Source organism: Eubalaena glacialis, chromosome 15 (assembly GCF_028564815.1).
Source record: "Eubalaena glacialis isolate mEubGla1 chromosome 15, mEubGla1.1.hap2.+ XY, whole genome shotgun sequence".
In the NCBI taxonomy this organism is placed as follows: Eukaryota; Metazoa; Chordata; class Mammalia; order Artiodactyla; family Balaenidae; genus Eubalaena; species Eubalaena glacialis.
Genome location: NC_083730.1, coordinates 24,573,818 through 24,717,996, shown reverse-complemented (window position 1 = coordinate 24,717,996; position 144,179 = coordinate 24,573,818). Strand labels below are relative to the sequence as shown.

The 144,179-nt window shown below is 42.3% G+C and overlaps 3 protein-coding genes across 40 annotated transcripts; all 3 read right to left on the bottom strand.

The window, feature by feature from the left end:
- Positions 1 to 33,049: 33,049 nt before the first annotated feature.
- Positions 33,050 to 88,099, bottom strand: CFAP53 (cilia and flagella associated protein 53). Its single transcript, XM_061169304.1, has 8 exons — positions 87,109 to 88,099; positions 83,017 to 83,246; positions 82,335 to 82,508; positions 59,183 to 59,486; positions 54,217 to 54,435; positions 44,581 to 44,797; positions 42,891 to 42,993; positions 33,050 to 33,325 (listed from the first exon to the last, which is right to left on the bottom strand). Exons 1-8 carry the CDS (start codon positions 87,340 to 87,342, stop codon positions 33,097 to 33,099), a joined length of 1,710 nt encoding a protein of 569 aa, XP_061025287.1. The 5' UTR covers positions 87,343 to 88,099; the 3' UTR covers positions 33,050 to 33,096.
- An 85-nt stretch (positions 88,100 to 88,184) lies between these two features.
- On the bottom strand, positions 88,185 to 105,414 carry MBD1 (methyl-CpG binding domain protein 1). Of its 37 annotated transcripts, XM_061169281.1 has the most exons (18): positions 105,219 to 105,301; positions 103,860 to 103,994; positions 97,545 to 97,659; positions 97,283 to 97,449; positions 97,115 to 97,197; positions 96,903 to 96,943; positions 96,384 to 96,530; positions 96,162 to 96,290; positions 95,924 to 95,998; positions 95,674 to 95,793; positions 95,522 to 95,590; positions 94,755 to 94,922; positions 94,072 to 94,371; positions 93,841 to 93,978; positions 93,355 to 93,489; positions 93,210 to 93,271; positions 92,006 to 92,077; positions 90,268 to 90,285 (listed from the first exon to the last, which is right to left on the bottom strand). In XM_061169281.1, exons 2-17 carry the CDS (start codon positions 103,967 to 103,969, stop codon positions 92,038 to 92,040), a joined length of 1,899 nt encoding a protein of 632 aa, XP_061025264.1. In that variant the 5' UTR covers positions 103,970 to 103,994; positions 105,219 to 105,301; the 3' UTR covers positions 90,268 to 90,285; positions 92,006 to 92,037. The 37 variants fall into 37 exon arrangements, 36 of the variants coding, with proteins under 36 accessions (XP_061025259.1, XP_061025251.1, XP_061025254.1 ...); XM_061169276.1 differs by lacking the exons at positions 90,268 to 90,285; positions 92,006 to 92,077 and adding an exon at positions 88,185 to 88,505; XR_009697328.1 differs by lacking the exon at positions 92,006 to 92,077 and adding an exon at positions 88,429 to 88,505 and having other exon boundaries at positions 89,991 to 90,285; positions 96,162 to 96,530.
- An 18,972-nt stretch (positions 105,415 to 124,386) lies between these two features.
- CXXC1 (CXXC finger protein 1) lies at positions 124,387 to 130,024 on the bottom strand. 2 transcript variants are annotated; one of them, XM_061169991.1, is made up of 15 exons: positions 129,729 to 130,024; positions 128,829 to 128,947; positions 128,627 to 128,727; positions 128,066 to 128,301; positions 127,796 to 127,975; positions 127,357 to 127,383; positions 127,035 to 127,280; positions 126,759 to 126,866; positions 126,442 to 126,626; positions 125,946 to 126,153; positions 125,753 to 125,863; positions 125,576 to 125,625; positions 125,390 to 125,486; positions 124,930 to 125,082; positions 124,387 to 124,830 (listed from the first exon to the last, which is right to left on the bottom strand). In XM_061169991.1, exons 1-15 carry the CDS (start codon positions 129,729 to 129,731, stop codon positions 124,684 to 124,686), a joined length of 1,971 nt encoding a protein of 656 aa, XP_061025974.1. In that variant the 5' UTR covers positions 129,732 to 130,024; the 3' UTR covers positions 124,387 to 124,683. The 2 variants fall into 2 exon arrangements, with proteins under 2 accessions (XP_061025974.1, XP_061025975.1); XM_061169992.1 differs by lacking the exon at positions 127,357 to 127,383.
- Between the last annotated feature and the right edge of the window lie 14,155 nt (positions 130,025 to 144,179).

Here is a 144,179-nt window from a genome sequence, read left to right as displayed (position 1 = left end):
GCCATAAAAAAGAATGAAACAATGCCATTTGCAGCAGCATGGATGGACCTAGAGATATGATATCACTTATATGTGGAATCTAAAATATGACACAAATGAACATAACTACGAAACAGAAAAAGACTCACAGACCTAGAGAACAGACTTGTGGTTGCCAAGGGGGAGAAGGTGGGGGAGGGAAGGATTGGGAAGCTGGAATTAGCAGATGCAAACTAGTATATATAGGATGGATAAACAACAAGGTCCTACTGTATAGCACAGGGAACTATATTCAATATCCTGTGATAAACCATAATGGAAAAGAATATGAAAAAGAATATATATATGTATAACTGAATCACTGTGCTATACAGCAGAAATTAAACACAACATTGTAAATCAACTATACTTCAATAAAAAAAATTTTTAATATTTTTTTTTTAAACATCTTTATTGAAGTATAATTGCTTTACAATGGTGTGCTAGCTTCTGCTTTACAACAAAGTGAATCAGCTACACATATACATATGTTGCCATATCTCTTCCCTCTTGCATCTCCCTCCCTCCCACCCTCCCTATCCCACCCCTCTAGGTGGTCACAAAGCACCGAGCTGATCTCCCTGTGCTATGCGGCTGCTTCCCACTAGTTATCTATTTTACATTTGGTAGCGTATATATGTCCATGACACTCTCTCACCCTGTCACATCTCACCCCTCCCCCTCCCCATATCCTCAAGTCCATTCTCTAGTAGGTCTGTGTCTTTATTCCCATCTTGCCACTAGGTTCTTCATGACCTCTTTTTTTTTTTTTTTTTTTTTCCCTTAGATTCCATATATATGTGTTAGCATACTGTATTTGTTTTTCTCTTTCTGACTTACTTCACTCTGTATGACAGACTCTAACTCCATCCACCTCATTACAAACACCTCCATTTCATTTCTTTTTATGGCTGAGTAATATTCCATTGTATATATGTGCCACATCTTCTTTATCCATTCATCCGATGATGGACACCTAGGTTGCTTCCATGTCCTGGCTATTGTAAACAGAGCTGCAATGAATATTTTGGTACATGACTCTTTCTGAATTATGGTTTTCTCAGGGTATATGCCCAGTAGTGGGATTGCTGGGTCATATGGTAGTTCTATTTTTAGTTTTTTAAGGAACCTCCATACTGTTCTCCATAGTGGCTGTATCAATTTACATTCCCACCAACAGTGCAAGAGTGTTCCCTTTTCTCCGCACCCTCTCCAGCATTTATTGTTTCTAGATTTTTTGATGATGGCCATTCTGACCGGTGTGAGATGATACCTCATTGTAGTTTTGATTTGCATTTCTCTAATGATTAATGATGTTGAGCATTCTTTCATGTGTCTGTTGGCAATCTGTATCTCTTCTTTGGAGAAATGTCTATTTAGGTCTTCTGCCCATTTTTGGATTGGGTTGTTTGTTTTTTTGTTATTGAGCTGCATGAGCTGCTTGTAAATCTTGGAGATTAATCCTTTGTCCGTTGCTTCATTTGCAAATATTTTCTCCCATTCTGAGGGTTGTCTTTTGGTCTTGTTTATGGTTTCCTTTGCTGTGCAAAAGCTTTTAAGTTTCATTAGGTCCCATTTGTTTATTTGTGTTTTTATTTCCATTTCTCTAGGACCTGGGTCAAAAAGGATCTTGCTGTGACTTATGTCATACAGTGTTCTGCCTATGTTTTCCTCTAAGAGTTTGATAGTGTCTGGCCTTACACTTAGGTCTTTAATCCATTTTGAGTTTATTTTTGTGTATGGTGTTAGGGAGTGTTCTAATTTCATACTTTTACATGTACCTGTCCAATTTTCCCAGCACCACTTATTGAAGAGGCTGTCTTTTCTCCACTGTATATGCTTGCTTCCTTTATCAAAGATAAGGTGACCATATGTGCGTGGGCTTATCTCTGGGCTTTCTATCCTGTTCCATTGATCTATATTTCTGTTTTTGTGCCAGTACCAAACTGTCTTGATTACTGTAGCTTTGTAATATAGTCTGAAGTCAGGGAGCCTGATTCCTCCAGCTCCATTTTTCGTTCTCAAGATTGCTTTGGCTATTCGGGGTCTTTTGTGTTTCCATACAAATTGTGAAATTTTTTGTTCTAGTTCTGTGAAAAATGCCAGTGGTAGTTTGATAGGGATTGCATTGAATCTGTAGATTGCTTTGGGTAGCAGAGTCATTTTCACAATGTTGATTCTTCCAATCCAAGAACATGGTATATCTCTCCATCTATTTGTATCATCTTTAATTTCTTTCATCAGTGTCCTATAATTTTCTGCATACAGGTCTTTTGTCTCCTTAGGTAGGTTTATTCCTAGGTATTTTATTCTTTTTGTTGCAATGGTAAACGGGAGTGTTTTCTTAATTTCACTTTCAGATTTTTCATCATTAGTATACAGGAATGCAAGAGATTTCTGTGCATTAATTTTGTATCCTGCTACTTTACCAAATTCATTGATTAGCTCTAGTAGTTTTCTGGTAGCATCTTTTGGATTCTCTATGTATAGTATCATGTCATCTGCAAACAGTGACAGCTTTACTTCTTCTTTTCCGATTTGGATTCCTTTTATTTCTTTTTCGTCTCTGATTGCTGTGGCTAACACTTCCAAAACTATGTTGAATAATAGTGGTGAGAGTGGGCAACCTTGTCTTGTTCCTGATCTTAGTGGAAATGGTTTCAGTTTCTCACCATTGAGGACAATGTTGGCTGTGGGTTTGTCATATACGGCCTTTATTATGTTGAGGAAAGTTCCCTCTATGCCTACTTTCTGCAGGACTTTTATCATAAATGGGTGTTGAATTTTGTCGAAAGCTTTCTCTGCATCTATTGAGATGATCATATGGTTTTTCTCCTTCAATTTGTTAATATGATGTATCACGTTGATTGATTTGCGTATATTGAAGAATCCTTGCATTCCTGGAATAAACCCCACTTGATCATGGTGTATGATCCTTTTAATGTGCTGTTGGATTCTGTTTGCTAGTATTTTGTTGAGGATTTTTGCATCTATGTTCATCAGTGATATTGGCCTGTAGTTTTCTTTCTTTGTGACATCTTTGCCTGGTTTTGGTATCAGGGTGATGGTGGCCTCGTAGAATGAGTTGGGGAGTGTTCCTCCCTCTGCAATATTTTGGAAGAGTTTGAGAAGGATAGGTGTTAGCTCTTCTCTAAATGTTTGATAGAATTCGCCTGTGAAGCCATCTGGTCCTGGGCTTTTGTGTGTTGGAAGATTTTTAATCACAGTTTCAATTTCAGTGCTTGTGATTGGTCTGTTCATATTTTCTATTTCTTCCTGGTTCAGTCTCGGCAGGTTGTGCATTTCTAAGAATCTGTCCATTTCTTCCAGGTTGTCCATTTTATTAGCATAGAGTTGCTTGTAGTAATCTCTTATGATCGTTTGTATTTCTGCAGTGTCAGTGGTTACTTCTCCTTTTTCATTTCTAATTCTATTAATTTGAGTCTTCTCCTTTTTTCTCTTGATGAGTCTGGCTAATGGTTTATCAATTTTGTTTATCTTCTCAAAGAACCAGCTTTTAGTTTCATTGATTTTTGCTATTGTTTCCTTCATTTCTTTTTCATTTATTTCTGATCTGATCTTTATGATTTCTTTCCTTCTGCTAGCTTTGGGGTTTTTTTGTTCTTCTTTCTCTAATTGCTTTAGGTGCAAGGTTAGGTTGTTTATTCGAGATGTTTCCTGTTTCTTGATGTAGGCTTGTATTGCTATAAACTTCCCTCTTAGAACTGCTTTTGCTGCATCCCATAGGTTTTGGATCGTCGTGTCTCCATTGTCATTTGTTTCTAGGTATTTTTTGATTTCCCCTTTGATTTCTTCAGTGATCACTTCGTTATTAAGTAGTGTATTGTGTAGCCTCCATGTGTTTGTATTTTTTACAGATCTTTTCCTGTAATTGATATCTAGTCTCATAGCGTTGTGGTCGGAAAAGATACTTGATACGATTTCAATTTTTTTAAATTTACCAAGGCTTGATTTGTGACCCAAGATATGATCTATCCTGGAGAATGTTCCATGAGCACTTGAGAAAAATGTGTATTCTGTTGTTTTTGGGTGGAATGTCCTATAAATATCAGTTAAGTCCATCTTGTTTAATGTATCATTTAAAGCTTGTGTTTCCTTATTTATTTTCATTTTGGATGATCTGTCCATTGGTGAAAGTGGGGTGTTAAAGTCCCCTACTATGATTGTGTTACTGTCGATTTCCCCTTTTATGGCTGTTAGTATTTGCCTTATGTATTGAGGTGCTCCTATGTTGGGTGCATAAATATTTACAATTGTTATACCTTCCTCTTGGATCGATCCCTTGATCATTATATAGTGTCCGTCTTTGTCTCTTGTAATTGTCTTTATTTTAAAGTCTATTTTGTCTGATATGAGAATTGCTACTCCAGCTTTCTTTTGATTTCCATTTGCATGGAATATCTTTTTCCATCCCCTCACTTTCAGTCTGTATGTGTCTCTAGGTCTGAAGTGGGTCTCTTGTAGACAGCATATATATGGGTCTTGTTTTTGTATCCATTCAGCCAGTCTGTGTCTTTTGGTGGGAGCATTTAATCCATTTACATTTAAGGTAATTATCGACATGTATGTTCCTATTCCCATTTTCTTAAATGTTTTGGGTTTGTTATTGTAGGTGTTTTCCTTCTCTTGTGTTTCTTGCCTAGAGAAGTTCCTTTAGCATTTGTTGTAAAGCTGGTTTGGTGGTGCTGAACTCTCTCAGCTTTTGCTTGTCTGTAAAGGTTTTAATTTCTCCATCAAATCTGAATGAGATCCTTGCTGGGTAGAGTAATCTTGGTTGTAGGTTTTTCTCCTTCATCACTTTAAGTATATCCTGCCACTCCCTTCTGGCTTGCAGCGTTTCTGCTGAAAGATCAGCTGTTAACCTTATGGGGATGCCCTTGTGTGTTATCTGTTGTTTTTCCCTTGCTGCTTTTAATATGTTTTCTTTATATTTAATTTTTGATAGTTTGATTAATATGTGTCTTGGTGTGTTTCTCCTTGGATTTATCCTGTATGGGACTCTCTGTGCTTCCAGGACTTGATTAACTATTTCCTTTCCCATATTAGGGAAGTTTTCAACTATAATCTCTTCAAATATTTTCTCAGTCCCTTTCTTTTTCTCTTCTTCTTCTGGGACCCCTATAATTCGAATGTTGGTGCGTTTAATGTTGTCCCAGAGGTCTCTGAGACTGTCCTCAGTTCTTTTCATTCTTTTTTCTTTATTCTGGTCTGCAGTAGTTATTTCCACCATTTTATCTTCCAGGTCACTTATCCGTTCTTCTGCCTCAGTTATTCTGCTATTGATCCCATCTAGAGTATTTTTAATTTCATTTATTGTGCTTGTCATCGTTTCTTGGTTCCTCTTTAGTTCTTCTACGTCCTTGTTAAATGTTTCTTGCATTTTGTCTATTCTATTTCCAAGACTTTGGATCATCCTTACTATCATTATTCTGAATTCTTTTTCAGGTAGACTACCTATTTCCTCTTCATTTGTTAGGTCTGGTGTGTTTTGACCCTGCTCCTTCATCTGCTGTGTGTTTTTCTGTCTTCTCATTTTGCTTATCTTACTGTGTTTGGGGTCTCCTTTTCACAGGCTGCCGGTTCGTAGTTCCCGTTGTTTTTGGTATCTGTCCCCAGTGGCTAAGGTTGGTTCAGTGGGTTGTGTAGGTTTCCTGGTGGAGGGAACTAGTGCCTGTGTTCTGGTGGATGAGGCTGGATGTTGTCTTTCTGGTGGGTTCGTCCACGTCTGGTGGTGTGTTTTGGGGTGTCTGTGGCCTTATTATGATTTTAGGCAGCCTCTCTGTTAATGGATGGGGCTGTGTTCCTGTCTTGCTAGTTGTTTGGCATAGGGTGTCCAGCACTGTAGCTTGCTGGTCGTTGAGTGAAGCTGGGTCTTGATGTTGAGATGGAGATCTGTGAGAGATTTTCGCCGTTTGGTATTACGTGGAGCTGGGAGGTCTCTTGTGGACCAGTGTCCTGAAGTTGGCTCTCCCACCTCAGAGGCACAGCCCTGATGCCTGGCTGGAGCACCAAGAGCCTTTCATCCACACGGCTCAGAATAAAAGGGAGAAAAAATGGAAAGAAAGAAAAAAAGAGGATAAAATAAAATAAAATAAAGCAATTATAATAAAAAATAAGAAAAAAAATTATTAAGAGTAAATTTATTAAGAAAAAAAATTTTTTTTAATTTTTAAAAATAGATTTATTAATTTTTTATACTAAAAATAAGAAAAAAATTATTTAGAAAAAATTTATTAAGAAAAAAAATTTTTTAATTTTTTAAAATAAAAAATATGAAAAAACTTATTAAAAAATTTTTTTAAAAATAGAAAATAAGGAAAAAATTATTAAGAAAACATTTATTAGGGAAAAAAAAAATTTTTTAAGCCAAAAAAAAAAAAAAAAAAAAAAAAACGGACGGACCTAACCCTAGGACTAACGGTGAGAGCAAAGCTATACAGACAAAATCTCACCCAGAAGCATACACATCTACACTCACAAAAAAAAGGAAAAGGGGAAAAGTTAATATATCCTGCTCCCAAAGTCCATCTCCTAAATTTGGGATGATTCGTTGTCTATTCAGGTATTCAACAGATGCAGGCACATCAAGTTGTTTGTGGAGCTTTAATCCGCTGCTTCTGAGGCTGCTGGGAGAGATTTCCCTTTCTCTTCTTTGTTCGTACAGCTCCCGGGGTTCAGCTTTGGATTTGGACCCGCCTCTGCATGTAGGTCCCCTGAGGGCGTCTGTTCCCCGCCCAGACAGAACGGGGTTAAAGGAGCAGCTGCTTCGGGGGCTCTGGCTCAGTCAGGCCGGGGGGAGGGAGCGGTACGGAGGAGGCGGGGCGAGCCTGCGGCGGCAGAAGCCGGCGTGACGTTGCAGCAGCCTGAGGCGCGCCGTGCGCTCTCCCGGGGAAGTTGTCCCCGGATTACGGGAGCCTGGCCGTGGCGGGCTGCACAGGCTCCCGGGAGGGGCGGTGTGGAGAATGACCTGTGCTCGCCCACAGGCTGTTTGGTGGCGGCAGCAGCAGCCTTAGCGTCTCATGCCCGTCTCTGGGGTCCGCGCTGATAGCCGCGGCTCGCGCCCATCTCTGGAGCTCGTTTAGGCGGCGCTCTGAATCCCCTCTCCTTGCGCGCCGCGAAACAAAGAGGCAAGAAAAATTCTCTTGCCTCTTTGGCAGCTGCAGTCTTTTTCCCGGACTCCCTCCCGGCTAGCACCGAAGCCCGAGCCCCAGCTCCCAGGCCCCGCCCGCCCCGGCGGCTGAGCAGACAAGCCTCTCGGGCTGGTGAGTGCTGGTCGGCACCGCTCCTCTGTGCGGGAATCTCCGCTTTGCCCTCCGCACCAATGTGGCTGCGCTCTCCTCCGTGGCTCCGAAGCTTCCCCCCTCTGCTACCCGCAGTCTCTGCCCACGAAGGGGCTTCCTAGTGTGTGGAAACCTTTCCTCCTTCACAGCTCCCTCCCACTGGTGCAGGTCCCGTCCCTATTCTTTTGTCTCTGTTATTTCTTTTTTCTTTTGCCCTACCCAAGTACGTGGGGATTTTCTTGCCTTTTGGGAGGTCTGACGTCTTCTGCCAGCGTTCAGTGGGTGTTCTGTAGGAGCAGTTCCACGTGTAGATGTATTTCTCATGTATCTGTGGGGAGGAAGGTGATCTCCGCGTCTTACTCTTCCGCCATCTTGCCCCTCCCCTTAATATTTTTAAAGTTGAAGAAACATAACAGGGTCAGGTTCATCCTCCCCTTTTATAACATCCTCCCATCAATCAGCCCCTCCTCTTCTAAAGTTAATCAGTAGTGTGGATGGGAAAATTGCTGGCTGCTTGGCAATAATGATCAAACATAGTAATGCATGTCTCCTTTGACCTAGAAATTCCACTTTAGGGATACACTTTCCTGATATGCTCATATGTTCGTTCATGGCAGCATGATGTGAAATTACAAAAGACTAGAAGCCACCTGAATGTCCAGCTGCAGGAGTCTCCTGCTGGCATGAAGCTCTAAGGTTTGTCCATGGAGATATCGGTCCAAGCCTGGGTGGTAGCCATCTCAGAGGTTACTTTGCCAGAACGTTTTCTGGTGAGGAGAGAGCACTGCACACATAAGAACAGTTGAGTTTGGGGTCAGAAAAGAGAGACAGGAGAGCTGGTTGTGGATGAGGGGAGAGTAGGTAGCTATGTGTCCTAGTGGGAGAAAAAGTCATGAGAGACATGTCCAGGGGTGGCGGTTATGGAGGGGGACCCTGCCCACTGGGTGCTGGGCTGTGAGGAGAGATGATGTCATGGGGAGAGGGGGTCTGAAAGTGGACACAGGAACTGCCAGAGAGAAAACTTGATTTTTGAATTTTTTACTGTTGTAAGCCAAGGTGGCTTGGGTGACACCTCTTACAAGAAATGTAATTTCTCTGCTAATAAATGGAAAAGACCCTCTTCGTCCTTACAGTGCAGACCCCCGTATTTAGCACCCATTTTGGAGAAAGCACATTCAGTCTGAGTGGTTCCCTCCCTAACCTGTTTACTGAACAGAAAGTTCTCTGGTTCTTGGCCCTAGACTTAGGATTTGATTTGCAGCATTTACAAAGAAGTGATTTGTTATTTTGTCTAATTGCTCTAAATCCTTATCTGGCTCTATTTTCCCCATCCCAGTTTCCCACAAATCACTCTGAGCTGCGTCCAGCTTCTCTCCCCCTGTCAGGTGCCAGACACTGGCTTCCCAGGGCTACAGCAAGACTCTGCAGTTAGCCCTTTGAAAAAAAGAGCTAGAGTGGCCACAGCCAGGTCCTGGGAGCTCGGGGCCTGCAGGGGAAAAGCAATGTGTCTGGGTTTACAATGCAGGGATGCAGGGAGAGATGTGTGCCTATGTGCACAGCAGAGCTTAGGAATTTCACGATTAGCAGCATGCTAAATTCACACACACACACACACACACACACACACACACCCTGGGGCAGCCAACCATGCGCAGAGTATTCTGTAGGGAAACAGTGGTACTTCTCCTCCTGTCTCACTCAGACTGTAACTATAAACACAGAGAGTAGAAGGACTGAATCCATCACTCCAGGACTTCTTCCACGTGAATCGGGACCATGAAGCATTTATTCAAAGCCTGCCACGGGCATGGTGTTCATCCTGAGTACCTACCTACATTTTCACATGGGGATTCCCAACAAAATGGGGATTTTATTGTTTGCTTTTATTTTTTGATTGAACTCCTTAGTTCAGCAGTTTGAACTAAGTAGTTCAAAATTCTGAAACCTTAAAAAAAAGTTCTAGAAAACACTGCTGCTCCAAAGTGGAACGTTAGAAAGAGCCCCGGATTTGGAGACAGACAGCTCCAGTCCTAATCCTGACCTTCCCGGCTGCCTGACCTTAGGGTCTAAGGGACTAAGTCACTCTGGCCCTGAATTTCTTCATTTGTAAACTTTGTTTAATTATGTCTGCCCACGAGAAAATGGATAAATGAATTGTGGTACATTCAGACAATGTAATAGTGCCCAGCAAGGACAAAGAATGAACTATTGGTATGTGTGCAGAACATGGAGGAATCACATCCACATTATGTCGAGTGGAAGATGGCAGATTCCATTTATATGAAGTTCAAGAGCAGGCAAAACTAATGGGTGATGATAGAAATCAGAATAGTGGTTATTTCTGAGGGGGCCTTGACTGGGAAGGGGCATGAGAACCTTCAGGATTCTGGAAATGTTCCATATCTTGATCTGCTGGTTATACAGGAGCAAACGTGTAAACATTCACCACACCATGTGCTTCACAAATTTTACTGTATGAATGTTATATCTCAGTTACAAAAAAAAGAAAAAAATCCCTGTCAAATGCCTGTGGCTGTGGTGAGGACACGTAAACTGGACATGCTTGTAAAACAGCAAACACGTACGAACGGTTACTGTTAAGTAATAATAATGTGTTAGAAAGATGCTAGATTCTCGAGAAAGCCAGACTGTTCTTGCAGACCAGAACTACCTTGACTTGGAATAGAAACAGAGCGTTTCTGGGAAGTTACACCATTTCACTGGAAGGAAAGGATACGTGTTGGGTCTGCACTATTTCTGATGTTGAGTTACAGCACTTGCCATCTGTTGAGCACTAACCCTCTCCTGTAGCATCTCACTTAACTCCCCAGCAGTCAAGGCGAGGGCTAGGGCTGCCCCTGCTGCCCTCAGCTCTGACCTTACAAACGGTTTTGGAAGTCAGTCAAACACCCAGGCCCCAACTCTCAAAGCTGCCAAGGCTTGTCAGGCACCCACTGCCTGTCACGTACTGATGCACCTTCTTCTTGCTGAGGCCAACATTCCAAACGATTCCGTCACACGGTGTTATCCGTACCGCCAAGACTGCGCCCCGAGTGGGAAAGGAGGTGAGGTGTCCGCTCATGAAGCGTGCCTAAGCCGGTTGTGCAGTTACTGAAGTTCTACAGGCAATGCATTTCTATTGGAATCTGGTGACGTTTAGCAGATTTTCCTTTTTCTCATTTGGAAAATGGGACTTTTTGGTCTGCCTCAGAGCTCGCTGACCTCCTGCCCCCAAGACAGATTCCCAGTGGAGTCGAGTCCACTTCTCACTATGACCTGCCCCCGACATGCCTCTCCAAAGATCCCCTTCCTTCTCCAGGTCACCTATAGTCCACACGACCTATAAGTCCAGCTCAAGTGCTAACTTCTCCTGGAAGCCTCCTTGATTGTCCCAGCCATAGTTCACCTTTTGCTTTGCCAAAAACCCAGAGCAGCAGTGGTGTGGCTCTGAAGCATGACTTAGCTGGTACCACCCTCCTCCAACTCGCCAAAAGCTCCTCCAAGATCCTCCAATTAAACATAAATGGGGGGCTTCCCTGGTGGCGCAGTGGTTAAGAATCCACCTGCCAATGCAGGGGACACGGGTTCGAGCCCTGGTCCGGGAAGATCCCACATGCCGCAGAGCAACTAAGCCTATGCGCCACAACTACTGAGCCTGTGCTCTAGAGCCCGCGAGCCACAACTACTGAGCCCACGCGCCTAGAGCCCGTGCTCCGCAACAAGGGAAGCCACCGCAATGAGAAGCCCGCGCACTGCAATGAAAGAGTAGCCCCCGCTCACCACAACTAGAGAAAGCCCGTGCACAGCAACAAAGACCCAATGCAGCCATAAATAAATTTATTAAAAAAAATAAATAAATGCACGGTAAGTCCAAAAGGGAGGGGATATCTGTATGTGTATGGCTGATTCATTTTGTTGTGCAGTGGAGGCTGACACAACATTGTAAAGCAACCATACTCCAATAAAAATTAATTTTAAAAAAACCCCAGAGGGAGGGGCAAGATGGCGGAAGAGTAAGACGTGGAGATCACCTTCCTCCCCACAGATACATGAGAAATACATCTACACGTGGAACTGCTCCTACAGAACACCCACTGAACGCTGGCAGAAGACGTCAGACCTCCCAAAAGGCAAGAAAATCCCCACGTACTTGGGTAGGGCAAAAGAAAAAAGAAATAACAGAGACAAAAGAATAGGGACGGGACCTGCACCAGTGGGAGGGAGCTGTGAAGGAGGAAAGGTTTCCACACACTAGGAAGCCCCTTCGTGGGCAGAGACTGCGGGTAGCAGAGGGGGGAAGCTTCGGAGCCACGGAGGAGAGCGCAGCCACATTGGTGCGGAGGGCAAAGCGGAGATTCCCGCACAGAGGAGCGGTGCCGACCAGCACTCACCAGCCCGAGAGGCTTGTCTGCTCAGCCGCCGGGGCGGGCGGGGCCTGGGAGCTGGGGCTCGGGCTTCGGTGCTAGCCGGGAGGGAGTCCGGGAAAAAGACTGCAGCTGCCAAAGAGGCAGGAGAATTTTTCTTGCCTCTTTGTTTCGCGGCGCGCAAGGAGAGGGGATTCAGAGCGCCGCCTAAACGAGCTCCAGAGACGGGCGCGAGCCGCGGCTATCAGCGCGGATCCCACAGCAACAGGGACGCAGAGGGAAAAACGGAGAGATTCCCGCACAGAGGCTCGGCGCCGAGCAGCACTCACCAGCCCGAGAGGCTTGTCTGCTCACCCGCCGGGGCGGGCGGGGGCTGGGAGCTGAGGCGCGGGCTTCGGTCGGATCCCAGGGAGAGGACTGGGGTTGGCTGCGTGAACACAGCCTGAAGGGTCTAGCGCACCACAACTAGCCGGGAGGGTGCATGAGAAAAAGTCTGCAGCTGCCGAAGAGGCAGGAGACTTTTTCTTGCCTCTTTGTTTCGCGGCGTGCAAGGAGAGGGGATTCAGAGCGCCACTTAAACGAACTCCAGAGACGGGCGCGAGCCGCGGCTATCAGCGCGGACCCCAGAGACGGGCATGAGACGCTAAGGCTGCTGCTGCCGCCACCAAACAGCCTGTGGGCGAGCACAGGTCATTCTCCACACCGCCCCTCCCGGGAGCCTGTGCAGCCCGCCACGGCCAGGCTCCCGTAATCCGGGGACAACTTCCCCGGGAGAGCGCACGGCGCGCCTCAGGCTGCTGCAACGTCACGCCGGCTTCTGCCGCCGCAGGCTCGCCCCGCCTCCTCCGTACCGCTCCCTCCCCCCGGCCTGACTGAGCCAGAGCCCCCGAAGCAGCTGCTCCTTTAACCCCGTTCTGTCTGGGCGGGGAACAGACGCCCTCAGGGGACCTACATGCAGAGGCGGGTCCAAATCCAAAGCTGAACCCCGGGAGCTGTACGAACAAAGAAGAGAAAGGGAAATCTCTCCCAGCAGCCTCAGAAGCAGCGGATTAAAGCTCCACAAACAACTTGATGTGCCTGCATCTGTTGAATACCTGAATAGACAACGAATCATCCCAAATTTAGGAGATGGACTTTGGGAGCAGGATATATTAACTTTTCCCCTTTTCCTTTTTTTTGTGAGTGTAGATGTGTATGCTTCTGGGTGAGATTTTGTCTGTATAGCTTTGCTCTCACCGTTAGTCCTAGGGTTAGGTCCGTCCGTTTTTTTTTTTTTTTTGGCTTAAAAATTTTTTTTTCCCTAATAAATGTTTTCTTAATAATTTTTTCCTTATTTTCTATTTTTAAAAAAATTTTTAATAAGTTTTTTCATATTTTTTATTTTAAAAAATTAAAAAATTTTTTTCTTAATAAATTTTTTCTAAATAATTTTTTTCTTATTTTTAGTATAAAAAATTAATAAATCTATTTTTAAAAATTAAAAAAAATTTTTTTTCTTAATAAATTTACTCTTAATAATTTTTTTTCTTATTTTTTATTATAATTGCTTTATTTTATTTTATTTTATCCTCTTTTTTTCTTTCTTTCCATTTTTTCTCCCTTTTATTCTGAGCCGTGTGGATGAAAGGCTCTTGGTGCTCCAGCCAGGCATCAGGGCTGTGCCTCTGAGGTGGGAGAGCCAACTTCAGGACACTGGTCCACAAGAGACCTCCCAGCTCCACGTAATACCAAACGGCGAAAATCTCTCACAGATCTCCATCTCAACATCAAGACCCAGCTTCACTCAACGACCAGCAAGCTACAGTGCTGGACACCCTATGCCAAACAACTAGCAAGAGAGGAACACAGCCCCATCCATTAACAGAGAGGCTGCCTAAAATCATAATAAGGCCACAGACACCCCAAAACACACCACCAGACGTGGACGAACCCACCAGAAAGACAACATCCAGCCTCATCCACCAGAACACAGGCACTAGTTCCCTCCACCAGGAAACCTACACAACCCACTGAACCAACCTTAGCCACTGGTGACAGATACCAAAAACAACGGGAACTACGAACCGGCAGCCTGTGAAAAGGAGACCCCAAACACAGTAAGATAAGCAAAATGAGAAGACAGAAAAACACACAGCAGATGAAGGAGCAGGGTCAAAACACACCAGACCTAACAAATGAAGAGGAAATAGGTAGTCTACCTGAAAAAGAATTCAGAATAATGATAGTAAGGATGATCCAAAGTCTTGGAAATAGAATAGACAAAATGCAAGAAACATTTAACAAGGACGTAGAAGAACTAAAGAGGAACCAAGAAACGATGACAAGCACAATAAATGAAATTAAAAATACTCTAGATGGGATCAATAGCAGAATAACTGAGGCAGAAGAACGGATAAGTGACCTGGAAGATAAAATGGTGGAAATAACTACTGCAGACCAGAATAAAGAAAAAAGAATGAAAAGAACTGAGGACAGTCTCAGAGACCTCTGGGACAACATTAAATGCACCAACATTCGAATTATAGGGGTCCCAGAAGAAGAAGAGAAAAAGAAAGGGACTGAGAAAATATTTGAAGAGATTATAGTTGAAAACTTCCCTAATATGGGAAAGGAAATAGTTAATCAAGTCCTGGAAGCACAGAGAGTCCCATACAGGATAAATCCAAGGAGAAACACACCAAGACACATATTAATCAAACTATCAAAAATTAAATATAAAGAAAACATATTAAAAGCAGCAAGGGAAAAACAACAGATAACACACAAGGGCATCCCCATAAGGTTAACAGCTGATCTTTCAGCAGAAACGCTGCAAGCCAGAAGGGAGTGGCAGGATATACTTAAAGTGATGAAGGAGAAAAACCTACAACCAAGATTACTCTACCCAGCAAGGATCTCATTCAGATTTGATGGAGAAATTAAAACCTTTACAGACAAGCAAAAGCTGAGAGAGTTCAGCACCACCAAACCAGCTTTACAACAAATGCTAAAGGAACTTCTCTAGGCAAGAAACACAAGAGAAGGAAAACACCTACAATAACAAACCCAAAACATTTAAGAAAATGGGAATAGGAACATACATGTCGATAATTACCTTAAATGTAAATGGATTAAATGCTCCCACCAAAAGACACAGACTGGCTGAATGGATACAAAAACAAGACCCATATATATGCTGTCTACAAGAGACCCACTTCAGACCTAGAGACACATACAGACTGAAAGTGAGGGGATGGAAAAAGATATTCCATGCAAATGGAAATCAAAAGAAAGCTGGAGTAGCAATTCTCATATCAGACAAAATAGACTTTAAAATAAAGACAATTACAAGAGACAAAGACGGACACTATATAATGATCAAGGGATCGATCCAAGAGGAAGGTATAACAATTGTAAATATTTATGCACCCAACATAGGAGCACCTCAATACATAAGGCAAATACTAACAGCCATAAAAGGGGAAATCGACAGTAACACAATCATAGTAGGGGACTTTAACACCCCACTTTCACCAATGGACAGATCATCCAAAATGAAAATAAATAAGGAAACACAAGCTTTAAATGATACATTAAACAAGATGGACTTAATTGATATTTATAGGACATTCCACCCAAAAACAACAGAATACACATTTTTCTCAAGTGCTCATGGAACATTCTCCAGGATAGATCATATCTTGGGTCACAAATCAAGCCTTGGTAAATTTAAAAAAATTGAAATCGTATCAAGTATCTTTTCCGACCACAACGCTATGAGACTAGATATCAATTACAGGAAAAGATCTGTAAAAAATACAAACACATGGAGGCTACACAATACACTACTTAATAACGAAGTGATCACTGAAGAAATCAAAGGGGAAATCAAAAAATACCTAGAAACAAATGACAATGGAGACACGACGATCCAAAACCTATGGGATGCAGCAAAAGCAGTTCTAAGAGGGAAGTTTATAGCAATACAAGCCTACATCAAGAAACAGGAAACATCTCGAATAAACAACCTAACCTTGCACCTAAAGCAATTAGAGAAAGAAGAACAAAAAAACCCCAAAGCTAGCAGAAGGAAAGAAATCATAAAGATCAGATCAGATATAAATGAAAAAGAAATGAAGGAAACAATAGCAAAAAATCAATGAAACTAAAAGCTGGTTCTTTGAGAAGATAAACAAAATTGATAAACCATTAGCCAGACTCATCAAGAGAAAAAAGGAGAAGACTCAAATTAATAGAATTAGAAATGAAAAAGGAGAAGTAACCACTGACACTGCAGAAATACAAACGATCATAAGAGATTACTACAAGCAACTCTATGCTAATAAAATGGACAACCTGGAAGAAATGGACAGATTCTTAGAAATGCACAACCTGCCGAGACTGAACCAGGAAGAAATAGAAAATATGAACAGACCAATCACAAGCACTGAAATTGAAACTGTGATTAAAAATCTTCCAACACACAAAAGCCCAGGACCAGATGGCTTCACAGGCGAATTCTATCAAACATTTAGAGAAGAGCTAACACCTATCCTTCTCAAACTCTTCCAAAATATTGCAGAGGGAGGAACACTCCCCAACTCATTCTACGAGGCCACCATCACCCTGATACCAAAACCAGGCAAAGATGTCACAAAGAAAGAAAACTACAGGCCAATATCACTGATGAACATAGATGCAAAAATCCTCAACAAAATACTAGCAAACAGAATCCAACAGCACATTAAAAGGATCATACACCATGATCAAGTGGGGTTTATTCCAGGAATGCAAGGATTCTTCAATATACGCAAATCAATCAACGTGATACATCATATTAACAAATTGAAGGAGAAAAACCATATGATCATCTCAATAGATGCAGAGAAAGCTTTCGACAAAATTCAACACCCATTTATGATAAAAGTCCTGCAGAAAGTAGGCATAGAGGGAACTTTCCTCAACATAATAAAGGCCGTATATGACAAACCCACAGCCAACATTGTCCTCAATGGTGAAAAACTGAAACCATTTCCACTAAGATCAGGAACAAGACAAGGTTGCCCACTCTCACCACTATTATTCAACATAGTTTTGGAAGTGTTAGCCACAGCAATCAGAGACGAAAAAGAAATAAAAGGAATCCAAATCGGAAAAGAAAAAGTAAAGCTGTCACTGTTTGCAGATGACATGATACTATACATAGAGAATCCAAAAGATGCTACCAGAAAACTACTAGAGCTAATCAATGAATTTGGTAAAGTAGCAGGATACAAAATTAATGCACAGAAATCTCTTGCATTCCTGTATACTAATGATGAAAAATCTGAAAGTGAAATTAAGAAAACACTCCCGTTTACCATTGCAACAAAAAGAATAAAATACCTAGGAATAAACCTACCTAAGGAGACAAAAGACCTGTATGCAGAAAATTATAGGACACTGATGAAAGAAATTAAAGATGATACAAATAGATGGAGAGATATACCATGTTCTTGGATTGGAAGAATAAACATTGTGAAAATGACTCTGCTACCCAAAGCAATCTACAGATTCAATGCAATCCCTATCAAACTACCACTGGCATTTTTCACAGAACTAGAACAAAAAATTTCACAATTTGTATGGAAACACAAAAGACCCCGAATAGCCAAAGCAATCTTGAGAACGAAAAATGGAGCTGGAGGAATCAGGCTCCCTGACTTCAGACTATATTACAAAGCTACAGTAATTAAGACAGTTTGGTACTGGCACAAAAACAGAAATATAGATCAATGGAACAGGATAGAAAGCCCAGAGATAAGCCCACGCACATATGGTCACCTTATCTTTGATAAAGGAGGCAAGCATATACAGTGGAGAAAAGACAGCCTCTTCAATAAGTGGTGCTGGGAAAATTGGACAGGTACATGTAAAAGTATGAAATTAGAACACTCCCTAACACCATACACAAAAATAAACTCAAAATGGATTAAAGACCTAAGTGTAAGGCCAGACACTATCAAACTCTTAGAGGAAAACATAGGCAGAACACTGTATGACATAAGTCACAGCAAGATCCTTTTTGACCCAGGTCCTAGAGAAATGGAAATAAAAACACAAATAAACAAATGGGACCTAATGAAACTTAAAAGCTTTTGCACAGCAAAGGAAACCATAAACAAGACCAAAAGACAACCCTCAGAATGGGAGAAAATATTTGCAAATGAAGCAACGGACAAAGGATTAATCTCCAAGATTTACAAGCAGCTCATGCAGCTCAATAACAAAAAAACAAACAACCCAATCCAAAAATGGGCAGAAGACCTAAATAGACATTTCTCCAAAGAAGAGATACAGATTGCCAACAGACACATGAAAGAATGCTCAACATCATTAATCATTAGAGAAATGCAAATCAAAACTACAATGAGGTATCATCTCACACCGGTCAGAATGGCCATCATCAAAAAATCTAGAAACAATAAATGCTGGAGAGGGTGCGGAGAAAAGGGAACACTCTTGCACTGTTGGTGGGAATGTAAATTGATACAGCCACTATGGAGAACAGTATGGAGGTTCCTTAAAAAACTAAAAATAGAACTACCATATGACCCAGCAATCCCACTACTGGGCATATACCCTGAGAAAACCATAATTCAGAAAGAGTCATGTACCAAAATATTCATTGCAGCTCTGTTTACAATAGCCAGGACATGGAAGCAACCTAGGTGTCCATCATCGGATGAATGGATAAAGAAGATGTGGCACATATATACAATGGAATATTACTCAGCCATAAAAAGAAATGAAATGGAGGTGTTTGTAATGAGGTGGATGGAGTTAGAGTCTGTCATACAGAGTGAAGTAAGTCAGAAAGAGAAAAACAAATACAGTATGCTAACACATATATATGGAATCTAAGGGAAAAAAAAAAAAAAAAAAAAAAAGAGGTCATGAAGAACCTAGTGGCAAGATGGGAATAAAGACACAGACCTACTAGAGAATGGACTTGAGGATATGGGGAGGGGGAGGGGTGAGATGTGACAGGGTGAGAGAGTGTCATGGACATATATACACTACCAAATGTAAAATAGATAACTAGTGGGAAGCAGCCGCATAGCACAGGGAGATCAGCTCGGTGCTTTGTGACCACCTAGAGGGGTGGGATAGGGAGGGTGGGAGGGAGGGAGATGCAAGAGGGAAGAGATATGGCAACATATGTATAGGTGTAACTGATTCACTTTGTTGTAAAGCAGAAGCTAGCACACCATTGTAAAGCAATTATACTTCAATAAAGATGTTTAAAAAAAAAAAAAAAAACCCATAAAATCTAAGCAGAGGCAGTGCACTGCTATTCAAATGCAGTTTCAAGACACACTTTCTAAGCCTGTCTTCCAACCAGGGGCCTCCCATCAGCCCAAGCTGCACAGGCATTCTGGAGCCTTTAAGAAGGCTTAGCAGTAAATCTGTTCCACTTACTTGATTATATTTAACGCAGCACTGGATTATATGTTGCCTTGTAATGTTCACAATTATTTCTTGTGTCTGGGTCTTGACCTTCAACAAGACTATAAATTCCTCAAGGGAAGAAACAGTGTTTGTCTTATATTGTAGGCTTTGTAGAGTCTAGATACTAAACACTTTGAGATGCTCTGCTAAAAACATGCTTGACTTTGTAAATTCAGCAGATTAATTTTTTATTCATATTATTTGTAGTAGCAATGCTGATAGTCATAATGAATAGTTGTGAGTGTTCTTATAATTTCATTTTTATTGATTTCTCCAGTTGTTAAACACAATTTATAAAAAGCCAATTGGAATTTAAACTACACAGCTGCTATTTTCCTAGGTAATATTGTGCATCTTTAAAAACTGTACTCAGCACATTTTGTACGCTGATGGAATAAACTGCTCAAAAACAATGCTGGCATCTGTAGCATGCGTATCAACCAACGTTTTAGTTCCAATCATGCAACTCCCCAGTTTAGGTTAGTTATTTCTCATTCTGTTCAAATAGCCATTGCAGTTTACTTACACACTGGATAAGCAGTGCCTCCCATGGTCTTCCTCAAGTTGACACTTGTGGGTTTGGTATTAACCCCTTTATATAGCACAGGTCCACAATCCTTTATTCTAAACTCTGGGGCCAAATATGTTTTGGAATTCTGAAGGTTTTAGATTTTAGAAATGTAGTAGATGCCTAAGCCGTAAATCTTATAATGCATTTAGCCAGAGCTGGGGTGGTGCTCAGTAGTCAAAATCATTCATAGTTCTGTAGTAAAACCTAGTGGGATAATCTTAAGTAGTTTCATACTTGTTCAGCTCAGATTTTGCTGCTAAATGAGGCTTAGCATCAGACTTCCTGGTCTCAGAGTTTTGTGGATATTTCAGTTGCAGAGGAGACTGGCGGGCTGGTCTCTCTCATACAGTGTGCAAGGAGAAGGATTGGCCGCTGGGTTTGTCAGAGATTCCAGACCCAGGGCACCACCAGCACCATGCATGTCTCATTCATTTGGGGATTACAGTTCAATTCAGCAAACATTTGTTAAGGGGTTTCCATGTGCCACTGTTCTAAGTGCTGTGAGAGATTTTCAGGGGAAAAAGATAGGGCTCTGTGTTAGTCTTCTCAGGCTGCCATAACAAAATACCACAGGCTGGGTGGCTTAAACAACAGACATATATTTCCTCACAGTTCTGGAGGCTGGAAGTCTAAGATCAAGGTGCCAACATGTTGGTTTCTGATGAGGACTCCCTTCCTGGCTTGAAGACGGTCACTTTCTTGCTATGTCCTCACATGGCTGCTTCTTTGTGCACAACGAGAGGGCAATCCCTGTGTCTCTTCCTCTTCTTATAAATGCACCAGCCCTATTCGATTAGGGCTCCACCCTTATGACCTCATTAAACCTAATTACCTCCCTAAAGGCCCTATCTCCAAATACAGTCACACTGGGGGTTAAGGCTTCAACATATGAATTTTGGGGAGACACAGTTCAGTTCATACCTGGCTCTTTCCCTCAAACAGCTCATAGTCTAGTAGTGGACACAGGCCTATCACAGCTAAACTGCGCCCTGTGATAGAAAAGAGAAATAGAGAGCTGGGGGTGAGCAAGGAGTCAGAGCGCCGCCAGGGAGTCTGGGGGGACTACACAACAGATGCTGTTTGAGTTGAGCTCACGGTGAAGGAAAGGCTGGAATTCCAAGGGGCACGTGGACCCTCTGAGTCCAGGCAGAGCAGTGGGGAAAAGTGCCTACGTGTGAGGAGGAGGGAGGGTGTCTGTTTGGGGGAACAGTAACTCTCAGTTCTGCATAGCTGGGTTCCTGGTGCTCAGAGAATGTTATATAAAACAGCCAACCGTGGCCTCTGTGTATTAGCCCCTAGGTTATGTACTTCTTCACTGCAGGCGGAGACCTGTTAGTTCAAAAGCCTGCCAGTGCCAAACTTAAATTTTTACACATCCAATTATTTAAAAAATAGCCCAGACACACAAATGTTTAGCCATTTAGAGACTGCCTGCTTTGCAAACCCCATGAAACCTCACCCAACAGCTATTACCTGTCGATGAGATAGGACCTTGTAGTAATAAGGCCCCAAACGCTAGGGAGCCCTGGGAGTTCTTGCACCCAGAGAATCCCCACCGTGCTGTTGAGCAGCATCACCTAGACACGTAAGCCCCTGCCCGGTCCCTCTCCCCACTGGGAGGTCCCTTGTCCTCCTGCCCTTCCGGATGCTGGCCCTTCATCTCTGCAAGACTCTGGATGGTCTCGTGCTGTGAGGAGTGACCTCTCCAGCAGCCCTGTCCAAGCACCATCCAACAGAAGCTGTGTGTGCTATGGCCGCCTTGTGGTCCTTGATCAGCCCCAAACCCACTGAAGTCCTGCAGGGAGGCAGAGGGAAATCTGCCACCAAAGGAGCGCCCTTTACTCAGTGTCCAGAAGACACAAAGGGGCAAGATGCCTTTCCCTCAACCCCACTCTCTCCACATCACCCTGGCTAACCTGCTCCCAGCTCTGAGGAGTCTCTCCCCTGAAAGCATCTAGTGGCACAGCAAAAGCAGACAAGAGGGGACTTCCTTGGTGGTGCAATGGTTAAGAATCCGCCTGCCAATGCAGGGGACATGGGTGCGAGCCCTGGTCCGGGAAGATCCCACATGCCGCGGAGCAGCTAAGCCCATGCGCCACGACTACTGAGCCTGAGCTCTAGAGCCCACGAGCCACAACTACTGAGCCCGCGTGCCACAACTACTGAAGCCCGTGTGCCTAGAGCCCGTGTTCTGCAACAAAAGAAGTCACCGCAGTGAGAAGCCCACGCACCGTAAGAAAGAGTAGCCCCCGCTCACTGCAACTAGAGAAAGCCTGCGCGCAGCAATGAAGACCCAACGCAGCCAAAAATAAATAAATAAATAAATTTAATAAAAAAAAAAAAAAGCAGATGAGAGCCATGGTCACCAGCCTTGGGTGCGTGGTCAGGATGGGAGTCTGTGAATTCTAGCTCCCCCAGAGGGGAGAGAGAGCACAAACACCTTACACGCCTTTGCCGGCTCCATGTCAATGTCTGTGCTTCTGGAAGCTAAAGCCATTTCCTGTCCGGAGCTGGGAGCTGTAGAAATGTCCGAGTCTTGCTACCTCCGATGGCTCATCTCCTGGCCCAGCACCCGCCGCTTCAGGTCTGGCTTGGCCTCTTCACGGTCACGGTTCTCTGCCTCCTGTCTGTCAGCTCCGCTGGCTGCTGGCCATTTCAGGGCTATCCCTCTGGTCTTATCCCATTTTAGCCTTGCTTGGCCCTCTTAGGTCTGGGTGCTAAAGAATCAGAAGGAAGGCTCTATGGTCACCCTTTCACTCTGGCCACTTAGCCTTCCTCTTTTCCCCCGGAACAAATGAGGAAATATTTTCTGAGGGGTTGCTCTGGGCAGAACTTTTGCTGAAAGCTTGGATTCATCAGAGTTGTCTAACACTTGGTACCTGCTTTAAGCAACAGTGCCTAATTGGAGAGAAAACATACACACACCTGGAAAATATGCAAAAAAAAAAAACCCCAAAAAACATAGTTTTAGCTGTATGCTGCAGGTCAAATCATAAGTCATAACTTCTCTGGCCTTGTTTCCCTCTGCCTCTCAGATTCCAGCCATGGTTCTGTCCAGGGCACCAGGGTCTGCCTCAGGTGCAGGCCCTGCATCATTCTGCTTTATCGTCCCAGGGCTTTCTCACAGCCTCTTTAGCCTCCCATCTATGGTGGGGAAGTCAATGCCGGTAGGGGCACCCCTCAAACAAAGGGGGTGGGAGTGATAAATGCCCCAGCCTCCACCTTGAGCAGTATATACCTGGGAGGCCTACACATTTCTTCAGAAGGCTCCCGAGTGGATTAAGACCCAGTTGCCTACTGTGATAACCACCCTGTAACACGTTCTTCTACTGGTTCCTCCCCTGCTACTCTGCCCACCCCATTCTTCTGCTTCCTGGGTCACCTACCAAAGAACCTAATTGTATCCAAGTCCTCCTAATGGGTTCTGCTTGCGAGGCCACCAAACCCCAGACACTTTCTCGTCTATAAGGTGAAGGATTTGGACTAGACACCCTCTCAGGTCCCTTCTGGCTCAAGAAGCCCCTCAGTTTTTAGACAAGAGAATTGTAGCCCAGAAAGTCCTGCCAAGATCACACAGCTGATTAATGGCACATTCGGGCAAAACTTAGCATGAAATTGTCTTGTTTTATCAGTTTTCCCAGAATCATATCTACAAAGTCATTTCAGATAAAAGTCTCACATCACAATGCTTGGAAGCACTAAGCTAATAACCCTCAGCCTCTATCCAAAACACACATCTTAGAACTTTAGAGAAAAGAATTGACATCTGGAGGAATTTTGGCTCTCAGAGCCCAAGATCCAGCCAACAGCTTCACAGGAGACATAAACAGAATCACATCTTTTACTGTGACCAGTACTAGGTGTGATAAAATACCCTTTCCCGTTACCTTGGGGGCTTCTCTATATAAGAAACTATTCTTTTTATTAGATGCAACTCTCATCTATATTCTGAGAAGCTGTTTGCCCAGTTTATATAAGGTAATCAAAATATCAGAAGGATGGTTTATAGAAGGAAAAATATTCATGCCCTTGTGTAATTTATGGAATGTGTATGCATAAATGTACTTGATGGATTTGCACCAAAATGCTATGTTAGCAAACATAAAGGTTTGGATAGAGACCACAAAGTGATGGAAATAGAGTGAAAATAGTCTCATGCTCTATATTGCCTGAACTGCAAGCCTGAAAAAAGGGCATACTGGTGACTAAGGGTGCTTTGATAACAAACTGGATTTTGGTAAGAAATCATGATGTTATATAATGGAAAAAGTGCTGAACCAAGAGATAGATAGGAGATTTCTTTGGACTTCTGGCTCTTCATTTGCAAAGTAAACTAACTATTTGTGGTGGGTTTTTAAGCTTTAAAAGTCTGTAATTCATTGATTTTTGCCTGTTGTGGGGAGGCAGTAAAGCAGAGAGCCTGAAAGCCACGGGCTCTGCGATGAGACGGGCTTCAAATGCCAGCACCATCACTCACTGACTGGGGTTTTTCCAACACCAGCCACCAATTCTGTGATTCTCCAGACACCAACATTCAACCATTCAATTCAGTTCTGACACTAACGACCTGGAGTTACCACAGACCCCACAGATTAAAAGCTCTGTCCCACAAGACTGCTCCCCCAGTTCAGAGGCCAGCCACAAGTCTTGGGCCACCTGTACTTCTGACCAACTGGCTATAAATCAGGAGATCCTACGACCCCTTCCTCAGGTTCAGTAATTTGCTAGAACTGGTCACAGAACTCAGGAACACTCTTTACTTACATTTACTGGTTTATTAGAAAGGAAACAACTCAGGAACGGCCAAATAGAAGAGATACACAGGGCAAGGTATGGGGGAGGGGGAACTTCCACGCCGTCTCTGAGTGCGCCCCCCTCCCAGCTCCTCTGTCTGTTCACCAGCCAGAGCTCTCCGAACATCAAACATCTGTTTTGCAGCTCAGTCTCTAGCCTCCCCTTTCTCTGGAGCCTTTCCCCTTTCTGGGTGGGGCTAAAAGTTCCAATTCTCGAATCACTTGGTCTTTCAGGTGACCAGCCCTAACCTGAGGCTTCTAGGGGCCGCATCCTAAGTCACCTTACTAGCATAAACTCAGGTGTGATCAAAAGGGGCTCTTTGTGGAGAACAAAAGGCATTCCTATCACTCAGGAAATCCCAAGGACTTTAGGGGCTCTGTGCCAGGAACTGGGAACAAAGACCAAATATTTATTCTAACCATGTAGCCTTGGCAAGTTTTCTTAACCTGCCATGTCTCAGTTTCCTCAGCTGTAAAATGGGCCTGAAAATAATAGTACTTCCCTCAAAAAGATGTCATGAGGATTAAATGAGTAAACACACGTAAAGAGCAGTAGGGTAGTAGCTAGTATTCAGTAAGCCCTATGTAAAGTTTAGTTGTCATTATTTAATCTTTTTAATTAGAACTGAAAGATAGAGGGGAAGGTCAACCTGAAAAAGGAAAAAGTCAGAATGACTCAGGAAATGAAGTGCTGTTTATAAATGTATAAAGTAATTCAAATTAACTGTTAACAAAGTGTTGCCAGATAGCAGCTTTGCCAGGTCTTCATTAAGAGCTAAGTTGAGTCACCGGTAGTTAGCACTCTGGTAACTTATATGTAAATAGAAGGTGATAAAGTTAGTGAAAATACTTTGTCCTCTGAAGTATTAAACATGGCTTCTCACTATCTTGTTTATAACAGGCAGGTAGGGCCTGCCAGGGACAAGACAATTACGCCTACATTTTTTCAACTGTGGTTAGAGGGTGGACATTCACCTGTGGGTTACATTAAATGAAGTATAATTCACAGATTGAAGGAAGTGATGGTCCCATTGTATTCTGCTCTGCAGACCTCTTCTGGACTGTTTTTATCTAATTCTGAGCATCCTGTTTCAATACAAACCTAGAAAAACGAGGTGAGACCACTAGAGGGCAAGCTGATGATGAAGGGTCTGGAGTAGATGGACAAATTAGAGGTGTTTACCTGGAGAATAAATGGTAAGACACATGACAGTAGTCTCCAAACATTAGATTTAGTCTGGAAACCTCCAGAAACCAGCACAATGACCAATGGCAGCTATTTTGTGAAGGTTGTTTTTTTTTTTAACTCTTAATGAAAGTACAACACACATACAGAAAAGTACATAAATCTTAAATGTATAGCTTGAAGAATTTTCTCAAGATGAACACACTGAATAACCACCACACAAATCAAGAAACAGAACACTAATACCAAGTCCCCCTTCCACTCATTCTCTCCAAAAGGGTAATTACCTAATTTCTAACACCAAAAATTAGTTTTGCCTGCTTTTGAGCTTTTCATAAGTGGAACTACATAGCACATGTTATTCTATGTCTGACTTATTTTGCTCATCATTGTGGCTATGAGGCTCATCCATACTGTTGCATGTAGCCAAGTTCGTTCATATACATTGGGTATAGTATTGATATTTTCCATTCTTCTCTGGATGGGCATTTGGACTAGTTCTAATTTAGGTCTTTTACAAATAGTGCCGCTGTGAACAATCTTATATGTGTCATTTTCTACATATATGTATGCATTTGTGTTGGGTAAATACCTAGGAGTGGAATTTCTGGATCACAGTGTATGTATATTTTCAGCTTTAGCAGCCCAGAGTGATTGCTTACATTTATATTCTTACCATCAGTGTATGAGAGTTCCAGTTGCTCCACAGTCTCACTGATGCTTGCCTGTCGTTTTCATTTTACCCACTTTGGTGAGTGTGTAGAGTTATTGCATGTGTTAAGGCCCAAGGCAGGCCATCCCAACATATGACTTAATGGTATATTGATTGTTTTGAGTTAAAGTTAGTTAAGAAATGACTGATGCAAGAGGGACATTTTGACCTGAGGCAGGAGATAGCTGGGCCCCAGGCTGAGAAGCTGGAACTTGTCTCCTGTTGACACTTCAAGATGAAGACGACAGCAGGAGCAGAACTCTGATTGAGTAAAAGATAAGGAGACCACATTGTTCTTGGGTCAAGGAGACCTCCCAGACCACATATACGCAGAAAAGATCCTCAGGAGTCAGGGAAGGGATGGGATGCCAGCCCATAATATGTCCTGCCAACCTCCTAGAAACCCTTGCACTGGAATCCATCTTGGCTAAAAGATATGCACGGACATCAGAGAGGGCCCTGAGTCAGACCATATATGGGCATGGAGCAAGACGATTGGCCAGAGGGAACCCAGAAAACTGCCCCAACATAAGCAATTTAAGCCACCCCAAAAGCGCATGACTCACTCCAAGCCCGCCTGTGTGTTCTTCCACACGTACTTTGCTTCTAATAAACACTTAACCCGCTTCACTGCCTCTGTCTCTTTACTGAATTCTTTCTTCAAAGAAGTCAAGGAGAGAGGTCCTGCTTCAAGCCTGCTGGCCCTCGTGGTCTAGTGGTTAGGATTCCACACTCTTATCACTGTGGCCTGGGTTCAATTCCCAGTCAGGGAACTAAGATTCTGCTTCAAGCCACTGCCCCCCATGGCCCTGGAGATCGAACCCACCTCTCTGTCCCCCTGAAAGTAGGAAATAAATCTCTCATGTGAAAGGTGTGTAAGTGAGCAGGACCCTATGGGGCTTTCCTGGGACAGACCCCTGCCCCCATATCCTCTGCCTGCCTCTTCTTTGTAGAAAAGCCGTAGTCTCCCAGGCCTCCCCTGAGTCACAAAGGCCTGGCTCAAGAATTAATGATTGAAAGAATGTGAACACATAGTGACAAAAACAGCAGTTGGGCCAGGAGAACTGTCATTTTATAGATGCCAAAACCCCCACCAAATGGAAGAAGTTAACTACTTGATGACCATAAGCATGTTGTCCCCAGAGCTACTGGAGTCTGAGGATTGACAATGTTAACCCTTGTGACATGGTCCTGTTACCTCATCATCAGAGAATTGTGCATGAGCAAGTCACACACCCCGCAACTCCCTTCCCTCACCTTGCCTTTAAAAATGCTTCCCTGAAGCCCATCGGGGAGTGTGGGTCTTTTGAGCATGAGCCACCCCATTCTCCTTGCATGGCCCGGCGATAAACCTTTCTCTGCTCCAAACTCCAACATTTCGGTTGGTTTGGCCTCACTGTGCATCAGGCACATGAACTTGGGTTCGACAACAGGTGTACTCCTGGCATCTGGAGGTAAAAGGACACCCTATCACCAGAGATAGAGCATTCAGGCCAAGACGCCTGTACAAACAAAACTTGTTACTTCTTGAATTTACTACCCCAATCCCAAACTCTGTTTAGTTAGATTCTTCACAAATTAAGCACCCAAAGCCTAAGTTTCCTTGTCCTGTCAATTTCTCACAAATTTATTGTTTTTATCTAAAAGATATGAAAGCTGCCTGCTTTGGCCACTTCTTAGGTTCCATTTCTATGAGACTTCTGTGTGCACAAATTAAAATTTGTTTGTTTTTCTTCTGTTAATCTGTCTTGTGTCAATTTTATTATTAGTCCAGCCACAAGAACTCAAGATGTATAAAGGGGGACATATCCCCCTTCCTGACACACAGTAGTTTTAATTTCATTTCCATGACGAGTAATAATTTTGAGCATCTCTTCCTCTGTTCATTGGCCATCTTCCTATCCTCCTTTGCAAAGTGTCTGCACAAGTCTTTCGTACATTTTTCTACTGGGTTATCTTTTTCTTATCGATTTCCCTGCACTAGGTGAATGGACTCGATAATAATGCCCATGTATGTATAACATTTTATAGTAAATCAAGTCATTTACACATACTTGACTTCATTTGACCCTTTATACCACCTGGAAAAATAACACTGATGTCTCTGCTCATTTTCTTAAGTTCCTCTTTTTAGTTTTAAGCATGGCTTCCCAGGGGTTGCCCTGGGTCACCGCAGTGGTCAGTGAGTGATTGAGCTAGTAAGGCTTCCACCTTCTGCTGATGGATCTGTGTGAGAGGTGGGGAACACATTCAAAGTTTAGGCCATTAGCAAATCCGCCCCAGCTTTTACTTTTCGTATGTGCAAGGCCTCACGTGTGGCCAAGGATCAGTTGACTATGAGGGCCTGCTAGGTTTCTCATAAGCATGCATGTAGTTTTTTGTCTAAGCAGCTTCCATATTACCAAGAATATGTGGGAGCTTATCAAAGCCCATAATAGCTGTCATGTTCCCCAAATCTTCCTGTGAAATTTCTGGCTGGTCTATCTGTTGCTTGCTCCAACCAGTATCACAGTCTCAGGCGAGCTGTGATGTTGGCATTCCCTGATTTATTGCCACCAAGATTGCTCTTGTTTTGACAATGTCCCAAGCATGGATTTTTCCAAATTTGCTGTCAATCAAGTCAACCCCCTCTGGCAGTGAGGCTGCAGGTAGGTCCTTACAACCTACTCTGCCCTGATAGAACCACTGCTCCATGCAGCTGAGGGGGATCTCGAAGCAGCTCCAGGCCAAAATGCCATAGACTCCCACCATTCTCACCAAGGTTTAGTGGATTTTCTTGAATAAATGCAACACTGTAAAGTTGACAGCATCCCTGAACTAATTTATAAACCCAATGCAATCTGAATGAAAATATTACTGGGATAATCAAATGATACTAGTATTGATCTGGGGGAAAAAAAAAACAAAACGATACGATAGCTCTGAAAAAAAAACTGTAAAAGGAGACCAAAATGGTGAAATCAGCCCTACCAGATAACAAAATGTCAGGAATCCAGACCCTTGCTCTGCCATCAGAAGGGCAGAAAAACTAGAAAAAAAATGTTTGCATCCATATGATGAAAGGCTAGTTTCCTTTACATAAAAATAAGAAAAAGATAAACAGCATAATTTAACAATAAGTGATTTTTACTTTTGTTTTTAAACATTGCTTCAATCATCAAAGTACAATGCTCTCTGGTAGAGAGTTATTCTGAGTTGGGGGTAGGGAAAGACACTGGATGGAGAGGCCATACTTTCCAGTTATTTTCTGGTCACAGAGTAGCAAAATAACTCCAAATTCCAAGTAGAATGAAAGGGGCACATTACTACAGACACTTTAGAAGTTAAAATAATTATAAGGAAATTTTATGAACTACTTTATGTGTTTAAATTAGACAACTTAGATGAAGTGGACAAATTTGTAGAAAAACACAAATTACCAAAACTGACTCAAGAAGAAACAGAACATCTGATTAGACCTAAGTCAGTAAAAATATTAAATTAGCAATAAAAAATAATCTTTCCACAGAGAAAGCCCAGGTGGCATCCCTGGTGAATTCTATCAAACATTTGAGGAAGAAATAATAGCAATCCTTCGCAAATCTTTCAGAAAATAAAGGAAGAGGGAATACTCTCCAACTCACTTTATATGGCCGATAATATCTTGATACCAGACCTAGACAACATCACAAGAGACCTAGATGGAAGATACATAACAGACCAAGATCAACACAGTGACAAAAAAAAAAAAAAAAAAAAAAAAAAAAAATTAGCAAATGAAATGCAGCAACTTAATAAAAAAAAAAACCATAAACCATGGCCAAGTGGCATTTATCCCAGACATGCAAGGTTAGTTAATATCTGAAAATAAATTAATGTAATACACCATATTAATAGAACAAAAGAACAAAAATCACATGTTCAACTCAACAGGCACAGAAAAAGCATTTGATAAGCTCCAACACCTCTTTATATACAGACCCTCAATAAAACAGGAAGAGAAGGGAACATCCTCACCGTGGTAAAGGGCATCTATGAAAATCCTACAGATAACATCATACTTAATGGTTAAAGAATGAGCGTTTTCCCTTAAAACTGGGAACAAGTCAAGAATGTCTATGCTTTCTACTTCTATTCAATATCATACTTGATATTGCACTAACCAGTGCAGTTAAGGCAAGAAAAAGAAACAACAGGCATCCAAATTGGAAAGAGATAAACTGTCTTTATTTGCAAATGACATGATCCTGAATGTAGGAAATCCTACACAATCTCAAAAAAAAAAAAAACCCTACAAGAACTAATAAATGAGTTTAGCAAGGTCACAGGATACGAGTTCAATATACAAAAATCAGTCACATTGCTATACATTAACAATGAAAAATCCAAAAATGAATTTGAGAAAACAATTCTGTTCGTAATAGTATTGAAAAGAAATACTTAGGAATAAGTTGAACAAAAGAAGCACAAGTCCTGCACACTGAAAACCATAAAACATTGCTTACAAATTTAAACATGACCTCAGTGGATGGGGAGATAGATCTTCTTCATGGGTTGGAAAACTCATTATTGTTAAGATGGCAGTTCTCCCCAAATTGATCTACAGATTCAATGCAATCTCTATCAAAATCTCAGTAGGCATCTTTGTAGAAATTGACAAGACGATCCTAACAATTATATGGAAATTTAAAGAAACTAGAATAGACAAAACAATTTTGGGCGGAAAAAAAGAGAACAACATTGGATGCCTTACACTACCAATTTCAAGCCTTATTAAAGGCTACAGTGATCATCACTACAGTTTTGTGTTGGTGTAAGGACAGACCAATTAATGGAACAGAGTAGCATGTCTGGAAATGAACCCTTATATTAACAGTCAGTTGATTTTCAACAAAACTTCAATGATAGTCTTCTTTTTTTCTTTTTTTTGTGGCCAAGACTCCCACTCCCACTTTTGGATTAGAAATTAATGTTGGCCACAAGGAGGCTCGAAAGGATCCAAAGGAGGAGCTAGATTCCCAGAGCTGAGGTTAAGAGTGGATGAATGGGTAGAAAGGTTAAAGAAAAAACCTCTCAGAGATTCTAGCAAACAATTTGCTTAAATACATTTTAAACCTTCAGGGAGAATACCAACTGGCCCTGAAAACATTTCCCTAAAGAGTCTGCAACTCTAAAAACTTCTTTTGCAAATGTGGTGCTTGAAAGCAAAAGTATATAAGTGTTTATCCCCTTTGACCCAAAAATCCCACTCCAGGGAATTGCATGACTCTAAGGAAATAATTCAAATGAATGTTGTATAGAAAAATTTGTAACAGTGACAAGTTTGAAATAAACTCAAAGTCCAATGTTTAATAAATTATAGGACAAACAGTAGACTATTATGTAGCCATTTGTAAATGTGATAGGTGAAGAAACATGGCAGTGTATTTACAATGTAAAAATGAGTATCCATATAGAAAAAGCCTTGGAGGGAACTTTTCAAAGAAGTGAAAATAATTATAATGCTGAACTTTAGGAATATGAACATGTCGATTTCTTTCTACCCTTTTTTTTTTTTAGCCAGTAAATGCACACATTTTACATAGTGCCCAAGATTCAGGGTGGAAGGGGGCTATACAAGGGCATAAACACATACTTCTGTGTGTACATTCTCTACATCGAGAATTATTAGGGGTCATCCTGGAGGCTGGCTACCACACTACCATCACCCCTAACCTGGGATATTGTGATCACTTCTTAACTGAATCCTTGTTTCTTGTCTCCTTGAAGTCTATTCTCTACATGGTAGCCAGCAACCCTCTTACATCGTATCACGTTGCTCCTCTGCTCAAAACCCTATAACAGCTTCCTACAGAAGTAAAAGCCAGTCTTTACCCTGGTTCCAAGGCCTTACATCATCTGGCCCCCACTACCTTTCCAATTAGTCTTCTACCACTCTCTCCTCACTCTACTCCAGCACAAATGCAATGCCTCATATGCACTAAGCAGACTTCTGCCCCAAGGCCCTTGCACTGGCTCTTTCTTCTGCCTGGGATGTTTTCCCCCCAGATAGACACATGGCTGGTTCATTCAAATATCAGCTGCTCAAAGAGATCTATTCTGACTATCACATATAAAATAAAATAGCACTCCTGCCACTTCTTGCCTATAGCACTTAACACTTACCTGGTTTCCTCCACGAGGATGTAATCTCCATGAGAGCAAGGGGTTTGCTTTGTTCTTGCTGAAGTCTCAGGATCCAGACTGGTGCTGGCACATGAAAGGTACTCAGTAAACATTTGTTTAATGACTGAATAAGCGGGTTAATGAAAGTGGCTGATAGTCCCAGCTCTGCCTGCAAAAATGCCCTGCTAATGTTGTGAATTATGTCTGTGAGAGAGAAGAGAAAGGAGGCAAGAGGAAATGCGCATATTGGCAGATGGATGGAAGAAAGTGAAGCTATTAAGAAATGAACAAGAAAGGGAGGCATGGAGATAAATAAGGAAAATAACTATGTGATAGGAAGTAGATCAATCGGATTTGTCAGTCTATGAAATCTCAAAAAGGAACAGTTTAATTTGTAAGAAGAAAATTTCGTGGCATATAATTACGCAAACTCAGAGTATAAAAGAACAGTTTATCCATGAGTTAAAAGGGATATACAAGCATGCTATAGTTTAAAATAGTAAAAGACTGAGAAAAACTAGGTTGATGTTTATGAAACTATGGTGGAAGCTTATTAGGGCATGCTCTCCGCATGGGATGAATATTTTGGGGCAGCACTTGATGGGTGGACAGGATCTCCTGGATCTTGTCCTGGAAATTCTTCTCTGCTGTCATCCCTGCTTCAAACTCTCGGCGTTCCTCCTCCTTCTCTGCTTCACGGGCCTGCTGTTGGGAGCACATTTGCATCTGAAGTTGCTTCCTGTACTCCTGGGCTAAACTGGAGCGTCTATAGTATTAGAAATGTCAAAGTATAAAACTGTCAAAGTAGGTATTTGGATTTATGTAGGCCATTACACTTAAAATGTAATTTTCAAAGTCAAATTAAAATTCCCATTAAAATCAGGGTGAGTGGGGAAGAAATAGATGAAAAATTCAGTGATGTGTTTATTACCCAATAATAATTAAGACAACCTTAGAACAAAAATTGATTTTAGTGAGGGAATGTCTCTTCTTCATTCAAAATATTGACTGCTATGTGGAGAGAGCCCTTGGCCTCTCTCCATCCCCTCTCACTCCCGTCCAAGGAAGAAGGTAAAATGGAACAAGTTGTTCTGCCTATTTCTTGTCTGCTTTCTCTATCAAAGGGGGCATATTCTCCCTGCAGGGGAGGCCTGCAGTGGTCTGGCACTGCTGGTGACTGGGTGGGTTGCTGGTGACCGGGTGGGTAAGTTTGACTCATTCTGTTCAGTATTAACTAGATGATTTCCTCCATATATAAGCCACAGTTAAAAATTTATAGTGATTTTTTTTACTGTGGTAAAAAACACATAATGTAAAATTTACCATCTTAACCATTTTTAAGTGTACAGTTCAGTAGTGTTAAGTATATTCACATTGTTGTGAAGCAGACCTCCAGAACTTTTTCGTCTTGCAAATCTGAACTCTATACCCATTAAACAACAACTCTTTTTTGTCCCCTCCCACCAGCCCCTGGTAACCACCATTCTACTTGCTGTCTTTATGAATTTGACTATTCTAGGTACCTCAAGTAAGTGAAATCATACAGCATCTGTCTTTTTGTGACTGGTTTATTTTACTTAGCATGTCCTCAAGGTTCATCCATGCTGTAGTATCTGACAGGATTTCCTTCCTTTTTAAGGCTGAATAATATTCCACTGTATGTACATACCACACTTTGTTTATCCATTCATCTGTTAATGGACATTTGGGTTATTTCCACCTTGGCTATTGTGAATAGTGATGCTATGAACATAAGTATACAAACATCTCTTTAAGGTCCTGCTTTCATTTATTTTGGATTTATACCCAGAAGTGGGATTACTGGATCATATGGTATTTCTATTTTTAATTTTTTGAGGAAACTTCATATTATTTTCCATAGCAGTTTTACCATTTTACACTCTATAAGCCACATTATTAATATAAGACTTTATCAGAAATAGAGATTACAGCATGCATATGCCTCTGTGTGGCAGATTCCATTTTCCAAAGACTGCCACAGTGATATCGCCCCCTCCCATATGCTCTTCTGCAATGTGAACCTCTACTCCCCTATCAAGAGGTGGAGCTTATTTCTCCATCCCACTGAATCTATATGGGCCCTGTGGCTGCTTTTTATGACCAATAGAATATGACAGAAGTGATGCTATAGCAGTCCTAGATGTAGTCCTTAACTGGCCAGGCAGCTTCCTCTTCCTGTCTCTTGGAATGCTTGCTGTTGGAACTATCCCTCTCAAAACCAGCCACTACACTGTAAGAACCCCAAGCCACATGGAGAGGCCATGTGTAGGTGTTCTGGCTGATAATACCAGATGAGATCCCCAGGCACAGTCAGCACACACTACAAGCTATATGAATAGGTATCTTAGGTGTGCATTCCAGCTGAGCCTTCACATGAATGTAGCCCCAGCCAGCATCTGACTTGAACCACATGAGAGACTCCAAGTAAGAACCACCCAGCTGAGCCTTGTCAACCACAGAATCATGAGACATAATCATAACTCACTTTATTTTTTTATTTATTTATTTTAAAAATTTATTTATTTATTTATTTATTTATTTTTGGCTGTGTTGGGTCTTCGTTTCTGTGCGAGGGCTTTCTCTAGTTGTGGCAAGTGGGGGCCACTCTTCATCGCGGTGTGCGGGCCTCTCACTATCGCGGTCTCTCTTGTTGCGGAGCACAGGCTCCAGACGCGCAGGCTCAGTAGTTGTGGCTCACGGGCCCAGTTGCTCCGTGGCATGTGGGATCTTCCCAGACCAGGGCTCGAACCCGCGTCCCCTGCATTAGCAGGCAGATTCTCAACCACTGCACCACCAGGGAAGCCCCATAACTCACTTTAAACCACAAATTTGGGGGTGTGTTGTTATACACCAATAGGTAACTGTAATACCTTCTGCTCACACTATTTTTCTTATTTCTCAGTTGATTCAAAAGTTGGGCAGGGGCTTAGGACCTGCACGGAAGGGGAGAGGCAGCACGTTGAAAGGAGGGCCTCTGGAGTGTGGAGTTCCAGAGTTTGGAGATGGAGAAACTGAGGCCTGGAGAATAAAATAGGCTGCCCAAGGTTGCACAGCTGCCGTGTGGCTAACAGGGTCCTGGTGCTCCTGCCGGGTGTCAGGCCTGAACCTCTGAGGTGGGAGAGCCAAGTTCAGGACATTGGTCCAACAGAGACCTCCCGGCCCCACGTAATATCAATTGGCGAGGGCTCTCCCAGAGATCTCCGTCTCAATGCTAAGACCCAGCTCCACTCGATGACCAGCAACCTCAAGTGCTGGACACCCCATGCCAAACAACTAGTGAGACAGGAACACAAACCCCACCCATTAGTAGAGAGGCTGCCTAAAATCATAATAAGGTCACCAACACCCCAAAACACACCACCAGATGCAGTCCTGCCCACCAGAAAGACAAGATCCAGGCTCATCCACCAGAACACAGGTACCAGTCCCCTCCACCAGGAAGCCTACACAATCCACTGAACCAACCTTAGCCACTGAGGACAGACACCAAAAACAACGGTAACTATGAACCTGCAGCCTGTGAAAAGGAGACCCCAAACACAGTAAGTTAAGCAAAATGAGAAGACAGAGAAATACACAGCAGATGAAGGAGCAAGGAAAAAACCCACCCGACCAAAAAAATGAAGAGGAAATAGGCAGTCTACCTGAAAAAGAATTCAGAGTAATAATAGTAAAGATGATCCAAAATCTTGGAAATAGAATGGAGAAAATACAAGAAACGTTTAACAAGGACCTAGAAGAACTAAAGAGCAAACAAACAGTGATGAACAACACAATAAATGAAATTAAAAATTCTCTAGAAGTAATCAATAGCAGAATAACTGATGCAGAAGAACGGATAAGTGACCTGGAAGATAAAATAGTAGAAATAACTACCACAGAGCAGAATAAAGAAAAAAAAATGAAAAGAATTGAGGACAGTCTCAGAGACCTCTGGGACAACATTAAATGCACCAACGTTTGAATTATAGGGGTCCCAGAAGAAGAAGAGATAAAGAAAGGGACTGAGAAAATATTTGAAGAGATTATAGTTGAAAACTTCCCTAACATGGGAAAGGAAATAGCCAATCAAGTCCAGGAAGCACAAAGAGTCCTATAGAGAATAATTCCAAGGAGAAACATGCCAAGACACATATTAATCAAACTATCAAAAATTAAGTACAAAGAAAAAATATTAAAAGCAGCAAGGGAAAAGCAACAAACAACATACAAGGGAATCCCCATAAGGATAACAGCTGATCTTTCAGCAGAAACTCTGCAAGCCAGAAGGGACTGGCAGGACATATTTAAAGTGATGAAAGGGAAAACCCTACAACCAAGATTACTCAATCCAGCCAGGATCTCATTCAGATTCGACGGAGAAATTAAAACCTTTACAGATAAGCAAAAGCTAAGAGAATTCAGCACCACCAAACCAGCTTTACAACAAATGCTAAAGGAACTTATCTAGGCAGGAAACACAAGAGAAGGAAAAGACCTACAATAACAAACCCAAAACAATTAAGAAAATGACAATAATATGAGCATACATATAGATAACTATCTAAAATGTAAATCGATTAAATGCTCCAACCAAAAGACATAGACTAGCTGAATGGATATAAAAACAAGACACATATATATGCTGTCTACAAGAGACCCACTTCAGACCTAGGGACACATACAGACTGAAAGTGAGGGGATGGAAAAAGTTATTCCATGAAAATGGAAATCAAAAGAAAGCTGGAGTAGCAATTCTCATTATCAGAAAAAATAGACTTTAAAATAAAGACTATTACAAGAGACAAAGAAGGACACTACATAATGATCAAGGGATCAATCCAAGAAGAAGATATAACAATTGTAAATATTTATGTACCCAACATAGGAGCACCTTAATACATAAGGCAAATACTAACAGCCATAAAAGGGGAAATCAACAGTAACAAAATCAAAGTAGGTGACTTTAACACCCGACTTTCACTAATGGACAGATCATCCAAAATGAAAATAAATAAGGAAACACAAGCGTTAAATGATACATTAAACAAGATGGACTTAATTGATATTTATAGGACATTCCATCCAAAAACAACAGAATACACTTTCTTCTCAAGTGCTCATGGAACATTCTCCAGGATAGATCATATCTTGGGTCACAAATCAAGCTTTGGTAAATTTTTAAAAATTGAAATCTTAATAAGTATCTTTTCCGACCACAACGCTATGAGACTAGATATCAACTACAGGAAAAAATCTGTAAAAAATACAAACACATGGAGGCTAAACAATACACTACTTAATAACCTAGACATCACTGAAGAAATCAAAGAGGTAATCAAAAAATACCTAGAGGCAAATGACAATGAAAACACGACGACCCAAAACCTATGGGATGCAGCAAAAGCACTTCTAAGAGGGAAGTTTATAGCAATACAATCCTACCACAAGAAACAAGAAATATCTCAAATAAACAACCTAAACTTACACCTAAAACAATCAGAGAAAGAAGAACAAAAAAACCCAAAGTTAGCAGAAGGAAAGAAATCATAAAGGTCAAATCAGAAATAAATGAAAAAGAAATGAAGCAAACAATAGCAAAGATCAATAAAACTAAAAGCTGGTTCTATGAGAAGATAAACAAAATTGATAAACCATTAGCCAGACTTATCAAGATAAACAAGGAGAAGACTCAAATCAATAGGATTAGAAATGAAAAAGGAGAAGTAACAACTGACACTGCAGAAATACAAAGGATCATGAGAGATTACTACAAGGAACTATATGCCAATAAAATGGACAACCTGGAAGAAATGGATACATTCTTAGAAAAGCACAACCTTCTGAGACTGAACCAGGAAGAAATAGAAAATCTAAACAGACCAATCACAAGCACTGAAATTGAAACTGTGATTAAAAATTTTCCAACAAACAAAAGTCCAGGACCAGATGGCTTCACAGGCGAATTCTATCCAACATTTAGAGAAGAGCTAACACCTATCCTTCTCAAACTCTTCCAAAATATAGCAGAGGGAGGAACACTCCAACACTCATTCTAAGGGCCACCATCACCCTGATACCAAAACCAGACAAAGATGTCACAAAGAAAGAAAACTACAGGCCAATATCACTGATGAACATAGATGCACAAATCCTCAACAAAATACTAGTAAACATAATCCAACAGCACATTAAAAGGATCATACACCATGATCAAGTGGGGTTTATCCCAGGAATGCAAGGATTCTTCAATATACGCAAATCAATGAATGTGATACACCATATTAACAAATTGAAGGAGAAAAACCATATGATCCTCTCAATAGATGCAGAATAAGCTTTCGACAAAATCCAACATCCATTTATGATAAAAACCCTCAGAAAGTAGGCATAGAGGGAACTTATCTCAACATAAAAAAGATCACATATGACAAACCCACAGCCAACACTGTCCTCAATGGTGAAAAATTGAAAGCATTTCCTCCAAGATCAGGAACAAGACAAGTTTGTCCACTGTCACCACTATTATTCAACGTTGTTTTGGAAGTTTTAGCCACAGCAATCAGAGAAGAAAAAGAAATAAAAGGAATCCAAATCGGAAAAGAAGAAGTAAAGCTGTCACTGTTTGCAGATGACATGATACTATACATAGAGAATCCTAAAGATGCTACCAGAAAAATACTAGAGCTAATCAATGAATTTGGTAAAGTAGCAGGATACAAAATTAATGCACAGAAATCTCTTGCATTCCTATACGCTAATGATGAAAAATCTGAAAGAGAAATTAAGGAAACACTCCCATTTACCATTGCAACAAAAAGAATAAAATACCCAGGAATAAACTTACCTAAGGAGACAATAGACCTGTATACAGAAAACTATAAGACACTGATGAAAGAAATTCAAGATGATACAAACAGGTGGAGAGATATACCATGTTCTTGGATTGGAAGAATCAACATTGAAAATGACTATACTACCCAAAGCAATCTACAGATTCAATGCAATCGCTATCAAAGTACCACTGGCATTTTTCACAGAACTAGAACAAAATATTTCACAATTTGTATGGAAACACAAAAGACCCCGAATAGCCAAAGCAATCTGGAGAAAGAAAAACGGAGCTGGAGGAATCAGGCTCCCTGATGTCAGACGATACTACAAAGCTACAGTAATCAAGACAGTATGGTACTGGCACAAAAACAGAAATATAGATCAATGGAACAGGATGGAAAGCCCAGAGATAAACACATGCACATATGGTCACCTTATTTTTTATAAAGGAGGCAAGAATATACAATGGAGAAAAGACAGCCTCTTCAATAATTGGTGCTGCAAAAACTAGACAGCTACATGTAAAAGAATGAAATTAGAACACTCCCTAACACTATACACAAAAATAAACTCCAAATGGATTAAAGACCTAAATGTAAGGCCCGACACTGTAAAACTCTTAGAGGAAAACTAGGCAAAACACTATGACATAAATCACAGCAAGATCTTTTTTGACCCACCTCCTAGAGAGGTGGAAATAAAAACAAAAATAAACAAATGGGACCTAATGAAACTTAAAAGCTTTTTCACAGCAAAGGAAAACATAAACAAGACGAAAGGACAGCCCTCACAATGGGAGAAAATATTTGCAAATGAAGCAACTGACAAAAGATTAACCTCTAAAATTTACAAGCAGCTCATGCAGCTCAATATCAAAAAAACAAACAACCCAATCCAAAAATGGACAGAAGATCTAAATAGACATTTCTCCAAAGAAGATATACAGATTGCCAACAAACACATGAAAGGATGCTCAACATCACTAATCATTAGAGAAATGCAAATCAAAACTACAATGAAGTATCACCTCACACCAGTCAGAACGGCCATCATCAAAATATCTACAAACAATAAATGCTGGAGAAGGTGTGGAGAAAAGGGAACCCTCTTGCACTGTTGGTGGGAATGTAAATTGATACAGCCACTATGGAGAACAGTATGGAGGTTCCTTAAAAAACTAAAAATAGTACTACCATACGGCCCAGCAATCCCACTACTGGGCATATACCTTGAGAAAACCATAATTCAAAAAGAGTCATGTACCACAATGTTCATTGCAGCTGTATTTACAATAGCCAGGACATGGAAGCAAGCTCAGTATCCATCGACGGATGAATGGATAAAGAAGAGGTGGCACATATATACAATGGAATATTACTCAGCCATAAAAAGAAACGAAATTGAGTTAGTTGTAGTGAGGTGGATGGACCTAGAGTCTGTCATACAGAGTGAAGTAAGTCAGAAAGAGAAAAACAAATACCATATGCTAACACAATATATGGAATATATATATATTTAAAAAAGGGGGTTTCTGAAGAACCTAGGGGCAGGACAGGAATAAAGATGCAGACGTAGAGAATGGACTTGAGGACACAGGGAGGGGGAAGGGTAAGCTGGGATGAAGTGAGAGAGTGGACTGGACATACATACACTAGCAAATGTAAAATAGATAGCTAGTGGGAAGCAGCCGCATAGCACAGGGAGATCAGCTCCGTGCTTTGTGACCACCTAGAGGGGTGGGATAGGGAGGGTGGGAGGGAGACACAAGAGGGAGGAGATATGGGGATGTGTGTTTATGTACAGCTGGTTCACTTTGTTATACAGCAGAAACTAACACACCATTGTAAAGCGATTATACTCCAATAAAGGTGTTTAAAAAAAAAAAAACAGGACACTGGGTTAAATTTGAATTTCAGATAAAAAATATATATATATTTACATATATTATAAATATATTTAATATTTTATAAACCTAAATAAATACATTCTGAAGCAAAACTGAAAAAAGAGAAAACAGACTCATGTACCACAATGTTCATTGCAGCACTATTTACAATAGCCAGGACATGGAAGCAACCTAAGTGTCCATCAACAGATGAATGGATAAAGAAGTTGTGGCACATATATACAATGGAATATTACTCAGCCATAAAAAGAAATGAAATTGAGTTATTTGTAGTGAGGTGGATGGACCTAGAGTCTGTCATACAGAGTGAAGTAGAACCTAGGGACAGGACAGAAATAAAGATGCAGACATAGAGAATGGACTTGAGGACACAAGGAGGGGAAGGGTAAGCTGGGATGAAGTGAGAGAGTGGCATGGACATATATACACTACGAAATGTAAAATAGGTAGTGGGAAGCAGCCGCACAGCACAGGGAGATCAGCTGGGTGCTCTGTGACCACATAGAGGGGTGGGATAGGGAGGGTGGGGGGGAGATGCAAGAGGGAGGGGATGTGGGGATATATGTATACATAGAGCTGATTCACTTTATGATATAGCAGAAACTAACACACCATTGGAAAGCAATTATACTCCAATAAAGATGTTAAAATAAGAAAAAAATAGAAGTTGGGCAGGGAAGAGAGTTGTTATTCTTTAAATTCCCCTCACATCTCCAACAACAGACTTTTCAAAAGTGAGAAGGAAGGAACTCCAGAGCAGAACAAGTAGCAGGAAGTCAGTAGGGTAGGCCAGATATTGTTGGTAGTGCCCCCAAAGTAACAATAGGCTCAGGTATATAAACCATACTCTTCCTATAAAGAAGAGAACTTATTTCTATGCACCAAATGTGGGTGAGCCCGGGAACGGGCCCTAGGGACAGGGAGGGTGACCAGCAATTAGAGGAGCCAGGTCCTCTTTCTCCACCACACTGGTCACCTGAATTGGGTGTCATAGTCATCGGTGGGAAGGAACTGCTATGATCTGAGAAAGGCTGCAAGGAGGCATCAGCCAATTTTCTCTACCTGAGCCTGATTATGGTGATCAGAGGGACACTTGCCCGAGGAGGGAAGTGGTACATCTCAAAGCACCCAGAGCACTCAGTTTTCCAGCTCAGCCAGGCTACAAAAAATCTTCCTGGGACATTTGCATGGAATCATAACCCCATACGCCATTTCTGTTAATCTAACTAATTAGGTCACGCTGTATTTCTGGCTTTATTTCATGGGGGAAAAAACTTATTTCATTACAATTTAGGGTTGGTGCCTACTTTATAAAAATTGTTTCTAATTTGTTTTATTTTTTAAGATGCTTATCCAGTTTAATACCTAATGTGTATAATCAGAATGTACACAAGGTACAGAATTTAATTTTACCGAAGTGATTGTTGCTTATTTTTATATGAAATTTTATAAACTGAATTGAGCTTTTAGGACAAATGTAATACCGATGTAAAATAACATCAATAATACATGAATTATGGCACATTGTCCTCTATGCTAAAAATCTCCTATTTTTGGTTAGTTAGTAATAATAAAGAAAACAAAATCATACCTTGTAAAATCCTCCCTCTCTTCACGGTTAAGCTCTTTAAGACCTTCATTTATGTGTTCCTGTTCCATAGCACGTTCTTCCTGTTCTTTTGCTTTTCGTTGCACTAAGAAAGACAAAAGTAATTTTTGCTGAATGACTTTTTCAGAAAAGACTTGCTGACATCTCTCGGGGCATTGATGCCATATTGTCTTTAGAAAGGCAGAGCTTAGAATCACTGGGCTGGATCTTAGCTTAATAAGGTAGAAGTAGTCATCTCCATTAAGGAAAGAATAGGGTTTAGATTCATATGCGCTGCAATCTACAGAGATTTTCTCTTAATCATTTGTCACTGAAATCTATGATCAGCCTTTTTCATACCAGATTACCACTGTTTGAACACTTCTCACCTTTCTCTTCTTGAGGACAAACAGTTCTATTGCCATTTATATTAATAGGGGATTTTATTTATTACAAAATAAGTATTGGAAAAACAGTATGTAAGTCTCTTATAAATTAAATAAGGAAAACTTAAACAACCCAGTAGGTAAAAAATGACAAAGAGAACAGAGTTCACAAAAGAATAAATAAAACCAGGCAATATACATCTAAAATGTACATATCTTTTTACAGGAATTTATCTTAATCATATATGAGCCAAAAAACCTATGTACAGAGATAGTAACCTGCAACGCTAACACAGCAGGAAAAAGATTCAAAACAAGCTGAAGGTCCATTAGCTGTGTTTAGGTAAAATAAATTATGGTCCATTTTTATAATGGATTTCTAGGCAGCATTACAAATATTACAATTGAAGGAAATTAACCTGGAAAAATGTTTATGATAAGTGGGAAATGCAGGCTGTAAAAAAATATATACAACAAGATCCTAATTTGTGAGGGGAAATGACATACATAATAAAAATACTGGAAGGAAATACAGGAAGTTGTGAACAGTAGCTATTCCTGGGTGGTGCATTATGGTTGATTTTATTTCCTTGTTTATAAATGGTTTCAAATACTTAAAATTTCCATGTTTTCTCAATATATTCTAAAACATTTATCATGGGAGAATACAGAAATCATTTTATCATAGAAGCTTTCTTCTCATTTCTTAAAACTCCATCTAATACTGCCTTAACAATTTTCAACTGCCATTATAATTCCTGGAGTGGAGAATTAATCAATGGAACCAAGATGAGCTTTCTCTTGCAAAGACAGCTAGTGTGAAGTCCATAGTACCCTAACAGTAAATGTTTACATCTGGGTATAGAAATCATCTCAACAAATATTTCCTTCTGTGACCAAGCACTGAAGCTGAGGGAATTCAGTGGTATGCTAAGAGATGTGAACAAGCAATGGTGAGAACCCCAGAAAGAAGATTTATTATGAATACAGGAACACAGAGGGCCTCTCAAGGAATGAGATATTTGAGCTGGCCTTGAAGGATGTCCAGGATTTCTCAAGATCAAAAGCATCATAGGGAGAGAAAACTACCCAAGCAAAGGCATGCAGGTATGGACGTATGGAGACACCTGCAGAAAGATATTCAAGTATTCAATTAGGTAAGGTCCCTGCAAAGCAGGGATCTTGCCTTAATCCTTTTTACATGCTTCATAGTATTTCACACATAATACTTATTTAATAAATATTTTGGTTGCCACTTAAATTGAATTAAGGCCCAAATATAATATAATTATAATTCATTTCCTTACACTTTTCTTGAACTTGCAGTTTTCTTGTACACATGACCTCATTCAAAAGTTGTTTTCTTGCCTCCTTTTCAAGTCTCAGCTCCTTGTCCTTCTCAGCAAACTTCTTTTCCGTCTCTTTCTCTAACATTCTGTCCAGTTCTTTCTCCTGAGCTTTTTCTTCCTCACGCCGCTGTGCCAAGTACTGATGATATATCTTCTGTTCTCTTATCATATCGTCCTACATAACATAAAAAAAACCATTAAAAGCAGCAAGGGAAAAACAACAAATAACACACAAGGGAATCCCCATAAGGATAACAGCTGATCTTTCAGCAGAAACTCTGCAAGCCAGAAGGGACTGGCAGGACATATTTAAAGTGATGAAGGAGAAAAACCTACAACCAAGATTACTCTACCCAGCAAAGATCTTATTCAGATTTGACGGAGAAATTAAAACCTTTACAGACAAGCAAAACCTAAGAGAATTCAGCACCACCAAACCAGTTTTACAACAAATGTTAAAGGAACTTCTCTAGGCAGAGAACACAAGAGGAGGAAAAGACCTACAATAACAAACCCAAAACAATTAACAAAATGGTAATAGGAGCATACATATCGATAATTGCCTTAAATGTAAATGGATTAAATGCTCCAACCAAAAGACATAGATTGGCTGAATGGATACAAAAACGAGACCCGTATATATGCTGTCTACAAGAGACCCACTTCAGACCTAGGGACACATACAGACTGAAAGAGAGGGGATGGAAAAAGATATTCCACACAAAAGGAAATCAAAAGAAACCTGGAGTAGCAATTCTCGTATCAGACAAAATAGACTTTAAAATAAAGACTATTACAAGAGACAAAGAAGGACACTACACAATGATCAAGGGATCAATCCAAGAAGAAGATATAACAATTGTAAATATTTATGCACCCAACATAGGAGCACCTCAATATATAAGGCAAATACTAACAGCCATAAAAGGGGAAATCGACAGTAACACAATCATAGTAGGAGACTTTAACACCCCACTTTCACCAATGGACAGATCATCCAAAATGAAAATAAATAAGGAAACACAAGTGTGAAATGATACATTAAACAAGATGGACTTAATTGATATTTATAGGACATTCCATCCAAAAACAACAGAATACACATTCTTCTCAAGTGCTCATGGAAAATTCTCCAGGATAGATCATATCTTGGGTCACAAATCAAGCCTTGGTAAATTTAAGAAAATTGAAATCGTATCAAGCATCTTTTCCGACCACAACGCTATGAGACTACATATCAATTACAGGAAAAAATCTGTAAGAAATACAAACACATGGAGGCTAAACAACGCACTGCGTAATAACCAAGAGATCACTGAAGAAATCAAAGAGGAAATCAAAAAATACCTAGAAACAAATGACAATGAAAACACGACGACCCAAAACGTATGGGATGCAGCAAAAGCAGTTCTAAGAGCAAGTGTATAGCAATACAATCCTACCTTAAGAAACAAGAAACATCTCAAATAAACAACCTCACCTTACACCTAAAGCAATTAGAGAAAGAAGAACAAAAAAACCCCAAAGTTAGCAGAAGGAAAAAAATCATAAAAATCAGATCAGAAATAAATGAAAAAGAAATGAAGCAAATGATAGCAAATATCAATAAAAATAAAAGCTGGTTCTTTGAGAAGATAAACAAAATTGATAAACCATTAGCCAGACTTATCAAGAAAAAAAGAGAGAAGACTCAAATCAACAGAATTAGAGACGAAAAAGGAGAAGTAACAACTGACACTGCAGAAATACAAAGGATCATGAGAGATTACTACAAGCAGCTATATGCCAATAAAACGGACAACCTGGAAGAAATGGACAAATTCTTAGAAATGCGCAACCTTCCAAGACTAAACCAGGAAGAAATAGAAAATATGAACAGACCAAACACAAGCACTGAAATTGAAACTGTGATTAAAAATCTTCCAACAAACAAAAGTCCAGGACCAGATGGCTTCACAGGCAAATTCTATCAAATATTTAGAGAAGAGCTAACACCTATCCTTCTCAAACTCTTCCAAAATATAGCAGAGGGAGGAACACTCCAAAACTCATTCTACGAGGCCACCATCACCCTGACACCAAAACCAGACAAAGATGTCACAAAGAAAGAAAACTACAGGCCAATATCACTGATGAACATAGATGCAAAAATCCTCAACAAAATACTAGCAAACAGAATCCAAGAGCACATTAAAAGGATCATACACCATGATCAAGTGGGGTTTATCCCAGGAATGCAAGGATTCTTCAATATATGCAAATCGATCAATGTGATACACCATATTAACAAATTGAAGGAGAAAATCCATATGATCCTCTCAATAGATGCAGAGAAAGCTTTCGACAAAATTCAACACCCATTTATGATAAAAACCCTCCAGAAACTAGGCATAGAGGGAACATTCCTCAACATAATAAAGGCCATACATGACAAACCCACAGCCAACATTGTCCTCAATGGTGAGAAACTGAAACCATTTCCACTAAGATCAGGAACAAGACAAGGTTGCCCACTCTCACCACTATTATTCAACATAGTTTTGGAAGTATTAGCCACAGCAATCAGAGAAGAAAAAGAAATAAAAGGAATCCAAATCAGAAAAGAAGAAGCAAAGCTGTCACTGCTTGCAGATGACATGACACTATACATAGAGAATCCTAAAGATGCTACCAGAAAAATACTAGAGCTAATCAATGAATTTGGTAAAGTAGCAGGATACAAAACTAATGCACAGAAATCTCTTGCATTCCTCTACACTAATGATGAAAAATCTGAAAGTGAAATTAAGAAAACACTCCCATTTACCATTGCAACAAAAAGAATAAAATATCTAGGAATAAACCTACCTAAGGAGACAAAAGTCCTGTATGCAGAAAATTATAAGACACTGATGAAAGAAATTAAAGATGACACAAATAGATGGAGAGATGTACCATGTTCTTGGATTGGAAGAATCAACATTGTGAAAATGACTCTACTACCCAAAGCAATCTACAGATTCAATGCAATCCCTATCAAACTACCAATGGCATTTTTCACAGAAATAGAACAAAAATTTTCACAATTTGTATGTAAACACAAAAGACCCCGAATAGCCAAAGCAATCTGGAGAAAGAAAAACGGAGCTGGAGGAATCAGGCTCCCTGATGTCAGACGATACTACAAAGCTACAGTAATCAAGACAGTATGGTACTGGCACAAAAACAGAAATATAGATCAATGGAACAGGATATAGAAAGCCCAGAGATAAACCCATGCACATATGGTCACCTTATCTTTGATAAAGGAGGCAAGAATATACAGTGGAAAAAAGACAGCCTCTTCAATAAGTGGTGCTGGGAAAACTGGACAGCTACATGTAAAAGAATGAAATTAGAACACTCCCTAACACCATACACAAAAATAAACTCAAAATGGATTAAAGACCTACATGTAAGGCCAGACACTGTAAAACTCTTAAAGGAAAACATAGGCAGAACACTCGATGACATAAATCACAGCAAGATCCATTTTGACCCACCTCCTAGAGAAATGGAAATAAAAACAAAAATAAACAAATGGGACCTAATGAAACTTAAAAGCTTTTTCACAGCAAAGGAAAACATAAACAAGACGAAAGGACAACCATCACAATGGGAGAAAATATTTGCAAATGAAGCAACTGACAAAGGATTAATCTCCACAATTTATATGCAGCTCAATATCAAAAAAACAAACAACCTAATCCAAAAATGGACAGAAGATCTAAATAGACATTTCTCCAAAGAAGATATACAGATTGCCAACAAACACATGAAAGAATGCTCAACATCATTAATCATTAGAGAATGCAAATCAAAACTACAATAAGATATCATCTCACACTGGTCAGAATGGCCATCATCAAAAAATCTACACACAATAAATGCTGGAGAGGGTGTGGAGAAAAGGGAACCCTCTTGCACTGTTGGTGGGAATGTAAATTGATACAGCCACTATGGAGAACAGTATGGAGGTTCCTTAAAAAACTAAAAATAGAACTACCATACGACCCAGCAATCCCACTACTGGGCGTATACCCTGAGAAAACCAGAATTCAAAAAGAGTCATGTACCACAATGTTCATTGTGGCTCTATTTACAATAGCCAGGACATGGAAGCAACCTAAGTGTCCATCAACAGATGAATGGATAAAGAAGATGTGGCACATATATACAATGGAATATTACTCAGCCATAAAAAGAAATGAAATTGAGTTATTTGTAGTGAGGTGGATGGACCTAGAGTCTGTCATACAGAGTGAAGTAAGTCAGAAAGAGAAAAACAAATACCGTCTGCTAACACATATATATGGAGTCTAAAAAAAAAAAAAAAAGGTCATGAAGAACCTAGGGGCAAGACGGGAATAAAGACGCAGACCTAGTAGAGAATGGACTTGAGGATATGGGGAGGGGGAATGGTAAGGTGGAACAAAGTGAGAGAGTGGCATGGACATATATACACTACCAAACGTAAAACAGATAGCTAGTGGGAAGCAGCTGCATAGCACAGGGAGATCAGCTTGGTGCTCTGTGACCACCTAGAGGGGTGGGATAGGGAGTGTGGGAGGGAGGGAGACGCAAGAGGGAAGAGATATGGGGACATATGTATATGTATAACTGATTCACTTTGTTATAAAGCAGAAACTAACAAACCATTGTAAAGCAATTATACTCCAATAAAGATGTTAAAATTTTTTTTTAAAAATCAATAATCTAAACTTCCACCTTAGGAAACCAGAAAAGAAGGCAAATTAAATCCACAGTAAGCAGAAGAAAAGAAATAAAAACTAGAGGAGAAATCAATGATATTGAAAACAGGAAATCAAAGAGAAAATCAATGAAAGCAAAAGCTAGTTCTTTGAGAAGATCAATAAAATCGATAAGCCTCTAGCCAGGCTAACTAAGAAAGGAGACGACCAAAATTAATAATATCAGAAATGAAAGAGGGGACATCACTACATGTACAAATCCAACAGTCATTAAAAGGGTAAGAAAGAAATACTATGAACAACTCTACGCCCACAAATGTGATACCCTAAAGGAAATGAACCACTTCTTTGAAAGACACAATCTGCCAAAATTGACACAAGAAGAAAAGGACAATCTGAATAGGCCTATATCTATTATTAAAGAAAGTGAATTAATAATTAACTTTCTGAAACAGAAAGCACCAGTCACAGATGAGTTCACTGGTGAATTCTACCAAACATTTAAGGAAGAAATTATACCAAGTCTCTACAATCTCTTTCACAAGACAGAAGCAGAAGGAATACTTCCTAACTCATCCTATGAAGCCAGAATTACCTTAATACCAAAAGCAGAAAAAGATGTTATGAAGAAAAAAAAACTATACACTAATCTCTCTTATAAACAAAGATGCAAAACTCCTCAACAAAATATTAGTAAATTGAATCCAACAATGTATAAAAAGAATTATACAACATGACAAAGGTTTATCCTAGGTAGCAAGGCTGGTTCACCATTCAAAAATCAATTAATGTAATCCATCATATCAACAGGCTAAAGAAGAATAACCACGTGATCATATCAATTAATGCAGAAAAAAAATTTGGCAGAATCCAACACCCACTCATGTTAAAATAAAAAAAAAACCTCTCAGTAAACCAGGAATAAAGGGGGGAATTCCTCAATTTGATGATGAATTTCTACAAAAAACCTACAACTAACATCATACTTAATGATGAAAAACTAGAAGCTTTCCCACTAAAATCAGGTACAAGGCAAGGATGCCCCCTCTCAGCACTCTTTTTCACATTATACTGAAAGTCCTAGCTTAAACAATAAGACAAGAATAGGAAATGAAAGGTATATTGATTGGGAAGAAATAAATAAAGCTGTCTTTTTTCACAGATAACATGGTTGTCTATGTAGAAAACCTGAAGGAACCAATAAAAAACTCCCGGAGCTAATAAGCAATTAAAGCAAGGTTACAGGATACAAGGTTAACAAACAAAAGTCAACTGACTTCCTATATACCAGCAATGAAGTAGAATTTGAAATTAAAAACACAATACCATTTACATTAGCACCCCAAAAATGAAATACATAAGTACAAATCTAACAAAATATGTACAAGATCTATATGAGGAAAAGCACAAAGCTGATGAGAAAAATCAAAGAACTAAATAGAGAGATAGTCCATGTTCATGAATAGGAATACTCAATATTGTTAAAATGTCAGTTCTTCCATTCTTGATCTATAGATTCAATGTAATTACAAAAAAAAAAAAAATCCCAGCAAATTATTTTGTGGAAATCAACAAACTGATTCTAAAATTTATATGAAGAGGCTAAAGACCCAAAATGTCCAACTCAGTATTTAAGGACAAGATCAAAGTCAGAGGACTGACCCTGCCCAACTTTAAGACTTACTATAGTAATCAAGACGGTATGGAATTGGTGAAAGAATAGATCAATAGATCAATAGAAAAGAACATAGAGCCCCAAAATAGACTCATATAAATATAGTCAACTGATCTTTGACTAGGAAGCAAAGGCTATACAATGGAGTTAAGAGAGTCTCTTCAACAAATGGTGCTAGAATAACTGGACATCTACATGCCAAAAAAAAAAAAAAAAAAAAGAATCTTGAAACAGACCTTACACCTTTACAGAAATTAACTCAAAATGGACCAAAGATCTAAACGTAAAATATAAAACTCCTAGAAGATAACAAAGGAGAAAATCTAGGTGACCTTGGGTTTGGTGATAAGCTTTTAGATACAATAGCAAAGGCACAATCCATGAAAGAAAGAATAGATAAGCTAGACTTCATTAAAATTAAAAATTTTGCTCTATGAAAACTCTGATCAAGAGAATGAAAGACAAGTCACAGACTGGGAGAAAGTATTTGCTAAAAACTTATCTGATAACGGACTGTTATCTAAAATATACAGAGAGCACTAGAGACAAGATGGTGGAACAGAAGGACTTGAGCTCCCCTCCTCTCACGAAAACACAGAAATCACAACTAACTGCTGAACAACCATTAACAAAAAAAGACTGGGACCTACCAGAAGAAGGATATTCTACATCCAAAGACAAAGAAGAAGCTACAACAAGACGGTAGGAGGGGTGCTTTCACGATAAAATATACAAAGAACTCTTAAAACTCAACAAGAAGAAAACAAACAACTCAAAAAATGAGCCAAAGATCTTAACAGGCACCTCATCAAAAATATACAGATGACAAACATATAAAAAGATGCTTGTGATATTATGATTTATAATAAGAAATACATATTTGGTCTTCATTCCCATTTCTGGCACAGAGCTCCTAAAACCCTTAGAATTTCCTAAGTGATGAGAGCAACAAAGTTGTCTTTTGTTCTGTTAATGAGGTGACTTTTGGACCACACCTCTGGTTGCCAGGAGAACCAACCATGTGATTAGAGGGTTGGAACTTTCAGTCCCAGTTCCCTGATCTCTGGGGAGGGGAGAAGGTTTGGAGGCTTCATATCAATCACTGATGGCCAATGACTTAACCAATCATGCCTATGTAATGAAGCCTACCTAAAAACCCCAAAGGAGAGGGTTCAGAATTGGGGAACCAGAACACTTCCACCGTGCCAGGTCCCAAACTCCATGAGGACAGAAGCTCCTTTGTTCAGGACCTCATCCTATATGTCTCTTCATCTGGCTATTTATTTGTATCCTTTAATATACTCTGTAATAAATTGGTAATCTAGTGAGCAAACTGGTTTCCTGAGTTCTGTGAGCTGCTCTAGCCAATCAATCGAACTCAAGGAGGGGGTCACGGGAACTTCTGATTTATAGCCAGTCTGTCAAGTAACAACTTGGATTTGCAATTGGCATCCTGAGTTTGAGGGGGATCATTGGAACTTCCAGTTTGTAGCCAGTTGGTCAGAAGCACAGGTAACCATCTGGGCTTGCGACTGGGCTACTTCAGACTGGCAACTGAAGTAGAGGGCAGTCTTATAGAACTGAGCCCTTTCCCTGTGGAATCCGATGCTATCTCTGGGAAGATAGTGCCAGAATTGAGTGGAATTGTAGGACACCCAGCTCATGTCCCAAGCATTGCTTGCATACCACGCCACACATTGGAATTGGGTTCAGAATCCTTAATGCTCTATATCACATGACATTAGGGAAATTAAACTTAAATAACAATGATATATCACTACGCACCTATTAGAATGGCTCAAGTCCAGAACACTGATAACACAAAATACTGACAAGGATGCTGAGCAACAGGAACTCTCATTCATTGCTGGTGGGAATGCAAAATGGTATAGACACTTTGGAAGACAGTTTGGCTGTTCTTACAAAACTACACATACTCTTACCATATGATCCAGCAATAACGCTTCTTGATATTTACCCAAATGAGTTGAAAACTTATGTTCACACAAAAACCTGACTAAGAATGTACACAATAACTTTATTCATAATCACCAAAACCTGGAAGCAACCAAGGATGTCCTTCAGAAGGTGACTGGATAAATACACTGTAGTACATCCACACAATGGAATAGATTCAGTGTTAAAAGTAAATGAGCTATCAAGCCATGAAAAGATATGGAGGGAACTTAAATGCGTATTAGTTAGTGAAAGAAGCCAATCTGAAAAGGTTACATACTATATGATTCCAATGATATGACATTCGGAAAAGGCAAAACTATGGAGACAGTAAAAATATCAGTTGTTTCCAGGGGTTTGGGGTAGAGGAAGGGATGACCAGGTGGAGCACAGAGGATTTTTAGCCTAGTGAAATCACTCTGTATAATACTCTCATGGTGGATAAATGTCATCATATGTTTGTCCAAACCTATAGACCTACAACACCAAAGAATGGACCCTAATGTAAACTATGGACTTTGGGTGATAATGTGTCAATGTAGGTTCGTCGATTGTAACAAATGTACCCTCTGGTGGAGGATGTTGAGAATGGGGAAGGCTATGCATGTGTTGGGGCAGGGGGTATATGGGAAGTTTCTGTACTTTTTGCTCAATTTTGCTGTGAACCTAAAACTGCTCTAAAAAATAAAGTCTATCAAAACAAAACAAAACAAATCATAGTACCTTTAGGAAAAGAACAACACCCTAAAGAGTTCAATACAAATTTTAAAGAAACAGCTAAATAAACACTGGAATGATTTTCTCTACTCTCTTTGCCTGTCAAAACTACATATCCTTCAAAGTACAACTTGAACACCACTTTCTCAGTGATGTCTTCCCCAACTTCTGGACATACTTAGTCACTCCACTTCCTGCGATCCCATCCTGCTATCACAGTACTAACACCATGTTATAGAGTAGTTCTCAAATTTTAGTGAGCATCAGAATCACCTGGGAGAGCTTGTTAAAACAGGTTTCTTGTCCTGGCCAAGATCTGAATTTGGAGATTCTGAGTCTGAAGCCTATGAATTTCTATTTCTAACATCCTCCTAGATGATGCTAATGCTGTTGGTTCGTGGACCACACTTACAGTAGCAGTTATGCTTTATTCTACACATGGCTGGCTCCCGTAAGACTGAGAGCTCAACAAGGAATCTCATCCAGCACACAGTAGGCACGGAATAAATGTCTTACTCTCTTTTGCTTCTTTTTATCAGCCTCTTCCTGTAAGTTTTGAAGGGCGCTTTGCATGAGCTTCATGTTCAAGTCCTGATCTTCTCTGTATTCCTGCTGAATATGCTCCATCTTCTCTTGGAGGGCTTTTTGCAAAGCAGCCCTCATTTCCTGTTTTGTCTTCTGTTTCTTTAGCTTATCCTGTTCATTCTCAAGTTTCACCTGTGCTTTGTCATTTTCCTATGGCAGAACAATAGTGAAGATAATGCATCAGTACAGTTGGACAAAACAAAGAAGTTAATGCATTTCATTTAAGAGGTGAGAATAAATGGTTTCTTGGAAACACACACTCCTGGGTGAAAAGGTACTATAAGAAATAAAACTTGCCTTTTCATTGCTGAATCAGCAATACGGCTTTGTGAAATTGCTGTCTGTGTGTGATTATAAAGTAATAAATAGTTGTGGAGTTCAAAATGCAGAAAAGTATAAGTATAAATCACTTTTATTCTTAATACCCATTCACCCACTACCATTCTCAATGTTTTAGTGTATTGACCTTCCAGACTTTAGTCTTCTATGCACATCTGCACATCTAGATTTGGATACATTATTAACCAGCAATAAGAGTCCAGAAATGGAGATGTCCACATCAGCTAAATATACAAAAGTAAATTAAGCTTTTTATTCTTTAAAAGCTCTCCCCCATTCCTCTCATTTTCTTATCTATCTGACCCTCCTGGCTAGCTTAACTGCCTGACTAATCAAGCAGTTTTAACTGGGGTACCACTGCTGTTGGGTGCTGTGAGTTTGGTATAAACTGAGGCATTAATCCTCCTGTCAAAGGCATTTGCACTCTCCTGGAGGGATAAGTCCTTGCCCAGCAGGGACAGGAGATGACACATTTATAGTGAGGAGGGATACAATCCCCCATTGACTTGATTTAATTGAGACTCACAACAGCCATGATTGCCACGATTTCTGGCTTGTGAGAGGGAAGTTATATGCTAGACTTTTCCATTAATGTCATGAGAGTAAATCCACACTGAATTGTGAGGGTCAAATGAGACAATAAAAGTACAAATGCTCTGCAATATTTAAGGAAAAACGAAGGATATCAAACATGAAAGCCAGTGGGATAGCAGGCCACACTTTTTATTTATTTATTTTTCATTCATTTATTTATTTGGCTGCACCGGGTCTTAGTTGCCGCGTGCAGGACATTCGTTGCGGCATGCGGGATCTCCAGTTGCGGCATGCAAACTTTTACTTGTGGCATGTGGGATCTAGTTCCCCGACCTGGGATCAAACCCGGGGTCCCTGCAGTGGGAGTGCACAGTCTTAGCCACTGGACCACCAGGGAAGTTCCAGGCCACACTTTTTAAAAAGTAAGGTTGACCACACCAGGAGGCAGCAATCAGCCAAATCAGACTATGAAGCAGGTAAAGATGGTATGGGGGGAGAACTGCTCAAAATTAAGAGACCTAAAAGCAGTCTACTATGTCTTGGTTTCCCCAGGATAGTTCTGATTTTACACTGTTGCACTTATGTACTGAATTAAATGCACCCCTTTCAATCTCAAATGTGACCAGATTTGAATAATAAACAGTGACTCATTCTAAAAGAGACTTATAAGAGGACAACAATGTTTGGATCCTGATTTAAATGTCAAATAACTTAGACAGTGATGGAAATTTGATGCTGATTTTAGATGATAACAATGAATTATTATTAATTTTTTTAGGTTTGATATTGGCATTGTATAAGAAAATGTCCTTAATCATGTTGTTGAGATCATGTATAAGAAAATGTCCTTAATCATGCATACTTGAGATGTATTTAAGGGAGAAATGACATGTCTGGGATATACATATATATATATATATATATATACACACACACACATACACACACACACACATATATATATATATTTTGGCAGCGTCGGGTCTTAGTTGTGGCCCACAGGATCTTTGCTGAGGCACACGGGATCTTTCGTTGCAGCGTGTGGGCTCTTCGTTGTGGTACGCGGGCTTCTCTCTAGTTGTGGCGTGCGGGTTTTCTCTTCTCTAGTTGTGGTGCTTGGGTTCCAGAGCACGTGGGCTCTGTAGTTTGCGGCACGTGGGCTCTAGCTGAGGCACGCGAGCTCAGTAGTTGTGGCACGCGGGCTTAGTTGCCCTGTGGCATGTAGGATCTTAGTTCCCTGACCAGGGATTGAACCTGCGTCCCCTGCATTGTAAGGTGGATTCTTTACCACTGGACCACCAGGGAAGTCCCTGGGACATATTTTAAAACAAAAATGGAAGGGGGGTAGAATATAGGAAATCAACATGTCAAAATGCAACAGCTGCTGAAACTGGGAGATCAGTACATGAGTATGATCATTGTACTCTCCACTTCTGTGCATTTGAAAATGATCATATTATTATTTAATATAACATTACTGTTATAACAAATGTTATAATTATAACATTAAAAAGGGTGGAATAACATTCTTGAAATTACAAAATAATAGAGATCAAGAACCCATCAGTGGCTGCCAGGGGTTAGGGTTGAGGGTGGTGATGAAATAAAATTTATATTTTAAGGCAAGATGAAAATGTAAACCTAAAATTCTCTCTCTGTCTGTTTGGGCCTCCTCCCTCCCCCTTTAGAGTGCAATGTGCATCTTCATTATACATTAACCAGACCTCCTCAAAGATGGGAATGCCTACTTCACGGCAAAGATCAATTTTTTTTTCTTTCTTCTGACGCCAGCAATAGAACTTTATAGAAGATTAATATTCTTTCCCAACTCTGTAAGGGGTCATGGTGACTTACTGCTTGCTTTGTACGTGCTTACCAGACTATGTATCTTTGGTGAACTTATGTAAAATGTCAGTGTGTCATTTTGATGTATGATCCTCTGTCTTGAAAATGTATATGACTGTGCCTTCGACTACTAACAGGTGGAACAATTCTCAGAGCTTCTGAGAGTCTGTCTCTTGTATTATAATCCTTAGTTTGGCTTGAATAAAATTCTCTTTTTCTTCTTAATTTGATTGTTAATTGAATTTTCTTTGACAGAGGTTATAACAATAAAGGAGTAGCTGGAAGGAGTTTCTTTGAATGATGGAACAATTCTGTATCCTGATTTCAGTAGTGGTTACATAAATGTAGTGGTTACATATGGTAAAATTTCATAGAATATACCCCTTCCTCCAAAGAGTGCTTGTAAAAGCTGGTGAAATCCAAAGAAGGGTTTTTTAGTTTAGTTAAATAAGGGAGTAACTTTAGTTGAAAGTATTATACCAGTATAAGTCTTTATAAGTCTATATATATAATATTTGGTTATGTAAAGGTACACAGAAACTCTAATATTTTTGGCAACTCCTTGTTAAAGTTATTTCCAAAAAAAAATTCTTTTTAAAGTAAGGTAGAAATAGAGATAGCTAGGTGTGTTATAAAAAATAAATATTTTGTCTTTGCCCCTGGTTCCTGGCACATAGCTCCTAACACCCTTGGAATCTCCAAAGTGATACGATTATCTTTTGTAGCCTAATGAGATAACCAGTGGCTGGACCCCCTAGATAGCTTCAGGATGGGAGATGATAACTAGAAAGACCAAACCATGTGATCAGAGGGTTGGAACTTTAGCTCCACCCCTTGACCTCCAGGGAGGGAAGAGGGGCCAGAGATTGAGTTCAATCACCAACAGCGATTGAATTAATCAATCACGCCCATGTGATGAAACCTCCATAAAACCCCCAAATGACGAGGTCCAGAGAGCTTCTGGATTGAACATATCAAGGTGGTGGGGGCATGGAAGCTCTGTGTACCACCCCACATACCTTCCCCTATGCATCTCTTCCATTTGACCATCTCTGAGTTGTATACCTTACAATAAGCTGGTAAGGGTAAGTAAAGCACTTTCCTAAGTTCTATGAGTTGTTTTAGTGAATTACTGAAACTGAGGGGGAGTCAAGAGAACCTTGGACTTTGTAGCCAAGCTGGACAGAAGTGTGGGTAACCTAGGGACCCACTACTTGTGATGGGTATCTGAAGTGAGGGCAGTCTTGTGGGACTAAGCCCTTCAACTTATGGAGTCTGACACTAATTCCAGATAGTATCAGAACTGAATCAAATTGTAGTACACCTAATCAGTGTCTGCAGGGTATCAGAGTATTGTCTGATGTGAGAAAAAAACCCACACATTTGGTGTCAGAAGTGTTGTGAGTAAAAATGGCTCACTAAGTATCTTACACCAGAGGAGGGGGTATATATAAGGCCATTTGGGGGGTCACTATTTTGATTTTCCTAGAGATCTTCTACTAAACTCTTCAAAATAAAACAATCTTAAACCCAGAGAAGATTTCTGGGCTCTGCATGTACCTTACCTTTGATGTTTCTTATGGTTTCATATTTCAATACTTGGGATTTCCCAGGAAAATATTACCATCTTACTAAATTTAGTGGTATTAAAGTGTCAGATGTTGAAAGCGTTATATACATATAAAATTGCTACCTTTTTGAGTGCTTGCACACATTTCCATGGACAACTCTAATTTGTATATACGAGGGGCAGTGATCTTGTAGGAACAAAATTATTGATGCTGGTGGTCTGGGGGGGTCACTGTAGCTGTTGTATAAGCACTTTATATAGGCTTTGGAAACTGTCAATTACCCATATCAAAGAATGGGGGGATGTTGCCAAATTGCCACTAGGCTTCATTGGCACTGCCGATGATTATCCCATTTCACCCTCACAACAAAGACAAGTGCCCTTTGCCTCATTTTGTAGATGAGGAAATTGAATCACAGTAGTGAAGTAACTTGCCCTATACAATGAGATGGCACTGTCAGCTGGGCCTTGAAATCCAAGGCTCTGACCATGGTCTGTTGCCCTGTGAACGAGCCTTGGCCATCAGGCAAACTACAGTAGCAGGCCAGCGAACTGTGTATTCTAGCCACTGAGTTCATCGTCCTATCACAAGCATTTCAAAAGACCCACCACAAGGCGCGCCTCCTCCTCCTTCAGCCGCCGCGCTGCCTGCCTTTGCGCCTGGATGCTGGTGATCTGGGCATTCAGCCCCAGCCGTGTGTTCTCCATCAGCTCTCTCTGTCTCCTCGCCTCTTCGGCTTCTCGCTTCTCTTTGGCCAGTCGGTCTTCCTCCCAGAGCTTTGAGAACATCTGCTCTTCCACCAGCTTCTGCCTTTTCAGCTCCTCATTAAATGCTATCTGTGCTTTCCGCTCCTTGCTCACTGCCTTCTGATGGATACAGCACAACTCAACACGGAGCTCCTCACAGCGTTCCCTGAAAGGACAATTTAAAGAAGAAACCCAGCCTTTCATAAGACATTGCTCTCTTTAGGCACAAATCTGCACAGTCAGACACTGAAGTAAGAAAGTTAAAGACCTGGATGTAGGCCATCTGAGCACCGGAAACACATGAGGGGGCAGCGAGAAGGCAGGCACATGATGCCACAGACAAAGCACAGGCACTGGAGTCAAGCAGAGCAGGCTTTGAAATCTGGTTTTGATATCTCCTATGTGACCTTAGATCAAAAACTCTATCTGAGCCTGTTGCTATATCTGTAAAAGAACTGTCTTTCAAGGTTTGGTAAGGATCAGATAGATGGATATAAATACCTAGTAGGTAACAGGAACTCAGTAAATGGTACCTACTATTATTACTATAGAGGAAATAGAAGAGGGATGAGTCCCTGCAACATTACAAGTAGATTAAGGCTTTGGTAGAAAGAGACCCTGCATGTACATCCAAGAAGAGATCCAAGGATAGAGTTAGCATATCATGGTGATGTTTCCCCATTGTATCTGGATTCCTGGCAGGGCACACATCCACTGAAGGGGTTTCTGCCAGAGTTGAGAAAACAGCCCTATTGTTGCCTTTTCACAACCAGGCCTGTGTCATCATTCAAGAAGAAATGCTATTTCAGTAAGTGTTTGGACCTCATCCTTTCTTTCAGCCTCAGTAATTTAAATTTCTTCAAATGTTCTTGATTGAGCCCAGTTTTAATTAAAGAGCTGTGAAATTATTTAGCAATATTTTCAAAACCCTACTCTCCCCTTCCTCCCTACCCCCTCCCAGACCAGACTTGTTAAATCAGAATATTTAACACATCTGTATTTTTTAAGAGCTCCTCAGATGGTTCTGACATATAGCCAAGTTTGAGAACCTGTGATGGAAGGCAATGTTTTTTATAAACATCAAGTCTTCCTGGTTTCTAAATCAAATTCTACACCAAGAAGCTAAAGTTTGGAGAATGGGCTCAATAAAGAACTTTCAAAGAAATTCGAGTTGTTAAGACTGAAAGAAAGGATGTGGTCTAAACTCTTATTGCAAGAGTGGTCAATATCACACAAAATGAAACCCCCAAAATACACTTTAACATTTAAAAAAACTAATTCATCTGTCTGAAATTCATCAGTGAAATTCTCAGAATTGGCCATGATAACTTATTAAAGTCCTTCCCAATCCTATGATTCATACTCTAACAAAGGTATTCAATTAATGGAAATCTAAAGCCTAAGGATAATAAGTATGGCTTATATTTTTAAATTTTTATTTAAAATCAACTCTTTCTTCCTAAGTATAAAACTAATACATGTTCATTGCAGAAAAACTAGAAAATATAGAAAGGTATGAAGACAGTAAAAATAACACATAATCAGGAGATATCAGGAGATAATCACTATTAGCATGTTAATATATTTCTTTCCAGTCTTATGTATGTGCATTTTTACTAGAACTGGAGTTATTCTGCATAACTATATCTCCTTGTATCTTAATTTTTCCACCTACCATTATATTGGGAATGCTTCCTCATGAAATATTCTTTAAAACAATTCCTAACCTTAGAACTTTATTATAGTTTACTAAGCTGCATAACAGAGGCTACAGCCTATAAATATATCACAGTTTACTTAAACATTCCCCTATTTGATGAACATATAGGTTATGTCTAACTTTTATTACAATGTTGCAATGAACATTGTTTCTGTAGCTCTTTCTGTTTATTGCTAATGATTTTCTTAAGGTAATTCCCTCCTTAATATGAAATCTAAGAGTACAAAAACATTCTTAAGGCAGTTGATGATGCATGCTGCCAAGAATGCCAGAATTAACACATTATTGACCAGAGATGTATTAATACGTCTTTTGTTACCCGAACGTTATTGACCAGAGACGTATCAATACGGTTTTAGAGAGTGATACAATTAACATCACCATGCGAAGTTGTTAGAGCTTAAAATTGATCACAACTTATGATTGCCATTATCATTCACATATTGCTCAGTTAGGTTTTTGTTCCAACCCTGTGTATATTATAAATGCAAGTTTATTACCATAAAATTTTCAAAAATGACGCATCGCGAGATTTTGAGTGAAGAAGAATTTTTCAGTGAATTTTATGCAGATACTTTCTCTGATTGTCCAGGCGACATATATGCTAGTGTCTCAGAAGATGATAGTTCTTCAGAATACAGTTCTGATTCAGATGATGTGAATATTAGACCAAGTAAAAGACAAAAAACCTTAGTGATTGATTCTGATACAGAAAGTGAAAATGAAACTCATGGTGCTGGAGAATGCTCCTTTGCTTCTACAGAAGAGTGGACTGAGAACAACATTTCACGAAAATCAGAAGACTTAAGAAGTGTGTCAGGTATAACTATTGAATGTAATAACCCACAAAGTATTAGCAAAATAACAGAATTAATTTTTGGTAATGACTTTTTCGAGTTGGTCGCTTCTCAAACAAACTTGTATCACCAACAGAATGAAAAATCATATAAAAAGTATGATAAGGCTTTAAAATGGACTGATGTAACCAATAGTGACATGAAGAAGTTTCTTGGATTAATAATTTTGATGGGACAAATAAGAAAGTCACACTGGAAAGAACAGTCGGCTGATCCCTTACTTGAAACCTATCTTTCCAAAGATTATGACAAGAATAAGGTTCGAACAAATAATGACATTTCTTCACTTTAACGATAACTTGGAAACTCCACTTCCTGCAGACAGAATTTCAAAAGTTAAACCTCTTTTGGATTATTTTCTACCAAAATTTCAATTGATCTATATACTCAAACAAGAGCTATCACTTGATGAGGCAATGATAAAGTGGAGAGGACGACTCAGATTCAAAACCTATAATCCTGGAAAACTTACAAAATATGGAATTTTGGTCAGGATGGTTAGCAAAAGTGAAACTGGATATATACGCAACCTTCAGATTTACACGGGTGAAGAAAAGAAACTTCAGGAAACAGTTTCAGTCCTATAACCTTATCTTAGTTCATGGCACCATATTTACCAAGACAATTATTACAACAGTGTGTCCACATCTGAAATATTGTTGAAAAATAAAACCAGAGTTTGTGGGACTATAAGAGATAATCGTGGTCTACCAAATCAATTAAAGGAGAAATCTAAAAATCTACAGAGGGGAGAAATGACATTCTTATGGAAGGGAGAAGTGATTCTTCTTATATGGAAAGACAAGAGGTTAGTCTGCATGGTGACAGCTATTCATGACGCCTCCATAGCATCTACAGGAAAGGAAGACAGGAGGAGTGGCCATCAGATAACTAAGCCCACTTGTCTAGTAGAGTATAATAAATATATGAAAGGAGTTGATCGATCCAATCAATATCTGGAAAACTTCAATATCCTCTGGAAAACTCAGAAATGGTATAAGAAAGTGGGTTTCTATTTGAGTAATTGTGGTTTATTCAATGCGTTTAAAATTTATTGTAGCTTTAATGCACAGAATAAAATGACTTACAAGCAATTTTTGTTAGCAGTAGCTAGAGAATGGGTAACTGACCATTCTGGTGAATGTAGTGGTAGTCCCGCACCTGGTCCTTCTTGTGGCGTTTCTAAAGGAGCCCCCCGCAAAGATCCACCTTGTCAACTATCAAGTAAAATAAAATAACATATTCTAGAGGAAATAATATCCACAGGACTAAAAAAAAAAAAAAAAGCCACCAGAAAGTGTAGAGTCTGCTCTTCCAGGGGAAAGCGCAGTGAAACATGGTATATTTGTAATAGATGTTCTGTTCCCCTGCACAGAGGTGCCTGCTCGGGCTTATCACACTCTAACGAAATATTAGAATGCTTTAGTAAGACACGTACGAAGTTTCAAATAAATACATTAAGTGCAAAAAAAGTTGTTGATATTTACTCAAACGTGGGTGTTTCAATATTCACTTACAAAACAAATCTTCGGCCACAGGCATTAGTTTATGCAAAAATCCCCCAGTCAATAATGTGTTAACACTGCATGAATGAGTTCATATCATAAACATTTCTTTAGATCAGTAGGTCTTCAAGCTTTTTTGATTATGTATGTCTTTCAGTAAAAAAAATTCTAAGCACCCACAACATTGTTTATAAATTATATGAGGTTATTAATATGTAACTATATCATATAAATTATTTATATGCAAAAATTAAAATTAAAATAGATGAGCTAAAAAAATCAAATAGAATATCTATCTATTTTAATGATAGTAATCATTGATAAGAGGAAAACTTTTTGTCAGTGCTTCACATGGTACTTTCACACATAAAATCTTATTTCATCCTCTTAAGTGCCTTATAACTTAGATGGGGCAGCAAGTATTATCCCCATTTTAGAGTTAAAGAAATCAAAACCTGGCACTTCCCTGGTGGTCCAGGGGTTAAGACTCCACGCTCCCAATGCAGGGGATCCGGGTTCAATCCCTGGTCAGGGAACTAGATCCCACGTGCCACAACTAAAAGATCTTGCATGCTGCAACTAAAGATCCTGCATGCGGCAATGAAGATACCACATGCCACAACTAAGGCCCGGTGCAGCCAAATAAATAAATAAATATTAAAAAAAAAAAAGAGGGACTTCCCTGGTGGTGCAGTGGTTAAGAATCCGCCTGCCAATGCAGGGGACACGGGTTCGAGCCCTTGTCTGGGAAGATCCTACATGCTGCGGAGCAACTAAGCCCGTGTGCCACAACTATTGAGCCTGCACTCTAGAGCCTTGAGCCACAACTACTGAGCCCGTGTGCCATAACTATTGAAGCCTGCGGACGTAGAGCCCATGCTCTGTCACAAGAGAAGCCACTGCAATGAGAAGCACGCGCACTGCAATGAAGAGTAGCCCTCGCTCACCGCAACTAGAGAAAGCCCGCGCGCAGCAACGAAGACCCAACAGCCAAAAATAAATAACTAAATAAAATTTTAAAAAATAATTAAAAAAAAGAAAAGAAGGAAAGAAATAGAAACTCAGGGAGCCTAAGTATCTTTCCAAGCCACAGAACCAGGAGTAGTAATATTATTAGCAACAGTTATTAAGTGCTTACTATTTGCCAGGCACTGTTCTAAGCACTTTACATGTTTGAACTCTCTTACGATCTTCATAACAACCAATGTTGCAACAAACACTATTGTAAGCTAATTATTATTATTATTTTATCCCCAGTTTATAGATGAGGAAATGAAGGCACGGAGCTGTTAAGTATCTTACGTAATTTCATACATTCAATACGTAGTAGAGCAGGGACTGAAGACCTGGCAGTCTGGTCCTGGAGTCCCTTGGTACTTCATTATATCATCAAGTGTTCTGACCACACATCCTAGGATATTCATTTAATAAAAACACCATAAAATAATAAAAAGCCAAAAAAATTCCTTCCTTAATCTGGGGTCCAATCACTGTGTACAAATATAGGACATTTAAAAAGAAATTTGGGGCACAGAGGGAACATACCTCAACATAATAAATGCCATGCATGACAAACCCACAGCTAACATCATACTCAACAGTGAAGAACTGAAAGCATTTCCACTAAGCTCAGGAATAAGACAAGAATGCCCACTCTCACCACTTTTATTTAACAGTTTGGAAGTCCTAGGCACAGCAATCAGAGAAGAAAAAGAAATAAAAGGAATTCTAATTGGAAACAAAGAACTAAAACCGTTTGCAGATGACATGATACTATACACAGAAAAATCCTACAGACACCACCAGAAAACTACTAGAGCTCATTGGTGAATTTGGTAAAGTTTCAGGATACAAAATTAATATACAGAAATATGTTGCATTTCTATACACTAACAACAAATTATCAGAAAGAGAAATTAAGGAAACAATCCCATTTACCATCGCATCAAAAAGAATAAAATACACAGGAATAAACCTACCTAAGGAGGTAAAAGACCTGTACTTGGAACACTAAAAGACTCTAATGAATGGAATTGAAGATGACACAATTAAATGGAAAGATACATTGTGTTCTTGGATTGGAAGAATTAATATTGTTAAAAAAGGATCATACCACACCCAAGGCAATCTACAGATTCAATGCAACCCCTATCAAAATACCAATGGCATCGTTCACAGAAATAGAACAAATAATTTTAAAATCTGTATGGAAACACAGAAGACCCCAAACAGCTAAAGCAATCTTGAGAAAGAAGAATACAGCTGGAGAAACCATGCTCCCTGACTTCAGACTATACCACAAAGCTACAGTAATCACAACAGTATGGTACTGGCAGAAAAACAGACACACAGATCAATGGAACAGAATAGAGAGCCCAGAAATAAACCCATGAACTTATGGTCAATTAATCTATGACAAAGGAGGCAAGAATATACAATGGAGAAAATACAGTCTCTTCAATAAGTGTTGGGAAAACTGGACAGCTACATGTAGAATAATGAAATCAGAACATTCTCTAACATCATATATAAAAGTAAGCTGAAAGTGGATTAAAGATCTAAATGTAAGATCAGATACCATAAAACTCCTAGAGTAAAACACAGACAGAAGACTCTTTGACATAAACCATAGCAATATTTTTTTGCATCTGTCTCCTAAAACAAGGGAAATAAAAGCAAAAATAAACAAATGGGACCTAACTAAACTTAAAAGCTTTTGCACAGCAAAATAAACCATCGACAAAATGAAAAGACAACCTACTGAATGGGAGAAAATATTTGCAAATGATATGACTGATAAGGGGTTAATATCCAACATACATAAACAGTTCATACAACTCAACATCAAAAGAAAAGAAAAAAAAAACCCCGATTAAAAAATGGGCAGAAGAACTGAAGACATTTCTCCAAAGAGGGTATGCAAATGGCCAAAAAGCACATGAAAAGATGTTCAACATGGCTAATCATCAGGGAAATGCAAATCAAAACCACAATGAGGGGATTCCCTGGTGGTCCAGTGGTTAGCACTCCATGCTTTCACTGCCGGGGGCCCAGGTTCAATCCCTGGTCGGAGAACTAAGATCCCATGAGGCGCGAGGCGCAGCCAAAAAAAAAAGAAAAAAAGAAGAAAGAAACAAAACCACAATGAGATATCACCTTGCACCTGTCAGAATGGCTATCGTCGGGGGAGACCTCCAAGAGGGCAGAGGAATGAGACGTGGAGATCACCTTACTCCCCACAAATACATCTACATGTGGAACAACTCCTACTGAACACTGGCAGAAGACCTCAGACCTCCCCAAAGGCAAGAAACTCCCCACGTACCTGGGTAGGGCAAAAGAAAGAGAGAAAAACAGACAAAAGAATAGGGACAGGACCTGCACCTCTGGGAGGGAGCTGTGACAGGGGAAAAGTTTCCACACAGTAGGAAGCCCCTTCACTGGCAGAGAGGGGTGGCGGAGGGGGGAAGCTTCGGAGCCACAGAGGAGAGTGCAGCAACAGGGGTGCAGAGGGCAAAGCGGAGAGATTCCCGCACAGAGGATCGGTGCTGGCCAGCACTCACCAGCCAGAGAGGCTTGTCTGCTCACCCACCAGGGTGGGTGCGGGCTGGGAGCTGAGGCTCGGGCTTCGGAGGTCGGATCACAGGGAGACGACTGGGGTTGGCTGCGTGAACACAGCCTGAAGGGGCTAGTGTGCCACAGCTAGCCGGGGGCGGGGGGTCCGGGAAAAAGTCTGGAACTGCCCAAGAGGCAAGAGACCATTGTTTCGGGGTGCGTGAGGAGCGGGGATTCAGAGCACTGCCTAAACGAGTTCCAGAGATGGGCGCGAGCCGTGGCTATCAGTGCGGACCCCAGAGACAGGCATAAACTGCTAAGGCTGCTGCTGCAGCCACCAAGAAGCCTGTGTGCAAGCACAGGTCACTAGCCACACCTCCCATCCTGGGATCCTGTGCAGCCCACCACTGCCAGGGTCCCGTGATCCAGGGACAACTTCCCTGGGAGAACACACGGCACGCCTCAGGCTGGTGCAACATCATGCCAGCCTCTGCCGCCACAGGATCGCCCCGCATTCCATACCCCTCCCTCCCCCCGGCCTCAGTGAGCAAGAGCCCCCGAATCAGCTGCTCCTTTAACCCTGTCCTGTCTGGGTGAAGAACAGACGCCCTCAGACCACCTACACGCAGAGGCGGGGCCAAATCCAAAGCTGAACCCCAGGAGCTGTGCGAACAAAGAAGAGAAAGGGAAATCTCTCCCAGCAGCCTCAGGAGGAGCAGATTAAATCTCCACAATCAACTTGATGTACCTGCATCTGTGGAATACCTAAACAGACAACAAACCATCCCAAAATTGAGGCGGTGGACTTTGGGAGCAACTGCAGACTTGGGGTTTCCTTCCTGCATGTAATTTGTTTTTGGTTTTATGTTTATCTTAGTTTAGTATTTAGAGTTTATTATCATTGGTAGGTTTGTTTATTGATACGGTTGCTCACTTCCTTTGTTTTTTATATATAGATATACATATTTTTTTCCTTGTTCTCTTTTTGTGATTGTGTATGTGTATGCTTCTTTGTGTGATTCTGTCTGTATAGCTTTGCTTTTACCATTTGTCCTAGGGTTCTGTCTCTCCTTTTTTTTTTTTTTAATATAGTTTTTAGCGCTTTTTATCATTGGTGGATTTGTTTTTTGGTTTGGTTGCTCTCTTCTTTCTTTCTTTTTTTTAAATTACTTTTTAATTTTTATTTGTTAATAATAATTTAAATTTTTTATTTTAATAACTTTATTTTATTTTATTTTTTTCTTTACTTCTTTCTTTTTTTCTCGCTTTTCTTCTGAGCCATGTGGTTGACAGGGTCTTGGTGTTCTGGCCAGGTGTCAGGCCTGTGCCTCTGAGGTAGGAAAGCCGAGTTCAGATGTTGGTCCACCAGAGACCTCCTGGCTTCATGTAATATCAAACAGCAAAAGCTCTCCCAGAGATCTCCATCTCAGCGCTAAGACCCAGCTCCACTCAATGACCAGCAACCTCAAGTGCTGGACACCCTATGCCAAACAACTAGCAAGACAGGAACACAATCCCACCCATTACCAGAGAGGCTGCCTAAAATCATACTAAGTTCACAGATGACCCAAAACACACCACCGGATGCAGTCCTGCCCACCAGAAAGACAAGATCCAGCCTCATCCACCAGAACACAGGCACTAGTCCCCTCCACCACGAAGCCTACACAACCCACTGAACCAACCTTAGCCACTGGGGGCAGACAACAAAAACAACAGGAACTACGAACCTGCAGCCTGTGAAAAGGAGACCCCCAAACACAGTAAGTTAAGCAAAATGAGAAGACAGAGAAACACACAGCAGAGGAAGGAGCAAGGTAAAAACCCACCAGACCAAATAAATGAAGAGAAAATGGGCAGTTCACCTGAAAAAGAATTCAGAGTAATGAAAATAAAGATGATGCAAAATCTTGGAAATAGAAGGAGAAAATACAAGAAACGTTTAACAAGGAGCTGGAAGAGCTAAAGAGCAAACAAACAATGATGAACAACACAATAAATGAAATAAAAAATTCTCTAGAAGGAATCAATAGCAGAATAATTGAGGCAAAAGAACGGATAAGTGACCTCGAAGATAAAATAGTGGAAATAACTACCGCAGAGCAGAATAAAGAAAAAAGAATGAAAAGAATTGAGGACAGTCTCAGAGACCTCTGGGACAATATAAAATGCACCAACATTCAAATTACAGGGGTCCCAGAAGAAGAAGAGAAAAAGAAAGGGACTGAGAAAATATTTGAAGAGAATATAGTTGAAAACTTCCCTAATATGGGAAAGGAAATAGTCAAGTCCAGGAAGCGCAGAGAGTCCCATACAGGATAATTCCAAGGAGAAACACGCCAAGACACATATTAATCAAACTATCAAAAATTAAATACAAAGAAAAAACATTAAAAGCAGCAAGGGAAAAGCAACAAATAACATACAAGGGAATCCCCATAAGGTTAACAGCTGATCTTTCAGCAGAAACTCTGCAAGCCAGAAGGGACTGGCAGGACATATTTAAAGTGAAGAAAGGGAAGAACCTACAACTAAGATTACTCTATCCAGCCAGGATCTCATTCAGATTCGATGGAGAAATTAAAACCTTTACAGACAAGCAAACACCAAGAGAATTCAGCACCATCAAACCAGCTTTACAACAAATGCTAAAGGAACTTCTCTAGGCAGGAAACACAAGAGAAGGAAAAGACCTACAATAACAAACCCAAAACAATTAAGAAAATGGTAACAGGAACATACATATCGATAATTACCTTGAATGTAAATGCTCCAACCAAAAGAAATAGACTGGCTGAATGGATACAAAAAAAAGACCCATATATATGTTGTATGCAAGAGACCCACTTAAGACCTAGGTACACATACAGACTGAAAGTGAGGGGATGGAAAAAGATATTCCATACAAAAGGAAATCAAAAGAAACCTGGAGTAGCAATTCTCATATCAGACAAAATAGACTTTAAAATAAAGACTATTACAAGAGACAAAGAAGGACACTACATAATGATCAAGGGATCAATCCAAGAAGAAGATATAACAATTGTAAATATTTATGCACCCAACATAGGAGCACCTCAATACATAAGGCAAATGTTAACAGCCGTAAAAGGGGAAATCGACAGTAACACAATCATAGTAGGAGACTTTAACACCCCACTTTCACCAATGGACAGATCACCCAAAATGAAAATAAATAAGGAAACACAAGTTTTAAATGATACATTAAACAAGATGGACTTAATTGATATTTATAGGACATTCCACCCAAAAACAACAGAATACACATTCTTCTCAAGTGCTCATGGAACATTCTCCAAGACAGATCATATCTTGGGTCACAAATCAAGCCTTGGTAAATTTAAGAAAATTGAAATTGTATCAAGTATCATTTCTGACCACAACGCTATGAGACTAGATATCAATTACAGGAAAAAATCTGTAAAAAATACAAACACATGGAGGCTAAACAATACACTACTAAATAACCAACAGATCACTGAAGAAATCAAAGAGGAAATCAAAAAATACCTAGAAACAAATGACAATGAAAACACGATGACCCAAAGCCTATGGGATGCAGCAAAAGCAGTTCTAAGAGGGAAGTGTATAGCAATACAATCCTATCTTAAGAAACAAGAAACATCTCAAATAAACAATCTAACCTTACACTTAAAGCAATTAGAGAAAGAAGAACAAAAAAACTCCAAAGTTAGCAGAAGGAAAGAAATCATAAAGATCAGATCAGAAATAAACAAAAAAGACATGAAGCAAACGATAGCAAAGATCAATAAAATTAAAAAAAAAAAAAAAGCTGGTCTTTGAGAAGATAAACAAAATTGATAAACCATTAGCCAGACTTATCAAGAAAAAAAGAGAGAAGACTCAAATCAATAGAATTACAAAGGAAAAAGGAGAACTGACACTGCAGAAATACAAAGGATCATGAGAGATTACTACAAGCAGCTATATGCCAATAAAATGGACAACCTGGAAGAAATGGACAAATTCTTAGAAATGCACAACCTTCCGAGACTAAACAAGGAAGAAATAGAAAAGATGAACAGACCAATCACAAGCACTGAAATTGAAACTGTGATTAAAAATCTTCCAACAAGCAAAAGCCCAGGACCGGATGGCTTCACAGGAGAATTCTATCCAACATTTAGAGAAGAGCTAACACCTATCCTTCTCAAACTCTTCCAAAATATAGCAGAGGGAGGAACACTCCCAAACTCATTCTACGAGGCCACCATCACCCTGATACCAAAACCAGACAAAGATGTCACAAAGAAAGAAAACTACAGGCCAATATCACTGATGAACATAGATGCAAAAATCCTCAACAAAATACTATTAAACAGAATCCAACAGCACATTAAAAGGATCATACATCATGATCAAGTGGGGTTTATCCCAGGAATGCAAGGATTCTTCAATATACGCAAATCAATCAATGTGATACACCATATTAACAAATTGAAGGAGAAAAATCATATGCTCATCTCAATAGATGCAGAGAAAGCTTTCGACAAAATTCAACACCCATTTATGATAAAAACTCTCCAGAAAGTAGGCATAGAGGGAACTTACCTCAACATAATAAAGACCATGTATGACACACCCACAGCCAACATCATTCTCAATGGTGAAAAACAGAAACCATTTCCTCTAAGATCAGGAACAAGACAAGGTTGTCCACTCTCACCGTTATTATTCAATATAGTTTTGGAAATTTTAGCCACAGGAATCAGAGAAGAAAAACAAATAAAAGGAATCCAAATTGGAACAGAAGTAAAGCTGTCACTGTTTGCAGATGACATGATACTGTATATAGAGAATCCTAAAGATGCCACCAGAAAACTACTAGAGCTAATCAATGAATTTGGTAAAGTAGCAGGATACAAAATTAATGCACAGAAATCTCTTGCATTCCTATATACTAATGGTGAAAAATCCTAAAGAGAAATTAAGGAAACACTCCCATTTACCATTGCAACAAAAAGAATAAAATACCTAGGAATAAACCCACCTAAGGAGACAAAAGACATATATGCAGAAAACTATAAGACACTGCTGAAAGAAATTAACAATGATACAAACAGTTGGAGAGATATACCATGTTCTTGGATTGGAAGAATCAATATTGTGAAAATGACTCTACTACCCAAAGCAATCTACAGATTCAATGCAACCCCTATCAAGCTACCAATGGCATTTTTCACAGAACTAAAACAAAAAATTTCACAATTTGTATGGAAACACAAAAGACCCTGAATAGCCAAAGCAATCTTGAGAAAGAAAAACGGAGCTGGAGGAATCAGGCTCCCGGACGTCAGATGATACTACAAAGCTACAGTAATCAAGACAGTATGGTACTGGCACAGAAAGAGAAATATAGATTAATGGAACAGGATAGAAAGCCCAGAGATAAACCCATGCACATATGGTCACCTTATTTTTGATAAAGGAAGCAAGAATATACAATGGAGAAAACACAGCCTCTTCAATAAGTGGTGCTGGGAAAACTAGACACCTACATGTAAAAGAATGAAATTAGAACACTTCCTAACACCATACACAAAAATAAACTCAAAATGGATTAAAGACCTAAATGTAAGGCCAGACACTACCAAACTCTTAGAGGAAAACATAGGCAGAACACTCTATGACATAAATCACAGCAAGATCTTTTTTGACCCACCTCCTAGAGAAATGGAAATAAAAACAATAATAAACAAATGGGACCTAATGAAACTTAAAAGCTTTTGCACAGCAAAGGAAAACATAATCAAGATGAAAAGACAACCCTCAGAATGGGAGAAAATATTTGCAAATGAAGCAACTGACAAAGGATTAATCTCCAAAATTTACAAGCAGCTCATGCAGCTCAATATCAAAAAAACAAACAACCCAATCCAAAAATGGGCAGAAGCCCTAAATAGACATTTCTCCAAAGAAGATATACAGATTGCCAGCAAACACATGAAAGGTTGCTCAACATCACTAATCATTAGAGAAATGCAAATCACAACTACAAATGAGGTATCACCTCATACCAGTCAGAATGGCCATCATCAAAAAATCTACACGCAATAAATGCTGGAGAGGGTGTGGAGAAAAGGGAACCCTGTTGCACTGTTGGTGGGAATGTAAATGGATACAGCCACTATGGAGAACAGTATGGAGGTTCCTTAAAAAACTAAAAATAGAACTACCATACGACCCAGCAATCCCACTACTGGGCATATACCCTGAGAAAACCATAATTCAAAAAGAGTCATATACCACAATGTTCAATGCAGCACTGTTTACAACAGCCAGGACATGGAAGCAACCTAAGTGTCCATCGACAGATGAATGGATAAAGAAGATGTGGCACATATATACAATGGAACATTACTCAGCCATAAAAAGAAATGAAATTGAGTTATTTGTAGTGAGGTGGATGGACCTAGAGTCTGTCATACAGAGTGAAGTAAGTCAGAAAGAGAAAAACAAATACAGTATGCTAACACATATATATAGAATCTAAAAAAAAAAAAAAGGTTCTGAAGAAACTAGTGGCAGGACAGGAATAAAGGCGGAGATGTAGAGAATGGACTTGAGGACACGGGGAGGGGGAAGGGTAAGCTGGGATGAAGTAAGAGAGTGGCAGGGATATATATACACTACCAAATGTAAAATAGATAGCTAGTGAGAAGCAGCTGCATAGTACAGGGAGATTAGCTCAGTGCTTTGTGACCACCTAGAGGGGTGGGATAGGGAGGGTGGGAGGGAGATGCAAGAGGGTGGGGGATATAGGGATATATGTATATGTATAGCTGATTCACTTTGTTATACAGCAGAAACTAACACAGCATTGTAAAGCAATTATACTCCAATAAAGATGTTAAAAAAAAAAAAGAATGGCTATCATCAAAAAGAACATAAATAAGAATGTTGGCAAGGATGTTACACTATTGGTAGCAATGTAAATTAGTGCAGCCACTATGGAAAACAGCATGAAGGTTTCTCTAAAAACTAAAAACAGAACTACCATATGACCCAGCAATTCCACTCCTGGGTACATATCCAAAAAAAAAAAGACAAACACTAATTCAAAAAGACACACGCACCCCAATGTTCATAGTAGCATTATTTATAATTGTCAAGATATGGAAGCAACCTAAGTGTCCATTAACAGATGAATGGATAAAGAAGATATGGCATATATATACAATGGAATACTACTCAGCCATAAAAAAGAATGAAATTTTGCCATTTGCAGCAACATGGATGGGTTTGGAGAGCATTATGCTAAGTGAAATAAGTCAAACAGAGAAATACAAATACCGTATGATATCACTTACATATGGAATCCAAAAAAATACAGGAAACTAATGAATATAACAAAAAAGAAGCAGACTCACAGATATAGAGAACAAACTAGTGGTTACCAGTGGGGAGAGGGAAGTGGGGAAAGGCAATACGGGGGTAGGGGATTAAAAACGTTTTTTTCATGATGTACCAACTTTTTCTCTGTGAAAGACACCACTAAGAGGAAAAAAAAACAAGCTACAGACTAGGAAAAAATATTTCTAAACCACATATCCTACAAAGGACTCATATCTGGAATATACAAAGAATTTTCAAAACTTAACAGCTAAACCAATTAGAAAATGGGAAAAGATATGAAGAGACACTTCACCAAATTGAATATACACATGGCAAATAAGCATATGAAAAGTTGTTCAACAACACCATCCATTAGGGAAATGCCAGTAAAGGTGGCAATGAGATATCATTACACACCTCTGTTCTAATAGTGACAGTATGAAAAGCTGGCAAAGACATGGAAAAACTTAATCTTTTACACCTTACTGGTAGAAATATAAAATCGTACAGCCACACTGGAAAACAATTTGTCAGTTTCTTACAAAATTAAGCATACATATAAGACCCAGCATATGGCAATTATCCTAGAGAAAGGATATCTGTACACAAATGTTCATATCAGATTCATTCATAATAGTTAAAAACTAGAAACAATCAAAATGTACTGCAATAAGTGAATGGTTTATAGAAACTTAAGTACATCCATGCAATGGAATAATACTCAGCAATAAAAAGGACAAACTATTGATACGCAATTTGGATGAACCTCAAAGGCAATTCATCGACTGAAAAAAGCCAGTTTCGAAAGATCACATATTGTATGATTCCATTTATATAAAATTCTTGAAATGATGAAATTATGGAGAGGGAAAAGGGATTAGAAGTTGCCTGAGGTTAGGAATGATGGGGGTGACAGTGGTGGTTGTGACTATAAAGGGGAGCACAAGGGAGACCTTTGTGGTGATGGAACAGTTCTGTATCTTGATTGTGGTGGGGGATTAGATGGATCTACACATGTGATAAAATGGCACAGAATTATACACATACATTATACCAATGTCAATTTCCTTGTAGGATACTATGTTATAGTTACATAAGATATAACCATTGGGGGAAACTGGGACTGTAAGAATACATGAGATTTTTGTACTATCTTTGCAATTGCTGTGAATATATAATTATTTAAAAATAAAAAAATTTTAAATCACTGGTTACCTTGTCATTGTTATTCATTTCATTTCATTTCATTATTGTTACTGAAAATAATTTTGCTGTTTAGAAGACTTGGAGCAATAAAAATGACCCATTCTAGGGTATCAAATATTCTAGGTATGCCACTGAATATAGCTAAAAGAAATGAATGTGCTTGTCTACCAGAAGACATGTACAAGAATGTCCACAGCAGCTTTATTTATAAGAATAAACTGGAAATAACTGAAATGCCTAAAACCTGGAAGATGAATAAACTGTGGTATATTCATACAATGGAATACTAAAAGGAAGAGGAGGGGAAAGGAGAGGAAGAGGAAAAATTTCATCTCACTTTATGTATACATTAAAGCCTCAATTATATTTTCAGTAATGGGGCCTGATTTAGCATCCTTGATCAAAATTTAAAACTGCCCCTTCACTCTTATAATGAATTAAAACTATATTTGCTGCTCTGTATTAAAGAGTTGCCAGTATTACATTAAAAACACTGAAAACAGTTGGATTTCAAATGAATTATGGTAGTCTCCCTTATCCACCATTTCACTTTCTACAGTTTCTATTACCCACGATCAACTGTGGTCTGAAAACATTAAATGGAAGACTCCAGAAATAAACAATTCATAAGTTTTTCAACTGCACTCTGTTCTAAGTAGCGTAATGAAATTTTGCACTCACTTGGGATCTCCAACCATCAACATTTTCTGCTCCTGACATCAACCATCAACATCTTCATGGATCAATGATCCAGGATCACCCGAAGCAGGTGATCCTCCTTCTGACAGGTGGTCAGAAGGCCAGTAGCCTAATGCTACATCACAACGTCTACATCATTCACTTCACTTCATCTTACTTATCACATAGACATTTTATCATCTCACATCATCACAAGAACAAGGGTGAGTACAGTACAATAAGATATTTTGAGACAGAGAGATAGACCACATTCACGAATCTTATTACAGTATATTGTTATAACTGTTCCATTTCATTATTGTCGTTAATCTTTGACTGTGCCTAATTTATAAATTAAACTTTATCATAGGTCTGTATGTATTGGAAAAAACATAGTATATAAAGAGTTTGGTACTCGCCCCAGTTTCAGACATTTACTGGGGATGGATAAGGGGGGCTACTGTATATTGTTGCAGGATATAACTGTTTCTTCAAAAATTCTAATAATTCATCTAACTAGCAAGTTATACAACGTGAAGTTGTATACTTAGTTATATAAGATCTCTCTATGAAATCTGTGAAAATTGTTACCAAATTAATATGTATTTTAAGAGCACAAACCACTTATGAAACTTCATTTTTATTACTGTGTCAAAAAACATTTACTAGAGAGTGGAAAATATATTAATGGTCCATTGAAATTCACTTCCCAGTGTCCCCTTTGCCCTTTACAGCATCTTCTCCTCTAGCAGACAGTAGGGAGAATCCAGATCCTGCCAAAGACAGGATGTGAGGCTATGCTTTACATGCACTCGAGAGAACAAGAAGTGTAGAGCAGGTGCATCCATAGAAAAGGTCTGAGAAAGCTCTCAGAATCCCTAGCTGGGCTGATTGGTGATGGTATTTCTTTCCTGAGGCTGGCTAGTAAAAACTGGAGGGGGTAAATACTTCTTTAAATGCAAAGACAGGAACACAAGACTTCAAAGCATACAAAAAATCAAGGAAACATACACCAACAAAGGAACACAATGATTTTCTAATAACCAATCCTAAAGAAAGAAAGCTCTACGAATTACCTGATGAACAATTCCAAACAATTGTTTTAAGGAAGGTTGGTAAGCTACAAGAGAACACAGATAGACAATGCAACAAAATCAGGAAAACAACACAGGAACAAAATGAGAAATTCAACAGAGATAGAAATCATCAAAAAAAACCAAACAGAAATTCCGGAGCTGAAGAATACAATGAATGAAATGAAAAATCCAAGAGACAGCATCAACATCAGGCGTGAACAAACAAAACAGAGGAAAAAAATCTGAGAACTCAAAGACAGGTAATTTGAAATTATCTAGTCAGAGTGTCTGAATGGATAAAAAACAAGACCCAACAATATGCTGCTTACAAGAGACTTGCTTCAGCTTTAAGGATACACATATCTTTAAAGTGAAGGGATGGAAGAAGATATTTCATGCAAGTAAAAACCAAGAGAGCAGAGGTAGCTACACTTATGTTAGATAAAACACACTTTAACTCAAAAGCTGCAATAAGAGACAAAGAATGTCATTATACAATGATAAAAGGGTCAATTCATCAAGAAGATATAACAATTATAAATATAGACTCATCCCTTGGTATCTGCAGGGGATTTGTTTGAGGACCTGCTACAGATACCAAAACCCACAGATGCTCAAGTCCTGTAGTCAGCCCTCCACATCCCTGGTTCCACATCTGCGAATTCAACTAATCCCGGATCATGTAGTACTGCATTTATTGAAAAAACCACATTTAAGTGGACCTGCAGAGTTCAAATCTGTGTTGTTCAAGGGGTCAGCTGTATATGCACCCAACATGAGAGCACTCAAATATGTTAAGCAAATATTAACAGATATCAAAGGAGAAACAGACAGCAGTGCAGTAATAGTAGGGGACTTCAATACTCCACTTTCAACAGTGCATAGATCATCCAGACAGAAAATCAGTAAGGAAACACTGCATTGAACCATACTTTAGATAAAATGCACCTAACAGACATACACAGAACATTCCATCTAACAGCAGCAGAATACACATTCTTCTCAAATACACATGGAACATTCTCCAGGATAGATCACATGCTAGGTCACAAAAAAGTCTTAACAGATTTAAAAAGAATAAAATCATATAAGTATCTTTTCTGACCACAATGGCATAAAACTAGAAACCAAACATCAGAAGAAAGCTGGAAAATTAACAAATATGTGGAAATTAAACAACACACTCCTGAATAACCAATGGGTCAAAGAAGAAATGAAAAGGGAAATCAAAAAATATCTTAAATGGGCTTCCCTGGTGGCGCAGTGGTTGAGAATCTGCCTGTCAATGCAGAGGACAAGGGTTCGAGCCCTGGTCTGGGAAGATCCCACATGCCACGGAGCAACTAGGCCCGTGAGCCACAATTACTGAGCCTGCGCGTCTGGAGCCTGTGCTCCACAACAAGAGAGGCCGCAATAGTGAGAGGCCTGCGCACCAGGATGAAGAGTGGCCCCCGCTTGCCACAACTAGAGAAAGCCCTCGCACAGAAACGAAGACCCAACACAGCCATAAATAAATAAATTATTAATTTAAAAAAAAATATCTTAAATGAAAATGGAAATACAACATACCCAAACTTATGGGATGCAACAAAAGCAGCTTTAAGAGGGAAGTTTATAGCAATAAACACCTATATTACGAGAAAAGAAAGATCTCAAATAAACAACCTGACTTTAAACCTCAAGGAATTATAAAAAGAACAAACTAAGCCCAAAGTAAGCAGAAGGAAGAAAATAACAAAGATCAGGGCAGAAATAAATGAAATAGAGACTAGAAAAATGATAAAACATATCAATGAAACTAAGAGCTGGTTTTTTGAAAAGATAAACAAAATTGACAACCTTTAGCTGGACTAGCTAAGGAAAAAAGAGAGAAGACTTGAATAAATAAAATCAGAAATGAAAGAGGAAACATTACAACTGATACTACAGTAATACAAGGGATCATGAGAGGCTATTATGAACAATTATATGCAAACAAATTAGATAATCTAAAAAATGGATAAATTCCTAGACACATATAACCTACCAAGGCTGAATCATGACTAAATAGAAAATCTGAAAAGACCAATAATGAGTAAGGAGATTGAACCAGTAATCAAAAATCTTCCAATAAAGAAAAGTCCAGGACCAGATGCTTTCACTGGTGATTTCTACCAAATATTTAAAGAAGAATTAATACCCATCTTTCTCAAATCCTCCAAAAAAATTGAAGAAGAGAAAACACTTCCAATATCCCTGAAGAATACAGATGCAAAAATCCTCAATACAATACTAGCACGGCAAATTTAACAGCACATTAAAAGAATCAGATACCATGATCAAGTGGAATTTATCCTTGGGATGCAAGGATGGTTCAGCATATGCAAATCAATAAATGTGATATACCACATTAACAGAATGAAGGATAAAAATTATATGATCATCTTAATACAGAAAAAGGTTTGACAAATTCATGATAAAAAAAAAACTCTCAACAAATTATGTATAGAAGGACTGTAGCTCAACACAATAAAGGCCATATATAACAAGTGCACAGCTAACATCATGCTCAAAAGTAGAAAACTGAAGGCTTTTCCTCTAAAATCAGGGATAAGACAAGGGTGCCCACTCTTGCCACTTGTATTCAACATAGTACTGGAAATCCTAGCCAGAGCAATTAGGCAAGAAAAAGAAATAAAAGACATCCAAAATGAAAAGGAAGAAGTAAAATTACCTGTTTGCAGATGACATGATCTTGCATATAGAAAACCCTAAAGACTCCATCAAAAACTGTTAGAACTAATCAATGAATTCAGTAAAGCTATAGGATTTGAAATCAACAAACAAAATCAGTTGCATTTTTTACACTAAAAATGAACTATCTGAAAGAGAAATTAAGAAAACAATCCCTTTTGCAATAGCTTCAAAAGCAATAAAATACGAAAGAATAAATTTAACCAAGGAGGTTAAAAATCTGTACACTGAAAATTATGACACTGATGAAAGAAACTGAAGACTCAAATAAATGGAAAGATATCCTTTGTCCCTTGGGTTGGAAGAATTAATATTTTTAAAATGTCCATACTGGGGCTTCCCTGGTGGCGCAGTGGTTAAGAATCTGCCTGCCAATGCAGGAGACACGGGTTCGAGCCCTGGTCTGGGAAGATCCCACATGCCGCGGAGCAACTAAGCCCATGAGCCACAATTACTGAAGCCTGTCCACCCTAGAGCCCGTGCTCCACAACAAGAGAAGCCACCACAATGAGAAGCCTGCGCACCACAATGAAGAGTAGCCCCCGCTTGTCGCAACTAGAGAAAGCCCGCACGCAGCAATGAAGACCCAACGCAGCCAAAAATAAATAAATAAAATTAATTAATTAATTAATTAATTTTAAAAAAATGTCCATACTACGCAAAGTGATCTACAGGTTCAATGCAATCCCTATCCAAATTCCAATGGCATTTTCACAGAAACAGAAGAAGAAAACTCCCAAAATTCCAACTGAATTACAAAAGACCCTGAACAGCCAAAGCAATTTTGAGAAAGAAGAAAGAAGCTGGAAGCATCACACACTTGATTTCCAACTATATTACAAAGCTATCATAATCAAAACAGTACGGTAGCTGCATAAATACAGATGCATAGACCAGTGGAACAGAATAGAGGGCCCAGAAATAAATCCAGGCATATATAGTCAACCAATCTTTTACAAGGAGGCCAAGAACACACAATGAGGAAAGGATAGACTCTTCAATAAACAGTCTTGGTAAAACTGGATATCTACATGCAAAAGAATGAAATTGCATCCCTATATACACCATTCAAAAAAATTAACTCAAAATGGATTAAAAACTTAAACATAAGACCTGAAACTGTAAAACACATAGAAGAAAACATAGGGAAAAAGCTCCTTGACATTGGTCTTGACAATGATTTTTCGGATATGACACTAAAAGCAAAGGCAACAAAATGAAAAATAAAACAGTAGGACTATATCCAATTTAAAAGCTACTGCACAGCAATGGAAACAATCAACAAAATAAAAAGGCAACCTACAGAATGGGAGAGAATATTTTCAAACCATATATCTGTTAAAGGGTTAATATCTAAAATACATAAGAAACTCATTTAACTCAATAGCAAAAAAAAAAAAAAAACCAAATAATCTGACTAAAAAAATGAGCAAAAGTCCTGAATAGACATTTTTCCAAGAAGACATACACAAATAGCCAACAAGTATGTGAAAACATCACTAATCACCAGAAAAATGCAAATCAGAACCACAATGAGATATCACCTCACACCTGCTCGGATGGCTATTATAAAAATGACAAGAGGTGACAAGTGTCGGCAAGGAGGTAGAGAAAAGGACACCTTTGTACGCTGTTGGTGGGAATATAAATTGGTATCGCCGTTCTGAAAAACATTATGGAGATCCCTCAAAAAATTAAAACCAGAACTACCATATGGAAACAAACTAAGTGTCCACTGACGTATGAATGGATAAAGAAAGTATGAAATGGAATATTATTCAGCATGAAAAAGAAAATTCTGCCATTTGAGACAACATGGATGAACCTGGAGGATATAATACTAAGTGAAATAAGCCGGACAGAGAAAGACAAGTACTGTATGATCTCACTAAATGTGGAATCTAAGAAAAAAAAGTTGAACATATAGAAACAGAGAGTAGAATGCTGGTTCTCAGGGGTTATGGGGTGGGAGAAATCTGAACATATTGGTCAAAGGATATAAATTTTCAGTTATAAGATGAATGAATAAGTTTTGGGGATCTAATGTACAGTATGGTGACTACAGGCAATAATACTGTATTATATACTTGAAATATGCTAAGAGAGTGAATCTTATGCATTCTCACCACAAAACAAACAAAACTCCTCAGTATCTGCATTATGCAATGATGTATATATAATTAACAAGACTTAAAGGTACAACTACTGTGTGTACCCTCTTTAGGCTACATTTTACTGTAGTTAGCTTTCCTAAATAATTTTTAATATACCAACTTCAGATTCTGTGTGTTTTTCTGATATTATTACCTGAATTGCTGGTCTAGCTTTTCAGCCACAAAATCCTGTCTCTCTTTTTCTTTCTTCTCTCTTAATAATCTGACTTTATCTCTCATTCTATCTTTTTTCTCCTCAATTGTTTCTTCTTTCAATTGCATTTCAATAAAATATTCATTTTCTTCTGATGCTAAAAGTTCACGTAACCTAAGTTCACAAAACAAAATGACAACAGAAAAGGAAATTAAAACTATCATGCCACATGTACCATTTCACTAACTGATTTTTATTTTGTTAAATCTGATTTCAGAAGTACACGTTCAGTCATAAATTTTGTAAGAAGGAAAGATCATTACAGTATTCCATAAAATAAGACTAGTTGCCATTTAAAGCAATAAAGATACTAATCTATGCCATGTTTTATTTGATCACATACAGATAAGATACGTAATGTATATCTTCAACAAAAAAGCAAAATGAGCAGATTTTAATTAAAAATAAAGAAATTTGAAACAGTATGTTCTTTTGCTTTCTATCAAACATAGGTTATCACAAGTGAAAACAGAAACAAGCAATAGCTATTGGTTTGGTAGGAATATGCATAGCTCAGCCATGATCCTTAATGTAAAAATTCACTTGATTTTTGATTGATCAATCTCAAACTGTGGTTTTAGGAATGTTTCAGAGTCTGGATCAGCTGGTTTACGAGCCTTACTTATTTCGTCTTTCTTCAGTATTGATGATAAACCCTTGCATGGCATCCTTGACTCCTGCTTTCACAAGACTGTCCACAAACTTGCGGTCATTGTGCTGGTCCCACTCAGCTTTCAAGCGATCCCGCTCGTTTGACTTAATGGAAGCCAAAATAGCATGATGCTTCTGATGGCTGCGTCGGATTCTTTCCAGATGATGCTCAGCCCCTTGGTCTTTGGGAGGCTTGGCTCTCTGAAAACAAATAGCAACTACCACTTATGATAGACCCAAAATCAATTGCATATTTTCAATTAATCATGACCTCCACCAATACTCATATTAATCAAAACTTGGTATATAAAACTAATACATCCTGCTACAACTGCAAACAGCTTAGGTGCCTAAGATGTAACTTGTTTGATTCTTTGAACCTATACCTAAGATGTCATCAAATCAGTCTCAAATATTTCTCAAATGCCATTTGAGTAAAAGCTCATGGAATTATAAAGTTAAAAATTTGAACAGGGCTCCAGAGATTATCTAGTCAACAGATAATTGACTAGATAATCTCTGGATTATCTAGATAAGTTATAACTCAACAATAGATAAGTTATTTGCTCAAAGTGCTTTAAATAGTTAGGGCAGACCTGGATAGAACAAGAATTAGAGGTCTTCTAACTCCTGACCTTGATCTTGCCACCAACTATCCCACATTGTTTCTCAGGGGTGGACAACATCGTTACCAACAGAAAAATTCTTTCAATTAAGAGACTACTATCTAAGTATAAGGATATATCAATATATAACGAGTTGTGACAATGAAAAACCCTTTACTAAGAAGGAAGTAAGGAAGATAGAAAGGGAGGGAGGGAAAGAAGGAAAAGAAAAGGGAAAAAAAAAACAAAAAAACCCTAGTGGTAGAACTTTTTTCCTATTTCTATTGTGCCCAGAAGTTTAATGTAAGAGCTGTGCTCCTGACATTTTGGGGTAAATTGAATTTCTGTAAATATGTTCATTTTATACAAACTTCCACCAGAAAGTTGGAAATGCATACATCATTGTGAATACATATTGACACATTTAATAAAATCATATGGACTATATCGTTTTCATTTCTGTATTCCTAGCAATGAACACGCCTACCAGCATCAGGTTCTCAATATGAATGGGAAAGATGAATGAATGAAACAATGTTTATGGGTGGGCTTGATGTGATTCCTGCTCCTCCTGGGCCACCATGAAATCCATGGTCTTGAGCTTTGTATTTTCAGCCAGTTTTATCAAATCATCCTTAGGTGAGTAGTGAGACTCTGGTGTGCTGATTCACAGTAACAAAACCTTTAACTCATGTGGCAGAGTCAATCTGATCATTTACACTTAGAACAGCACTGTCAGGATTACCAGAATACTGGCACTGGGACTTGGTAAGGGAATCTCCTAGGGAAAGAAAACCAACATTTGAAGATAGCTTCATGAAAAGATTCAGGGCTCAGGGTATATATATATATATATATATATATATATATATATATGTACCTAGATTAGTTGAACAAGATAATACAAAGCTGAGGTAGGTTGGAGACAAAAGACAACGTTGAGGGTTACATCATGGGAAGTAGCTAATCCATATCCAAATTATTTAGAGCCTAGATTTAGTTAACAAACTACTGTTCTCTAATATATAAAACATTTTATGAATGCGGATTCAGTTACAACAAAGCAGAGCTGGGTCAAGACTGCACCCTGGGCAGGATATACATAGGAACTCACGCTCCCAGTAGACAGATGGGCTGAGAACAGGAACCAAGCACCAAGGTCATCAGGAATCAATTGTCAAATTGTCACGGCAAGAACCAGGTTCTGAGGTACATTTTGACTGAAGAGGGGGATGGGGGTGAAGGGTGGTGAGAAACAGCCTGAGCAGTAGCTGGGGATTAGGAAGCCCTTTAAGGCTTGGGCATCCTGTGTAGGACTTTGTGGTCAGGAAGGACCCTATCTCTGGATGAACAGATATGATCTGGAGTTCTCTAACAATAAGGTGGTGCCAATCCATGCAGAGTCTTAGCATTATGTAATCAAAACCTGTCCTGTTTAACAGAAATATAATATAAACCAGATATGTAATTTAATAACATTTTCTAATAGCTGTATTTTAAAAAGTAAAAAGAAACAGGGGAAATTAATTTTAATAATATATTTTTATTTAGCCAATATATCCAAAATATTATCATTTCAACATGTGACTCTACGCATAGTTCAAGTGCTCAAAAGCCATTTGTGGCTAGTGGCCACCATAATGGACACTGCAACTCTTAAACCATGCTAAATTCAGAACAAAGGGTTTAATAACTACTCTGTACTTTCAAGGTCACCGAAGGCTTTTGTTACTGCAACATCTCAAATTAGTTTCTACTATTACAGTTTACAGTTTAATGTCTTAAAGAATGATGTCTTACAGCCTAGGTTTGATTCTGGCCTCTACTGATTACTAATTGTGTGATCTTGAGCAAGTTACTTAATCTTTTTAAGTCTCAGTTTTCTCACCTGTCAAAATGAGCAAAATAAATGTCCTCCTAAAAAATTATTTCAAGAAGTAAATAACTGGGTCCCTAGGAGGCACTCACCAAATAGCTGCTCCTTTTGCTTCTCCATTACTTCAGACATTTCATCTTTCACCACCTTCTCCTGGAGGAATTGTTTAGCATCCAAGTCTCATCTCTGGTGGCTTTAATTCTTCTCCCACCACAACTCTGCAACCTCTAACATCCACACTTCTTATCACACTCTGACATCTGAGATACACCAGCTCTGACCTCTTCCTTTTCCTCTTTATTCTTCTATAAACTTAAAGTGTTCAATAGGCCTGCTTCTCTGGTTTGGTGGTAATTTGGTGGAACAGAAATCCTTATTGGTTCCCAACACAAGTAATATCACCTGACCAATGGCCCAGCCCCTGAGCTCAGTGTTCGCATATAGAACCCAAAGTACATCAATTTCTGTCCCTCATAAAGTCTGTCTATAATGATCACCTTGGACTGTACAGACTGTAAAAGACTCCACTCTACTGATTTCCAAACCCAGATCCTACAGTCCCTGGACCTAAAGAAGAGGGAGCAGGTCTATAAATTGACTGAGAACTGCTATGTGCACTATGGAGCATAATAAAACTGTACCCTTCATTATCTCTGATCTTTCTTCCACAATGTTCCAACACAGACAATGTAGCACATCATTATCTACTGTGTTAACCTTTGATGGTTTTGTGCATGAGCAAGTTGTTTCTGCAGTTAGATGATAAGCAACGTGAAGGCAGGGATCAGACTTCTAAAGAAGGGTAAACCTCCCAGGGTCACTGTATTCACCCCTGTATTTTCCACAGAGCTGTGCACACAGCAGGGGCTCAAGTAATACCTCTATAATTGCCTACCTACACGTGGTTTTCTAGCCTGTAGAAACCAGTGTGTAGAAACAAAGGAATGCAGGTGCATGGACCAAGTGTCTGGGGTTCTGAGCAGGACCTATCAAACTCTGCAGCACGCAGCATTCCCCCGGCCTCCTACCACCTCCCCTGCCTTAAAGGCAACCAACCTCCTATTCCCAGGCCTGCAGGGACGCTTCTGTTATGGTTGAGTCAGCAAAGGAAGGGCTCTATAACCACTCACAACCTCTCACAGCCCAATACTCCTTCAACAGACGATTTTCCTAGGCGTGTAGAACTAGCCCAAGACCGTACAGCTGAATCACTGCCAGCCCAGACCCCCGATTTCCTGCCGCCTGACCCAGCACCGTTTCCTTGACACACACTCCTTATTGCAAGGGGACGACCTCTTTCAGCAGTCTTGGAAGACTGAAAACCCTCAAGATCTCAAGTGGTGTTTCTCCAAATACAGAAAGTAAATATTATATGACGCGGGGGGTTGGGGGGTAGGGAGGGACGGAGTACGAGAGCTAGGCAAGAGACCTTATCCTTCCCTCTTTCAAAATTCAAGCTGCTGCATCAAGCACCTGCTTCCCTCGAGAGAGCCCCTGCTGGGGGCCAGGGTGGGCTGCGCTGGTGCTGAGTTGGGGGAGATGCAGAAAGCGGTAGGGTCCCTCACACACACCCCGTGCTTACCACGATCACCACTTTGGGAGTGGGGCCCTTAACCTCCCGCTGTACGATGCCAAATCGCTGGCTGTACATTTTCGAGTCCCCTCGGGTTGGGGGCGGCGCCCGCCGCGATTCCCCAGCCACAGCGACCTGAGGGACCAGATTCCGCGACGCAGAGGTCCGGTTGCCATGGTGCGCCTCTCGGGGCTCTGGGCAGGTGAGTGGGGCGGAAGTTGGTCCCGTCACCATGGTGACCATAGACGCCGGCACTCGCGACTTCCTCTGGGAGTGTAAAAGCTGAGTCTGCGCAGTCCTCACCCCGCCCTTGGCCAGGCCTCCCGCTGACCTCGCTCCCTTCTAGGGTTCATCAAATAGCAGAAAAAGAGCCTCCTTAACCCGAAGTGAAGTCGAAGATCTAACTACATTCCAATTGACTTTTCTATTTATATCTTGTAATCGGTCTAAAAGCATGAGAAAGGTTAGTGGGCATTTTGTTGGTAGGTTAAATTTTGAGGCCATCTCTAAGTTAATCTTCATGACATATATCATCACAAGACAACCTTATTCGCGTAGCTCTTTACAGGAATTTACAACGTATTTTCACACATAAAACCTCTGAGCCTCACAAATATAAGACTGATGGAACAGCGGGTATTATCCTCATTTTACAGCTAAAACAATTAAAGCTGAGAGAGCCTGTTTTGTCAGCCAACTCAACCAGTAATGACAAATCTGTTAATAAAATCAGGAAACCGGGGCTTAGATTTGAGGTACCCTAGGATGGGGGGCAATCAGATGGGCTGGTACGGCAGTGACACGACCTGGCTGGGCACAATAAAAACCAGGGCCATGTGGTTTAGATTAGATGTGGATTAGAACTGCAGGTGATCGGGCTCTGAGATTCCGGATCCCAGGCAGGAAAACAACACAGGTCAGGAAACCTAGAAGGGGCCCTCAGCACAGGTGGAGACCACAGCTGTATTTCCGGTCAAGAGCAAGGTGGTAGTTAATACCTAAAAGCCAAATAAATTTTGGAACTCTTTCTATAGTGGGGGTGAACATAGAACTATCATTACAACACAAAAAAAAATCAGCACCTAGTCGGTCACTGACGTGTATTAACCAAAGTACAACTAGTACTGTGCATCCCATCTTAAGACCGCAATTTACGGTAAATTAGCATTGCTTAATCATTTGTAATCTGCCCACTTCAGATTTTGTAGGCGGTATGTTTCTAGGTTTGGACTCCATTTCCTGAATTGCTGGTTCAGGCTTCCAGCCACAAAACAGTGTCTCTCTTCTCTTTCAAAATTTCTCTTAGTAATTCTCTCATTTTGTCTTTTATCTCCTATAAAGTTTCTTCTTTCAATTGCAGTTCGGTAAAATACTCATTTTCATTTACTGCTAAGAGTTTACGTAGCCTGAAACAAACAAAAAAGAAAGAAATTAGATGGTCGTCTCCGTTCCCTGGACGGGGTCCTGAGGGCCAGTTCCTTGATCTTCGATTCCCACGGGTGCCTGGCCCGCCGGCTGGTCTGGGTGGAAGCACCCTGACACCACACCCTTGGGCAAGAGAGGCGACGAAAACCCCTCGGCCTAGAAGCGGGGTTTGGTAAAAGCCACTGAGATCCTTGGGCGCCCGTCGGTGACCTCCGAGGTCTACAGCCTGGAGTTTTCAGCGACAGACAGGGGAAGCGGACCCTTGGCAATACCCGGCTGCCCTGAACATCCCAGCGTTGGTCCTGAGCTCATCTTGCCGCGCCCTCACCCTGGGCGTGTCCCGTAATTTAATTCCGCTTCGGTTTTACCTGTTGAGCCACTTTGTGAAGAGGGGATTCGGCTTCCCACCGTGCCGGCTCGGCTTGGGAACAGAAGCCTGGACCCAGCGGAGGCCACGCCCCAGGGCCGCCCAGGCAGGCGGGTGAGAGGCAGCGTCTCCCGAGCCCTGGTGGGAGGACCACGGTCTGGGCGCCAGAGCCCCGTGGCGGGCCTATTCAGTGGGTGGAGGGGCCGGGCCAGGCGCCAAGCCCAGTGAGACAAGGCTTTCAACCAAGTCTCAACCTCCTGGGAGGCCTAAGAGAAGTGATTCACCCAAGGTCCATGGACAGAACCTGACCTTGATCTTGCCACCCGCTATACCACTTTCTCAGAGGCAGTCAATCAACACTTAAGCACCATAAAGACACTCCCAAAAGAAACACTAAGTGTATAAATCAGTAAACGGGACAATAAAAATCATTTAAAAATAATTTTAAAATAGAACAGCATAGAGATAGAAACTATTTATATTATTTCCAATGCCTATTGTGCCCCAACAAGGTTCACGCAAGGGCTGTCCTTCCAACAGTTTCCTGAATTCTGCATTTTCACCATTAAATTCCACGATAAAGTTGGAAATCCATTCACCATTTGTAAATACATACTGATGTATTTAATAAAACTGCATGGACTATATCTTTTTCATTCCTGAATCCCAGTATTAAGTACAGTGCCTACCATGGGCCAGGTTCTCAATACTTGAATGACACAAAAATAGCCGAGACCAGCAAGTTTTTTCTGGGTGGGCTTGACAGAATTTCTGTACTTGCTGGGGTCACCATGAAATCCATGGTCTTCAGCTTTGCATTTTCAGCAACGCAGCTTTATCAAGTTATCCTTTATCCTCAGTTGAGTAGTGAGACCCTTGGGAGCTGATTCATGGCAGGGTGGCTTTGTAACGTGTCACCTTGACTAGGCTACGTTTCCCAGTACTCCCTTCCCCGTACGCTTCCGGTTAGGATGGGCCACAAGAGACATTTTGCGTGATAACTGGAGGGCAGAAGTGAAGCAGCAGCACACTCGGAAGGTTGGTGCAGGGGCACCAGGCACTGTTGCAGTTCACACATGTCATTTATCTGCTGGCTCACCTCGTTGGTATGGGGCAGCAGTCAGGCCCGCAGCCAGGCCTGCAGCTGCTCCACCTTCCCCAGGATCTTCCTTCGGCTTCTCTAATTCCTGGCCCAGATGCACATTTAACTCTGTGATGAAGGGCACCAGCTTCTTCTGCAGGAAACCCACGTCATCGAAGTTGGAGGTGGTGAGAGGCTGACATGGGTTCCGGGCCATCCGCGTGGTTTCCAGCTCGTGCTCGGTGGCGCCAGTGTCTCCTCGGTCTCCCACTCTTTACATCCATCTTCCCTTCCCGATTGCCTGCCCTGCAGACTTCAAGCTCCAGCATTAGATGTAAAAACAACAGCCTTACAGAGACTGTTCAACCAGCTCCCACAACTGCATAAGGTCAAATCCCTACAATAAATCTTTTAACATGATATACATACTTATATGTACATATATACATAAAATCTTTATATTAGTGGTGCTGCTTTTCTGACTGTATCCTCATACACACAATAACCAGACTCTTATCTCATGAATCAGAATGCTATTCAAATAAATTTCACTTAGGACTTCACTGTCAAAATACCACTAGAATACTAGGGTTGAGTGGTTGGATCCTGGCGGGGGGAGGGGGGAGCAAAACAGTATCAAGAAAATTATCCAGTCTTGCCTCTGGCTGAAGTAGGCAGGGTGAGGCAAAGGAAGGAGCAGAGGAGGGTGGCAGAGGGCTATATAATGAGTTAAACTAGAGAAAAGTTTAATCTACATCTGAATTATCTAAACCTGCAGGGCTGGGACTAGAGTAAGGCAAGCGAAGCACATAGGCTACAAAATTTGAGGGAGGCATGCACTCAGTCCTGGCACTGTAAAGCTAACTAAGTAATGAATCACAGGTCTAATCTTCTTGGCACTTTATGCAGAATTGGAAAGTGAGGCAGGGCTGAGCCAAGACTGGCCCTTAGGCAGGACATGAAGCAGGAACTCAGACTCCTAGTAGATAGGGGCTGAGAGCAGAAACCAAGCACAAAGGTCACCAAGGGACAGGGGATTCGAGTTGTGAGGAATGATGAGCCAGGCCAGGAGCTTTACTTCTGAAGACTGCTTTGGCCGAGGACGGGGAGTGACGGTAACAAGCAGCGTCAATAGGGAAAGATGCCCTTTTGGGTTTGAGGGATCCTATGCAGCACCCAAGGCCTGGGAAGAACCCAGTCTCAGGAGGCACGGGTGCTCTGATAAGGTGGCACCATCCACAATGCCTTGGTGCTCCCTAAACCACCCTAAGGGCAGCAGTGTTAAGCGGTTTGTTACAACGCTTAGAGTAATCCACCTTGTCTTCAAGGTCACTGGAAACTTCCATTAATATAACATTATTACACACTATTGGATATAGGTTATAGTTTACAGTTTAGTGGCTTAACTTAGGACAAGGCTTTTACAACCTGGGTCTGATTCTAGGCTCTATCAATATTAGCTGTTCAACACTGGACAAGTTATGTAGTTTCTCTGCATCTCAGTTTTCCCGTCTGCAAAAATGGGCAAAACCAATGCCTTTCTAGAAAGATGTTTCTGAGGACTAAACTAGGTCCATGGGAGGAACTCACCAAATAGCAGTTCCTTTCCTCATTTATTCACATTACATTCCCAACTGCTGTCTCCCTGAGGAAATGTTTAGAGACACGGCCAGGTCTCATCCAAATGCATTTAAAATTATTTATGATGACGGCTTGTTTAGGCTGAAGGTGGCTTTAATTACATCCGCTCTCCCATCCCAACTCCCCAATCCTTAATATCCACACTTCTTATCACACTCAGGCTCTTGGGATTTGCACCGGTTGGAGCAGATGCACCAACTTTCTACTCTTTTCCTTCCTTTTCTGCTTACTTCCTCTATAAGCTCAAAGTACTGAACAGGCCTGCTCCTCTGGTTTGGTGGTAGGTTTTCCCAGTTCCTACTGACTCCCACACAAGCCCTGGCAATCCATCTATGGTCCAGCCTCTGAGCAGATCAGTGTTGTCTCTCATAAAGTCGGTCTGTAAATATCACCTTGAGTCCTACAGTCTGCAGAAGCCTCCAGTCTACTGCTTTCTAGCTCCAGGTTTTTTAAGGTCCTTGGACCTAGAGAAGAGGGAGCAGGTCTGTATGTTGAATGAGGTTCCCTATGTGCAAAATGGAGCATCACAAACCATTCCCTACTCTTCCATTTCCCCTTAATTTTCCCTTCTCTCTTCTAAAATCTTCCATTACAGACAATGTAGCACATCAAGCACATCATTACCTTCTCTGGTAATATGTAATGACTTCATGCATAGGGGAAGTAAGTCTCCCCAGTTGGATTATAAGCTCCCTGAAGGCAGAAATCCTGTGTCTCCTGAAGGATAAGCCTTCCAGGGTCATTGATTCACCGCTGTATCTGCCACACTGCAGTGTACCCAGAAGGGCTGCAATCAGTACCTCAGTACTTGCCCAGGTGCAGGTGGAGGAGTCTCTGGCCTGCAGACACTAGTTTGCAGGAACAAAGGAATCCAGGCGTTTAGGCCAACAGGTTTATGTTGCCTGTGTCTGGGGCTCTGTTCAGGGCTGTCAGCAGTTCTGCAGGAGGCAGCATGCCCCTGTCCTCCTCCCAACGTCCCAGTCCTTACAGGCACCTATCCTGCCTTCTACTGCCACGCCTGCAGGGACAGTCCTGTGCAGCAGCTGAAACAGTAAATGACCTCAACGGGCTCTGGAAAGGCTCAAGAAACACAGCCTAACCCCGTCCACAGAGGATACTCCAGTTGTATGTGGACCCAGATCACAAAGCCATCTTAGGACCCAGATCTCCTGCCCACCCACCATTGCCCAGCCCACCCATTCATCTTTTGGAGACTCCACAGGCCTTCAAGACCCCGAATGATAAGTCTCTGAATAAGAATTTATATATTAAGCCTGACCTCTGTGGATTTTCTTAGGGATATGGGGACAAGGCTTTCCTTTTCTTTTTCTTTCAAATCTCACCACAGGTCACCAAATCCTCTCCCCCCATCACCTCCCGTAACCCTCCTCAAGAACAGCCCTGACCTGGACCTCAGGAGAAATCTCTAAGGTCCTGTACATACCCCGTCACTGACTGTGACCAGAGCAGTGGTGTGGGGCCTTCACCTCCCACTACACCATGCCAAAACGCTGAGTGTACTTTCAAGACTCAGGGCCCACATCTGACCGGCACCCCACCCAATCCCACCCCCACCCCTCCCTGTGCGGGGCACACCTTGGCAACCAGACTGCTGTGTCCCGGAGGCGGGTTCCACCCAGGCTGAAAATCTCCGTGATCTGGGGAAGAATTAACATCAGGGTCAACATGGCTAGTGGGGCTAAAGCAGGGTCAGGAAGAGTGAGGTGCCCCCAGCACTGACCACGGGCGTGCCAGCCCCTCCTGCCTCCTCCTCTGGGGCCAAGTCAGAGGTGGAGTCATCCTTGTTCTCCTCCTCCTTGTCCTCCTCAGGGTCAGGTGGCTCTTGCTTCACAGGTGGCAGGCCTGGGTCTACTGCCTGGGAGAGGTGGAAAACGGGCAGTTGTCAGAAGGGTAGGGCTGGCCTGAGGAAAGTGTCTCTATCAGCCAACCTGTCACTGTGCTGACAATCCCACTTCTGTCATATTTGAGCACAGAAAAACCATCTCTCTGCCTACAAACCTTTCCCATTCCTCACAGATTTCCATTCTTCTGTTAGCTGGGCAGCAAAGCAGGCAAAACTAGTTGCCTGGGGAGGGTGGGGCATCTGTCAGACAGGCGGGATAATTCTGTGAGAGGCTGTAATCAGCACACCTATTACTTTGCTCAAAGAACCACCATCATGGCTCACCATCACTCTGCTCACAGACCACCCATCACTGACCCCCACCTTGCTGGGGCAGCCGGGCAGCAATACAGGAGAAGTCAGGATGGCTGTGCCCGGTGTCCAGTCTTCCTGGGCATCCGCCTTCTCTTGCTTCACCTGGGGTAAGGCCACGACCCAACTCAGGCCAGGGCACTGGGCCTCCTGCGTGAAGGAGGATGGCAGCAGACTTGGTCCCAGCTTCCCCACACGAGGCTGGGTGGGGTCGGGAAGGGCAGGATAAGGTGGGACCCTCACCTGTAACAGAGCTGCTGTGGAAGCTGGAGCTGGGCCAGGCACCTGCACGGGACTGCTTGCACCCTCCCGTAAGAACACGAGGTCGGTGCCAGGCGGGGGCAGCACAAAGCCGCTGCCTGCTTCCTGCTTCACTGGAGTCCGGGCACGGTCTGGTTGGGCCATGGGCGTGGCCAAGGGAAGCTTCGAGGTCTGACCCAGACGGGGCCTTCGAGCAGAGCCAGGCCTCTTTCGACGCGGGTAAGGTGCGGGTGGCCCGGCGCCATCCTCGGACCCTGCCCAGACACTTGGCAGCAGCCGCTTCTGTGAGGAGAGATGGGGTGTTACGGCTGCTGGGTACAATGGCCAACCACACTACCCTGCCCTGATCAATGTGCCTGTGACTCCGCTTCCCCCGCCCCCGTTAATCCCAGCACAGTCTCCTTAGATATGAGCCCCTCGTCACTGAGCCTGCTAGTCTCCTGTTGGCAATGCCAGTGCCACCCAGATTCCTCATTTATCCCAGCAGAATATCTGCTAATTGCTGGCCGAACCCCTTGCCCCACCCACCGCTCCGAAGCGGCAGGACCCATCTGGCGGGTCCCCACCCACCTACCAGGCCGGCCCATCCCTCTCAGGCGCGGGGGGGGGGGGGGGGGGCCTGACACTGTTCGTCCCGCCCACCTGACCCATCCTGCTGCACCCACCATAGCAAACTGCAGGCACTGGCGCCAACGACACTTCTGGCGCTTCTGGTTGCTGCCCCCGAATTTGGGCTTATCACAGCAGAAGTCGCAGTGGCCACAGTCCATCCGCCGCAGGCAGGCTGCACAGGCCCCACACTTGCGGTTCTGCCGACGGTTCGTGTAAGGCTGCTGGGGAGCAGAGGGACGGGGGACGCTGTCACTAGGACAATCACAATGCTGCTCCTGTTACTCCTCCACTAGCCCCACTGGAGGGAACTGGCTGGACACTGGTCTTAGCCTGACTCCCCACTGGTCACACCTCAGTGTCTGCTAGTCCGGCACCAGGCAGCATCACTGTACCGGACGGCCCGTGATACCACGAGGACTGTGGCTGCTCCAGCACGGTATCCATCGCTCTATCTGCTAGTCCCCCACTGGCTACCAAGACAATGTCTTGGACCCCCGCCTCCAGCAGGATTTTGCTGACACTCCTTTAGCTCCCATCACTGCACCTGCAACATCCGCTCATCCTGCGTGAACTTCAGTCACCGTGCCAGCTTTTCCTCTATTAGTCCCACCAGAGTGCTGGTTCATCCGACATTAGGTACTGTCACTGCACCTGTTGATCCCGTATTAGTGCCTACCCCACTGTCTGCTCATCCCACACTAGCACCCATCACTGTGCCTTACTATTCCCTTATTAGGCCCATGGCAGCATCTGCTTCTTTGGGGTTAACCAAGTGCCCTGGGAGAGTCTAGGCTTGTCCAGGTAGGGTGAGGCCACTCACTAGCTCGTCCTCGTCTACACAGTAATAGATGAATTCAGCAGGTGGCGAGGGGGCCAGGGCTCTGGGGTGCTGCAGAGGCAAATGGGGTGGGGTCAGGGCAGGTAGTGGGTGAGGTTACGGTTGTGCCTTCCCCCTGCCCACCAGGGCCTCACCAGCTCTGGAGACTCTGGAGGCTGCGAGGGCGGAAGTGCAGGCAGTGGCTGGGTTCGGGGGGGGCGCCGCCGGGGAGCCACCTTGGAGTCGCAGCCTCCCCTGCGGCGGCCGTGTTTACCCTGAGAGAAAGCCAGAAGGACAGTTTAGGCTTGGTGGCACCAGGCAGACACAGGACCACCTGCCTCCCCCGAGGTGTGCAGAAAGCATGCATGTGGGACAGGCAGGCAGAGGGTGGGCCGGGGCACTCACAGCAGGGGGAGCCACAGCTAGGGGAGGGCGTCGTTGACATCGCTGATGGTGGCGGCGGAGGCGGTGTGCAAGGTGCTGGCAGACAGGGGCAGGTGGGGCCGAGGAGGTGAGCACGGGACGGGGGAGAAAAGAAGACATGAGGTGGGCAAGGCCAGGCTGGGAGGAAGCAGCGGCAGCTGTAACAGTAGAATGAGCTCTGCCGTGGCCCACCAGCGCCGGCCCCTCCAGCCTGACTCACCCGCAGGCAACGCCGCTGGACGCACCTCCACTGGCGCCTGAGACCAGGGCGGGGAGGGCGAAGGCAGACTCGACAACGGCCACAGTCCTCTCGGGTCTGACAGCCCCGGCACACTCCACACCCTCGGCTCTGTGGGGGGCCGGAGGTGTGACGCATGGGGCCAGGACTATGAGGGTCAGGAGTGCAGGTGAGCCTCGGGCCCACCCCACCTGCCCGACTCACCCTTTCCACAATCCGGAGGCACCGTCTTCGCTCACACTTGCAGAACAGCCCCGAGGCCACATCATGGGGCAACTGCAGAAGGCAGGTGGAGCAGGCCCCACAGTCTTCCGTTACCTGGCAGGCCGCACACTCCCCGCAGCCCACACGCTGCCAGGAATGGGCGGGGCAAGGTCACAGGTCCAGGTAGAGTGGCTCCAGGAGCACTGCCCCTCGTGTGTCTGCTGACCCCACATTGGCCCCCATCATCACGTCTGCTCGTCCCCCGTTTGTCTCATCACTGTCTGATGACTACTGATTAGCCACCATCACTGAGGCCGTAACGATGTCTACTGTTCCCCTGTGAACCTCGTCACTGTGTCTACTGATTAACTCCCATTACTGTCGGCTGACTGTACCTAGCTCCCTACAAAATGACTCTGACACCCTGTGGATCCATCACTGTTCCTTCGGACTCTCACCAGCCCCTATCACATCCTGCTCCCACCGCACACTTGTGAGGAGGAAGCAGGTCGTGCTTACCTTAAACATCCTCTGCTCCCGGTTGAAAGCAATTCTCTGTGCTGCAGGGAGGGAGAGAGTAGAAGAGAAATGTAAAGGGAGCATCAGATACCTGACCTCATGACTGCCTCCGCCCTGACACCTACCATTCAATCTCCAGCCAGACACCTGTGTCCTAGCCTGACGCCAAGCCTGCTCCGGCTCTACCTCCCAGTGCCCCAGGGGCCACTCACCTCGGCAGTCCTTGCACAGAGTCTTGAGCCGCTGCCGTCGGGTTCCATCCCCTGAAAAGCTGATTCCACAGTTCTCACAGCACCTGGGATGGGAAACATGGGTGTGGGGCCGAGTGCACCCCCAACCACAGCCCTCGTGGACCTGGCTCACTTGAGGCCGACACTCACCCAGGCGCAGGAAGCGAAGCTGGGGCTGTGTCAGCATCAGCCTTGGTCTCATCCCTTGGGGCCTCCTTCCTGACTTCGCTCTTCGGAGGTCCAACCTGACGTTTCTGAGCCTTGGCTGGCCTCGAAGGCTTCTTCCGCTTCCTGCTGGGGATGGCCAAGGAATGGGCCTGGAGATAAGAGCAAGGGCAGGAAGATGTAAGTCAGCGGGTGGGTGTTAGATGGCTCAGCCACTCCTGCCTGGGTATCGCACACTGTACAGTACCTTGGGGGCTGGATAGCACAGGATGCCTTGTTTGAAGTCGAAGAGGGTGAGATCGCACGCAGGGCCCAGGTATCGGGTCAGCTCAACTTTGCTTCGGATCCTGTCTCCTGTGGGGCTGGGGGTGGGACAGGACGGGTTGGTACCTAGGCGGAGCCACTGCCACTCCACCCACACAACCCTCCCACTAGGCCGGTGAATAGGCCTGCAGAGCAGGTGGGATACAGGAGGCAGCCTGGGATCAGCCTATGAGCCCCGACCAAGTAACTACCCCAAATAACCCTGAACAGCAGCAGGAAGATAAAAGGCGTATAAATACCAGCAAGTATACCAACAGCAATAAGTCATACAACTGTAAACAGATATGCATGTATTTATAATGTGTGCTACTAGTGGTATTCTATGTAAGTGAAAATAAACACAAATAGGAACACAAATACATTAAATAATGTAACTGTGTTAGCACTACATATTAAATACACAGACAAATAAAGAAAACTTATATAAGACACAAACAAATGTTTCAAATATAGCTGGCCCTTGAACAACACAGGTTTAAACTGTGCAGGTCCACTTATACATAGATTTTTTTCAATAAATATACTGGAAAATTTTTTGGAGATTTGTAACTATTTAAAAAAACAATGAACCATGTAGCCTAGAAATATTGAAAAAATTAAGAAAAAGTTAGGTGTGTCATGAATGCATAAAATATATGTAGATACTAGTCTATTTTATCTTTTACCACCGTAAAATATACATAAGTCTATTATAAAAAGTTTAAACTTATCAAAACTTATTCATCACACAAACACTTAAAGACCATATGTGGTACCATTCGCAGTCAAGAGAAATGTAAACAAACATAAAGATGCAGTATTATACCATAACTGCATAAAATTAACTGTAGTACATATTATACTACTATAATCATCTAACAGCCACCTCCTGTTGCTACTGCAGTGAGCTCAAGTGTTGCGAATACCTGCTTAAAATGCCATGGAAGGCTAATCATCTCCGAGCGAGCAGTCTGTTTCTCCAGTAAATTGCTCATCATAGTAGAAAGTGACCCCTTGCGGTGGTTCTCATGTCATTTTCATCGCGTTTAGCGCAATACCGTAAACCCTGAATAACACCATGGGACCCATAACAAAGTGTAACTAGTGATGCTGGAAGTGCTCCCAAGAAGCAGAGAAAAGTCATGACATTACAAGAAAAAGCCGAATTGCTTGACATGTACCGTAGATTGAGATCTGCAGCTGTGGTTGCCCTCCAATTCAAGATTAATGAATCCAGTTGTAAGGACTATTGTTAAAAAAAAAAAAAAAAAAAAGGAAATTCATGAAGCCGTCGCTGCAGCTACGCCAGTAGCTCGAAAACCTTGTACTTTTTGCAGAATACCTTTTTATCTTGCACTGAAAATGCAGCTCTTATGTGGATGCAGGATTGCTATAAGAAAGCCATACCTATAAATTCCAATATAATTCCAGAAAAAATGAAGTCATCGTAATGACAGCTTAAAGCAAAAGGAAGGTGAAGGCTCTAAAGCCAGAGAATCTAATGCCAGCAAAGGATGGTTTGATAATTGTAGAAAGAGGTTTGGCTTTAAAAATGTCAAGATAACAGGAGAAGCGGGTTCTGCCAACCAAGAGGCAGCAGACAAGTTCCCAGACGCCATTAAGAAAATCACTGAGAAGAAAGGATACCTGCCTGAACAAGTTTTTAATGCAGATGAAAGTGCCCTATTCTGCAAAAAAAAAAAATGCCAGAAACGACATTTATTAGTAAGAAAGAGAAGTGAGCAACACGATTTAAGGCTGGAAGGGACAGGCTAACCCTACTGTTTTGTGCAAATGCAGTCAGGTTTATAATCAGGACTGCCCTTATCTATAAAGTTGCTAACCCTAGAGCCTTGAAGGGAAAAGATAGACCCCAGCTGCCAGTCTTTTGGTTGTACAAGAAGGCCTGGACAGCGAGAACCCTTTTTTTTATTGGTTCCATTGATGCTCTGTCCCTGAAGTCAGGAAGTACCCTGCCAGTAAGGGACAGCCTTTAAAGTTCTTTTGATATTGGACCACGCCCCTGCCCACCCAGAACCCCATGAATTCAACACCAAAGGCGGCGAAGTGGTCTACCTGCCCCAAACACAATGTCTCTAATTCAGCCTCTAGATCAGGGGGTCATAAGGACCTTTAAGGCTCATTACACACAGTACTCTATAGAAAAGACTGTCAACACTATGGAAGAGAACCTTCATAGACAGAACATCATGAAAGTCTGGAAAGATTACACCACTGAAGATGCCATCGTTATAGAAAAGGCTGTGAAAGTCATCAAGCCCAAAACAATAACTGCTGCTGGAGAAAACTGTGTCCAGATGTTGTGCATGACTTCCCAGAATTTACGACCAAGTCAATAAAGGATATCATGAAAGAGATTGTGGATACGGCAAAAAGGGGGGAGGGGAAGAAGGGTTTCAAGACATGGATCTTGGATTCAAGAGCTATCAGACACCACACCAGAGGAATTAACACAAGACGACTTGATGGAGATGAATGCTGCCGAACCAGTGCCAGATGATGAGGAAGAAGACGAAGAAAAAGGAGTGCCAGAAAAAAACTGACATTAAACAATCTAGCAGAAGGGTTCTGATATTCAAGACTACTTTGACTTATTTTACAACACGGACCCTTCTATGATATGGACACTGAAACTAAAGCAAACAGTGGAAGAAAGATTGGCACTGTGTAGAAACATTTTTGGAAAAGTAAAAAGCAAAAAAGTCAGACAGAAATTACAACGTACTTCTGTAAAGTTACACCAAGTGTTCTGGCCCTCCTGCCTTCCCTTCCACCTTCTCCTTCTGCCTCTGCCACCCTCCTCAGCAAGACCAAACCCCTCCTCTTTCTCTTCCTCCTCAGCCTACTCAACATGAAGACGACAAAGATGAAGACCTTTATGATGATCCACTTCCACTTAACGAACAATAAATAATCAACAGGCTGTACAGTTAATACTTACCTATCGTGTTTGTGCGTGAGTATCTTTGTGTGAAAACCTAACAACTGTACGGCAAGAACTGTATGAGACATTTCCATGTCATCATCATCATCGCCCAAGTATTCACCTGTGCGAGACTTGAAGTGGATTGCCTATACTTACACAGGCATAAGGTGAGTGATATTTAATATAAACTTAATAACGTGTTAGTTTTCTTACTGTTTTATAACTTTGCTTTCAAAGAATTACATTACCATACGGTATGCCTCTCTCTCTGGTAATCAGGGAAACTGCCTATCATCACAGGTAAGTGGTTTTTAAAAATGTAACAATGTTCCCAATACTGTATTATGAATATGATTGTAATACTGTATGCCATAAAAATTTTACAATTCATTCATTAGTGTACAGGTGAGGCTACCATGAAGCAATCCATGAAGCAATCGTGTCAATTATAGAACCCTACCATAAAGCAATCATATTGCTCCTTCTTAGTTATCAATGCATGAATTGTTATACCTGTAAATAAACGTAAATTTTTCAATTATCTTTTCATTTTTGATGTCTGGTATTAGTAATATGTATAATATCTACAATGTTTTGTATCATATAAGACAATATTGATGTAGCTACTGACAGACAAGCAATTCATCTTGTAAACAAATGATGTAAACTTATGGTATTGATAAATACAGTACAGTACTGTATTTGAACAGTAAATGAACTTTTTCTTCCTTATGATTTTTTGTTTTTGGCTGCGCCGCATGGCTTGCAGGATCTCAGTTCCCCGACCAGGGATTGAACTCAGGCCACAGCAGTGAAAGCCCAGAATCCTAACCACTAGGCCACCAGGGAACTCCCTTATGATTTTCTTAATCTCTTCTCTAGCTTATTTTACTGTAAGAATACAGTATATAATATATACAACATACAAAATACGTAACTATTTATGTCATCGGTAAGGCTTCCAGTCAACAGTAGGCTATTAGTAGTTAATTTTTTTGTTTTTTTGTTTTTTTTTGCCGCGCCACATGGCACTCAGGATCTTAGTTCCCCCACCAGGGATCGAACCCATGCCCCTGCAGTGGAAGTGCAGAGTCTTAACCACTGGACCGCCAGGGAAGTCCCCAGTAGTTAAGTTTTTAAGGAATCAAAAGTTATATGTGGATTTTCGACTGCACAGGGGATTGGCACCCCTAATCCCTACATTGTTCAAGGGTCAACTGTACACATATAAATAAGTGTACATATAGATATACATACAAATACATATGTAAACAAATAAATGCAACTACATACAAAACAAAGTATAAGTAACTGATGTTGGGAGACAATGTTCCACAGGTCTCTCACATTTCTACATGTCTTTCAAGAGCAGCACTGACTATCCTTCGTTATGAACTATCTTTTCAAGGATGTGTGTACAGCATCAGCCTTGGAAGATAAGAAATAGGGTGTCCTTCCAGAGCAAAGGGAAGGCATCCTTACTGTCCTAACATTATAAAAGACTGGATTCCTTAAGCTCAAGGTTCCTTTCCTACAACACAACCCAGTGCATGTGTAGGTGCTAATTAATTACCCTCTTCATGTCACCCTGTGGGAATTGCCATTTGGGGAACTGGCACAATAACGATGACATACTGGATACTGCTAATGCTGTGAGTAATAAACTGTCTTTCATCTCTGAACCAGAAGCCTCATATCTCCTACTAGCATCCACAAAACTGCAACACATTCACTTGCTATCTTGCCTTAATTAGGGTAAAATCTCTGGCCTTTTCAGTTCTTGATCATTGCACTTATATTTATAAATTTTGAAAGTTTTATAAAAATTGTAAATATGTGGATAAACGTACAACTGATATAAATAAACATAAACATTTTAAAAACACCATATGTTTACTTATAAACATATAAATAAATGTAATTGTAGGTACAATTTTACTATATTCCTCCAAGGAAACAACAACTTACATACAAAAAAAGTTTAGAAAATTTAATAACTATATCACTAACATATTCTAAAAGACCTTAAATCCTTAAATGTAACTTGTTTATAAAAATGTATTTTCATTTATTTACAGTCAATTCTCATTATTCACAGTAATCTGTGCTATAAAGTCACCTTGAACACTGAATTAGTGAGTACAGAACCACTGCTCCTAATGGAACTACAGGTTAGGTTCCTGTAAGCCTCTGGTCACATTTTGTCAACTGATCAGTATGTAACCTTGTTTTATGTGTGTTTCTGTTTAAAGACACCCTGCTTAATACAGTCCTCTTACAAATAATTAACTGCATGGCCTTTGAATGATTTAAAGCCAGGAGCTTTGGAAGCCATCTGTGTTACATAGGTTCCTTTGTCGATGTAAAATAAGCCAGTCTCATCAGCACTGAAAACCTACTCTTCTACATAACCCTTTTCCTGTATAACACTTATCAGGTGTTTTTTAAATTCTTCCACAGTCTCTTATCTGCAGAACCTGCCTCACTTGCAAATTTAACACTTTTCATGATGTATCACCTTCTGAAACGTGTGAGCCAGCCAGCACTAGCTGAGACAGGCTTAACATTTTCATAACCCTGGGTAACACGACTGTCAATGTCCTTTGCTTTCAGCCTCACAACGCTGTCTACTACACTTTAATCATCATCTCACGGTTCCGCAAATTTAGCCACTTTTCCACCTTTTCCTTAGCTTCATCAGATACTATAGATGTTACTTTAGCACTTTCTGGAGCAGCCTCATGTACTAATTGGCAAACTTCCTCTTCTTTTTCTAGATATACTGCCTTTTTGATTTATTAACATTGAACTCACAGCCAACAGCACTGCAACTCATGCCTGAACAAAGCTTATTTAATATGTATTTTCTGCATATTGCACATCACCGACTTCTTGCACTTAGAACACTGGACAGCACTTCAACACTACACTTGGGGGCAACTACAAACAGCAAAATCACCATTAAAAAGTACAAAAATGCAAAAAACAGAACACTAAGTAGACCTCAAAAAGGATACTTGTTTACAGTACAAAAGCTAAAATAAGAAAGCCTCGTACAACCTCGGCTGGGAACACATGCATCAGGTGACTTATTTTTTGCTGCTCTGTGCATATCCACAAATGACCATGAAAGCACAGTGAGTATGACTTCGGGGGTACAAACAAATTTTAGTAAAAGCAAATTTGCAAACATGGAATCTGCAAATAATAAGGATCAACTGTATATGCATAATTTAACCCCACCCCCTGATTTCACCCTGCCTAACCAGGCTCAGCCCTAACCCCTGACTCTGTCCAAAACCCACCCAGTACCTCTGGTAATAGGTGTCTGAGCGTCCACAGGTGGCACCTGACTTGCGAAAGACCTCACGGCGCTTCCAGCCAGGGCCCAGGGCCGGGCAGTCCAGCCAGTCCTCAGCCATGGGGGCCACAAGAAGGAGCAGCGGCCTGCAACATGGAGGGGGCAGTGGGAGAAACTGAGGCTCTAGGGAGGAACATGTTGTGCCCCAGGCCACACACACCCACAGATCTATTAATGCTTGTTTAAGATCTAGAACCTGCCACAAGCAACTGGCCAATATAAGGAAGAGAAAACCCCCATCCCCACTCCATTCTTCCCTGTCTTGGGCCCAGGAGCTTGTCATTCCCCCCCGCTTCTTGACCTGGTAGCCCCATCCTCAACCTAAGGGTCCCCATCCTCAATGCATTCCTCACTCTCAGCGTCCTAATCCCCGATTCCTCCCCAGCCTCAGCTTGAGACACCTCAGTCCTCCCATCCTCAGCGCAAGAGGCCCCCATACGACTCCTCATCAGACCCAGGTCCCAAACTCTCCCTCAGTATCCTAACCTCCCATTCATTCCCTTTCTTGACCCAGGAGTCACTAATTTCTCTCTTTCAGTCTTTTAACGCTCCCATTCCTTCCCTGCCTGCTGTCCTCTTATCCTGCTACCTCAGTATTATTGCCTCGACTTCCTCTGTGTCCTCTGCCACAGAGCCCCCAGCTCCTCCATATCCTTGACAGCCTCGCCCACCTTATTTTCCCTCTGTCTGTGCTCTAAGCCACAATTTCTTCCCAAGCCCCCAAACCTCCCTATTCCGCTCTTCTGCAGCTAAAAAGTTCCCTTCAGCGTCCTCATCCTCCCATCAGCTTGAGACACCCTGACTTCTCCCTTCCGCGTTTGAATCCCCCCCATCCCATTCCTCTCCTCTTCAGCCAGGATCATGCCATCCCTAACTGTCAGCGCTCTGACCCCCTATTTTTCATCGTCCTCCATATGAGACCCCCGTGCCTCCCTTTCAGCATTCCAACGCATTCCTCCCCGTCATCAGCCTGAGAGCCCCTAATTTCTCCCCTTGAGCGTTCTGAACCCCCATTTCTCTCTCCTTAACCTGAGAGGCCCCGCTATCTGCCCTCAGCGTTCGGATCCTCCCCTATTCCTCTCCGTCCTCGTCCAAGATCCCGACACTTCCACCTGTCAGTCTTCTGAGCCCATTCCTCCTCGTCCTCCCCCTAAATTCCCCCATTACTCCCCTTCAATATTCCGACGCCGCCATTCCTCCCACTCATCGGCCTGAGGGCCCTTCATTGCTCTCCGTCAGCGTTCTGAGCCTCAATTCTTCCCCATTCTCCGCCTGAGCGGTCTCCATTTCCACCCCCACGACTGTCTCACCAGCTCGGCTCCCGGCCGGTACCTTCCACCGCTCTAGGTCCGCTGACCCATAGCGAGGGTCCCGCCTGTGGCTCTCGCCTTGCCCAGCTCCTCGTCTTCCTCCTCCGCAGCCGCTTCCTCCGAAGCCGTAGCTGTCTCCGCCGCCGCCGCCGCCGTTCGTTGCTCCAGGAACCGGATATCCGCCGCCCAACTCTCGGGCTCCGCCCCCTGGCGGGACGCCTGCGCGCTAATATCCCGCCTGCGCAAGCCCTTAGCGGGGAAGACTCCACGCCTGCGTGTTGAGTCCGGTTCAGGAGCGTGCCCCTTTTGAAGGGACCTGCTGCGCTTGCGCGCCGACGTCCCACTCAGGCTCGCGCCTCATCGGAGACTTGTAGCGCCTGCGCACCTCGCTTCGCGCCCCTCCGCCCATCTCGTTCTCGCCTGCGTTCTCCAGTCCCAACCTAAGGGGGGGAGGGGGATTGGGGTTGGTCCTGGTCTCTGTTTGGTTGGCGATCTCCACAAGGAGTAACTGGGAGGGAGGAGCGGAGAAGGCTGGGGGCGTGCCAGAACACTCTTCCCGCACCTGTTACCTTGGTCGCGCCTGTGCTCTACCGTTCCTCCTGTCAAGGAAAAAGTAATCAATAGTCGATCTAAAGAAGAAATAGGAAATTTTATTTGAGCCGACTTAAGGATTATAATCTGAAAGACAGTGTTTTGGAAAACTCTGAGGACTGTTCCATCTATTAGAAATGGAAGCCACGGTTATGTACATCTTTGAGACAAAGGATCAAACATCAAAATGGCACTGACATTTTACATTAAGTTAGCCAAAGATGCTGTGTGGCTGAACCACACTGACTCCATTTTTTCAGTTCCATCATAGGCCCACAGTCCTACCCCCCTCCCCTTTCTCTGTGACGGAGCTTTAGCCTACTCAGAAGGAATGCACTGGCGCCAGAGAAGTTCTCTATCAACTTTTACCCTTGCCTTAATGTGATATGAAAATTCGAAGAATGCCTTTTGCTGACGTAGATGGTTAATGATTTGTGAGGAATAATAGTCATGAGACCCCTGGGGAGAGAAAAAACCCTGGTTCCCATTGGCATGGACGTGCTTCTCCCTTAGTAGTGAAACGGCCTACTCAGGTAGGCCCACCAAATTTAACCTGCCTCACTTGCTTTTAGTTTGCTCTTAGTTGATTTTAAACTAAACTCCCACTAGCTTCCTTATATATAACACCCCTGACATAAGGATCACTGTAGTAACGGTTGCTTAAGTTGTTTTTCAGGAACTTGGAGCTAGTTCTTGCCCGATTCAGACCGGTTGAGACTACCGACCATCTAACTGGACCTGCATGATGACCTTTTAACGTCAGAGGGCCAAAAACTCCACCCTCAGAACATGCTAACACTGCCAGTTTTTGAACATGTGTCCTATGAAGAACCATGAAGCTTGACTACACTTGCACAGATCACTGATTACCTCGCTTTTCTTATTTCCAATCACCTTTCCCCATGCCTCAGACCATCCTGCCTCTTTATCCCATAAATATTCCTAACACCTATCTTTGGGAGGTGGATTTGAGATTCATCTCCTCGTTTGGCTGCCTTGTGAGTAAAGCTTTTCTCTACTACAAAGCTTGGCATCTCAGCGTTTGGCTTGCTGCATACAGGCAAATGAATCTGGCTTGGTAACAGTAGTCAGATTCTATCCTTAGCTTTGGCCCCTTTAAATAATCCTGTACCACATTCGGCGGTGTATAGTGCAGCCGTGAATGATTCCGGATTGAAATCTGCCCGATCTTACCTGTATGTAACTTACCCACAATAAACTTCATGATTGTACTTTATGGAGTTGCCTGCTTTGTTTTTCAGTCTCAAAGTTTCTTCTCAGTTCAGGGGATTTATTCAATATCCCTGCCTTCAAAGAATTGGCGAGCCAGCCAGGAGAGCAAAAATGAAATAGGCATGGGTAAAGGGACCATGTTGGGAGACAGCCTGTTGTCAGTGGGGGAAATCCCAGGATGGCCAGACTCTTCCATGTGGGTAGACTTAGCCAAGTTTTTGGAACGCTTCAGACTGGTGTGTGAGTACAGGGACACCCCTAAAACGCTATAAGGGTTGCTGGAGATTCTAACCAAAGCAGTAGGTAAAGAGAAACTAAGGTAGGAAATTGAACATGTTATAGCCACAGTAGTATGACTGCTGCTTTGGGACCTGTGACTGAGTGCAGTAAAAGAACTCCGACTCAGGCAGGAACTAGGGAAAAACTAAAGAGGCCCTGGCATTAGAAAAGGATCTAAGAGTGTTTGTTTCTCTAATTCAGACCTACTAGCCAAAAAGGTACAACAACAAGAGGAACACCTGGAGGTCATGGTATGCAAAGTGGCAAAAATGCAAGGGTGGCACCATCCAACAAGGTGAGGACCATCATCTCACAGGAAAATTGGAATCCCAAATGATGGGATCTATGGTGTAATGGTTTCTCTGAGAAGGGAAATATAGTTGTTGAAGGGGAAGATGACCTAAGGGCTTGCCCCCTCATTCAAACAAAGACTCAGGCAACCCGTGAGCCCAGAGATGACCAAGAAGTGATACCAACTAGCCAAAAGATAACTATGAGGGAGTATTCTTCTGCAGAAGTAGTTGAGTTGACAGCCAGGTTCAAACAAAAGACCAGGGAAAGAGTTACTGCATGGTTACTCTGCCTGTGGGACAGAGGAACAGATAGTATCATGCTAAATGGCCTGGAGATGTCTAAACTGGATTTGGTGACAGCACAACCAGCCCTGAGACAAAGGTTATATGCTGCTGGAATGGGAGGGAACTGAGGATGGTGGCTGATTTGGTTACTTGGATTAGGGCTGGGGTAAAGCTGGCCTGGCCTAACAAAGGAGATATCCCATCTCCTCCATTACACTGGAACTCCATGGAAGAACTACAAAACATCATTACAGAACTGGGAATGAGACATGCTATATATCCAGACAACTTTATGGGGCCAGATGAAGAATAATTTATCTCAGGTATGAAGGGCTGCATCTGGATATGTTGACAGAAGCACAAGGGGAAACATGTCCTAATTCAACAACAATGCTGCACTTACAGCCCCTCTTATGAATCTAACATCACTGATTTATCGTCTCATATGAAAAAGGCTATTAACCATGTAGGGAACATTTCTTTTGCAGACAACTTCATCCGTTGGTTGACCTCCTTACCTGGCATATGGGGCATGGCCCTGTTAGGCATCCTTCCTTGTCTAGCAGGGATTCTTTGTGCTTGCTGTTGTGTATATTGCTGTTGTGGGTTAGGCATGCAGGTTACCTCCCAATATCTGGCCCTAGGGTATTCAAGGAAGAATGGCAGATAAGATTGTGTGGGCCATATAGATGTTGGGGGTGAAATGTGTGGCTGAACCACACTGACTCCATTTTTCTCAGCTCCATCTTAGGCCTGCAGTCCTATCCCCTCCCCTTTCCGTGTGACTGAGCTTTAGCCTACTCACAAGGAATGTGCCCAAGCCAGATAAGTTCCCTGTCAACTTTTACCCTTGCCTTCATCTTATATGAAAACTGAAAGAATGTTGTTTAGTTTGTTTGTTTGTTTCTCTGTTTGCTGACACAGATGGTTAATGGTCCATGAGGAATGACGGTCACGAGAACCCCAGGGGGAGGGAAAACACCAGTTCCCGTTATGTGGCTGTGTTTCTCACTTAGTATTCAGATTCTGTCTTTAGCTTTGGCCCTGTTAAATGCCCCTGTACTCCTTTTAGCAGCACAGAGTGCAGCTGCAAATGCTCCCAGATTGGTAAGTCATCATGACCCCTTACAGGATTAGGAAAAGAAAGATTAATCTTCTAAGGAGTTACATTTCTGGCATGAGAAGAAGGAAAAAATGATCTTTATGGTTGAGCAGACATTCTTGTCTTTCAGGAGATCTGGTTAATGTATAATGCAGATACACATTGCCCATTAGGGAGGGACCAATATGGGCAGGGAGTATGTTACTCTTAAATTTTCTTGTCCTACCTCAAAACATAAATTTTATTCCATCATTTCCCACTTTTGATCATTAATCTTTCGATAGAAAGTATTAGGTTACGAAATACTTGGTCCCTCGACACCAAGGTGGTGTCTTACCTGCCCTGGATCTATCCGGTCCTGCAATACCAGGTCCCAATAGGCCAATTTCTTCTATCTTTCAGGGGTTTATGTGTCAGTAAAGTACCAGGCAAGGACTCATAGCTAATCTCATGCTTTTCAATAGAACTCATGCCAATTATTGTCCGATCATCCTCCTATGTGCATTGTGCATGTCCAGTATTTTATATAAAGCTATACATATGATCAATAGTTTCAAGTCTTGTAGACATCATTATTTTACTTGCAGGTTTGTATATGCAGCAAAAAGCACAATAGATTATTACTCTATAAACGATACAGAACACAATCAATATAGCCAACAACAATAATAAAGTCATAAGCAGAGATTTAAACCATGAACCCCCAGAGCTGAACCATTTACCCAAGATGTAACCTAGACTAGGAAGGGGATCCCCTAATGCAGAGATTTCATTTTTAATATGATTCATTAGATGAGTTGTATTAGAGGACAGATCTGGCATGAAAACACAACATTCAGTCTGGATTATAGCTCACATTCTTCCTTGCCAAGCAATTAAAATGTCAAGACATTTGGTTTGGCAATACTGATTTCCTTATCATAAAAACTTCAGAATTAAGCAAATTAAAGGAGAAATTAGTTAATTGAATGTAGTGAACAACACAGAAATATATGCTAACAGGGAAACATTTTATAGGCTATACATGTTATCAATCATATTGACTTGTTGCACAAACATGGTACGTGTACTTTTAGCAATAGAATTTAAGTGAGCAATGATACATGCCATGACTAACTTGATAGCTATGAAAAGATAATCATACATACAATGAAAATAATAATCATCTGTAAAACAGAGGAAAAAATATTAAAAATTACCTAGTCCTGTAGGGAGTGACCAAAACAGATTTTTTAAGTGTTTTTTTTTTTTTCAGTCTTACAACCATTTTGCCTCTTGGAAATTTTATCCAGGAGCATTTCTACTTCTGCAGAGGTATTGATATAAGTGCAACAAGTAGTGTGAGCAATAGCACAAACAACTCCTTGGCTAGCCAGTAGAAAATCGAAGGTGACTCTAAGTATCCAATACTACTTGGGGTAAGGAATTGAGGGATGTCTGTTGTGCTGCAATGCATTTTGCAGTCACTCCAGGTATTTGACCAATGGTGGCTGATAGATTTCTGACCATATCTCTCTTTACATGTACTCTTGCACTAGGAATCAAGATTCTCAAAAGACTTTGCTACCAGGTATCTTGGTATCCTAATAACATGGATCTCTTGATTCTGTAATGGAGAGAGAAAGGAGGTCCATCTGTCTCTTTTATATAGACAATGGGGTGACATAACAGCCCAATAAGTATACACCTTCTACCTGCCAGCTATTAAGATATTTATGTGTCCATTCTTGGGAAGGTGGGTCAATTCCAATACCACATATGAAGACAGAACCTGAGGGAGTGCAAGTGATCCTTCCAAGAGAGCTCTCATTGATAGCCTCATCAATTGGAAATTTTGCTAACATGGTATTAAACATGGTCACTTCTCTTGCAGGCTTTCCAAGAGCCATCTATATGGTATTTGACATAAGGGAGTTGCTGGTACAACTTGTCTTTTCCTCTTCAAGACATTTGTTAGGGACTTCCCTGGTGGCGCAGTGGTTAGGAATCTGCCTGCTGATGCAGGGGACACTGGTTCGAGCTCTGGTCCAGGAAGATCCCACATGCCGCGGAGCAACTAAGCCCATGTGCCACAACTATTGAGCCTGAGCTCTAGAGCCTGCGAGCCACAATTACTGAGGCCACATGCCACAACTACTGAAGCCCGTGTGCCTAGAGCCATGCTCTGCAACAAGAGAAGCCACCACAATGAGAAGCCCATGCACCGCAATGAAGAGTAGCCCCCACTTGCCGCAGGTAGAGGAAGCCCATGCGCAGCAACGAAGACCCAATGCAGCTAAAAATAAATAAATAAATATATATATATATATATATATATATATATGTAAAAGACATTTGTTAAGTAAGAGATGGAGCACAGGGGTCCTAGGGTAAGTTGTGTTCAGTCTCTAAGGACCGAGGATAGTATCAGACAGGGGATGGACACATTAATATGCTGGGGAATTTGAACCTGAAATGTTAGGCCAGAAGGAGGTTGATCTAAGTAAGTGGTAACAGTAGGAACATCCGAAAATCGGTAACAGGAATTATGAGGGGCCTATATCAGTCTTATATTGACCGAGGAATTTGATGACAAATCCAACAATCAGTTAAATGACCCCCAGTAGCTATACTCTGTGACAACTTTTCTAAAGAATTTTCTTTCCCTCCTAAACACTGGGGCAAAAGTATAGCCAGAAGTAAAACAATAACTCTCAATGTTGACAGAGAGACAGACAGCTGGTAAACAGCACAATTGAACTAGTAGGATGGATCTTACAGGGCTGGTCTGGACTCTTGTGTTAGCTGTCTTTTACTGCTGTTGACTTCTCATCCCAGCTTGGTGAAGCTTGTCTTAGTAGAAGCCAGGTGTCAGAAACAGGGGTCATGGTCCATTTAGGAGCCAAAGCCTTTTTGAAAAATGAGAGATAGGAACACAGGAGTTTACTCCTCTGAGCTTTGCAGCACAGGGGTTAGTTAATAATACCTGATAGGGCCCTTTCCAACGCAGCTGCAAAGTATCTTGTACTTATGCCTTTTCCAATGGACAAAGTCTCCAGATTGCAGTCCATGATCCATAAGGTCTTCATCTCCTGGGAGCTCACGGTGAAAGGAATGTTACCAGCTTTTCATTTTCTTTAAGTGCCTTAACGAGTCCCTGACGATAATGCAACATATCACACCCTTACGCAATGCTGGTTCATACATGCCTTCATTTGGGCACATAGGTCGTCCAGCGGTTATTTCAAAAGGAGACAGTTGATGCTTACCAAAAGGAGTGGCCCTAAGGCTGAGAAGTACCAATGGGAGAGCTTCTGGCCATGAAAGATTAAAAGCCCCTGAGAGTTTTGTCAGTTGAGGTTTTTTTTGTTTTGTTTTGTTTATTTATTTTTTTGGCTGTGTTGGGTCTTCGTTGCTGCGTGCGGGCTTTCTCTAGTTGCGGTCAGCGGGGGCTACTCTTCGTTGCGGTGCGTGGGCTTCTCACTGCGGTGGCTTCTCTTGTTACAGAGCACGGGCTCTAGGTGCACAGGCTTCAGTGGTTGTGGCACGTGGGCTCAGCAGTTGTGGCGCATGGGATCTTCCTGGACCAGGGCTCCAACCTGTGTCCCCTGCATTGGCAGGCGGATTCTTAACCACTGCGCCACCAGGGAAGCCCTGTCAGTTGAGTTTTGATAGTGCTGTTAGTTCTTTCTACCAGTCCTGAGTATTGAGGGTAATATGCCCAGTGAAAATGTTGTTATTGGCCAGATATCACAAATTGATTTAATTATTTCTCTGGCAAAGTGAGTTCCCTCATCGCTGTGCAACTCAGAAGGAATTCCCCAGACAGGAATTATTATTTCCAGTAGTGATTTACCTACTGTTAAAGTTGTTGCTCTCCTACAAAGAACTGCTTTCACCCAGTGTGGAAGATAATACCAAGGTATATTTGGACAAAATCCAACTGCCATACCTCAGAGGGTCCCCTAAGAAGGGGAAAGTGATCTTGAGACTTATGAAACAGTTTTCTGGAATTTTATCTTGGGTAAATAATTCATTGGCATATGCCTTGTGGGCTACTGTAGGGGAGGATTTCCAAAGATGCTGTTTTCCCCACAAAGTCCTTTTTTTCAGGAACCCAAAGGGTCTGGGAATGCACGTGCTGGAGTAAAGGTAATTGAGCCCTTATAGGCACTATAAGTCTATTTTTTGGCCCAAACCATATTTGTGAGGTGGGGTTACGAAATCCTCCTTTCTTCTTCTGTATTTGCTTCTCACCTTCTGAGGCTAATTCTTGAGCCTGTAAAAGAAGTTTCTTGACAGTGTCATCAGGGGTAGGATTGAGCAGTGGGCATTCTCAGAACTGGGTAGAAGTAGAACTAAAAGCAGACTGTTTGGCTGCTGCCTCAGGGAATTGATTCCCTTCGGGCTCTATTGAATCAGATTTGGAATGTCCAGGTATTTCAATACCGGCCAATTTTTAGGCAATTGTATAGAGTCTAATAATTCTGAGTCTAGTTTCCCATTCTTTATGGGTTTTCCTGACAACATAAAACCCTCTCTGGTTCCAGAGCATTCCAAATCACGAGCCACTCTGAAAGCACAGCAGCTATCATTGTAAATCTTTGCTGTTTGGTCCTTAGCTAGTTGACAATCTCTGATCAGTACAATTAGTTCAGCTTGGTGTGCTGACTTTGCTTCTGGTAAATAAGAGCTCTCAATTACATATACAGTTAATGTTATTGCATGCCCAGCTCAATAATCTTCCTGCTCTTCCTTCAAGTAGGATCCATCTGTAAACCAAACTAGATCAACATTACTAATAGACTTTTCTTGTAAGTCATTGCTAGGAGCAAGGAAATAGTTAGTAAAATGTAATCATGATTGTTGTCGTCTTGGGGTGCTGGAGGCAAAGTTGTAGGGTTAAGATTATTGCACCGAGCCAAAGTAATATTAGGTGAAGAAAGCAGCAATACCTGGTAAGAGGATAACTGACTCACAAGAACGGCATTGAGTATGATGAGAATTCAAAAGAGACTCAATTGAGTGCAGAACATGGATAGTCAAAGGAGAGATCCCATCAGTATATCTTCAGTCCCTTGCCTAGGAGAGCTGTCGCTGACATAGCTCTCATACAGGGTGAGAGGACTCTCACTACTGAATCTAACTGATGACTTATAGTATCCTCCCGGTAGATGTTGATCACCATGCCTCTGTGTTAACAGCCTTAAGGCATTACCTTTCTCTTCATGTAAAGAGGGAAAAAATGGCAAATTGTAATTAGGATGGCCTAATGCCACAGCTTGGGTTAATGTGGACTTTAAAACTTCTATGGCTTTTTCTCCTTCTGTTGTTCATTCAATTTGGTCGTGTCCATTGGACTTAAGCGGTGCATATAAAGGTTGGGCAATAAATTAAAAATTAGGTACCCAGTTCCTACAACATCAGTCAGACCCGGAAATCCCCTCAATTGTTTTTTTTGGGGGGGATGGTGAGAAAGCTAAAATTCCTTTAATTATTTTGGTGTCAATCAATAGTCCTTCTTGAGATATTAAGTAGCCCAAACGTTTTACAATAGGTAAGCAAAATTGGAGTTTACCTTTAGGCAACTTGTGTCCCTTAGAAGCTAGTTGGTGTAACAGATGGATGGTATCTTTTTGAGAATCCAGTTCAATTTTAGAACATAAAATCAAATCATCTATATATTGAATTAAAGTAGAACCATCAGGAATGTCTACATCAGCTAAATCAGCTTTAAGTATTTGAGGAAAGTAAGTGGGGTTCTCACTATAGCCCTGTGGCATGGCCATTCAGGTATATTGATGATTTTCCCATGTGAAGGCAAAAAGGTATGATTGTCCTTCTCTACTGGGATGCTAAAGAAGACACTGCATAAGTCTATCACTGAAAAATAACAGCTTTTAGTTGGAATGACTGAGGGTAAGGTGTGTGGATTTGGGACCAAAAGATGCCGAGGAATTGCAATATTATTTATTGCTCTCAGATCTTGGACAAATTTCCAGTCTTTTCCATTCAGCTTCCTTACTGGCAGGATAGACATGTTACAAGGACTAGTACAGGGAACTATAAGCCTTTTTAAAAGAAATTCCTGAATAACAGGTGATGGAATAAAATTTATGTTTTGAGGTAGGACAAGAAAATTTAAGTGTAGCATACACCCTGTCCATGCTGGGCCCTTCCTAATGGGCAACGTGCATCTGTATTATACATTAACCAGCGTTCCTCAAAGGCAGGAATGTCTGCTCAACTGTAAAGATCATTCTTTCCTTCTTCTGACACCAGCAGTGTACCTGCAGAGGAGATTAATTTTTCCTTTCCTAATCCTGTTAGGGGTCATGGTGACTGCTTGCCTTGTATGTGTAGATCTGCTCTATGTATCTTTGGTGAACCTTATATAAAATGTCAGTGTGTCATTTTAATGTATGATCCTTTGTCTTAAAATGTATATAATTGTGCCTTCGACTTCTAACAGGTGGAAAAATCCTCAGTGTTTTCTGAAAGACTGTCTCCTGGGTTATAATCCTCAGGTTGGCTCAAATAAAATTCTCTATTTCTACTTTAGATCGATATTGATTACTTTTCTGTTGATATTTGCTTGGCATAGTTAGCAGGATATCAGAGACACCCATCAGAAGACACCTGGAGCCTACTCTAAACCAGCGCTCAGTACCAGCACTGGCCCTTTGAGCCCCACCGGCTTTTTGGTATTCCTCAGTTGCTTTGGTGAGTTCTCCTGATATCTGGACCTCATTGCTTTGCATGATGATCCTGAATTTTATCCAATCTGTTAAAATTTTAGGATTTATAGTCTTAACAGGGTACCGGTACATTTCCAGGTGAAAGGGACTGAGGGGGAATTTCCTAGGCAATGGGCTAGATGGAGGTTCCTAGAAGGGGAAAGCCAAGAAGGAACTCTGGAGTGAACTGGCTTGGCTGGTCTTTTTTAATTTGGCTCAAGTTGGAAAGATTGTGTATAAATGGTTTGAACAAACTGTTTGACAGCAGAACAAGAGACTGAACCTATTCAGCTCTGAAGAAAACGGACATTTGCTCCTTCCAGCCACAAGGCCTTCTCTGGTGACTGAGAACCTAGAGGAAGTGTCTGAGGATTCATCCTTATAATGAGTAGCAGTCCCATAGGAAACGCCCCTTTAACACTTCAGGTAATTTACGGTGCTCCAAGCCCCCATGGTGGCTTTAGACAGCTTACAGGAGAAACTGAGACACAGAGATCTGAACCGACTCAAGGGTGACACCTTGAGGAGCTAAGCTCACAAGCAGCACACTTCTGACCCTGCAGCGCCCTTAGAAATTGTGACCTCATAATACAAATTAAACAAAAGGAAAGTGGGAAATCGTGCTTCTAAAGCCGACCAGTTCCCAGATGGATAGCCACCCATTGGAACTTCGGCTGGCTTCATGTACAGTATGTATGGAGCCGATACTTGCAAGAACTTGGTAAAATGGGAGGCTCTAACTTAACTCTTAAATGGCCAAAACGGGGAACATTCGACTTACCAAAATTAGTTTACTTGCATGCAAAATTGGAAAATGCCGGCTATAAATTTACATAGACAGGATGGGAAGCATATTTCAATTGGTACTTAGAAGCTTTGAAGCATGGTAATGATAAAAAGACACCTTTACAGGAAACTAACTGAAAATTATTAGAAACTGTTGCTAAATTGGAGAAAAGCTCAGAAGCTACCCTATCTCTTTCTCCTCCTCCTTCCCCTCCTTTCTGAACTTTATACCTTCTCCTTTCTGAACATCCATATCTCAACTTGTCTGTTCTACCTCCTCCTCCACCTCCAAAGGAAAAATTAACTGGACCCCAGAGCATAAATGAGAGCCCTAAAATCACTGCAGGTCCCTTTAAAGAGAAACCTACTGGAAGAGGTGAGCCTGAACTAATATATACTCCCTGGACTAGAGCTGAACTTAAAAATTTAACTAAGGATTTTCCAGGCCCTTTACAAGATCCTTTAGGGTTTTTTAGAGAATTCATTGTGTAAGGGTACATGAGCCAGGATACTCAGATTTGTAATAGCTTGAGCAATTGCTGGTATCCAAAAGTAAAGCCAAGTATGGCTACAAAAGGGAGAATGGAAGACACCTATGGAAGATTTTCATAAGCATGAGCATGCAGATGTTCACAGGTGTCGAGAACTTGCTCGTAACTTGTACCAAGCCATCCCCAAAATTTTTCCTGAGAAAATAGAACGGACAGTGATCCACCAATGCAAGCAAAAGCGCAGAGAAACTTTTTTTTTTTTTTTTGAGAGGTTTGAGAAAACCTTCAAATAGCACCCTGGAATGGCCCTTGAAAGTTTGCAAAATCATCAAAATGATCCAATTCTAAATTCAATCTTTAAGAGGGATTAGATGAAAAAATAGCAAAGCTAATTAAAAGACATGAATTGGACTGGGCCATAATACAGTCTAACATGCTTGTCACTATTGCAGAGAAGCTCTCTAAAACCTTCCAAGGAAAGAAGAAGAAAGAGTCACTAAAGTCATGAATGTACAACTATAGCAACTTAGAGGCCCTATTAAAACACTTTTCTTCTAACCCTGGCCCAAAACGAAATGCCTGCACTTGTTTTTAGCGCAAAAGCCATGGTCTCTTCAAATGAGAGAGCCATACATTTAAATGGAATTTGGAACATGGTAAAACTAAAAAGGAATAGGAGTGCTCTGACAATTATGAGAGGGCATTTCCCCCAGCTCCTCACCAATACCTTAGGGGAAATTGAGACAACAATCAGAGGGGAAACTTCAAAGGCCATTGTAGATACTGGGGCTACAATCTCTGGTCTTTACCCTACCCTTATTCATTGCCCTCTCCCTGGGAGTATAAGGTCAATTCAAATAGTAGGGGTTTCTAATATACCTTTGCAAATTTTAAAATCAGAGTCGCTAACCTTTCAGTTAGGAACTATCACAGGGAAACTTGTGTTTCTCCTAGTAAAATGTGCCCCAATTCATCTGATAGGAAGAGAGCTTTCAGAAGCCAGCAACGCTCATATTGCCTTTTCACAAAAAGGTGAAATGCTTCTAGGTTTAGAAAATTTAATGCTGAGGAAAATCTAGTTACTGAAAAATAGATGGTTGTAAAATCAGTGGTTCACACAGATCAAGAGAAAATGAATGACCTGTTATCGCCAGTGCCTAAAGAATTATGGTCATCTTCTTCTTCAGATATTGAAAAACTTAAATTGGTTACTCCTATTAAGGGGACTGTTGACAACTCCAAGCCTCTACCTAATATTTGACAATATCACTTAAACCAGAGACATTAAATGGAATAAACCCTGTTATTCAGGAATTTCTTAAGAAGGGACTTATAATTCCTTGTACCGGTCCTTGTCACACACACCTATCTTACTGGTGAGAAAGGCCAATGGGAAAGGTTGGAGATTTGTTCAAGATCTGAAAGCTGTAAATAACATTGTGATTCCTCGTTGTCTTGTGGTTCCGAATCCACACACTCTGCTCTCAGTCATTCCAGCCGATAGCTGCTATTTTTCAGTAGTTGATTTATGCCTTCCTTAGTATCCTAGTAAAGAAGGACAGTCAGTACGTTTTTGCCTTCACATGGGAAAATCATCAATATACCTGGACTGCCATGCCACAGGGCTATAGTGAGAACCCCACTTAACTTTTCTCAAATGCTTAAAGCTGATTTAGCTGACGTAAACTCTCCTGGTGGCTCCACTTTAATTCAACGTGTAGATGATTTGCTTTCATGTTCTTTTTTTAAAACTAAATTTATTCATTTTATTTATTTATTTTTGGCTGCGTTGGGTTTTCGTTGCTGCGCGCGGGCTTTCTCTAGTTGTGGCGAGCGGGGGCTGCTCTTGTTTGCGGTGCGCGGGCTTCTCATTGTGGTGGCTTCTCTTGTGGCGGAGCATGGGCTCTAGGTGCGTGGGCTTCAGTAGTTGTGGCGCACAGGCTTAGTTGTTCCGCGGCACGTGGGATCTTCCCGGACCAGGGCTCTAACCCGTGTCCCCTGCATTGGCAGGCAGATTCTTAACCACTGTGCCACCAGGGAAGCCCCTGCTTTTATGTTCTAGAAATGAATTGGATTCTCAAAAACACACCATCCATCTGTTACAACAACTAGCTTCTAAGGGACACAAGTTGCCTAAAGATAAACTCCAATTTGCTGACCTGTTGTAAAACATTTGGGCTGCTTTATATCTAAGGAAGGACTATTAATCAACTCTAAAAGAATTAAAGAGATTTTAGCTTTCTCACTTCTCAAAAAAAAGAAACAATTGAGGGGATTTCTGGGTCTGACTGAATATTGTAGCCATTGGGTACCTGATTTTCCACTTATTTCTCAACCTTTATATGCTTTACTTAAGTCTGACCAGCTTGATCTGATTGAGTGGATGCAAAAGGAAAAGAGGCCATAAACACCTTAAAATCCATCTTAACCCAGGCACTGGCTTTGGGTCACACTAATTATAACTTGCTCTTTTTTCTCTTTGTACTTGAAGTTAAAGGAACTGCTTTAGGTGTATTACTCAAGAGCATGGTGATAAACAGCGACCCCTAGGATATTATAGTCAGCAATTAGACTCAGTAGGAAAAGGACTTCCACCTTGTATGAGGGCTATTTCAGCAAAGGCTTTCTTATGTAAGGCTATTGGAGAAATAATAATGGGGTCTCCTTTAATGATTTATGTCCCACACTCAGTCGAGTCTTTTCTAAACTCTCACCACACTCACCACTATTCTGTAAGGTGACTAGCTTCTTATGAAGTATTGTTGCTTTCTGTACCTAATATTACCTTAGTTCAATGTAATAATCTTTTTTTTGTTTTTTAGCGTCCCTGGGCGGGCATGAACCGCAATGTAATAATCTTAACCCTGCAACTTTGTTTCCAGCACCACAGGAAGAAAACAACCACGACTGCATTTTATTAACAGATTATCTTCTTGTTCCAGGTATGATTTCTAAGAAATTTCTATTGATAATGTTGATTTAATTAGGTTCACAGAAGGGCCCTGTTTAAGGGATGAACAGGGACATTACTGAGCTGGATATGCAATAACATCCACAGTGGACATAAGAGAAAGCTCTTATTTACCAGAAACAAAGTCCGCACAGCAAGCCTAATGAATCGCCTCAACCCGAGCTTGTCAACTAGGCAAAGCCCAGATAGTACATATATATATACTGGCAGTTGTTATGCCTTTGGCGTGGCACACGACTTTGGAATGCTACGGAAACAAGGGTTTTTAACCACTTCAGGGCAGCCTATGAAAAATGGAAATAGGTTGCAGAATTCTTAACTGCAGGTTGTAGTTCTATACAACTACCAAAACAGTTGGCAAGTATTAAAGCACTGGGGCATCCCAAATCTGACATTAAGGAAGCTAAAGGAAATTAGCTTGCTGATGCTGCAGACAAACAGACAACTTTAAAAATTCATCCTGGGCTTCCCTGGTGGCGCAGTGGTTGAGAATCTGCCTGCCAATGCAGGGGGCACGGGTTCGAGCCCTGGTCTGGGAGGATCCCACATGCCGCGGAGCAACTAGGCCCATGAGCCACAACTACTGAGCCTGCACATCTGGAGCCTGTGCTCCGAAACGAGAGGCCACAATAGTGAGAGGCCTGCGCACCGCGATGAGGAGTGGCCCCCGCTTGCCGCAGCTAGAGGAAGCCCTCGCACAGAAACGAAGACCCAACACAGCCAAAAAAATAAATAAATAAATAAATAAATAATAATTAAAGGTGCTAATAATTTAAAAAAAAAATTCATCCTGTTCAGCTTTGAGAACTTCCACTGCTCTCTCTGTGAACCCTGCTAACCCAGTAAAAGATTTCCTTCCATAGGCTCAAGAAATCGCCACTAAAGAAGATAAACAGATGTGGCTACAAAAAGGGGGAATTTTTGAACCCATCACACAAATATGCTTTGGACCTGATTTTAAAAACCTATAGTGTCTGTTAGAGCACAATGGCTGTTACTCCAGCATGTATATTCTTTAACTCATTAGGCACCCGAAAGATGGTTTTATGGGGAAAACTATAATTTTGGAAACATTCTCCCATGGTGGCTCATAAAGTATGTACTCACTGTACTCTGTGTCCTAAATATAATCCCAGAAAACCACTTCATGGGGCACAAGGCCACGTTCTTCTTCCTAAGGGACCCTTTGAGGTATGGCAATTGGACTTTGTCCAAATGCCACCACCTCGAGGATATAAATAATCTTGGTGATGATCTGTATGTTTTCACACTGGGTTGAAGCTTTTCCCTGCAGGAGAGCAATGGGTATAACAGTAGGTAAATCACTATTGGAAATAATAATTCCTGTTTGGGGAATTCCTTCTGAGTTACATAGTGACCAGGGACTCACTTTGCCAGACAAATAATTAAATCTATTTATGACATTTAGCCAATAATGCAGCATCTTTAATGCACTTATCTCCCCCCTCCAATCTTCAGGATTGTTAGAAAGAACTAACAGCACTATCAAAACGCAACTGACAAAACTCTCAGGGGCTTTTAATCTTTCATGGCCAGAAGCTCTCCCATTGGTACTTCTCAGCCTTAGGGCCACTCCTTTTGGTAAGCATCAACTGTCTCCTTTTGAAATAACCGCTGGACGACCTATGTGCCCAGATGAAGGCATGTATGAACCAGCATTGCGTAAGGGTGTGATATGTTGCATTATCATCAGGGACTCGTTAAGGCACTTAAAGAAAATGAAAAGCTGGTAACATTCCTTTCACCGTGAGCTCCCAGGAGATGAAGACCTTATGGATCATGGACTGCAATCTGGAGACTTTGTCCATTGGAAAAGGCGTAAGTACAAGATGCTTTGCAGCTGCGTTGGAAAGGGCCCTATCAGGTATTATTAACTAACCCCTGTGCTGCAAAGCTCAGAGGAGTAAACTCCTGTGTTCCTATCTCTCATTTTTTAAAAAGGCTTCTGCTCCTAAATGGACCGTGACCCCCGTTTCTGACACCTGACTTCGACTAAGACAAGCTGCACCAAGCTGGGATGAGAAGAAGTCGACAACAGTAGCAGACAGCTGACCCAAGAGTCCAGACCAGCCCTGGAAGACCCATCCTACTGGTTCAGTTGTACGGTTTACCAACTGCCTGTCTCTCTGTCAACATTGAGAGTTATTGTTTTGCTTCTGGCTATACTTTTGACCCAGTGTTTAGGGTGGAAAGAAAATTCTTTAGTAAAATTGTCACAGAGTATAGCTACTGGGGGCCATTTAACCGATCGTTGGACTTGCAACTTTGGGATCACTTGCATCCTCAGGTTTTGTCTTCATATATGGCATTGGAATTGACCCACCTTCCCAAGAATGGGCACATAAATATCTTAAGAACTGACAGGTAGAAGGTTTATGCTTATTGGGATGTTATGTTATCCCATTGTCTATATAAAAGAGACAGATAAAACTCCTTTCTCTCTCCATTACAGAAGAGATCAATGTTATTAGGATACCAAGATACTTGGTAGCAAAGTCTTTTGAGAATCTTGATTCCTAGTGAAGGAGTATATGTAAAGAGAGATATGGTCATAAATCTATCAGCCACCCGTTGGTCAAATAGCTGAAGAGACTACAAAAAGCATTAAGAGACATCCCTCAGTTCCTTAACCTAAGTAGTATTGGATAATAGTTACCTTTGATATTCTTTTTTTTTTTCTAATCTTTTTTTTGTTTGTTTGGCCTCACCGCTTGCAGGATCTTAGTTCCCTGACCAGGGATCGAACCCGTGCCCCCTGCAGTGGAAGCACAGAGTCCTGACTACTGGACCGCCAGGGAATTCCCTACCTTTGATTTTCTACTGGCTAAACAAGGAGTTGTGCTATTGCTCACACTACTTGATGCACCTATAGCAATACCTCTGCAGAAGTAGAGATGCTCCTAGATAAAATGTTTAAAAGGCAAAATGGTTATGACATTAAAAAAAAAAAAACTTTTAATGATCTGTTTAGTTGGCTCTCTTCAGGATTAGGTAATTTTTTTTTGCTCTGTTTTACAGATGATTATTATTTTCACTGTATGTATTATTATCCTTTTCCTACCTATCAAGCTACGCATGGCGTGTATCACTGTTTAAATTCTACTGCTAAAAGTACATGTACAATGTTTGTGCAACAAGTCAATATGATTGATAACATGTATAGCCTATGTTTCCCTGTCACTATATACCTCTGTGTCAGCCACTCCTATTTAAATGACTGTTGACAACTCCAAGCCTCTGCCTAATATTCAACAATATCCACTTCAACTAGAGGTACTGAACAGAATAAGACCTATGTTGATGAAAAATTAATCAACAATCTAAAGGAGAAATAGAGAATTTTATTCGAGCCAACCTGAGGATTAGAACCACAGAAAGAGTTGTTCAGAAAACTCTGAGGACTATTCCGCTTGTTAGAAGTTATATACATTTTTGAGACAAAGGGTCTACATCAAAATGACACACTGACATCTTACATAAAGTTCACCAAAGATACATAGTCCAGATCTGCACATAGGAAGCAGCACCAGGTCACCATGACCCCTTACAAAATTAGGAAAGAATTAAGAATTTTATCGTCTAAGGAGTTACATTGCTGGCGTCGAGAAGGAAAAAATTGATCTTTATGGTTGAGCAGACATTCCTGCCTTTGAGGAGATCTGGTTAATGTATAATGCAGATGCACATTGCCCATTGGGGAGGGCCCAATACGGGTAGGGAGCATGTTATGCTTAAATTTTCTTATCCTACCTTAAAACATAAGCTCTCCTCCAGGGCTATTATGTCCCGTTCTCTCTTCCCCGCTGGAGTCACTAGAGCGCCTAGGGACAAGTCATGCCTGGCGATGGCCAGAGCTTCTTCCACTAGGGGAGGGCTGGTGCTGCTCTGCAAGTAAACAGGAGGCCCGTGAGGGCAGGTCCATGCTGGAAAGGTAGTGTTGTGTGGCTGACTGCACCTGACAATGAGAGGACAGGCTGGTGTTCCCGACACAAACCCAGTGGGCTCCCGCTGTACACGCGTCCCGAGAGAGGGGTTTCTGGGGAAAGAGGAGGGCCTTGTGTCCATCATTTCATACAGCTCTGGTCTGGAGACCATCAATAAGAATAAATAAGAAAATTCCTGCTCACACAGTAATGATGAATCAGCCATACACGGACTGAGCACTGACTGTATACCCACTGTCACACAATGAGAAGACAGGCTGACAGTGTAGGTCCCTGGACTCTCCCTCAGCACCTCATATCCCCACAGACCAAGGCGGAGCCTGCAGAGCACAGAGTGGGCGCCGACTGGATATGTGCAGCCTACACCTGTACTGCAGCCCCCCCGGAGTACAGGTATGCCACTCTAGGGGCGCGGGAACGCAGTTGCAACGGAAAAAAGTTTGGAGACCGTCCATATTTAGCTTTCTTGCTTCATCAAAATTTTATTAACAAAACCAGAGTGGGGGAGGCAAGGGTGCGCAGACTCCGCAGCCCCTCCCAGGCACAGAGAACGGAGAGGCAGAGAAACAGACAAGGACGTAAGGAAGTTCCCAGGCCCTATGGTAAGGGCAAACAGGCGGTCAAACGGTGGACGGGCGCAGGGAGAAACTCAGGGACCGTGGGAGGAACATGAATGGCAGACCAGACAAATGGGGGCTCCGGGGCCGCTCCCGCCCGCGGCGCAGGGCAGGAGGGCGTCTGGACCGCTGGGGCTCAGCGGTCAGCACTGGAGCGCAGGTCGGTTGTGAGCGGGTCGTGCTGGATGGTTTGGTGCAGCATCAGGGCCAGTAAGCCCGCCCGGTTGGTCATGGCGGTGCGGACGTTGCGCTCCTGCTCAAACAGCTCGTCCAGCTTGTACCACTGGCGGGGGGGCAGGAGGAGACGTGAGAAGGAGGTCCCCGAGCTCCCCGCCCCGCCGCCCCGCCGCCCCGCCGCCCCGCCGCATCCGCCGAGACCTACCACGCGCACGCGCTCCAGGTCCACCTCGGCCCGCCGCAGCTTCTCCCAGCAGTAGTGGCGGTTGCACTGGCGCTTGGGCAGGCGGCAGAAGTCACCCGTGAGCTCGAAGACGTCACGTACAAGGGGGCACCCGCATACCTCGTCAGCTGGCACCTGCAGGGAGACCGGGGGTGGGCGTGAGTGCGGGGTGGTGAGGCAGGGAGGAGGACAGGAATGGGGGGGGGGACTGGGAAGGAATGGAGAGGGAAGGAGGAGAGGAGGAAGGCGGGTGGGGGGAGGGAGGAGTAGGCGGTGATGCAACACGAAAAAGGAGAGGCATGAAGGGCGAGGAGGCAAGGCAAGTGGGAGCTGTGGAAGTGGGCCGGCAGGAAACAGGGAAGCGGGAAAGGGAGGAAGGGAGAAATGTGGCCCGCGGGGAAGGAAGGGGGACAGAATGGGGAGAGCTGAGGGAAAAGCTTACTTTGGGGTCCCGTGAGTGCTCGGGGCACAGCACCTGGAGCCGCTTGCAGTATGTCTTGCTCTGAGGATTGTAGACGTCGCAGAAGAGTCGTGTGGCCCTGGGGGTGTGGAGCAGAGAAGGTAGCAGAGGAAGCGGAGGGTGGCGCCCAGGCCCGGCCCCACTAACCCCCGCAGCGCCCACACTCACCCCTCGATGCGGGTCGGGTACATGGACCCAAAGGACGTCTGGCTTTCGTACTGGAGGGGTGAGCACAAACGGAGGGACTGTGGATGTGCGCCGCATGCCCTCGCGAGACGGCACCCCCGCCCCCAGGGACCCACTGATGTCCCCACACCGTCCGCCCCCTCAGGCCGACACCCTGACCTTGGCGTAGCAGCGCTCCATGTGGCGCAAGGCAACACGTGGGTTGATGGGGTGCCCGCAGGAGACGCAGAATATCTGCAGGTCCGTGTCATCGCTGTCACCCTCATTGCTCTGCACGGGGTGGGGGGGATGATGAGGCCAGGCGGGAGCAGGTACTGGGCCCTGCGCCGCGCCCGCGCCCGCGCCCGCTCACCTCCTCGTCCTCGCGCACAGCCTGCTGTTTGGCCCGCAGGATAATGGCCTCGAGCTCGTGGAATCGGCGCTCCATTTCCTGAAGGCGGGTGCGGGCGCTCTGCTGCTCCCGGCGGATGCGCTCGAGCAGCTTCTTGCCGTGCTCCTCAGCAATGCAGGGGCTCTGCTGCCACTGCTGGATGCGCTGGGGGAGGATCTCGTAGATGCGGCTGCAGGGAGGCAGTGAATTGGGTGAGCAGAGAAGGAGGCAAGGCAGTAAGATGAGCGGTGTGATCCAAGGCCGCAGAGCAGACGAGTGACTCAATGGTGAAAGGATATGTAACCAGGTGACTGAAGGGCAGATGGCTGGGCGGACAGACAGACGGACGGGGGAGCAGGTGGATGGCCCGGTGGGTGCCTGGTTGACTGAATGGTGACTGACTGGCAGACACACAGAGGGCTCTGGTCATGCCCCACCCTGTACCCCGACTCCCCTGAACCCTCCAGCAGTGACTCACTTGGCTGCCAGCTTCATGCCGCAGTCGTCTGAGCAATACTTGGAGCCGGGCTGGGCAGCGCGCACACAGCCAGGGCCCAGGCACTGCGGCAGCGACGCAGGGTCCTTGGCGTCAGCGCGCTCCGGGTGTTTCCATTTGTCCTTGTGCTTCTGCTTCTGCCGATGCCGCTTGTATCTTTCTTCCTTCTGTGGGACAAGACGGGCCAGGGCAGGGCGCAGCTGAAGTCAGCCCCGGACCCCTGTTTCCCCCTGCACCCCAGCCCTTCAGCCCCTGACCTTCGCCCTCCCTCCCCACACCCACTGCACCCTCTCGGTCACCTTCTTCTCAGACTTCTTCTCCCGACGCTTCACGTGCTTCACTTTCACTGCCCTCTTCCGCAGCGCAGGGTCCAGGAACGGGGACTCCTCCGTGTCACTCATCCAGGGCTGTGAGTGAGGCATACGCTGATTCGCCTGCTCCACTCGTGACTTCCCCGCCACCTGCTCGGTCCCCACGTCAGCCTTCCATACCCTCTGCCTCCTCCCTCCTCATTATGGACACTCTCTGCTTTTGTAATCTCTACCCTTCCACCATGGGACGCTCTGTCCGCTCACCAGGCCATGGTCATCGAAGGCCCCTGCACAGAAGTCCTGGTACAGGTCAGGGTCCAGTGGGAGGTCCTCGTCCGAGAGCGGCTCGGGTGTAGCCGTAGCCTCAGGCGGCTCCTTGACTGCTGCTGATGCCACTGCCCCCTCGTCCTCGCGGATGCGCCCCAGCTTCTGCGATGGCTGTGGCTGCTGCTGGGTGGGCAGTGGCCGGCGAGGCCTTGGCAGGGACTCTGAGGGCGTCACCGGCGAGAGCTGCGGGGCAGAATCTCAGGACTGGCCCTGACCGCCCTGCCCGCAGGCCCCGCCCGCCCTGGGGGGCTGGACTCACCGAGGAAGGGAAGTACTTGTACGATTCCTGTGCCGGCAGGAGGAAGGCCCAGGTCAGCCCCAGGTGGATGGAGGGGGCCCTGCCCTAGCCCTTCCCACAAGTGCCCGACTCCACCAACGAGCCCCGCCTCGCCTCCCTAGACACACCAGCGCCCCCCGCCCCCCATCGCCAGGACATGCTCGGCCCTGCCCCAGCTGCGCTGATGTGTCTGACCACCTAGAGACGCCTGGCCCTACCCTGCGCATCTGGGGTTGGGGGCTCCCCGGTTAGCCCAGCACATCTGGTCACGCCCCGCTCGCCCTAACCAGCCAGGTCCCTCCCCACCTGTCCGTATGCGATTAGGCTCCACCCCACCCGGCCCACCCATCCTAGCCTCAATCAGCGCTTCCCAGACATCCTGGCCACCCCCCCGACCCCGCCCAGCTCTGCCCATGCTCACCCGGGCCCGAAGCTGGCACTGACGCAGCCGGCACTTCTGCCGGATCTTGTTGGGGCCCCCAAACTTCTTCATGTCTCGGCAGAAGTCACAGTGGCCACAGTCCTCGGTGCGCCGGCAGGCCTCACACTCGCCACACATACGGGCTGACCGTTTGATCTGCTGCTGCTGCTGCTGGTGATGCTAGCGAGAGGCGCCCGCAACAGAGCTCAGGAACCGAGCAGGGCCTGAGACGGGATCACCTCCCCTAGCCCAGCCACCGCGGCCACTCACCTGGCTGGGCGTGGCCACCAGGGGCTGTGGAGAGGATTTGTGGGGCGAAGCAGAGCCCCGAGCAAGCATGGCCCCAACCCCTGTCCCTGACCCCGCCCGGCGCTGCAGGTCCAGATCCGGGGCAGGCCTCCTGCGCCCTCCACCCTCATCCCGGGGCTCACTGCCGTCTCGCTCAGTGCTGTCCCGCTCCCGTGACTTCTTGTGCCGATAGCGGATCTCCAGCTTGGGGTCCTTCTCTGCGGGGTAGAGGGTGGAGCCAGCGTGGGTTGGCACCGGGGGATGTGGATGGCCCCAGAACTCTTTCTTCCTCTTCTCTCCTCTTCGGTCCCGCCCGCCTGCCCTGTCTCCCTACTGCAGGGCAGAGCTGTCCCTTCCGGTGGAACTTCCTATCACAGCTCACGACGGAGCCTCCATTCCGGCTTAGCACTGACCAACAACCACTCTGCCCACAGACGCAGATCACTGCTCCCCGTGAACCGCCCTCCCATGAAGGCTCCTCCTCCTCCTCCTCCTCCTCCCCCGAAGCCCCAGCTGCCTGCCCGCTCCACTCCGGCCCCTCACCTCGGCACTCCCGGCAGTACCACTCCCGGATGGCCTTGGCCATCTTCTCAGTGATCCGGATGCAGTCCCCATGAAACCACTCATTGCAGTTGTCACAGCCGCTGCGGAGGATGGGGCGAGTGAGGGAGATGTGAGGGGCCGGACCCATCGGCCCCTCCCCACCCGGCCGGCTGTCCATCCCGTCCACCGCTCCCCGGCTCACATCATGAAGCAGTTGATGTCTGGTTTGCGGCAGATGCAGTAGATGGGCGCGTTTTCCCCGTTCTCTGACTTGCTGTCCTCCCCGGCATCTGGAGGCTCTGGGTCTGAAGCCTCCGCCTCCTGTGGGAGCCCCCATCATGGCTCCTTAGAGGACCCCCATCATGATGCCTCACCCCTCCAGTGCAGCTCCATCACGGCTCGCCACAGACCTCAACAGTCTGCCAACAGACTTCCCACCACGGCTCCTCCTACATCTCTCCATCATAGTCCGCACAGACCCCCCCATCACTCACCGCTGACACCCCCTTACCCTGCTTATAAACCCCCGTCACTCTGCCTCAGACCTTCCAATCGCTTACCCCACTGACACCCCGTCACTCTATTCACCCACTGAGCTAGTTTCTGCTCGTTACAAACACCGCATCACTCACCACATTTTGCCCCCGTCATGGCTCCTCACAGACCCCCATCACCGGCTCGCACAGACAGCACGGTTCCCCTCAGATCCTCCGTTACTAACCTCACAGACAGCCCCGCCCCCCTAGATCCCCCGATACACTCATCACGGCTCACTCCACACTGCCCAGTACAACTCTTCGCAAACCCCTCACCACTCGGCACAAAGAATCCCCCATTCGGACTCCCAAGGACCCCCACTAAACTTCCATTACGGACCCCCATAATGGCTCATCACATAACTCTCAGATGGTTCACACACGAGTAAAAAAATCTGACCATCAGGCCCCCATCATTTTAAGGCTCGAAACAGCCCCCCGCCCCATTCTGCCCACTGACTCCCTTTATGGTTCACCACAAACCCCCATGCGTCTGCCGATGGACACCACCATTTCCTACCCCACTGACCTCTACCGCCGACTCCCTCCCGGGACCTCGTACTCACCATCTCTCCGCTCCCAGCGCACCCCTTCACGAACCCCGCCAGCGACCCGCGAACCTACACAGACCCCCTCAGCGGCGTCCCCGGCCGTTGCAAAGGCGCCTACAAGCACTTCCGCTTTTCGACGCTCCTCCCAGGCACCGTACTCCTATTGCGCAGGCCCAGTGCGTCGGCTCCGCGACACACAAGTCGGTCGCCCGCTTAGAGGTCCGACAGTCTCTCAGGCGCCGCCATCTTGACTACTGAGACCGTACGGCGGCGAGTCCATACGTTCTCAGGAAACATGGCCATGCCTTTATTTCTGGAGGCCTCCATCTTGGAGTCTGATTCCGTAAGATGGCGTAGTCCGTACGTTCACTGGCAACACATGGCAGCGTCCTAATCGGCTTCCGAGAGGGCGCCGCCATCTTGGCGGTCGATTCCGGCGCCAGCAGCTGGTACTGCCTAGATGTTCACAGGGAAAGGAGCCCCCTTTAGGAACACTACCTGGGTTAAGTGGCTCTCATACCACCGTAAAATCATTTTTCCCTTCTGCATGTACTAATCGGCGCCGGCATACTGTGCCTTACGCTGGGAAGGAAAGCAGTCCCTTTGTCATATGCCTCCCACATTACCTCTGATTGAAAAAATTTTTGTATATTGGGGGCTGGGGAAGCCAGTCAGGCTCATACCTGATGTGGCCTGAACTTCATGTAAACTGGAACAGCCTGACTTATGGTCTGTCAAATATATGTTGTACATTTGTTTTAACCATTACAGTAAAGCATGCCCACTCTGACAATAGGGAGAAATGCTTCCCTTCCTATGACACCGATGCTAGTATTCCTTGGAAGATAAAGTTCCCGTCCCAGATGCCAAGGTCATGCTCACTCACTGTGTATCTGATAATTTGTAACTATATATCTCTGTTGAAACCTTGAAGTCAATGTCTGATATATGTTCTTTGTTCTGACATGATATAAAACTGCTGAAAACCATGCTTCTCTGGAGTGTTTTCTTCCTCGGTGGAGGCTGCACTCCTTGGCCAGTCCTCAGCTTGGCGCAAATAAAACTCTCTTCTATTCTTTAATATAGATTGTTTATTGATTATCTGTGTTGCTACCTCCCACCACTCTTTCCAGCTGTCACTCCTCCCAGCAGTTCCTTAGCCAGGCCTCACAAGATGATTCAGCCTCTGGGCCTCTACAGCAGCATCCATCCATCAGAATTAGTCCAGAGCAACAATCGATGGCCATAAATGATGGTGACCTGACCATCTCTGGTGAGAATGGCTGGACAAAAGTAGACTTTGAAATCAGGGACCACCAGCTTCACCAAGTCTTCCTCTGACCACACACAATGGGTCTGTCACTTGGGGTGCTTAGCCAATGAACACACCAAGAACTTTCAATTAAAGCAGAAGCATTTATTACTTGTTTATTACTAGCGACAAGTAAGGAGACAGGGAGATAGCTCTCAAAGCACTGTGTCAAAAAAAAAAAAGGGGACTTCCCTGCTGGTAAGACTCTGCGCTTCAAATGCAGGGGCCATGGGTTCGATCCCTGGTGGGGGAACCAGGATCCCACATGCCACGCGGTGTGGCCAAAAAAAAAAAGAAAAAAAAAAAAAGCACTTTGTCCCCGGGGAGTTTTAAGCCTGGGGTAGGCATGATCATTATAATGAGGCAAAGGTTACTCTAGGTTGCCCAAAACTGCAAGTAAGTAGGTGCTTGGTTACTTGTTCTCACTGTGGTATCTTGTTGACTGGAATGCACTGTAACATTTTTGGAACATCTGGTGACTGCAGCTTTCTGCAAATTAATGGCTAGTTTCTGCAAAACAAAGCACACTTTGGTTTAACCCCATCTCATCCCTACTGCTGCCTAGCTGACACCCACCACTACCGGAGTGTAGTTTCCTCAATTCCTGGTGATGTCCACTTTGGTTCTCTTGTTTCATATGTATTTAGTATTCTCTCCTATAAAGTTAACTTTAAATTTTTTTAAAAAAATTATGTTACATATAATCAAAAATCTGTACAGATCAGAGAGCTAGACATCTCTTCAGGGTAATGCTCTAACCTGGGCAACCATGAAAATCGAATGGGGTACAAAACGTCAGTACACCTGCCCCCCTCCACACACACACTGGATACGGAAGTTGTGGTCATTATAAATGTCCACATGTCCACGTTCAAAGTCAAAATGACTTCCTTTCAGGTTGAGGAGAAGGGTCCGGGGAAAATGAGATTTTTCACCCTTGGCTGAGAGTTTTTCTGGCTTTCTTGGCTCTGGACATAGTAGCAACTTTTTTGCTATTCGTGGTTTAGATTTGATTTTTTTTCACCTTTCCTAAACATTTTTACTCATGGTCTCTTCCACACTGTCACAGACACCAAGACATACGGACTACAACATGGGTTCTGTGACCTCCTCCCCAAAGGGGTTTTTAACCCACTAAACAGAGACCTTCAGATCCAGCATAAGACTTGCCTCATTTTTATTTATTACTGTAGAATTAATCTTAATTGGATTGTAACTTATTTTAATTAACATAATTTAATTTTTAATTTAGTTTTTCATTTAATGTATTAAATTAACTTTAGTATAGTTGAATATGTGTTGGTAAGGTACTTAGATAAATTTATTTTATTACCATCAATTAATGAATTTTATATAATTCAATTTTAACTTAATTACAGTTTGATATAGGAAAATAAGTTTAAGGGAATATAGTTCAAGTTTAACTGAAATTTAATTACTCAAATTAAATTTAATTTAACATAATTGAATTTGGATTTACTAAATTTAATTTGGTTTAAAACAATTTAATATTAATTTAATGTATTAAATTCAATGTCTTGTGTATTTTTTAATTTCAATTTAATTTTGGTTTAATTTAGTATATTACATTTTATTTCATATGGTTTAATTTAGTTCATTCAATTTCATTTTACATATTTAGATTTTAATTCAAATTCACCTTAATTCATTAAACTAAAATTTTATTATGTAATTAATTACACTGAGTTAACTAAATTTATAGTCAATTACTATATTTTTGAAATATAATTTATTAAATTAAATATGATTTATTTAATTAAGAAAAAACAGTGACAAAACATAAATTACCCAAATCATGAATGAAAAAGAGCCATCAGTACAGATCCTACAGATATTGACTAGAGAATATTATTCACACATTTAAACTGACTTAATGTAATATATTTGACTGCTTAGATAAAATGGACAAATTCCTTGTCTTTAGTAAGACAATTTACCAAAATAACACATGAGGAAATAGAAACTTTGAGTAGCCATATAGATATAAAATTATTTGAGTTTCTGATTAAAAACCATCTCACAAAGAAAACTCCAAGTCCAGATTACTTCACTAGTAAATTCTGTCAAATATTTAAGGAGGAAAAAACATAGCAATCCTAAATAAAGTCTTTCAGAAAATAGAGGAGGAAGGAATACTCCCCAATTCCTTTTAGGAATCATTTCCCTAATACCAAACTAGACAAAGACATTACAAGAAAAGAAAATGATAGACCAATATACCCCATGAATATAGATGCTGCAAAATTTGAGGAACAGTCTCCAAGAGACCATCTTTACTTCTCATATCATGGCAGAGTTTAAGGGCCTCCAAGACCATGCTTACTTCTGACACCAATTGCAAGTCTGGGGGTCCCCAACTAATTTGCTAGAAGGAATTACAGAACTCACTGAAAGTTGTTATATCCACAGTTACCACAGGAAGAAGATACAGATTAAAATCAGTCATAGGACAGAGTCCAGGAGGGTTCCAAATGCAGAACTTCCAGTTATCCTCTCCCTGAGGAATCATGGACAGGGTTAGCTGCTCCCAGGGACGATGTATGACAATATGCATGGAGAACTGTCAACCAGGGAAGCTCACCTGAACCTTGGTGTCCAGAATCTTTATTGGGGTTCCATTACATAGGCACCGTTGACTGCCCATGTGCCTGATCTCAGTTTTTAGCCCCTCAGGAGGTCAAGCTGATACCATGTGACCCAAAGTCCTCACCCTAAATCACACTGTTAGACTTATGGCCAGCCACAACCATAAATCACATTGACTGTCAAGTGACTAAAGATCCCCAGGAAAACAAAGACACTCCTGTGAGGAATAACATTGACAGGCTTAGTTAGATATTACTACCTTAAACCAAAGAGGGCAAAGGGCAGACCGCTCTTTGGGCAAGGTTAAATTCTTTACTACATAGATGAAAAAGTCATTAACAAAATATAAGAAAATTGAATCCAGCAATTTATAAAAATGATAACACACCATGAGCAACTGTATTTATGCCATGAATGATCCCAGCAATGCAAGATTGGTTTAAGATTTGAAGTCTCTTGGGGGAATAGTTACACCACGGCACCCTGTTTACCTTATACATCTCCATACAGGCCAAGTAAGCAAAGCTTAATTGCAGTGTAAATGAGTCTTGGTAGAATGCCCTGCATTTCCCTCAAACCAAGGGAGACAAGCAGCCTTAACAGAAATAGCCAAAAGACCATTTGTCATCCACCTTCTCAGTTGCAGTTGACTTCAAGACTTCATTTCACCTCCTCTTTGGATATGGCTGCAGGTTATAGAAGCACTTGGCTGAAATTTAGAGCTGACTCTTCAGTGAAAGAATGACCACCATTCTAATCACCCATTATATGGCTCCTCTGTTTTAGTGTTTTCCATGGGACTAGGGCTGCAGGAAATTGATATCATGATGATTGTGCTTTTGCTAACTGCAATGAACTGTCTGAATGTATTTGGGCTTGTTGTCTCCTAACCAACTGAGTCTATGGAAGCATGGTAAGCAACTGAACAGCTATAGTAATGATTCATGTACCCTTATTAACCACCACACTACTGCTTAAGGAACGCGTGTCCACTTGACAGTTTGGGGCAGTGAACACTAAGACTCCCTGGGATCCAGTAACAAATGCTCTTGCCTAAGTGGTGGGTGATGGGGGATTAAGTCTCCCCCATTGTCCAACCTGTTAATGAATGTTTACAGACTGGGCAGCAAGAAGTAGGGTTGAAAGAAGCCACCTGACTGGTGCTTTGGTGGTTGTTCACTCACCTCCAGTGCAAGAGAAGAAAGCAATGTCATCAGGATAGTGGGACAGCAGACCCTGCTGCCTAGGTCAAAAGACAATGTAGGCTATGGGTAGTGAATTAGGGGATTGAAAAGCTGAAATTAATAATGTCAGCAATGAGGATATAGAGCTTTGGGTAGACTAAAAATGTTATGAGTTTGTATGCTTAGCATGAGTGGGCAGCTGCAAGAAGCTTCAAGTATATGCAAAGCCTTGCTTACTGGTGCTGAGCTACTCTCTCCCTCCCTGATCTCTGCTTTACTCTGAACTTAGCTGCTTTAAATGGAAAAATGTCAAGTAAACTGGGGAATTCCGGATAGAGGAAGGACTCAAATTTTTACTGAGTTGGATTTGTTGGATACAGGTGCCCAAGTCATCATCCTACCATGGTGGATGGGGGTGGGTGGTGGTTGAGGCACAGGGGTAGCTGATTGTACCAAGGCCTGCAGGACTAAGCTGTTGCATGTGAGGAGGAAGAAAGAGCAAGCCTCGGAACCCAGGTGCTCTCCAGACACTGGGAGATACACAGGGGTGGAGGATGCATCCAGTGGGCAAGGAGCCAAAGGATAAAAAAGGCTCCCCAGTTGCTCCAGCCAACCTCTACCGCCTAGCCTCCACCATCCTGCAGCAATCCTCAGGCTCTCAGCCAGAATGTAGCATGATCTTCTGATAGAATTTGGGCAAAACTTACAGTGGAAAGGGGAAAAAAATTAAAGTTACCATATAGGTGAGGGCTCTAGGCCAATTAATCTACTGTTGCTATAGCTTCCTCTGCCAAATATATAATAAAATTGATGTGTTATATGCTTGAACTATAAATGCTCATAAACTTCCAGGAAACATTCTCCCCTTTGGGGTAGAGCTACAGGTAGAGAAGTATTATGGGACAAATTCCCCTGCCATTGGCACCAGTGCAAGGTCAGGATATAGCACAAGTGCTTCTATCCCGATTCAAAGCTTTCTCTTAATAGATGATAACCTGTTGTTTGGCAAATCAAAGTCTCAATGTCAAGAAAGTCTCACTTTTGCATGAAAACGTGGCAACTATGCTACAGCTGCTGTTAAACCTGTCAGCTATGTAGAATCAAAAGCAGATGTCGTCACTGTGTTCCATGGGAAGAACTCAAAAGGCATTTTCATAGCTGCAACCAGTACTTCCCTTCAGGAACCCGTTTTGTTTTGCTTTGTTTACTGATTCTTGGGCTGTTTGGTCTGCCACTTAAGAGTACAGACTGGCAGAGTAAGACACTCTTCTCTGGGGCTATGAACAAACTGCAGCTGCTAATCAGACCATCTGGTACTCATGTAGATGCTCACAGTAAGGGATTATTCTCTGATGAGACTGACTGTAATCAAGCTGCTGATCAAACTGCACTGCTCAGATCACCACCAGACATTGCAGTGCATGCACCATCTGGGATGGGCACAAAGAAAAAGACTTTGGCCCCATCGGCTCCTGATAGATTGACTACATAGAACTCTTGACCCACTTTTAGGGATACCAAGGATGACCCACCACTCCCGACACTTTTCAGCTTACAGTGAGATTCCAGTCTAATCAGCCAACTCTAGCCATACCATTTGGCCCAAGAATTAATTGGAACCCTCATACATTGGTGGGAGTGTAAAATGGTGCAGCTTCTTTGGAAAAGATTTTGGCAGTTCCTTCAAAAGTTCAATGTAGAACTACCATTTGATTCAGCAATTCCACTCATAGATATACAGCCAAGATAATTGAAAACATATGTCCATATAAAAACTTGTAGATGAATGTCCATAGCAACAAATAACCAAAAAGTGGGAACAATCGAAATGTCCATCAACTGATGAATAGATAAACAAAATGTATTATAGCTATACAATGTAATATTATACCATTACATAAAAGAATGAAGTACTCATACACTATGCTATCAATACAACATGCAAGAACCTTGAAAACATTGCTAAATAAAAGAAGCAAACACAAATGGTCACATATTGTATGATTCCATTTATATGAAATGTCCAGAATAGGCAAATCCATAGAGACATAAAGTAAACATCTTTGTTTTGTTTCCAGTCTTGAGGGAAAGTATTCAGTCTTTTCCTATTAAGTATGATGTTAGCCGTGGGGTTTTTTGTAGATGCATTTTATCAGGTTGAGGAAGTTCCCTACTATTCCTAATGTGTTGAGTGTTTTGTTTTTGAATCATGAAAGGCTGTTGAATTTTGTCAAATGCTTTTCTGTGTCTATTGAGAAGATTAATATTCTATAAATATTGATTTATAAAGATTGATTTTTTATGTTAAGCCATGCTTGCATTCCTGGGGTACAACCCACTTGATCATTGTGTATGATCATTTTTATATGTTGCTGGATTTGATTTGCCAGTAATTTATTGAGGATATTGTGTTTTATATTCATAAGAAATCTTGATCTGTAGCTTTATTTTCTTGTGATATTTTTGTCTGGTTTTGGTACCAGAGTAATACTAGCCTCTTCCGATGAGTTGGAACTGTTACCTTCTCTTCTATTTTTTTTTTTGAAGAGTTTGTGAAGAATTGACATTACTTAATCCTTAAACATTTGGTAGAATTCACCAGTGGAGTCATGTGGGCTGGGCTATTCTTTGTGAGAAGTTTTAAAATTACTAAGTCTCTTTGCTTGTTATAGGTCTACTCAGATTTTCTATTTCTGTCATAGTCATTTTTGGTAGTTTGTGTCTTTCTAGGAATTTGTCCATTTCAACTAAGTTATCTAATTTATTGGCAATGATTTATACTATTTTTTAAAATAATCATTTACTTCTGTAAAGTTGCTATTTCGTTTCTGATTTTAGTAATTTGAATCACTTTTCTTTTTTTTTTCTCTTGGTCATTCTAGCTAATTTGTCATTAAAAAAATCTTTTCATGGGAATTCCCTGGCAGTCCAGTGGTTAGGACTCCACGCTCTCACTGCCAAGGGCCTGGGTTCAATCCCTGGTTGGGGAACTAAGATCCCACAAGCCGTGTGGTGAAAAAAAAAAAAAAACAAATCTTTTCAAAGACCTAGCTCTTTGTTTTTTGCATCTTTATTAACTTACACTTTAATCTTTATTATCCTTCCTTCTGATTGCTATGGGTTTAATTTGCTTTCCTTTTTCTATTTATTTTAATCTGAAAAGCTACGTTGTTGATTTGAGTGTAATGGACTCTAAAAAGAAAAACTAAATAAGTGGGCAATCAAAACTCAGTTTCCAGTAAAGCACACAATAAGATAGGCAGTAATGTGGAAATTCTAGGAAGCACGCCTCCAATTTGATAGAATGCTCAGCCTCATGGTTGAGTAGGGGAATAAAAGACCCAAGCTGGCTCTAAGAGACCCAAACCACATTATTAACCCTCTTCACTCTTCTTTTACTTTCCATGCTTACCTCTGGGAAACTGGGCTACTGGAATTTAACCGTGGCAAATAAGAGCAAGGTGTGGGTGAGGACTCAGATCTGGTGCTTCCTTTACCCGTTGGCTATGCTGCCTGAATGTGAGCAGTTGTGGGTATTGTTGACAATGATCATGCATATGAAAGCTCTAATTTTATCATTGGCAACAAATGCCATCAACTGTTTTATTTGAAGTGATGGTCTCACTATTATAGATTGTTTATTGATTATTTGCCTCTGACAGTTTTGAAAGCAGGAAGTGTGACTCTGCCAACTTGTTATTCTTTTAAAATATTGTTTTGGCTATTCTGAGTTCCTTAAATTTCCATACAAATTTTATGATCAGCTTGTTTAATTTTTCAAAGAAGTGAGCTGGGATTTTGATAGGGGTTGTGTTGAATGTGTAGATCAATTTGGGGCAGTACTATCATAGTAACAATATTAAGTTTTTCCATCCAGAAACATGGGATGTCATTCTTTCCTTTTAACATGAGCCCTGACTGCAGGTCCAGCTGGGCTAGTCTGGGCCCAGGAATTGGAGGCAGCTGGACAACTTTCTAGGGTCTACGGCCCAGGTCATTAACTCCCTTCTTTCCCCTTTCCCTTCCCATGTCCAGCTCCCTGCCCTCCAACTCCTCAATTGCCAGGGTCGCCAAGTACGGAGTGTCAGGACTTTCACCTCCCTGTGACCCAGAAAGCCAAAAAGTTGTCTTTACATTTTCAGAGCCCCTGGTACCGTCAGCCGCCGCACTGGCAGGATGTCACAAATTGCAGCGACCAGTGAGGAGTGCTTCAAGGTTCGGCGTCCTGGTTGCCCCGGGCTACCAGCTCCAAGAGGAAGGTGTGTGGCGCTGTGTCTGCGTCTGGCCGGAAGTGGGCAGCGTGACCATGGGAACCTAGAACGCCGAGACCAGCTAATTCCTCTTGGCTCGAGGCTTCGAGATTCTCTCCTCCACCTCTCTGGATATTTTTGGGGTTCTGCCCGGAAGGCAAACCATGTTCTAGTACGTCTTTCCCCTTGGCAAAGTCGAAGGTCTAACTACAACTCCAATTTATACAACTAATTGTATCTTATAATAGGTATAAAGGTTTGGTTAGATCCCACCTGGTACCAGGAGTGCACAGTTCGGGCTTTCTTAGCACGTCGGGAAGATTTGTGTTATTTTGTTGTTTATTGTACTGGCTTAAAATGGGGGTGGGCGGGCAGGAGTGCCCCTCCCGGATCAGGCGGAGGAGAGCGAAGGTCGTGGTAGCGGTCAAGGTATCCCTTCCCCGCCTCCCACAGCAGCCGCGGCTCCGCCCCCCGCCGGGTCCCCTCCGCTGCCTGCGGGTGCCTCGGCTTTGGCATTGGCGGGAGGGGCCCCAACCGGAGACCCCGGGCACTCCAAGAGCTCCGCAACCCCCCAAGGAGCCCCGGAAGTCGAGTCCCGCGTGAGGTCCGTTCGCCCTCTGCAGGTTTGTCCCACATCTGAAACCGCTCCTGGGAGGATGGGTCTTCACATTGGAAATCCTGCATCCCCCGGCGATCAGCGCGTACCTGGAGCTGGAGGGGCCTCGGCTCAGCGACAGGAGGCCCGGGCTGTGCCCGAGCCCGGCACTCTCCTGGGGAGACTCCTCCAGACACTACCCACCGGCAGGGTGGCTCTCAGCCGAGCCCCGGGGTTCGGGTGGGGGCCGGGCGTCTTCCTGGCCGGGTCTGCAGCCGGCCGCCGGGCGCCCTTCACTCTTATGGAGAAATCCATGTCGACATACGGAGTTTAACTGAGCTACTACTCCTGGGTATTGCTGCCTCCTTATCCATTTTGTTTGGCCAAGTGGCTTGCAGGGGCCTTAAACTGACACTAGCCCCCTCATGCGAGCGCACACCCTCCATGGCAGCCACAGAGTCACAGGCAAACAGAAGTTCCTGGTATGCCTTCCCCAACAGCTCTTTTGATCAACAGTCTCCCCAGCTTCCCAGCGCCTATATGCCTTATGCACCCCTTAGATAGAACTCCTGCGGCTTACCAAAATACTGGTTTGAATTGACCTACCGGGTCCTAGCCTGGGAAGCCCAAAGCACTCCACCCAGGGACCCTAGCAAGGGCATGTGGCCCCATGTCCTGCCCTCTTGCACTCTGCCTTGACCTGACAGCTGCTGTAGAGATGAAGTGTACTTTCTCCAAGACCTGTGAGTAATAAACTTCTCTATTTTAATTATTCTTGTGTTCCTGTTGTCACCAACCTGCACCCTATGCTTCACTTAACAAATGTTAATTTAACAAAGTCACAAGACAGTGGCATAAGACGGAAGCCCATGATCAAGCCACTCTCATCCCCCTCAAGGACTCACCCCTCTGCCGCTGCCTAGGGAGAGCCAGATCACAGAGCCCTGGCCCAACCAGTTCAGATCCGGGGACAGGCGGCAGGAAGAGCATGTGGCTTGGGAACTGGGTTGACCTCAGTAAGCCAGGAAGTGCATCACAGGTCCCTGGGGACCGTGACACAAGGAGAAGCAGGAGTCAGAAAACCTGCATCACTGGCTGGCTGGAGTTTGCAGCCCATCAGGGATAGGTGTCACCTGGACAGGGGACTTGAGGCTGCTTCCTTGGGTATCTGACTGCGTTTGTCAGCCTCCATCCTCCCTACCTTCTGTGGGCCATGAGTACTAGGATAGAAAGAGGAATCCCATCAGCAGTGGGAGATCTGCTGGAGGCCGCTGTGTGATAATTGTTATTCTCTCCCAGGCACCACCTTTCACACCACAACTGAATTAAAAGTTACTATCACCACTTGCCAGATTGTCTTTTTTTCTAGTATTGTGATATGACTTTGTTTCCCTCCTGTGTCCCGGACTGACCCTTTTCTTCTCTTGATGATTTAGGAAGATAAAACAAATGTTTGCAAGTTTCGGAATGTTTATGGTAGGCTACCATGTTATGTCTCTGCTTTGTGCTGTTTTAAAAAGTGTGATTGTCCCAACATTCTTTTGATCTCAAGCATAACAGGGAATTGTGTGAAAACAAATCAAAGAATCAAAAAAAAAATTCTTGTGTAATTTCTTTGAAATAGTTTGGAACAGTTTTTAGTGTTTTATCTTAATACGGATAGTGTTTTTGTTTGCATTCCAAAAAACAAATGTAGCTATAAAACATTGTATTGTTTGTTCTTAAATGTACTATGTAATCTTTATGAATTTACAATATATGTGCTTATATTTGCTCATTATATAAAGGATTTTTTGAAAAATCATTTATAATACTACAAAGAAGAATGGCAAATACAAAGGTTACTGTTTTCATTTCATAAATAGTTTCCTTTGATCTGACAAAAACGGGAGAGGAGGGAAGTCACTGACTTTTTTTCTACTATTATAGTGTTTTAAGATTAGTTACAACTCTCCCTTGATAAGGTAACTGTTTTTAATCTCAGCACTGTACAAGCAACTTCTTCAATCCATCAGGAAGAATCTTTGGGCCAGACCCTTCCTTTTAGGGCGTTTGGAACTCCTTTGTTGCAACATGTTAATAATTATATTATTTATAATTTCACCTTTACCAAAATGTCATATAAAAGGAAACTTTTCACATGGGCCTCTTTCACTTGGATTAATACTTTTGAAATCCATCCAAGTTGTTGCATGTATCAATAGTTCCTTCTTTTTAATTGTGTTAGTATTCTTTGTATGAATGTACCATATTTTATCTATCTACTGAAAGGCATTTAGGTTGTTTTCAGGTTTTGGTGGTTATGAATAAACTTGCTATAAATATTTGCATACAATTTTTTACGTGAACATAAATTTTCATTCTTCTTGAGTAAATACCTACTTGGGATTGTAGGGTGATTTGGTAAGTTTTTTAAAACTGCCAACTTTTCCAGAGTGGCTGTACCAGTCTCATGTGCAATGTATTTTATTTATCTCATTGTTTTTTTGAAAACATCTTTATTGAGATATAATTCACATGTCATAAAATTTACCTGTTTACAGTGTACAATTCAATGTTTTTTCGTATATTCACAGTTGTACGATTACCAAAATCAATTTAGAATATTTTCATCACCTCAAAAAAGAAACTCTGTACCCATTAACAGACATTCCCCACTTCCCTTCAACCTCTCCATCCCTAAGCAATCACTAATTTACTTTTTGTTTCTATAGATTTGGTTAGACTGGACATTTCATATTAACGGAATCATACAATATGTAGACTTTTGTGACTGGTTTCTTAGCAAAATTTCAAGGTTCATTCATGTGGTAGCATGTATTAGTACTTCATTCCTTTTTATAGCCAAATAATATTCCATTATTTGGATATACCACATTTTACCACTCATTCGTTGATGGACATTTGGGTTGTTTCCACTTTTTTAGCAGTTATGAACTCTACTGCTATGAACATTTGTGTACAAGTTTTCACATAGACATATGTTTTCATTACTCTTGGGTATATACCTGGGAATGGAATTGCTGGATCATATGGTATGATCTAATAAATCATCTTTATCTTTAATCATCTGATGAACTGCAAGGCTGTTTTCCAAAGTGGCTGCATCATTTTACATTCCCACCAGCAATGCATGGGATAATTGTGACCTCCTAGGTCTTCCATCATACTGTACACATTGCAGAATCAATGTGGGGCTAAATCAGTATGTCTGTAATTGCATAAATGCAAATGGAGGGGTTACTAGAGTGTTGTACTGGTTAGGCAGAAACAAAGGAATTTGGGTGCTTATACCAACAATTCTACAGTGCTATGCAGAAATTATCAATATTCTATGGCAAGCAGCATTCCCTTGGTCTCTTCCACAACCATAGTCCTTCCAGCTGCCCGTCCTTCCTCCAGTTTCCAGGTCTGCAGGGTCAGTTCCGCCAAGCATCTCTCATGGTAGAACTGGTCACATAAAGCAGTCATAGAAGGCTGAGGGACATAGGCATGAAATCCACAGCTCCATCACATACCACAGACCACACTCCAAGAGATGCAGAACTAGCTCCATATCTCAAGCTGGTTAACAGCCAGCTCAGAGCCCAGATCTCCTGCCTCTCAGCCCTGTGTGTCTCTTGGGACATAACCTATCACAAGTAGACAGCATCCCCGACCCCCCTCCCCGATGTATCTTGGAGACTGAAGGACATTCAGGACCTCAAATGATGATTTTCCAGAGACATAATTTATATGTTGAGTCTGACTAGTGGGGTATATTTCTTAGGAGTAGGGTACGTTGTGAACTCACCTGCCAAACCGCCCTAGTAAACCAGAGCACAGTCCCCTCTTAACTGGAGCCCTGACTGCGATCCAGTTGGGTGCGCTAGGTTGGGCCTAAGGATGGGGAAAGCCGGAGAAATCTAAGGGTCTCGCACACTCCCGCCAACTCCCGAGTTTTACCATGATAACCATCGGGAGTGGGGCCCTACACCTCCCGCTGCAGGACGCCTATGAACGCCCTGCGCTCAGAGGGGATACTTTCCAAGTAAGAGACCGGAAGCGGGCTCTGTCTCCATGGGAACCAAAGACTCCAGGACTCGCGACTTCCTATGGGGGTTGAATGGCTGAGTCTGCGCAGTTCTCACCTCACCATTGGTCACGCCCATAGGCTCCGTTGCTCCCCTGCTCTCAGGTTCTGATGGAAAGGTGCAGACGCTAAGGAAATTGATTATGGTAACTACCATAACAGTCCTTTCCCATGAGAAACTCACGATGTAGTTGGAGAGACGATATAAAATCAAACACTTTCATTAAATTGTTAAAAGCCCATCAATAATAAAGGAATGCAAATTTCAGAAAAATACGACCTAGTCTAAACGGATCAAGGAAGATTCCCTGCAGAGGTAATTATTGACCTAAATTTTGAAAGATGATTCGAATTATTCACAGAGGATAAAAAGATTTTGTGGGCCGAAGGATATTCTGGACCGAAGAACGTGATGAACAGAAACTCAGAGGTGTCAAACAGCATGC

Coding starts and splice junctions, on each gene's coding strand:
- CFAP53 (XM_061169304.1), bottom strand. CDS start 87,342: ATGGTCACCATGGTGACGGGACCAACTTCCGCCCCACTCACCTGCCCA. Junction 59,487..82,334: donor AAGCTAGACCAGCAATTCAG/GTAATAATATCA, acceptor TTGTCCTTTCAG/GGAACGCTGTGAGGAGCTCC. Junction 54,436..59,182: donor AGGAGGAGGCGCGCCTTGTG/GTGGGTCTTTTG, acceptor GTTCTGCCATAG/GAAAATGACAAAGCACAGGT.
- CXXC1 (XM_061169991.1), bottom strand. Junction 128,302..128,626: donor GTACTGCCGGGAGTGCCGAG/GTGAGGGGCCGG, acceptor TCTACCCCGCAG/AGAAGGACCCCAAGCTGGAG. Junction 127,976..128,065: donor TGGTGGCCACGCCCAGCCAG/GTGAGTGGCCGC, acceptor GCCTCTCGCTAG/CATCACCAGCAGCAGCAGCA.
- MBD1 (XM_061169292.1), bottom strand. CDS start 103,969: ATGGCTGAGGACTGGCTGGACTGCCCGGCCCTGGGCCCTGGCTGGAAG. Junction 96,531..96,902: donor GGGAGCAGAGGATGTTTAAG/GTAAGCACGACC, acceptor CATTCCTGGCAG/CGTGTGGGCTGCGGGGAGTG. Junction 95,591..95,673: donor CTCCAGAGTCTCCAGAGCTG/GTGAGGCCCTGG, acceptor TTGCCTCTGCAG/CACCCCAGAGCCCTGGCCCC.